Raw genomic sequence first — 144,179 nt, 5'->3', positions numbered from 1 at the left:
CTTCTTCTTCTTATTATTCCTTTTTTTACATTCTTCTTCTTCTTCTTCTTCCTTTTTTTACATTCTTCTACTTCCTTTTTTTACATTCTTCTTCTTATTCCTTTTTTTACATTCTTCTTCTTCCTTTTTTTAAATTCTTCTACTTCCTTTTTTTACATTCTTCTTCTTCTTCCTTTTCTTACATTCTTCATATTCTTCTTATTCAACAATTATTATTCTACATATTCAACTTCTTCATCTTCTTCCTATTCTTCTTCATCATATTCTTATTTGTGTCAGGCATTCCTGTAGTTGTTATCTAGAAAAGTTAGAAGTTTACACCTTCCGTTCTGCCTGTCACAAAAGATTTACAACAGGATTTGTCCGCGTTCAGTTTGGCCTGCCGCAGCAGGCCTTTTCCAGGGGCACCACGAGGAGGAACGGACTCACCCCCATACACTGCTTAGTCTTCTTCTGCTTATAAATAAGATAATATCATTTGCTCAGAGTATTAGTCTTATGCTTAATGTTCTTCTGCTTTGTTTTTTTATGCTTCTTTGTCTTCTCTCTCTTGTTGTTCTGCATCTTGGTGGTTGTCTTCCTGTTCTTTGTTCTCTTGAACCAGCTGACGGTACTGGCACCCGAAGGGGCAGCAGAAGGAACAAGAGCCAATGGCACTACCGAGGACCAGCTGATGGTGCTGGAACCCGGTTACTAAGCAGGAGGTACCTGTGCTACAAAGCACTACCAAGGACCAGCAGACGTTGCCGGAACTCGGATACCGAGATGGAGGCACCTAGGCCAAAGGCTTTGCCGAGAACCAGCTGACGGTGCTGGAACCCGGATGGGTAGCATAAGCTGCAAGAGTAAATGGAAATAGCGAGGATCAGCTGACAGTGCTGGCACCCGGAGGGGCAGCAGAAGGAATAAGAGCCAATGGCACAACCGAGGACCAGCTGACGGTGCTGGAACCCGGTTACTAAGCAGGAGGTACCTGTGCTACAAAGCACTACCAAGGACCAGCAGACGTTGCCGGAACTCGGATACCGAGAGGGAGGCACCTAGGCCAAAGGCTCTGCCGAGAACCAGCTGACGGTGCTGGAACCCGGATGGGTAGCATAAGCTGCAAGAGCAAATGGAAATAGCGAAGACCAGCTGACAGTGCTGGCACCCGGAGGGGCAGCAGAAGGAATAAGAGCCAATGGCACAACCGAGGACCAGCTGACGGTGCTGGAACCCGGTTACTAAGCAGGAGGTATCTGTGCTACAAAGCACTAACAAGGACCAGCAGACGTTGCCGGAACTCGGATACCGAGATGGAGGCACCTAGGCCAAAGGCTCTGCCGAGAACCAGCTGACGGTGCTGGAACCCGGGGGGCAGCTGAAGTTACCCCTGAAAAGCAAAGTTGGCATGCCGCAAGCTGGCCGCAGTTACCGAATCACACAGTCCTACAGGGGGTGCTTGTCCTACTGGCACTACGGAACAAGCCTTTCTTACCAGAACCCGCAGTCCACATAGGAAGCACCTAAACTGCTGGCACCCTAGCCTCGGCTAACCCAACCGCAACACGACATGGCAACTTGGGGTGGCAAACTGACATTGACACTTCCCGGAAACAGCAGGCAGGGCTGGAACCAAGCTGGGCAGGAGGGAGTACCCGTGCCAAAGTCAGTTATGAGCAGCAACTGGCGATGTTGGAGCCCAGGGACAAGCACTTAGCAGGCTGAGGCCTGATGTGCTGTCAATTGGGAGGCAGCAGGACAGATTGCCATCAAAACAGCAGGGGAACAGCTGACGTTACTGAACCCCACAAACACAGGAGCTAGTGTTTTACTCTGTGAAGACGGCACTTCCGAGCAACAACTGGCTGTGTTGAAGCCCAGGGACAAGCACGGAGCAGGCTGAGGCTGCATTGAAGAAATTTTAAGATCGGTTGTAGACTTCTACTAAGTGGCGTCTGCACAATCCACACTTGTTCCTGTGTTCCAGGTGTTCAGTCCGGTCAGTTAATCCCCTGATGTGTGTCCGGCAATGTCGCCTGCTCTGTCCACATTCCCATAACTGACCGGACTGAACACCTGGAACACAGGAACAAGTGTGGATTGTGCAGACGCCACTTCGGAGCTGTAACTGGCGGGGTTGGAGGACAGGGGAAATACGAAAATCAGTGAAGCCACAGGCCTAAGTGGAGCACGGTTAAAAATCAGTAGTAGTAGGACTGTGTAGGCAGCAGGAGACTTTGCCATCCACACAGCAGGGGATCAGCTGGCAGTGCTGAACCCCACTAACACTTGAACGAATGTGTTTGGCTCTGTGGAGACGACACTTCTGAACACCAACTGACGCTGTTGGAGCCCAGGATCAGGCGTGGAGCAGGCTGGGGCCTACTGGATTTTGGCTGGTGTAGGCAGCAGGAGACTTGCCATCTCCACAGCAGGGGATCAGCTGGCAGTGCTGAACCCCACTAACACTTGAACGAATGTGTTTGGCTCTGTGGAGACGACACTTCTGAACACCAACTGACGCTGTTGGAGCCCAGGATCAGGCGTGGAGCAGGCTGGGGCCTACTGGATTTTGGCTGGTGTAGGCAGCAGGAGACTTGCCATCTCCACAGCAGGGGAACAGCTGGCAGTGCTGAACCCCACTAACACTTGAACGAATGTGTTTGGCTCTGTGGAGACGACAATTCTGAACACCAACTGACGCTGTTGGAGCCCAGGATCAGGCGTGGAGCAGGCTGGGGCCTACTGGATTTTGGCTGATGTAGGCAGCAGGAGACTTGCCATCTCCACAGCAGGGGAACAGCTGGCAGTGCTGAACCCCACTAACACTTGAACGAATGTGTTTGGCTCTGTGGAGACGACACTTCTGAACACCAACTGACGCTGTTGGAGCCCAGGATCAGGCGTGGAGCAGGCTGGGGCCTACTGGATTTTGGCTGGTGTAGACAGCAGGAGACTTGCCATCTCCACAGCAGGGGAACAGCTGGCAGTGCTGAACCCCACTAACACTTGAACGAATGTGTTTGGCTCTGTGGAGACGACACTTCTGAACACCAACTGACGCTGTTGGAGCCCAGGATCAGGCGTGGAGCAGGCTGGGGCCTTCTGGATTTTGGCTGGTGTAGGCAGGAGACTTGCCATCTCCACAGCAGGGAAACAGCTGGCAGTGCTGAACCCCACTAACACGTGAACGAATGTGTTTGGCTCTGTGGAGACGACACTTCTGAACACCAACTGACGCTGTTGGAGCCCAGGATCAGGCGTGGAGCAGGCTGGGGCCTACTGGATTTTGGCTGGTGTAGGCAGCAGGAGACTTGCCATCTCCACAGCAGGGGAACAGCTGGCAGTGCTGAACCCCACTAACACTTGAACGAATGTGTTTGGCTCTGTGGAGACGACACTTCTGAACACCAACTGACGCTGTTGGAGCCCAGGATTAGGCGAGGAGCAGGCTGGGGCCTGTTGCTTTTGGCAGGTGAAGGCAGCAGGAGACTTTCCATCTCCACAGCAGGGGAACAGCTGGCAGTGCTGAAACCCACTAACACTTGAACGAATGTGTTTGGCTCTGTGGAGACGACACTTCTGAACACCAACTGACGCTGTTGGAGCCCAGGATCAGGCGAGGAGCAGGCTGGGGCCTACTGGATTTTGGCTGGTGTAGGCAGCAGGAGACTTGCCATCTCCACAGCAGGGGAACAGCTGGTAGTGCGGAACCCCACTAACACTTGAACGAATGTGTTTGGCTCTGTGGAGACGACACTTCTGAACACCAACTGACGCTGTTGGAGCCCAGGATCAGGCGTGGAGCAGGCTGGGGCCTACTGGATTTTGGCTGGTGTAGGCAGCAGGAGACTTGCCATCTCCACAGCAGGGGAACAGCTGGCAGTGCTGAACCCCACTAACACTTGAACGAATGTGTTTGGCTCTGTGGAGACGACACTTCTGAACACCAACTGACGCTGTTGGAGCCCAGGATTACGCATGCCGCATGCAGAGGCCAATGGGCAGCGGTTTTTATGGAGGTTGTTGACTACTACTGATTCTAACCATGCTCCACTTAGGCCTCTGGCTCCACTGTCTCTACTATTTACCCTGGCCTTCAACCCCGCCAGCTACATCTCTGAAGTGGCGTCAGCACAATCTACACTTGTTCCTGTGTTACTGGTGCTCAGTCCCGTCAGTTGATCCCCTGATGTTTGTCCGGCAAGTTCGCCCACTACTGATTATGGGAATGTGGACAGAGCAGGAGACCTTGCCGGACACACATCAGGGGATAAACTGATGGGACTGAGCCACAGGAACACAGGAACAAGTGTAGATTGTGCTGACGCCACTTCAGAGATGTTTCTCTGTGCAGACGACACATCTGAGCGACAACTGGCTGTGTTGAAGCACAGGGATTATAGTTCAGGTGGTAGAAAAATGAACACACCAGCAGACCTGGATACAGTTGCCAACCACTAATTTAGTCTGTAAGAGGAATGGCAAAGTCTTTGGAGATCCAGGCCTTGTTCATTTTCAGAAAAGTCAGCCGGTCAACATTATCGGAAGATAGTCGCGTGCGACGGTCTGTTAGTACACCACCTGCGGCACTAAAGACGCGTTCCGATAATACACTGGCAGCAGGGCAAGCCAGCACCTCCAATGCATACTGGCTAAGCTCTGGCCATGTATCCAGCGTAGAGACCCAAAACTTGAAGGGGGAAGAGCCATCTGGGAGTACAGCGACAGGGCAAGACATGTAGTCTGACACCATCTGACGGAAGCGTTGCCTCCTGCTGACTCGAGGCGTCGCTGATGGTGTAGACAATTGTGGTGGACACACAAAACTTTGCCACATTTGGGCCATAGTGGTCTTGCCTTGTGCTGCGGCGCTGCCTCTGCTCCCTCTTTGTGCAGAGTTTCCTCCACTGCCTCGACGCACAGAGCTGCTTTGTAAAGCACTAGCAACAATGCTGTCGGGTGGAATGGAAAACATTATGGACTGCACCAGTGACTCTTCGTACTCCCGCAGTTTACGCTCCCGGTTCAACGTTAGTATGAGCCTTTGTACGCTGTCCCGGTAGCGAGGATCTAGGAGGGTGTACACCCAATAATCAGCCGAGACGAGAATGTGAGCGATGCGGCGGTCGTTTCTCACGCACTGCAGCATGAAATCAACCATGTGCTGCAGACTCCCAACTGCCAAAGAACCGCTGTCCCCTGTTTGAGGCGTGACCTCGGCCTGCTCTGCATCACCCCACCCTAGCTGTACATACTGAGTAGAGGTTTGTGTACCTCCCTCCTCTGGAGAGATGTCTTCCTCCTCCATCGACTCCTCCTCATCCTCCTCACAAAGTGTCCCCTGCCTAGGCCTTTGTGAGGAAACACGTAGCACAGACTGTCCAGAAGCAGATGGCATTTGGGACTCCTCATCCTCCACCTCTTCCGAAACCTCATCCCTTAGTGCTTGCAGTGTTTGTTGAAGCAGGCAGATAAGGGGAACAGTCATGCTGACTAGTGCATCATCTGCACTCGCCATCCGCGTGGATTCATCGAAGGCACGCAAAACGAGGCAGATGTCCTTCATAGAGGCCCACTCAATGGTGCTGAAGTGTGAACGGCGCACAGTGCGACTTGTTTGCGCCTGATGCAGCTGGTACTCCATGACTGCTGCCTGCTGCTCACACAACCGCTCCAACATATGTAACGTTGAATTCCACCGGGTGGGTAGGTCACATATGATGCGATGTTCCGGAAGGCCAAATCGTCGCTGCAGAGCAGCGAGGCGCGATCTTGCCGTGCTGGAACGCCGCAAGTGAGCGCACTCTATGCGGACCTTGTGCAACAGTGCATCAAGATCCGGATAGTCCCTCAGAAAGCTCTGCACGACCAAGTTAAGCACATGTGCCAGACATGGGATGTGTGTGAGGTTGCCTAGGCCAAGAGCTGCCACCAGATTTCGGCCATTGTCACACACTATCAAGCCCGGCTGGAGATTCGCTGGCCCAAACCACACATCGCTCTCCTGCTTGATAGCATTCCAGAGCTCCTGCGCTGTGTGGCTTCGATTCCCCAAAGAAATTAATTTGAGTACAGCCTGTTGACGTTTGGCCACGGCTGTGCTCATATCGGTCGTAACAGGCTCCTGCTCTGCTGTTTATGAGGAACTTGAGTAGGAGGAGGAGTCTATGTGTACAGACTGGAGTCCTGCAATCCGTGGCGTTGGAAGAACACGTACAGCGCCACTCTCCAGATCTGTACCCGGCTCCACAACATTGACCCAGTGGGCAGTGAGGGAAAGGTATCGTCCCTGTCCATGGTTACTGGTCCAGGCATCGGTGGTCAGGTGGACCTTGCTACTAACGGCGTTTAGTAGCGCATGTTTTATTTTGCCCTCAACATGTTTCTGCAGGGCAGGGACGGCTCACCTGCTGAAATAAAAGCGGCTGGGCACGTTGTATTGGGGGACTGCCAATGCCATTAAGTCCCGGAAGGTGTCAGTGTCCACCAGCCTGAATGACAGCATTTCAACTGCCAGAAGTTTGTCAATGCCAGCATTCAGAGACTGTGCTCGGGGATGGTTTGCCGAGTAAGGGCGCCTTTTATCCCATGCCTGTGCTACCGATGGCTGTGATGGATGGGAACGTGCTGCTATGGGTGGAATCTGACAGGGTCTCCGGACAACAGTGGCAAAGGTTCTTCCTTGGCGATCCTGTGAGGAAGCCGAACCAGCAGTGTGTGAGCTGGAGGAAGAGGCCCCAACACGAACTGAAGAGGTGGTAGGTGGTGCTGTACGTTGGCCTACGTCTTCAGGGTGTCTCTGCAACTCCAACTCGTGCTTGGTGCGCACATGTTTCCACATATTTGTGGTATTGAGGTTGCTGACATTTCTCCCTCTTTTGACTTTCTGATGACACAGCTTGCATTTGACAAAGCAAATGTCATCTGCAACTGTGTCAAAAAAGGACCACGCACTGCAAGTCTTGGAGCGCCCGTTTTGCCTTTGGAATGAGGAATGCTCCTAATGGGTGCCGAAGTGGAGGGTACAGGCAACCAAGTCTTCCCCCTCCCTCTGCCTCCTGTTTTGGCCGGTAGGGAATCTCTGCCTCTGAGCTGCTCCCACCACCTTCCTGTTCCTCACGCCATGATGGGTCAAGGACCTCATCATCTTCCCTCCCCTCTTCAAACAGCTGCTTCTCCGGGGTTGTCTCGCCAGCACCGTACGCACCAGAAAGTGGCAACTGAGTCTCGTCATCATCTGATGCGTACTGAGGTGTGCTGACCATAGGCACTGGCCCACTCGCCTCTTCAGATTCAGAGGGACAAAGAAGTTGCGCATCACTGCATACTCCCTCTTCTTCACATTCAGGAATGCTGCTTGGCTGGCCCCCTCTTTCCAAGCCAACAGATTCCGAGAACAGAAGTAGAGACTGTGATGGCTCCTGTCCATGTCTCTCTGGCTGCCTGGGCACTTTGGCAGGTGGTGAAGAGACAGATGGTTGCTCTTCGGTGCTCTGGTCCTGAGAGGATGCGGAAGTAATTGAAGTCGATGCGTTAGCTGCCATCCATCCGACAACGGCTTCAATTTGTTCCTCCCGCAGCAGTGGGGTACGTTGAGGTCCTACAAAGCTGCGCATAAAGGACTGTTGCCTGCTAAAACTGGGGGATGCTGATCCACTGGTGCCCGCAGCAGGCCCAGAATCCCCACGTCCTCTACCTGCAGAATCCCCACGTCCTCTCCCTGCAGAATCCCCACATCCTCTCCCTGCTGAAACTCCACGCCCACGCCCACGCCCACGCGCCTTACTCCCTGCCTTCTTCATCTTGCCAGACTGCTTAAGATAGGCAGAAAAGTACAAAGGGGGGCCTTAGTGTGCTTATTCCTGAACAGCTGGTTACAGGTACAAGAAACACTAATTTTATGAAGTGTGTGTGTGTGGACTACACTTTAATAGGAGCTGATGTGGCCTACACAAGTTCCAAATGTAATGTTTGGTGAACTTTTTTTGTGGTTTCTTTGTTGGAAACAAACTCAAAGTATGTGAACAAAGAATTGAAACTGATAGTATCACCAACTTTTTGGAGCTATTACAATGCAGGCAGGTAACCTACAATGCAAAAGATGAGGCTCCAAAAAAATTGGGTAATACTAATCTGGCTGCGCCGGCAGGGCACAAGCCAGAAAAAAAGGCTCCCCTATCTACTCCTATATAGTGTTTGCAACCAACCAATGTTGATGGATACGGATGGATGCACACTAATAGGAGAAGAAAAAATGAGCAGCACTCAAAGACAAATATGTGTGAGGCAGTGACGCACGTTGAGCGTCCTACAACCAGACGTAGCTGCAGGACACTCTACTCAGCGTGAGCTGCACTCACACACAGTCAGAGACCTCTCAGACAGCTGTGAACAGTGCAGCTAAGTGGGCACTGGCACTGACAGGCTGCAGAAAGGCTCCGCTGTGTACTCCTATATAGTGTTTGCAACCACCGTAGATGGAGACGGATGGATGCACACTAATAGAAGAAAAAATGAGCTGCACTCAAATACAAACATGTGTGAGGCACTGACGCACGCTGAGCGTCCTACAACCAGACTTAGCTGCAGGACACACTACTCAGCGTGAGCTGCACTCACACACAGTCAGAGACCTCTCAGACAGCCGTGAACAGTGCAGCAAAGTGGACACTAGCACTGAAAGGCTGCAGAAAGGCTCCGCTGTCTACTACTAGTGTTTGCAACCAACGTATATGGATACGGATGGAAGCACACTAGATTGAAATTATGTAAAAAATGCAGCTCAAAAATTAAAAGATGTGTGAGGCAGCAGTGATCACACAGGGTGGCCTACAGCCTGATGTGGCTGCAGGACCCACTCCACAGCGTGAGCTGCACTCACACAGCCCTTGCAGACAGCTGTGAACACTGCTGCTAGGGCAAAGAAGGCTACAGTGGTGGTTTATGTAGCCTGGGTAAAGCACTAGATGTTTGGTGGAATCGCTATTTCTAACTGTCCCTCACAGTCTTCTACAGCAGCCTGTCCCTAACTGAATTCACAGCAGAGTGAACCAGAAATGGCGGCTGCGGTGGCTTTTATAGTGCATCATGACATCATTTCGGCAGCCAATCACAGCCATGCCAATAGTTAACATGCCTACATGCCTAACAGGATGTGCCCACACTTCGGAGGATTCCCATTGGCTTAATCAAAGCAAGCAGGCTCATAGCATGATGGGAACTTCCGATTCCGGTATCCGATATGACAAAAGTATCGGAAGTCAGTATCGGAATTCCGATACCGCTAATATCGGCCGATACCCGATACTTGTGGTATCGGAATGCTCAACACTAGTTGGTATGTCACCCTCAAAAAACTCATTTAAAATTTTATTGGTATTATGATGCTCACCAATGGGGTATTGTGTCTTCTTTGGTGCATGTTGGTTGTATCTAACCCTCCAAAAAATTGTTCAAAATCTTTTCAGTATTACCGTATTTTTTGGACTATAAGACGCACTTTTGTTCCTCCAAAAATGTGGAGGAAAATGGAGGGTGCATCTTATAGTCCGGATGTACCGGCTCTTGCTGTGATGGGGAGGTGGGATAACAGCATTGGCGGAGCAGCGGGTCACAGGAGGCTGGAGCCGGCGGCTGTGGCTAAGGCTCGAGTCTCACACATCGTATAAAAATACGGTCCATTTTACATGGACGAGAATCACAGAAATGTTCCCTGAAAAGTGATCCATATGTCATCCGTGTGCAATGCGAGGATACGATTTTCTAGCATCTAAGCATCCATGTGACAGCCGTATAACATTCGTATGGCGAGTTTTTCCCGCAAGCTTGCAAAATGGTCATCTAACGGTTTTTAGGCCTGAAAATATTTTAAATCATAATTAACAACCCTATTTATTGCCTCTTCAACAGGTGGCAGCCTCCAATCTTTGCATTTGCAGTCCGTGCTTGTGTTGGGGTATTTCTGCTTTGTGCCAAACATGTCAGATAGGCTTACTTTCAACACAACTGAGCGGGTACTTTACAACTGGGTTTTGACACGACGCTTTGGGGAGCCCATACCCAGTGATTGTGGATCCGAGGAGATGGAGACGAATGTGGGTCCATCCACTTCTGAGGCAACGCCTCACTAAAGGCCATTTCCACTGTCTCTATGCATCTCTGCGTACCCATCCTGACAAGTTCTTCCAATATTGTCGGATGAGCTTTGCCACCTTTGATGTTTTGTTGGAGATAGTGCGCCCTTGGATCACCTTTAAGGACACCAGGATGCGCAAGTGTATTTCTGACAAGGAGCGCCTTTTCCTTACGTTGCGTTATGTATTCCTCCCCTATGTTGATGATGTTTCAAACAGCCTTGCTTTTTTTATTTTCTTATACCTTACTTTTTGTTCAGTTTGTTTTTTAATGTGAAAATACAACATGTGATTAATCATAATATTTGAATATTTTTGCAACCCCAAAGCTATTGCATGTATTTTAATGTTGTTATGGCATGGCTTGTTAGGTACAGACTATTACTTTGCGAAATGTGAAAATGGTTTGTTATGGTGAATGTTATATATATTTTTTTTTTTTCCATTTACTTTTAGCTTCCTTACTACTGGCCTTTCCTATGCGGCGCAGCATCATGAATTTTTAATAGGAAAGTCAACAATCTCAGGCATAGTCCGGTCTACGTGTTCGCAAATATGGTCACAACTCCTTCAAGTGGTCATGCCTGAGCCAAAAATGGAAGACTGGTTGCGGATAGCCCATGGTTTTGAGGAGACGTGCCAGTTTCCAAACTGTACTGGAGCCCTGGATGGGAAGCACAACCGTGTGCATTAGCCGCCAAACTCAGGGTCTCAATATTATAATTATAATCAATATTTTTCTGTAGTGTTGTTGGCCCTGGTCGACAGTCGCTACAGGTTTATAATTGTAGATATTGTGGCCTATAGAAGAACTGGAGACTCCAAAGTCTTCAATTCTTCCATTATGGGTCGGTGGCTGTGCAATAATCAGTTGGACCTACCACCCCCACGTCACCTACCAGGGTCCACTATGAATGCTGTGCCATATGTTTTGGTTTCAGATGAGGCCTTTCAATTAACACGTCACGTCATGAGGCCCTATCCCTGCAGAGGCCTGGACTACTGGAGCATGAATTTTTAATTTACGCCTATCCCGCACAAGAAATACATGCAGCTGCATACTCCGATCCCAAGTGCCGGCGGCAGTGCCAGGTATTGAGGTGCGAGACACGTGCGAGTTTCTTTCAAGTGTAAACCTGGTCTTAAAAGCAATATCTGTTTAATTTAAAATAAAATTGAAAAAAAATGGCGTGGGGTCCCGCGCAATTTTCTGTACCAGAGAGAGAAAGTCAGTGACTGGGGGTCGATGTTTATGGCCTGGAAAGGGGATAATACCCCCCTGAATATCAGCCCGCAGCTGTATATTTAGCCTTTACTGGCTATTAAAATAAAGGGACCCCCCAAAAAAGTGGGGTCCCCCTATAATTAATAGCCAGAAAAGGCTATGCAGACAGCTGCAGGCTGATATTCATAGCCTAGGAAGGGACCATGGTTATTTGCCCCAGAAATGGCGCATCTGTAAGATGCGCCAATTCAGGCACTTTGCCTCTCTCTTCCCACTGACTGCCGTGTAGCGGTGGCATATGGGGTAATAGTTGGGGGTTGATGTCACCTTTGTATTGTAAGGTGTCATCAAGCCCAGTTAGTAATGGAAAGGCGTCAATAAGACGCCTATCCATTACTAATCCTATAGTTGTTAAAGGGTGAAAAAAAAGACAGCCAGAAAAAGTCTTTTAATGAAATAAAACACTACACACATTTTGCCATATTTATTATATGCCTAATCCATGCCACGCCCTCGATCTCCTGCAAAAAAAAAAAAATACTCCCTGTCTGACATAATCCAATTAATAACGAGTGTCCCACGAAAATCTCCCCTGTAAAACAGAGACATTGGGTGATGTCACGGCTCTACAGCGCCTCCAGTGACAAACTGACAGGAGAGAATGGCTCCTGCAGTGCATCATTTAAGAGGTTACCTGAGTTCAGGCTCTTACTTTTTCGGCAATGCTGCGTGAGTGTTCTACACGGGAGATCGCCATGGGACACTCATTAATAACTGGACTACGGCAGAAAGGTAAGTATAGGTTGGATTTTTATTTTATATTTTGTTACAGGAGACCGAGGGCTTCGGGGACTAGGTGATTGATGAGTATGTACTGTATGTTATATGCTGTGTGTACTGTATGTACTGTTTGTTTTTTGTTTTTTTTACCTTTGAACACAGCCATCTGATGGGACTACTGTCCCATCATCGGCTAATGCTGTTTGTTATGAATGAGTCACCGTAGGAGGCAAAACAGAAATACTAGCTAAGTCCAGAAAACCAGAGAAGTTGGCAGCTATCGGATTACAGACCCCTGAACCTATCAACAACAACTAGCAGTAGCCGTGGGGGGTTCCTACGGTGCCCTAGACCCCTCGATCACAGCCGGAGAACTACATAGCCTAAAGACAGAAAGGGAAATCTAAACTGCCCCAGAGCAGACCCCAAAGCAATAGGCAGCCCCCAACATATGAAGCAAGATGAAAAAACACTCACACAGATAGAAAGATAGGCGGAGCAAACGATGGGGCCCAAGCTAACTACATAGGACAGGATAGAAAAGCTGCTGTCTGTAATCCGCCAAAACCCTATCAAAACAAGAGCCAACAGCTGATAGGGAAAAAAGCCCTGAAGACGCTAGGCTTCAAAAAGACTATATCAGTACTCAGGTATTTTCTGAAGACAGAGCAAAAAGGAATTCAGCACACCCCAGCAGGGAATGGCAGAAATCCAGAAAAACAAGGAAAAGCAAAACCAAAACACAAATGCAAAAAACAGAGCAGAAAACTTAGCTTTTGAGGAGCAGGAATCAGACTGGTCTCCTAGAATCCCTCAGAGAGATCACCAGCAAGGCAGAAGGGCGTCGGCTGCCTTATATCCAGTCAGCAATTCCCGTCACCCAATCATTATCATCCTGCCCAGATGCTTGGTAATCAGCCTCACTACCTTCCTTCCCCAGAAGAGGGAGTTCATCAGACCTCAATGGTGAAGGGGAAAATTAACTCACAACAGTACCTCCCCCTTGAGGAGGGGTCACCGAACCCTCATCCACGCACCAGGGCGATCAGGGTGAGCCCGATGAAAGGCACGCACCAATCTTTTGGCATGAATATCAGAGGCAGAGACCCAGGAATTATCCTCCTGACCATAACCCTTCCACTTAACCAAATACTGGAGTCTCCGTCTAGCCAGACGGGAATCCAGTATCTTCTCTACCTCATATTCCATGTTACCTTCAACCAATACAGGGTCCGGAGGTGCCACCCCAGGAACTACTGGTTCAACAAACCTCTTCAACAAGGACTTATGAAACATATTATGGATTTTAAATGTGACAGGAAGAGCCAAACGAAAAGAGACCGGATTAATAATCTCCAAAATCTTGTAAGGTCCAATAAATCTAGGCTTAAACTTAGGAGAAGCCACCTTCATAGCGATATTTTTTGATGATAACCAAACCATATCACCAACCTTAAACTGGGGACCAATGGTCCTATGTCGGTTGGAAAACCGCTGGGCCTTTTCCTGGGAGAGAGATAACTTATCCACCACTTGGTCCCAGATCTGGTGCATTCTCTCCACCACAGTGTCAACACCTGGGCAGGCAGAAGGCTCCACCTGCCCTGAAGAAAATCGAGTATGAAACCCAAAGTTACAAAAAAAAGGTGACAGAACTAGCTCTATTATTTAAAGCAAATTCGGCCAAGGGCAAAAATGAAACCCAATCATCCTGATCAGCGGAAATAAAACATCTCAAATACGACTCCAAGGTCTGGTTTGTTCTCTCCGTCTGCCCATTGATCTGAGGGTGAAAAGCAGAGGAGAAGGACAACTGAATTCCCAGCTTGGAACAGAAAGTCCTCCAAAATCTAGACACAAACTGAACTCCTCTGTCAGATACAATGTTCTCAGGAATCCCGTGCAAGCGAACCAACTCAGAGGAAGATGGCAACCTAGGGAGTGGTACAAGATGAACCATCTTAGAGAACCTATCATAAATCACCCAAATAACAGTCATTCTCTGAGAGACAGGCATATCAGAGATGAAATCCATTGAAATATGGGTCCATGGCCCCCTGGGGACCGGCAAAGGCATCAACAACCCACTAGAGCGAGAACAAGGTTTAGACCGGGAGCAAGTCCCACAGGACTGCACAAAATTCCTGACATCACGAGACAAGGCGGGCCACCAAAAAGACCGACTCACCAGATCTCTAGTACCAAAAATACCTGGATGACCAGCCAATGCAGAGCAATGAACTTCAGACATCACTCTCTTCTTCCACTGGTCAGGAACATACAACTTCCCACTGGGACAACGCTCAGGTTTGTCCTCCTGGAACTCTTCCAGAGCACGTCTCAAATCGGGCGAGATGGCAGAAAGAACTACCCCTTCGCCTAAGATGGTAGCAGGCTTGGTCACCACAGGAGAATCAGCAAAGAAGCTCCTAGAGAGAGCGTCAGCCTTGACATTCTTAGTGCCAGGAAGAAAAGAGACCACAAAATCAAAACGTGTAAAAAAACAAGGCCCACCTAGCCTGTCTAGGGTTCAAGCGTTTTGCCGACTCCAGGTAAATCAAATTCTTGTGGTCAGTGAGGACCACGACTTGATGTTTAGCTCCCTCCAACCAATGTCTCCACTCCTCAAATGCCCACTTCATGGCTAACAGTTCCCGATTCCCCACATCATAGTTACGTTCAGATGGAGAGAACTTTGGGGAAAAGAAAGCACAGGGATTCATTTTAGATGTTACAGGATTCTTTTGGGACAAAACAGCTTCTGCACCAATCTCAGAAGCGTCCACCTCTACCTGGAACGGGAGTGAGACATCAGGTTGCCGCAAAACCGGGGCAGAAGTGAATCTTTGCTTCAGCTCCTGAAAGGAAGAAACAGTCTCCGGAGACCAATTCAACACATCAGCACCCTTCTTAGTCAGATCAGTCAATGGCTTGGCAATACTAGAAAATTTTGCTATAAATTTCCGATAAAAATTAGCAAAACCCAAAAACTTCTGGAGGGCCTTCAAAGAAGTGGGCTGAACCCAATCATAAATGGCCTGTACCTTGGCCGGGTCCATTTCAATAGTTGACGGAGACAAAATAAATCCCAAAAAAGAAATCCTCTGTACCCCAAAAAGGCATTTCGATCCTTTGACACACAGGGAATTCTCCCGCAAGATCCGGAACACAGTCCGAACATGTTCCACATGAGAATCCCAATCCTTGGAGAAGATCAAAATATCATCCAGATAGATAATCAAAAATTTATCCACAAAGTCTCGGAAAATATCGTTCATGAAGCACTGGAAGACAGAAGGGGCATTAGTGAGCCCAAAAGGCATCACCAGGTACTCAAAATCTCCCTCCGGAGTATTAAACGCCGTCTTCCTGGGAGAGAGATAACTTATCCACCACTTGGTCCCAGATCTGGTGCATTCTCTCCACCACAGTGTCAACACCTGGGCAGGCAGAAGGCTCCACCTGCCCTGAAGAAAATCGAGTATGAAACCCAAAGTTACAAAAAAAAGGTGACAGAACTAGCTCTATTATTTAAAGCAAATTCGGCCAAGGGCAAAAATGAAACCCAATCATCCTGATCAGCGGAAATAAAACATCTCAAATACGACTCCAAGGTCTGGTTTGTTCTCTCCGTCTGCCCATTGATCTGAGGGTGAAAAGCAGAGGAGAAGGACAACTGAATTCCCAGCTTGGAACAGAAAGTCCTCCAAAATCTAGACACAAACTGAACTCCTCTGTCAGATACAATGTTCTCAGGAATCCCGTGCAAGCGAACCAACTCAGAGGAAGATGGCAACTTAGGGAGTGGTACAAGATGAACCATCTTAGAGAACCTATCATAAATCACCCAAATAACAGTCATTCTCTGAGAGACAGGCATATCAGAGATGAAATCCATTGAAATATGGGTCCATGGCCCCCTGGGGACCGGCAAAGGCATCAACAACCCACTAGAGCGAGAACAAGGTTTAGACCGGGAGCAAGTCCCACAGGACTGCACAAAATTCCTGACATCACGAGACAAGGCGGGCCACCAAAAAGACCGACTCACCAGATCTCTAGTACCAAAAATACCTGGATGACCAGCCAATGCAGAGCAATGAACTTCAGACATCACTCTCTTCTTCCACTGGTCAGGAACATACAACTTCCCACTGGGACAACGCTCAGGTTTGTCCTCCTGGAACTCTTCCAGAGCACGTCTCAAATCGGGCGAGATGGCAGAAAGAACTACCCCTTCGCCTAAGATGGTAGCAGGCTTGGTCACCACAGGAGAATCAGCAAAGAAGCTCCTAGAGAGAGCGTCAGCCTTGACATTCTTAGTGCCAGGAAGAAAAGAGACCACAAAATCAAAACGTGTAAAAAAACAAGGCCCACCTAGCCTGTCTAGGGTTCAAGCGTTTTGCCGACTCCAGGTAAATCAAATTCTTGTGGTCAGTGAGGACCACGACTTGATGTTTAGCTCCCTCCAACCAATGTCTCCACTCCTCAAATGCCCACTTCATGGCTAACAGTTCCCGATTCCCCACATCATAGTTACGTTCAGATGGAGAGAACTTTGGGGAAAAGAAAGCACAGGGATTCATTTTAGATGTTACAGGATCCTTTTGGGACAAAACAGCTCCTGCACCAATCTCAGAAGCGTCCACCTCTACCTGGAACGGGAGTGAGACATCAGGTTGCCGCAAAACCGGGGCAGAAGTGAATCTTTGCTTCAGCTCCTGAAAGGAAGAAACAGTCTCCGGAGACCAATTCAACACATCAGCACCCTTCTTAGTCAGATCAGTCAATGGCTTGGCAATACTAGAAAATTTTGCTATAAATTTCCGATAAAAATTAGCAAAACCCAAAAACTTCTGGAGGGCCTTCAAAGAAGTGGGCTGAACCCAATCATAAATGGCCTGTACCTTGGCCGGGTCCATTTCAATAGTTGACGGAGACAAAATAAATCCCAAAAAAGAAATCCTCTGTACCCCAAAAAGGCATTTCGATCCTTTGACACACAGGGAATTCTCCCGCAAGATCCGGAACACAGTCCGAACATGTTCCACATGAGAATCCCAATCCTTGGAGAAGATCAAAATATCATCCAGATAGATAATCAAAAATTTATCCACAAAGTCTCGGAAAATATCGTTCATGAAGCACTGGAAGACAGAAGGGGCTTAGTGAGCCCAAAAGGCATCACCAGGTACTCAAAATCTCCCTCCGGAGTATTAAACGCCGTCTTCCATTCATCCCCATGCTTAATGCGGATAAGATTATACGCCCCCCTGAGGTCAAGCTTGGTAAACCAGCAAGCACCTTTAACTCTGGAGTATAGATCCGAAATCAGGGGTAACGGATACTGATATTTAATAGTAATTTTGTTGAGGGCACGATAATCAATACAAGGCCTTAATGAACCATCCTTTTTGGCCACGAAAAAAAAAACCCAGCACCTAAGGGTGAAGAGGATGGTCTAATATGACCCTTCTCCAACGCCTCCTTAATATAGGATCGCATAGCCTCGTGCTCGGGTACAGATAAATTGAAGAGCCGACCCTTGGGAAATTTACACCCCGGGCTCAGTTCAATTGCACAGTCATAACTCCTATGAGGAGGCAAAGACGCAGACTCATTCTCACTAAATACATCATAAAAATACGCCAAATAGTCAGGAACATCATGCGACTGAGGTGAGGTGGAAAAAACCGGAGCCTCACTAAGGGCACACCGACAACCCCAACTCACCACAGACACAGATTTCCAATCCAAAACTGGATTATGAATTTGCAACCAGGGAAACCCCAGAACAATGGTATCATGCAAATTATGCAACACCAAAAATCTGCAATTTTCTTGATGGTCTGGGGCGACCCGCATTACCACCTGGGTCCAAAACTGAGGTTTATTTTTCGCCAAAGGAGTAGCATCAATCCCCCTCAAAGGGATAGGCATCCGCAGAGGTGTCATCGGAAATCCACAACGTTTAGCAAAATCCAAGTCCATTAGGTTCAGGGCTGCTCCCGAATCCACAAAAGCCTTGGCAGAAAATGTGGACAGGGAGCAGATCAGAGTAATTGCCAGAAGAAACTTAGGTTGAACACCACCCACAGAAAACGTGTGTGCAAAACGTTTCTCTCGTTTAGGACAGACAGAAATAATATGCGAGGCATCTCCACGAAAAAACACAGCTTATTACTCCTTCTGAACTCCTGACGTTGCTCCCTGGACAAAACTCTATCACATTGCATAGGTTCAGACACTTGTTCAACAGGTGGCAACACCTCTCGTGCAGTCCTGCGTTCACGTAAACGCCGATCAACCTGAATGGCTAATGACATAGAATCGTCAAGACCAGAGGGAACAGGAAATCCCACCATAGTATCTTTTACGGCTTCTGACAAACCCTTCCGAAAGAGAGCTGCCAATGCATTATCATTCCAGGTAGTAAGGACCGCCAACTTTCGGAATTTTTGACAGTACAATTCTGCAGAATCTCGACCCTGGCTCAATGCCAACAGGGTCTTTTCAGCCTGATCAATAGCATTAGGTTCATCATACAACAACCCCAAGGCTTGAAAAAATGCGTTCACATTAGTCAGAATAGGATCATCTGGTTTCAAAGAAAACGCCCAATCCTGGGGATCGCCACGCAGCAAAGAGATGACAATTTTAACCTGCTGCGCGGAGCTCCCTGACGAGTTAGGCTTCAAGGCAAAAAATAATTTACAATTATTTTTGAAATTCAAAAATTTAGACCGATCTCCAAAAAACACATCAGGAGTAGGGATCTTTGGTTCAGCAGCATGTGAATGAGCAAGGTAGGCGGAAATTCCCCGCACTTCCGCAGCGAGCTGCTCCACGCGATCAGACAATTGCTTTATCTCCATTGAGAGAAAAAAAAATTCCCCCTACGGCCTCAGAGATATAGAGGAAAAAATATACACACTTTTTTTTTTTACAATTTTTTCCTGCTATTGAGTACCCTAGGATCTGCGGTATGGCTGGTGATTCTGTTATGAATGAGTCACCGTAGGAGGCAAAAACAGAAATACTAGCTAAGTCCAGAAAACCAGAGAAGTTGGCAGCTATCGGATTACAGACCCCTGAACCTATCAACAACAACTAGCAGTAGCCGTGGGGGGTTCCTACGGTGCCCTAGACCCCTCGATCACAGCCAGAGAACTACATAGCCTAAAGACAGAAAGGGAAATCTAAACTGCCCCAGAGCAGACCCCAAAGCAATAGGCAGCCCCCAACATATAATGACGGTGAAGCAAGATGAAAAAACACTCACACAGATAGAAAGATAGGCTGAGCAAACGATGGGGCCCAAGCTAACTACATAGGACAGGATAGAAAAGCTGCTGTCTGTAATCCGCCAAAACCCTATCAAAGCAAGAGCGAACAGCTGATAGGGAAAAAAGCCCTGAAGACGCTAGGCTTCAAAAAGACTATATCAGTACTCAGGTATTTTCTGAAGACAGAGCAAAAAGGAATTCAGCAAACCCCAGCAGGGAATGGCAGAAATCCAGAAAAACAAGGAAAAACAAAACCAAAACACAAATGCAAAAAACAGAGCAGAAAACTTAGCTTTTGAAGAGCAGGAATCAGACTGGTCTCCTAGAATCCCTCAGAGAGATCACCAGCAAGGCAGAAGGGCGTCGGCTGCCTTATATCCAGTCAGCAATTCCCGTCACCCAATCATCATCATCCTGCCCAGATGCTTGGTAATCAGCCTCACTACCTTCCTTCCCCAGAAGAGGGAGTTCATCAGACCTCAATGGTGAAGGGGAAAATTAACTCACAACAGCTGTTACTGTCATATGTGACAGCATTCATAGCCAGATGGGGGCAGTAGTCCCATCAGATAATGGCTGCCTACACAGACATGCACATAAAGCAATGGCTGGGGGACCACCACAATGCAGGGAGACTACGGTACACAAGATGAGGTGCAAGCAACAAAGGGTTCATTTATTTACAGGCAAGGAATGCAGTGATAGTAAAGTGTAATCAGGGGTATGCAATGACATAAAACAATTTACAAAAGTGATATTCTCTAGCTGGGCCGGCAAATGGCATGGTGCACCAACTATCACAGATAAGTGTATTTTTCAAAAGGCAAAACAATACAATAAAGCACAGTATGCTGCTACTATAACTATAACCTGACTGGCGGCTGCTAGACCGGCCGCACGGCTTCCGTGCTCTGTCTATTGCAGCCTATCCTAAGCCCTAAACATGTGCACAGAAGAGGTTAACACTCACAGTAGCGTTGGTATCTCAGTCCATTCCCGGGGGGCCCCTGCAGCTTTGCAAGATGGTGTACACTTCTTCCTGGAAGAACTGTGCAACGTGGTCTTTTCCTTGTGTGCAGGTACAGTGATCCTAGAAACGATGGATTCCTCCTCTGGGTTCCTTTCTTGTCTTTTCCTCGTGGCTCCTCACGGCAACATAGGAAAGCTACCTAGTTTTCCACAGAATAGTTTACAAAGTCTTTCCTTCACAGCTCAGGCACATCTCATTCTCATCCCTGCAGAAATCTCATCTCTCTCTTCTCACATAGAAAAGCAGCCTGCCACAATCCATGTAGGATTGTGACAGATTTTGCACAAATAACCTTTTTTTTCCTTTAAGCTGTTGGCTTAAAGTGAGTTTTGCCCCCGGTGGCCGCTGGGGTTATTACTCTGTGGTTTCTTTGGTTCTGGTTTTGCCCCCGGTGGCCGGTAGCGTTATTACACTGTAGTTGCTTTAGTTCTAGTTTGGCCCCGGTGGCCGCTAGCGTTATTACACGTAATTACCAAGCAGGTGTGATACCATGGCTCCTACCTATAAAGGAGTGGCAGGTGATCTCAATCACTGTTGGTGATATTAGTCATTTCCAACCAAGTTTGGTGAAGGAAGGAGCTATAGAGAGGAGTTCCTTGCAGCTCAGTCAGAGCTTTGGTGTAATAGCTTCAGGTGGAAGCTGAATTCGGGTGCCGTACTCTGTTGCTTGGAGCAATAGCAACAGAGCAAAGCTAAGTGGTGTTTTTCCCTGTTTGTTGTATTTTCCTTGTGTGTATTAGTGCAGTGGTGGGATTAGTTTCTGCACCGTCCAGTTCACTAGTAAGGGATAGGTGCAGGGCGAGCAAGGGATTGAGGTATCCAGCTCGGCGACAGGTGAGGAACCTGTATAGGGATCGTTAGGAGTTTAGGGACACTGCCTCAGGGGAGTGCAGGAGGTCTCCACGTCCCCGTTCCCTATTGCAGGGCCCACCATTGTAACTGTTTCCCCGGTGTTCCCCATTACCCAGTCAAAATTTGCCATGCTGGAGGCGGTGTATCCAGGTACTCGTGACATTTTCACCAACCTAACATTTTTTGCTGGTAAGCCATGGGCCAAGTACAGACCTGTGAGCAGTTGCTGCTGGACCTCATTGACGTGAGTGAGGAGCTGCATGGTGTGTTGAGGCAGTTCCAGCAGCAGTTATCAGGGTCTGGGGCCCGGTGGCTGCTAGCGTTATTACACGTAATTACCAAGCAGGTGTGATACCCTGGCTCCTACCTATAAAGGAGTGGCAGGTGGTCTCAATCACTGTTGGTGATATTGACCATTTCCAAAGAAGTTTGGTGAAGGAAGGAGCTATAGAGAGGAGTTCCTTGCAGCTCAGTCAGGGCTTTGGTGTAATTGCTTCAGGTGGATGCTGAATTCGGGTGCCGTACTCTGTTGCTGGGAGCAATAGCAACAGAGCAAAGCTAAGTGGTGTTTTTCCCTTTTTGTTTTATTTTCCTTGTGTATATTAGTGCAGTGGTGGGATTAGTTTCTGCACCGTCCAGTTCACTAGTAAGGGATAGGTGCAGGGCGAGCTAGGGATTGAGGTATCCAGCTCAGCGACAGATGAGGAACCTGTATAGGGATCGTTAGGAGTTTAGGGACACTGCCTCAGGGGAGTGCAGGAGGTCTCCACGTCACCGTTCCCTATTGCAGGGCCCACCACTGTAACTGTTTCCCCGGTGTTCCCCTTTACTCTGTCAAAATTCGCCCTGCTGGAGGCGGTGTATCCAGGTACATGTGACACAGCCCCTCCCCTCTTCAGTGCTGGTAGAAGAGAGCAAAACAGTCTTTACAGCAGGGAATCGCAGAATGTCCCACTGCTGTAACCAAGGAGGTGCTGTCTCTTAAAGTGGCAGCTTGTTTTTACGGTCCATAGCAATGCCACCCCCTTAGACACACACCAGCACACACACAAGGACACATGCACACACACAGACACACACAGACCCACACACAAAAACACAAATACACTCACACACATACACGCAGACAGACACACACACAGTCTCCGCCGATACTCCACCCACACACTTCCTCCTCCCAATCTGCAGCGTTTCTTGCACCCACATCTGCAGCAAATTCGCAGATCTTTTTACACCTGCGGTTTTACTGTGGATTTGCCTGACTCGATGGAAGACAATGAGTGCAGAAACGCTGCAGATCTGCAAAAAGAATTGACATGCTGCGGAAAATAAAACACTGCAAATCCGCAAGTATTTTTCAGCAGCATGTGCACAACAAATCTCCATTTCCTATAGATTAACATTGGTGGTGCACTACACTGTGGATTTGATGCAATTCCACGCGTCCAAAAACACCGCGGAAACGCATCAAAATCCACAACGTGTGCACATAGCCTTAGTAAGGAGTATTGAGTGAGGATTATCAGAGTGCCAGCCTGAGTGAATTATTATTATAAATTTTTATAGCACCATTTATTCCATGGCACCTTACATGTGGACGGGGCAAATATAGACAAGTACAATAAACATGAGCAAAACAAGGCACATACAAGTACAGAAGGAGAGAGGACCCTGCCGCGATTGCTCACAGTCTACGGGGGATGGGTGAGGATACACTAGGAGAGGGTAGAGTTGGTCATGCCGCGGTTCAGCAGAGTGAGGATCACTACAGGTTGTAGGCTTGACAGAAGAGGTGGGTCTTCAGCTTCCTTTTGAAGGTTTCTGTGGTAGGCAAAAGCCTGATGTGTTGGGATGGAGAGTTCCAGAGTATAGGGGAAGCACAGGAGAAGTCTTGTATGCGGTTGTGGGAGGAAGAGATGAGAGGGGAGTAGAGAAGGAGATCTTGAGAGGATCGAAGGTTGCGTGTAGGTAGGTACTGGGAAACCATGTCACAAATGTATGGAGGAGACAGGTTGTGAATGGCTTTGTATGTCATTATTAGGGTTTTGAACAGTAGCCTCTGGGCAATAGGAAACCAATGAAGGGCCTGGCAGAGAGGAGAGGCTGGGGATTAACGGGGAGACAGGTGGATTAGTCGGGTGGCAGAGTTTAGGATGGATTGGAGTGGTGCTAGAGGCGAGGCCAGAGAGTAGGAGGTTGCAGTAGTCGAGGCAGGAGATGATAAGGGCATGCACTAGTGTTTTTGTGGTTTCATGGTCAAGGAATGCACGGATCCGGGAAATGTTTTTGAGTTGGAATCGGCAGGAGGAGGCAAGGGCTTGGATATGTGGCATGAAAGAGAGGGCAGAGTCGAGGATCACCCTGAGGCACCGAGCGTGCGGGACTGGGGAAGGTGAGCAGCCATTGACATTGATGGATAGGTTGGGTGGAGGAGTAGAGTGAGGTGTGGGAAAGATGATGAATTCTGTTTTGTCCATGTTCAGTTTTAGAAAACGAGCAGAAAAGGAAGATGAAATAGCAGACAGACATTGTGGGATTTTTGTCAGTAAGGAAGTGAGCTCAGGTCCAGATAGGTAGATCTGCGTGTCATCGGCGTAGAGATGATATTGTAAACCGTGGGATTCTATGAGCTGTCCCAGGCCGAAGGTGTTGATGGAGAAGAGTAGGGGTCCTAGAACTGAGCCATGGGGAACACCAATAGACAGGGGGCGAGGTGAGGAGGTGGTGTGGGAGAGGGAGACGCTGAATGTCCGGTCTGTTAGATATGACGAGATCCAGGGTAGGGCCAAGTCTGTGATGTCAAGAGATGAAAGAATCTGCAGCAAGAGAGAATGGTCCACAGTGTCAAAGGCAGAAAACAGGTCCAGGAGGAGGAGGGCAAAGTAGTGTCACTTGCTCTTGGTGGTTAGTAGGTCGTTGGTGACTTTAGTTAGGGCAGTTTCATTTGAGTGATGTGGTCGGAAGCCAGATTGTAAGCGGTCAAAGAGGGAGCAAGAGGAGAGGTGGGAGGAAAGTTCAAGATGGACATGCTGTTCCAGTAGTTTCAAGGCATAAGGGAGAAGGGATATCGGGCAATAGCTAGACACAGAGGATGGGCCGAGGGAGGGTTATCTGAGGATAGGTATGACTGAGGCATGTTTGAAGGACGAGGGGAAGACACCATTTGTAAGTGAGAGGTTGAAGATGTGTGTTAGGGTTGGGATGAAGACTTTGGCGAGGTTAGGGATGAGGTGGGACGGGAGCGGGTCAAGCGTGCAAGTGGTGAGATGTGATCTTAACAGAGGGGTGGAGAGCTGATCATCTGTCATGGTGGAGAAGCTGGTTTTGGAAGAACAGGGCTGAGTAGTCAAGGGGAGGGGCAATGGAGGCTGCGGGACGAAGTTTTCTCTGATGTTATTGATCTTCTGCTTACAGAAAAAAAGGCAAAGTCTTCAGCAGAAATGAGAGGAGAGGGAGGAGGTGCTGGGTGACAGAGTAGAGAATTGAAAGTGTTGAAGAGCTGTTTAGGGTTGTGAGACAGGGAGGATATGAGAGATGAGAATTGAATTGATAAGACAAGTATCCCTCAGAGATCTGCCTGTCTGCATGTATGGGAAAAGCTTTAACTGTGAGCGTAAATTTGAACAAAAATTACCTACTAAATTTCCCACTGTTATATATATGTATATTTTTTGGGAGACTTTGTGTAGGTGTAATTGGAGAGGAAGAAGAGACAGGAAGATGGCCATCGTGATGCAGATTATAGCCCGCCAGGAGCAAACTCCCTCCCCCTCTGCCATACACCACATGAGGTTACAGGTAAAGCTTAAAAGTCTGCTTTAGTAAATACTTGTATTTCAAAGTAATTCTGGCATGTGGGAATGTCTATAAAATGTAGAATAGGCTCGCAGGAGAATTTTGCATGAAGCTAGTTCTTTTTCTCATCTTTGGTAGTTTCCATGGAAATAATATTAAAAGCACAGATGGTTTACCACCTCTGCAGTCTCTCTTCTTGAATGCACCACAATCAGGATGAAGCTCAATGTCTGCTTATCTCCACAGTGAAGAGAATGCTGCAAACAGTCATTATGAATGAATTCATTTAAAATCTTTTATGCTATTACTGGGGAGGAGATAAAGGGATATCACTCAATTTTCTTGCAATAAACACAGCAGCAAGAAGAGGAATAGGACTGAAGGTGGAGGAAAACAGGATAATCTCACAGAATTTTCAGCCTTCATTCTGTAAGTAAGAATTCATGTTTCCTTTAATGTAATATGAATTAACATGCATCATAGTAAACTAGCATCATATTCATGGTATGTTATAAATAGCTTTAAGTGATGTTATCTAAATGATGTAAAACTGTGACATAATCAGGAATCATATAAAAAGCTGCTCCTTTGTGTCTCCAAGTAGCTTTCCCTTAATAGCGCCACAGTTTTGTCTGCTTTGTTCTCTCGCCATCTTAATACAACCTTATTAAAATTTATGTGCATTATTCATAGTTTTTAAGCAGATCTATTCTGGCAGATCTAACAGTAAACTAACCATTGTTGCTCAGAGTAGAATTCTAAAGCTGTCTTCTTTGCCATTTATACAATCACTAGAAATAGGCCCGATGCTATTGCATCGGGAGTGTGGTGAAATGAACATGCGCCGGCTGAGCCAATGAGCGGTGCCGCGTGGGATTTGAATGCATTTATGGCCCTCTCACCCCCTATCCTGGTATGCATGGCCCTCTCACCCCCTATCCTGGTATGCATGGTCCTCTCACACCCAATCCTGATATGAGTGGTCCTGGTATGCATGGTCCCCTCACCCCCCTATCCTGGTATGCATGGTCTTCTCACCCCCAATCCTGATATGCATGGCCCTCTCACCCCCCCATCCTGATATGTAGGGTCCTCTCACCCCTATTAAACTGCACACATACAAAAAAAAACATTTATACTCACCTTTGTTCCATGGCCCTCTCACCCCCCAATCCTGGTATGCATGGTCCCCCCACCCCCCAATCCTGGTATAATGGTCCTCTCACCCCCCTATCCTGTTATGCATGGTCCTCTCACCCCCCTATCCTGGTATGCATGGTCCTCTCACCCTCCAATCCTGATATGCATGGTCCCCCCACCCCCCAATCCTGGTATAATGGTCCTCTCACCCCCCTATCCTGTTATGCATGGTCCTCTCACCCCCCTATCCTGGTATGCATGGTCCTCTCACCCTCCAATCCTGGTATGCATGGTCCCCTCACCCCCCCAATCCTGGTATAATGGCCCTCTCACCCCCCTATCCTGGTATGCATGGTCCTCTCGCCCCCCTATCCTGGTATGCATGGTCCTCTCACCCCCTATATCCTGGTATGCATGGTCCTCTCACCCCCCTATCCTGGTATGCATGGTCCTCTCACCCCCAATCCTGATATGCATGGTCCCCTCCCCCCTATCCTGATATGCATGGTCCCCTCCCCCACTATCCTGATATGCATGGTCCCCTCACCCCCCAATCCTGATATGCATGGTCCCCTCACCCCCCTATCCTGGTATGCATGGTCCTCTCACCCCCAATCCTGATGTGCATGGTCCTCTCACCCCCCAATCCTGATATGCATGGTCCCCTCACCCCCTATCCTGGTATGCATGCTACCTCTCACCCCCCCCTATCCTGATATGTAGGGTCCTCTCACCCCTATTAAACTGCACACATACAAAAAAAACAAACATTTATACTCACCTTTCTTCCCTGTGCTCCAGCGCTGTCCCATTCTGCCGGAGGCCGGGGGAGGAGCGCCGGAGTACACGCATGCCCATACCGCGCTATCCGGCACCATATTGCTGAAGGCACACTGCAAATGTGCCTTCAGTAAAATGGCGCCAGATAGTACTATGCGCATGCGCGATTCCGATACCGCACTCCTGCCTTGGTCTCCAGTGAGAAGCGAAGCGTCGCGGGAACGCTCCTCCCCGTCAGGTAAGTATGTAAGTAAGTAATCCCCCGCCCCACCGGCTGAGCCAATGAGCTGTTCCGCACGGGATTTGAATCCACCAAGCCTCAGGCGACTGGCGGCTCAGCCAATGAGCGGAGCCGCGCAGCTTTGGTGGGGGATTTCAATCCCGTGCCGCTCATTGGCTGAGGACAGGGGCGCAGCTTGGCGGGGGATTCAAATCCCGCGCGGCAACGCTCATTGGCTCAGCCGGCGTTTCGTACACACAAGCCCTCCGCTCACCTCGTACACACATGGCTGTGCTCCATACACTTCGCACACTCACGGCTCTGTTCCGTACACCTCGCACACACATGGCTCCGCTCCGTACACCTCGCACACACACGGCTCCGCTCCGTACACCTTGTACACACGCAGCTGCTCTCCGTACACCTCGTACACACGCGGCAGCGCTCCGCACACACACGGCTCCGCTCCGTACACCTCACACACACACGACTCCGCTCCGCACACCTCATACACATGCGGCTGCGTTCCGCACACCCAGTACACATGCTGCTCCGCTCCTTACACCTCGTACACACACGGCTCCGCTCCGTACACCTCGTATACACACGGCTCTGCTCCACAAATGTACACACACAGCTCCGCTCCGTTCACACATGGCTCCGCTCTGTATACCTCGTACATACAAGGCTACGCTCCGGTACACACATGGCTACGCTCCGGTACACCTCGTACACACACGGCTACGCTCCGGTACACCTCGTACACACACGGCTCTGCTCCGTACACCTCGTACACATGCGGCTCCGCTCTGTACACCTTGTACACACACGGCTGCGGGCTCCACTCCGCAAACCTCATACACCCTCGGCTACGCTCCGGTACACCTCGTATACACATGGCTACGCTCCGGTACACCTCGTACACACTCGGCTACGCTCCGGTACACCTCGTACACACACGGCTCTGCTCCGTACACCTCGTACACATGCGGCTCTGCTCCGTACACCTCGTACACATGCGGCTCCCCTCTGTACACCTTGTACACATACGGCTCCGGACCGTACACCTCGTACACACACGGCTCCGCTCCGCAAACCTCGTACACACACGGCTACGCTCTGGTGCACCTCGTACACACACGGCTACGGTCCGGTACACCTCGTACACACACGGCTACGCTCTGGTACACCTCGTACACATGCGGCTCTGCTCTGTACACCTTGTAAACACAGGGATGCGGGCTCCACACCGTACACCTCGTACACACACGGCTACGCTCAGGTACACCTCGTACACACACGGCTACGCTCCGGAACACCTCGTACACACACAGCTCTGCTCCGTACACTTCGTACACATGCGGCTCCGGTCCTTACACCTCGTACACACACGGCTCTGCTCCGTACACACACGTCTCTGCTCAGTACACACACGTCTTTGCTCCGTACACACACAGCTCTGCTCCGTACACACACAGCTCTGCTCCGTACACACACAGCTCTGCTACATCCCCCTGTAAACCCCTCCTGACCCCACACATAAACTTCCCTCATCCAGCACCATGATGACGACCACCAGCACAGTACAGTCCTGCAGACAGTAGTGACACGGTGGCTTCTGTTCATGTGACCCTGCCCTGACTCCTCCCCTTCTGTGACCTCATCACAGGTCCTATGCCAGAAGAACACAGCCTAGCGATGACTTATTGCTGGCTGCGGTGGAAGGGCGAGAATGGGGTCGGTGCATGGGGGGGCGTGGTGGCGGGTATCCCAGACAGCGTGAGTGGGCCCCCCCTTCTCGCCAGGACCCCGGCACTTGGCCAGGTGCGCCGGGTGCTGTCACCGGCCCTGCACGGTAAATAGCCGCTGCTTGGGTGTTCCAATATGGCGGTCGGCTCTGTCACAGCTTCCGGTCCCGGTGCATTGTGGAAGCGACACATGCGCCGGAAGTGTGTAACAGAGTTTATTGATAATTATATATTAGATTCTCAGCACTGCAGTATATACTAATTTAATGGATTTGTGGACTCAATTTAAAATTGGAAAACAAAATCTTGCTTTCCCTCCCACCATTAGAATTTCCTGAAAATTCAAAACAATGAGACCTGCAGCCATTTTTCAGTATATACATTACATTTGTTATTATTTATTTTTCGAGCACCCTTGATTCCTTGGTGAGGTACATGAGAAGGGGTTTACATACAGGATACAAGTAAAAAATACGGTGAACAAACTAACACTGTCAGACTGGTAAAGAAAGGAGAGGGCCCTGTCCTTGCAAGCTTACAGTCTGCCATCTTGTTATGTTCTGCTTTGGTCTGCTTTAGTAGAGACTCTATTCCCAATTAGGAAACATAAATCACAAATTCAATGTACGTGTAACCTTTTCTGACCCCATAAGGGAGAATTTTCATTCAGCACATTTGTTGCAGAAATTCTAACAACTGACCCATATATCAAAATCTATGTACTTGACAGCAAAACCCATCAAATATATAGTATGAATTTGTCTTAATGAGGAATTTTGTGTAAGAGGAATTGAAAACATTACTTTTCCACATTAAATTGCTAAAATGTTAGAATTATAACTGCATATTTACTTTAATCCTTGCATTTTTGTCTCCTGAGGTATTCGAAAATGAGAGGTATCTGTGCTCTGTGTTGGTCACTTGTACTATTGGTGGCACTTTTCGCCCATAATATCAACACTAAAGGAGGTCGTGGTGGTGCAAGAGGAGGTGCACGTGGAGCCTCTCGGGGGTCAACTCGTGTGCGTGCAAAAACCCCTTCTCGTTACGGATCCTTTAGGATGGCCGCTGGAGCAGCTGCAGCAGGAGCAATGGCTGGAGCAGCAGCAGGAATGGCTGGAAGAAGAAGATGGAGATACGATGATAGTTTGGAAGTGGGTTTGCTGTTGAGCAACCGAACAGATGATGGGAGCTACAGCTATAGAGCATGGACATCAGGCACAAACATTCTTACAACAAGCCTAACAATTACCCTTATGTATTGTGCTGTTAACACTCTCAAGTATTGTTGCTAAAAATTAGCTAATTCACTACTTTGGGAAAAAATCTGCAGGGAGATTGTTGTTGCTTTCTTAAATCATTAAAATGAGGAATACACCCCTTTATACTACAATACTGAGGCTAGTTGTACACAGTTTTCAGGTCTTTTGAATTAAGGTGTACACCATGTTATCAGAGTTAGCTAGCAATGTGTACTTTCAATCACGTGTGAAAATATTAGTAATTTATACAGAGGTGTAAGTATGGGAGGTGCAGACGTTTTAGTCACAACCAGGCCCGGTAATCTAAGCGCCTCAAAAGTCATTTCACTTCAAAACAAGGTACTGTGCATCCGTGCATATGTTGTGCTACTAGAGACATACCACCATTATGTTATACAGGTTTCTACTGTTAAAGAACCACCTCTCATGTGGCCATTATTGGCAGAATTATTGGACAACTATTACTGTGCAGAATTATTATGCAACTTAATGATGAAAAACATACATTTCCCATCTCAATTGTTAATTTGCATCTATTAAAGTGAGAATAACATCAAACAACTCAAAATGTACCAAAATACATTTAGAAAAAAATCTCAGTGACGTCTATTGGCCCCCTTCCTTTCAATAACAGTCATAAGCCTTCCATCCATGGAGTCTGTCAGTTCCATAATCTGTTGTAGATCAACTTTCAGGCCAGCAACAACCCCCAGATAGTGTTTATAGAGGTGTTCTGTTTTCCTTCACCATAAGGCTGTGTGCCTACGTTGCGATTTTATGCATTTTCGCAGTGTTTTTGCCGCTGTGGAAACGCTTCAAATACGCATTCCCATGCAATCCTATGGGATTCCGCAATTGCTGTGCCCGGAATCGCATAGCGGTAAAATCCGCAGCATGTCCATTATTTCTGTGGAATCGCGGCGATTCCGCCGCCATAGGATTGCATTGCAGCGCTCACTTCACGCATGTGACTATGCCCACCATGCGTAAAGTGAGCGCTTCATTTGCGGATGGTACCCAGGGTCTGGAGGAGAGGAGACTCTCCTCCTTGCCCTGGGTACCATATTCCTGTAAAAAATAGAATTAAAATAAAAAAATCGGGATATACTTACCCTTTGTCGGCCCCCGAAGTCCTCATTGGCGCTGGCAGCAACTTCCGTTCCCAGGGATGCATTGCGTCAATGACCTCTGATGACATAGCCGTCTGACCGCGCAGTAAGCTGAGCAGCAGTACACAATGTCAAGCAGCAGCTGCAAAAGCAAACAAATTTTTGGATGTATAAAAAGAGAGAAAAAATCCCGCAATCCCAATGTATTATTACCCCTTTATAAATCACTGGTGAGGCCACATCTAGAATATGGGATTCAGTTTTGGGTTCCACATTTTAAATAGGATATTCAGAAGTTGGAATCAGTTCTTCGACAGGCAACTAGTTTATTACAAGGGATCGAAGGCCTCTCATATGAAGAGAGATTGGAAAAGTTGCACTTGTTTAGCATAGAAAAAAAGATGCCTCAGAGGGGATCTCATTTACTGTACATGTATGTGTGGCCAGTACAAAACACTGGCACATGGCTTGTTCCTTCCAAAGACCGTGATGAGGACTTGGGGGCACTCATTACGGGTGGAAGAAAGGTGATTCACACAGCTAAATAGGAAAGGGTTCTTTACAGTTACAGCGGTCAGAATGTAGAATGCACGACCACAGGAGGTAGTAATGGCAGACTCTATAACAGCTTTTATATAAGGGCTGGATGATTTCCTTGATACACATAATATTGTGGGTTTTAGTTAGTGACGAAATGTACAAATGGTGGAGAAAGGTTGAACTTGATGGACCTGGGTCTTTATTCAACCTACATAACTATGTAACTATGTAAATCAACCACTGATAGCATAGAAGACCAAATATTTTTTAATACCGCTTCTGATCTTCACCCAAATTTCAGAATGTGCCCATTGTTCCTGTATTTAGCTTAATAATATAAACACAGTTGTCCTGAGCCTTATATATACTTTTAACATCAGTTCACAATTTTTAATTCAAGTGAATCCCATTTTATGTATTTATTACTTTAGAATGGTTGCCATACCAGATGACCACACAATGAGTAAGTTATTTATATAGCAACCGTACCAGACCAATGAGTTCATAAACGGGTTACATCTTTAACCCCTTTACCCCCAAGGGTGGTTTGCACGTTAATTCCCGAGCCAATTTTTACAATTCTGACCACTGTCCCTTTATGAAGTAATAACTCTGGAACGCTTCCATGGATCCCGGTGATTTTGACACTGTTTTCGCGTGACATATTGTACTTCATGTTAGTGGAAAAATTTCATTGATATAACTTGCGTTTATTTGTGAAAAAAAGGAAATTTGGCGAAAACTTTGAAAATTTCCAACTTTGAATTTTTATGCCCTAAAATCACAGAGATACGGCACACAAAAAACTTAATAAGTAACATTTCCCACATGTTTACTTTACAGCAGCACAATTTTGGAACCAACATTTTTTTTTGTTAGGAAGTTATAAGGGTTAAAAGTTGACCAGCGATTTCTCATTTTTACAACACCGTTTTATTTTTAGGGACGACATCACATTTGAAGTCACTTTGAGGGGTCTATATGTTAGAAAATACCCCAAAGTGACACCATTCTAAAAACTGCACCCCTCAAGGTGCTCAAATCACATTCAAGTAGTTTATTAACCCTTCAGGTGCTTCACATGAATTTTTTGAATATTTAAAAAAAATGAACATTTAACTTTTTTTCACAAAAAAAATTACTTCAGGTCCAATTTTTTTATTTTACCAAGGTTAACAAGAGAAATTGGACTCCAAAAGTTATTGTGCAATTTGTCCTGAGTACGCTGATACCTGATATGTGGGGGGGAACCACTGTTTCGGCGCATGGCAGAGCTTGGAAGGGAACGAGCGACGTTTTATTTTTTCAGCGCAAAATTGGCTGGAATTCAGATCGGATGCCATGTCACGTTTGGAGAGCCTGTGATGTGCCTAAACAGTGGAAACACCCCACAAGTGATCCCATTTTGGAAACTAGACCCCCCAAGGAACTTATCTAGATGTGTGGTGAGAACTTTGAACCCCCAAGGGCTTCACAGAAGTTTATAACGTACAGCCGTACAATTAAAAAATCATATTTTTTCCACAAAAATGAGCTTTTCACCCTCAATTCTTATTTTTCCAAGGGTAACAGGACCCTAAAAGTTATTGTGCAATTTGTCCTGAGTACGCTGATACCCCACATGTGGGGGTAAATCACTATTTGGGCGCATGGCAGAGCTCGGAAGGGAAGCAGCGCCATTTGACTTTTATGGCTGGATCTGAGTTCGGATGCCATGTCTCGTTTGGAAAGCCCCTGATGTGCCAAAACAGTGGAAACCCCCCACAAATGACACCATTTTGGAAACTAGACCCCCCCAAGGAACTTATCTAGATGTGTGGTGAGAACTTTGAACCTCCCAGGGCTTCACAGAAGTTTATAACGTACAGTCGTAAAATTAAAAAATTAGATTTTTTCCACAAAAATGATCTTTTCACCCCCATTTTTTTATTTTCCCAAGGGTATCAGGACCTCAAAAGTTATTGTGCAATTTGTCCTGAGTACGCTGATACCCCATATGTGGGGGTAAACCACTATTTGGGCGCATGGCAGAGCTCGGAAGGGAAGCAGCGCCATTTGACTTTTTTTGGCTGGAATTGGGATCGGACGCTATGCCGCGTTTGGAAAGCCCCTGATGTGCCTAAACAGTGGAAACCCCCCACAAATTACACCGTTTTGGAAACTAGACCCCCCCAAGGAACGTATCTAAATGTGTGGTGAGCACTTTGAACCCCCAAGGGCTTCACAGAAGTTTATAATGCCCTGGTGTGAAAAGAACAAAATCTTATTTTTTCCACAAACATGATCTTTTAGTCCCCAATTTTTTTATTTTGCCAAGGGTAACAGGAGAAATTGGACCCCAAAAGTTGTCCAATTTGTCCTGAGTACGCTGATACCCCATATGTGGGAGAAAACTACTGTATGGCCACACGTCGGGGCTCGGAAGGGAAGTAGTGATGTTTTGGAATGCAGACTTTGATGGAATGGTCTGCGGGTGTCATGTTGCCTTTGGACAGCCCCTGATGTACCTAAACTGTAGAAACCCCCCACAAGTGACCCCATTCTGGAAACTAGACCCCCCAAGGAACTTATCTAGATGTGTGGTGAGAACTTTGAACCTCCCAGGGCTTCACAGAAGTTTATAACGTACAGCCGTAAAATTAAAAAATCATATTTTTTCCACAAAAATGATCTTTTCACCTCCAATTTTTATTTTCCCAAGGGTAACAGGACTGCAAAAGTTATTGTGCAATTTGTCCTGAATACGCTGATACCCCACATGTGGGGGTAAACCACTATTTGGGCGCATGGCAGAGCTCGGAAGGGAAGCAGCGCCATTTGACTTTTTTTTGGCTGGAATTGGGATCGGACACCATGAAGCATTTGGAAAGCCCCTGATGTGCCTAAACAGTGGAAACCCCCCACAAATTACACCGTTTTGGAAACTAGACCCCCCAAGGAACTTATCTAGATGTGTGGTGAGAACTTTGAACCCCCCAGTGCTTCACAGAGGTTTATAACGCCCGGGCGTGAAAAGAACAAAATCATATTTTTTCCAGAAACATGATCTTTTAGTCCCCAATTTTTTTATTTTCCCAAGGGTAACAGGAGAAATTGGACCCCAAAAGTTGTTGTCCAATTTGTCCTGAGTACACTGATACCCCATATGTGGAAGAAAACTACTGTATGGGCACACGTTGGGGCTCGGAAGGAATGTAGTGACGTTTTGCATATTTTGATGGAATGGTCTGCTGGTGTCAAGTCGCGTTTGGAGAGCCTCTGATGTGCCTACACTGTTGAAACCCCCCCACAAGTGACCCCATTTTGGAAACTGAACCCCACAAGTAACTTATCAAGATGTGTGGTGAGCACTTTGAACCCCCCAGTGCTTCACAGAAGTTTATAACTCCCGGGCATGAAAATAAAAAAATAATATTTTTCCACAAGCATGATCTTTTAGTCCCCAATTTTTTTATTTTCCCAAAGGTAACAGGAGAAATTGGACCCCAAAAGTTGTTGTCCAATTTGTCCTGAGTACACTGATATCCCATATGTGGGAGAAAACTACTGTATGGGCACACGTCAGGGTTTGGAAGGGTAGTAGTGACATTTTGGAATGCAGACTTTGAAGGAATGGTCTATGGGTGTCATGTCGCGATTGGAGAGCCTCTGATGTGTCTTAACTGTTGAAACTCCCCACAAGTGACCCCATTTTGGAAAGTAGACCCCCCAAGGAACTTATCTAGATGTGTGGTGAGCACTTTGAACCCCAAGTGCTTCCCAGAATTTTATAACGCCCGGGTGTGAAAATAAAAAAAAATCATATTTTTTTTCCACAAAAATGACATTTTTGCCACCATATTTTTTTTCCACGAAAATGATATTTTTGCCCCCAATTTTTTATTTTCCTAAGGGTAACAGGAGAAATTGGACCCCAAAAGTTGTTTTGCAATTTGTCCTGAGTAGGCTGATAGCCCATATGTGGGGATAAAACTCTGTTTGGGCGCATGGCAGAGCTTGGAAGGGAAGGAGCACCGTTTGACTTTTTCAACGCAGAATTGGCTGTAATTGAGATCAGACGCCATGCTGCGTTTGGAGAGCACCTTATGTGCCTAAACAATGGAAACCCCCCAATTCTAACTCCAACCCTAAGCCCATCTGACAGGCGCTGTACAAGGCTTTCTCATGTCTGCGCTTTGCAGGCAGTGAGGAAGCCGCCTCCCTGCAGGCCACCGAAGGTCCCCGCCGCCATATTAGATTCGAGGACCTGGAGGGAAGGAGGCCCCCAGCGCAGCACATCGCGCTGCGCTTGGGGTCTCAGGGAAGCACGGAGGGAGCCCCCTCCCTGCCGAAGCTTCCCTGATCCTCCGGTACACTCTGATCATGTTTGATCGCAGTGTGCCAGGGGTTAACATGTCGGGGACGGTCCGTGACCACCCCTTACACATAGTGCCGGGTGTCAGCTGTGATAATTAGCTGACACCCTGCAGCGATCAGCAGCGCTCCCCCCAGGGGCGCCGCTGATCGCTATGACGTACTATCCCGTCCCCAGTCGTAGGGGCCCGGGTCCTGTGGACGGGATAGTACGTCAAATGTAAGAAAGGGGTTAAATACAATTGCCAGCTCAGGAGAGGAAATACAAAGAAAAAAAACACATTTTTTTTTACTATTACGAAGGTATGGGACATGTCTTCGAAAGTGCTGCATGTGCATATAAATAGATATGAAGGGGTGAAATCCTGCTGACATAGTCACTTTTAAAAATAACCTGCTTCAGTGGTGTAACTTGAATCTCATGGGTCCCAATGCAAAATCTTTAATAGAGCCCCCAGCGATCACGGACCTTTTTTATTGGTTTTAATGTTGGTTAAAGTGACCTTTTTTCACCCCTTTACTCCAGGGTCCTGGAGCGACTGCAACTCCTGCACCCAAGATTCTTACTAAAACAGACCAAAAATATTAGTCAACGCCTGATGAAGAGACCTGAGTAGTCTGGAAAGCTTGCAATGTGTTACTATCTTTTCAGTTAGCCATTAAAAGGTATCAACCACTGAGGTCTCTCAATTCTGAATATTTTTCTATCTACTGGACGGTACAAAGATATACATCTTTCCTGTATTAAAACATACCAGAAATCTGACAGTCAGGGGCATAAGTATTTGTGTTCCCATAATCTTACAATGCCGGAGCATCTTTTCTTACAATGTCATGCTGATCCGCTCTTCCTAATAGAAATAAATGAATGGATTGACAGCTGGGTCCCCCCCCCGAAGGTGTCACTGTATACCCTCACAATGTCCAATCAAGGGTAACAGTAGGGACACATCCACTTTTATCAAGAGAAAGATAATTGTTCAGTTGTCCATTTATTCATAAATCTCATTTAATTCATAGGAAATCCCTTTCACTTCTATTCTCTCTATGCCGGTACCGGGTCTGATTACAAAGGAGACCTGCAAGAATTGTCTGAACCTAGTGGTGGCACTTACACCAGAGGGATTTGCAAGAGGAGATCTATTCTGGGATGATGGAGACAGTTTAGGAACTTTTGAAAGGATGGACTACACTCAAGTGCTGTTCATTGCTACAAATGTACGTAATGTAATGTGTCGGGCATTGTTCCTAAAACTTATATTACCTTTATGGTGTACTGACACTATAAGCTAATTCTGGCTCTTTTTTAAATCAGATTATTTTTATTAAACAGTTTTAAGTTACAAAATTGAGACAAGGCACACACAGTTTTAACATACAGATTTGAGACATACCTCTTATACACAACCCAACCCCCCCCCATTATCAAATTATAACTAATGTAACTTAGAATGTGACCTATAAATGTATAGTAGAAAAAAGGGAAAAACACACACAAAAAAACCCACAAACAATTTTTAAGGGGGACAATATGAAACAAGATGAGACTTGTACAGCATAGAACTATGAACAGTCAGGCACATGGTACAAAATGAGCCATAGACATATTCATGAAACCTATTCATAAAGCAAGAGATCATATGGAACCAAGAGGTAGTAAGGGGTACCTTAATTAACGAAGCATAGGGAACAGATTCTCCAGCAGCAAAATTTGGGATGGCAAACCCGAGGTGTTAAGCTAGGGGCTCCAGATTTTATCACATTTTCCGATAGCTTTTCTTTTAATATACACTCCTTTTTCCAGCCTTATAGAACTATTGACTCTATTAACCCCTTCCTGACATCAGACGTACTATCCCGTCCATGGGACCCGGGCCCCTATGCCCATGGACGGGATAGTACGTCTAGCGCGATCAGCGGCGCCCACGTGGTGAGCGCCGCTGATCGCGGCCGGGTGTCAGCTGATTATCACAGCTGACACCCGGGACTATGTGTCAGGGGCGGTCACGGACCGCCCCCGACACGTTAACCCCTTGCACACCGCGATCAAACATGATCGCGGTGTACCGGGAGTTAAAGGGAAGCATCGGCAGGGAGGGGGCTCCCTCCGTGCTTCCCTGAGCCCCCCACGGCAGCGCAATGTGCAGCACTGCTGCGGGGGACTCCTTTCCTCCAGGCCCCCGGATCCAAGATGGCGACGGGGGCCTTCAGGGGCCTGGAGGAAGCTGGCTTCCTCAGTGCCTGCAAAGCGCAGGCATGAGGAAGCCTTGTGCACTGCCTGTGACAGATTGCTGATCTGTCACAGTGATGTGACAGATCAGTGATCTGTCACAGGACAGTGATGTCCCACCTGGGACTATGTAATAAAGTAAAAAAAAATTAAAAAAAAAGTGTAAAAATAATTTTAAAAAAATCACCAACTAAATTAGTAAAAAAAAAAAAAATATTCCCCAATAAATTCATTTTTTGAAAATAAAAAAAACCCAAAACAATAAAAGTACACATATTAGGTATCGCCGCGTCCGTAACGACCCGCCCTATAAAACTGTCCCATTAGTTAACCCCTTTAGCGAACCCCTTAAAAAATAAAAATAAAAAACAAAGCAAAAAATAATGATTTATTATCATACCGCCAAACAAAAAGTGTAATAACACGCGATCAAAAAGACGCATATAAATATCCATGGTACCACTGAAAACGTCATCTTGTCCCGCAAAAAACGAGCCACAACACAGCATCATCAGCGAAAAAATAAAAAAGTTATAGCTCGCAGAATAAAGCGATGCAAAAATAATTATTTTTTATATAAAATAGTTTTCATTGCATAAAACCGACAAAACATAAAAAAACGACCTAAATGAGGTATCGCTGTTACCGTACTGACCCGAAGAATAAAACCGCTTTATCAATTTTACCGCACGCGGAACGATGTAAACGCACCCCCCCAAAAGAAATTCATGAAACGCTGGTTTTTGTTCATTCTGCGTCCCAAAAATCGGAATAAAAAGCGATCAAAAAATATCACGTGCCCGAAAATGGTACCAATAAAAACGTCAACTCGTCCTGCAAAAAATAAGACCTCACATGACTCGGTGGGTCAAAATACGGAAAAATTATAGCACTCAATATGTGGTGATGCAAAAACTATTTTTACAATAAAAAGCGTCTTTTAGCGTGCGACAGCTGCCAAAAATAAAAACCGCCATAAATAGTAAATCAAACCCCCCATTATCACCCCCTTAGTTAGGGAAAAATAATAAAATTAAAAAAATGTATTTATTTCCATTTTTCCATTAGGGCTAGGGTTAGTGTTAGGGCTAGGTTTAGGGTTAGGGCTAGGGTTAGGGTTAGGGCTAGGGTTAGGGCTTGGGTTAGGGCTGAGATTAGGGTTAGGGGTGTGTTGGGGTTTGGGTTGGAGTTAGAATTGGGGGTTTCCACTTTTTGGGCACATCAGGGGCTCTCCAAATGCAACATTGCGTCTGATCTCAATTCCAGCCAATTCTGAGTTGAAAAAGTCATATAGTGCTCCTTCCCTTCCAAGCTCTGCCATGCGCCCAAACAGTGTTTTACCCCCACATGTAGGGTATCAGCCTACTCAGGACAAATTGCAAAACAATTTTTGGGGTCCAATTTCTCCTGTTACCCTTAGGAAAATAAAAAATTGGGGGCAAAAATACCATTTTTGTGAAAAAAAATGATTTTTTTATTTTCACGTCCGAGCGTTATAAACTTCTGTGAAGCACTTGGGGGTTCAAAGTGCTCACCACACATCTAGATAAGTTCCATGGGGGGGTCTAGTGTCCAAAATGGGGTCACTTGTTGGGCGTTTCAATAGTTTAGGTACATCAGGGGCTCTCCAAACGCACATGACACCCGCAGACCATTCCATCAAAGTCTGCATTCCAAAATGGCACTGCTTCCCTTCCGAGCCCCGACGTGTGTCCATACAGTAGTTTTCTCCCACATATGGGGTGTCAGCGTACTCAGGACAAATTGGACAACAACTTTTGCGGTCCAATTTCTTCTGTTACCCTTGGGAAAATGAAAAAATTGGGGACTAATTGATCATGTTTGTGGAAAAAATACGATTTTTTTATTTTCATGCCCGGGCATTATAAACTTCTGTGAAGCCCTTGGGGGTTCAAAGTGCTCACCACACATCTAGATAAGTTCCTTAGGGGTTCTCGTTTCCAAAATGGGGTCATTTGTTGGTGTTTCCACTGTTTAGGTACATTAGGGGCTCTCCAAAGGCAACATGACACCCGCAGACCATTCCATCAATGTCTGCATTCCAAAACGTCACTACTTCCCTTCCGAGCCCTGACGTGTGTCCATACAGTAGTTTTCTCCCACATATGGGGTGTCAGCTTACTCAGGACAAATTGGACGACAACTTTTGGGGTTCAATTTCTCCTGTTACCCTTGGGAAAATAAAAAAATTGGGGAATAATTGATCATGTTTGTGGAAAAGATACAATTTTTTTATTTTCATGCCCTGGCATTATAAACTTCTGTGAAGCCCTTGGGGGTTCAAAGTGCTCACCTCACATCTAGATAAGTTCCTTAGGGGGTCTAGTTTTCAAAATGGGGTAATTTGTGGGGAGTTTCCACTGTTTAGGCACATTAGGGGCTCTCCAAAGGCAACATGACACCCGCAGACCATTCCATCAATGTCTGCATTCCAAAACGTCACTACTTCCATTCCGATCCCCGACGTGTTCCCATACAGTAGTTTTCTCCCACATATGGGGTATCAGCATACTCAGGACAAATTGGACAACAACTTTTGGGGTCCAATTTCTCCTGTTACCCTTGGGAAAATAAAAAAAATGGTGACTAAAAGATCATGTTTGTGGAAAAAATACGAATTTTTTATTTTCACGCCCGGGCGTTATAAACTTCTGTGAAGCACTGGGGGGTTCAAAGTGCTCACCACACATCTAGATAAGTTCCTTGGGGGGTCTAGTTTCCAAAATGGTGTCATTTGTGGAGGGTTTCCACTGTTTAGGTACATCAGGGGTTTTCCAATCGCGACATGGTGTCCGATCTCAATTCCAGCCAAAAACGTCAAGTGGCGCTGCTTCCCTTCCGAGCTCTGCCATGCGCCCAAATAGTGGTTTACCCCCACATGTGGGGTATCAGCGTACTCAGGACAAATTGCACAATAACTTTTATGGTGCTGTTACCCTTGGAAAAATAAGAATTGAGGGTGAAAAGATCATTTTTGTGGAAAAAATATGATTTTTTAATTGTACGGCTTTATGTTATAAACTTCTGTGAAGCCCTTGGGGGTTCAAAGTTCTCACCACACATCTAGATAAGTTCCTTAGGGGGTCTAGTTTCCAAAATGGTGTCATTTGTGGGGGGTTTCCACTGTCTAGGTACATCAGGGGTTTTCCAATCGCGACATGGTGTCCGATCTCAATTCCAGCCAAAAACGTCAAATGGCGCTGCTTCCCTTCCGAGCTCTGCCATGCGCCCAAATAGTGGTTTACCCCCCACATGTGGGGTATCAGCGTACTCAGGACAAATTGCACAATAACTTTTATGGTGCTGTTACCCTTGGAAAAATAAGAATTGAGGGTGAAAAGATCATTTTTGTGGAAAAAATATGATTTTTTAATTGTACGGCTTTATGTTATAAACTTCTGTGAAGCCCTTGGGGGTTCAAAGTTCTCACCACACATCTAGATAAGTTCCTTAGGGGGTCTAGTTTCCAAAATGGTGTCATTTGTGGGGGGTTTCCACTGTTTTGGTACATCATTGGTTTTCCAATCGCGACATGATGTCCGATCTCAATTCCAGCCAAAAACGTCAAATGGCGCTGCTTCCCTTCCGAGCTCTGCCATGCGCCCAAATAGTGGTTTACCCCCACAGGTGGGGTATCATCATACTCAGGACAAATTGCACAATAACTTTTAGGGTCCTGTTACCCTTGGGAAAATAAAAATTGGGGTGAAAAGATCATTTTTGTGGAAAAAATATGATTTTTTAATTGTACCGCTGTACGTTATAAACTTCTGTAAAGCCCTTGTGGGTTCAAAGTTCTCACCACATATCTAGATAAGTTCCTTGGGGGGTCTAGTTTCCAAAATGGGGTCACTTGTAGGGGGTTTCCACTGTTTAGGTACATCAGGGACTCTCCAAACGTGACATGGCGTCTGATCTGAATTCCAGCCAATTTTGCATTGAAAAAGTCAAACGGCGCTCCTTCCATTCTGAGCTCTGCCATGCGCCGAAACAGTCGTCCCCCCCCACAAATCAGGTATCAGCGTACTCAGGACAAATTGCAAAATAACTTTTGCAGTCCAATTTCTCCTGTTACCCTTGGTAAAATAAAAAAAATTGAACCTGAAGTATTTTTTTTGTGAAAAAAAGTTAGATGTTCATTTTTTTTTAAATATTCAAAAAAATTCCTGTGACGCACCTAAATTTTTAATAAACTTCTTGAATGTGGTTTTGAGCACCTTAAGGGGTGCAGTTTTTAGTATGGTGTCACTTTTGGGTATTTTCTATCATATAGACCCCTCAAAGTGGCTTCAAATGTGATGTGGTCCTAAAAATAAAATGGTGTTGTAAAAATGAGAAATCGCTGGTCAACTTTTAACCCTTATAACTTCCAAACAAAAAAAAATTATGGTTCCAAAATTGTGCTGATGTAAAGTAAACATGTGGGAAATGTTAGTTATCAAGTTTTTTGTATGCCGTATCTCTGTGATTTAAGGGCATAAAAATTCAAAGTTGGAAAATTGCGAAATTTTCAAAATTTTTGCCAAATTTCTGTTTTTTTCACAAATAAACGCAAGTTATTTGAATGAAATTTTACCACTAACATGAAGTACAATATGTCACGAGAAAACTATGTCAGAATCACCGGGATCCATAGAAGCGTTCCAGAGTTATGACCTCATAAAGGTACAGTGGTCAGAATTGTAAAAATTGGCCCGGTCATGAACGTGCAAACCACCCTTGGGGATGAAGGGGTTAATAAACTCCTCCACCGTCGGGGGTGCAGATTGCTTCCAGTGCAAGGCAATAGTTTTCCGTGCTACATATAGTATTCTAGCCATACCGATCACCCGCGGGTCTTCCACAGGAATATCCGGTACACTACCCAGCACACAGACCTTTGGATCAGGGAGCAATCTTGAACCATAAACTCTTGCCAACATATTCAGAACATTATTCCAGAACCGTCCAAGCCGAGGACACTCCCAGAACATATGCATAAGGTGTGCATCAGGTAGGCTACATCGGGGGCAGCACGAGTTGATTTTGTGCAAGAACGCAGGCGTTTTATATTTCCTATGTATTAGATACACCTGCGATAATCTCTGGGCCTCCGATAACGAAAGACAGGGCACTGAACTCAACACATAGTCCCACTGATCATCTGAGAGCTGGCCAACATCCTCCTCCCATCTAGCTTTGGTGCAAGGGGGGTACTTATCGTGGAATGCATTGAGAAGTATTCTATAGATGGAGGAAATCAGTCCTTTTCTGGAGCCCAAGCCCCCCATCAACATTGTCAAGGGATTAGGGCCTATACTAAGATCTCTAGTTTTGATTTGAGCTGCATACGCATGCCGGAGCTGTAAAAATCTGTAGAAAAACCTATGGGGAATGTCAAATTCAGTGTGCAGTTGTTCAAACTGTTTTAATGTATTTTTAGACTGAATGTGTGCCACCGTCGTCACCCACTTCGCCTCCCAATCAGAGCACCCTTCTAGAGTTTGAAAGTCCAGAAGACTAGGATTATGCCACAATGGTGTAAACAAAGAGCAATCAGAACCACCCACCAGGTGCTTTCCTCTATCCCAAACCTTATAGATCATGGCCAGATTTGGAGCTTGAGATAATTTGTTTCCCCCTCCCCGGTATCTACCATATACATTGGTACTCTCCAGGGGCTATTCTGAATTGCCAGTCGCCCATTTTTCTCCAGTGCACCACACTGATCCCAACCCTTCAGTTGCTGAATCTGAGCCGCCAGATAGTAGATCCAAGCATTCGGGATAGCCAGGCCCCCATTTGTTTTTTCTCTTTGTAGGTACTCCAGACGGATTCGAGCCTGCTTTTTTTCCAAAGTAATTGTCTGAATAACCTATGAGCCCTCTGAAAGCACCACGCCGGGATCCACACCGGGGAGTTGTAAAGTATATAGAGCAGTTGGGGCATTAAAACCATTTTGATGAGATTCCCTCTCCCAACAACTGATAGGGGAAGTCTACACCATGCATCAATTTTAGTTACAAATCTATCTAACAGGGGTGTCAGATTAAGAGGCACATAGTCAACAAGTTTAGCTGTAACATTGATCCCCAGATACTTAAATTCTGTTACCAGTTTAATATTGGTTTCCTCTAACCTTTGCGTGTCTACACATGGGTCTATAGGCATAAGTACCGATTTGTTCTAATTTATAAGGAGGCCCAACCACTTACCAAATTCCTCAAGGATATCCATAACTGGTCTAATAGAGGAAGAGGCATCCCCCAGATACAGAAGCATGTCGTCCGCATAGAGCGAGATGCGTTCCTCCAGGGCTTATTCTGGCTCTTTGTCACAGAATGCATTTGCTAGTGAAGTGATGCACTTGAACAGTGAAGCAGACGGCCTCAGACTGGCATCAGTGCAAGTATTTGGCATACCAACACCTCCCAAGAAGGTTCTGGTTAACCAGGTGCCCACCAAAGACTTTGCATTCAGATCAGATACCAAGGTATTGAACGCTACTGTTTGTTTACATAACAGTTACATAGGATGAAAAAAGACCTAGGTCCATCAAGTTCACCCTTTCTCCACCAATTGTTTTTTCGTCACTAAATTAACTATAACTCACAGTGTTATGTGTATTAAAGAAATCGTCCAGCCCTTTTTTAAAAGCTGTTATAGTGATATTATAAAATAATAATATTTGGTGATTTTAGAATATAACAATTTCTTTGCTCATAGTTTTCTTGTATCGAACACACCAAGGTAGATTTGACAGAGATTTCTCCCTCTGAAAGAACTTTCAAAGAATCGGGGAACTTATATTAATAGTTTATTCTTAGAATAAGTCATCCATATCCTTTCGGTGTGGGTACGACACCTGGTACCACCGCTGTCTGGAAGTGATTAGTTGCGGAGTGGAACTACACAGCTACATAAACCGTAGTGTCCGCAGCGGGGTACTGCAGATCCATGCTAAATGAATAGGTGTGGACCTGCAATACCCACTATACAGGTTATGGAGCTGTGCAGTTACGCTCCACAACTGGGCACATCCGGTTCCCAGTGGTACAAAGAACAGCAGATCGGTGGAGGTGTGGGTGTCACTCCTCAACTGATCTGATATTTATAACTTATCCCACAACTACTTTAACCCCTTAGCGACAGAGCCAGTTTGCAGCTTAATGACCAGGCAGATTTTTACAATTCTGACCACTGTCCCTTTATGAAGTTATAACTCTGGAACGCTTTAATGGATCCCGCTGATTCTAAGATTGTTTTTTCGTGACATATTGTACTTCATGTTAGAGGTAAAATTTCTTTGATAAGTCTTGTGTTTATTTATGAAAAAAACGGAAATATGGCGAAAATTTTGCAATTTTAAAACTTTAAATTTTTATGCCCTTAAATCAGAGAGATGTGTCACACAAATTTCTTAATAAATAACATTTCCCACATGTCTACTTTACATCAGCACAATTTTGGAAGCAAATTTTTTTTTGTTAGGAAGTTATAAGGGTTAAAAGTTGACCAGCGATTTCTCATTTTTACAACAAAATTTACAAAACCATATTTTTTAGTGACCACATCATATTTAAAGTCATTTTGAGGGGTGTACATGACAGAAAATACCCAAAAGTGGCACCATTCTAAACACTAGACCCCTCAAGGTGCTCAAAACCACATTCAAGAAGTTTATTAACCCTTTAAGTGCTTCACAGGAGCTAAAGCAATGTGGAAGGAAAAAATTAACATTTAACTTTTTTTTGCAAAAAATTTACTTCAGAACCAATTTTTTTTATTTTCACAAGAGTTAAAAGAGAAAATCAACCACAAAATTTGTTGTACAATTTCTCCTGAATACGCCGATACCCTATATGTGGGGGTAAACCACTTTTTCAGCACACGGCAGAGCTCGCAAGGGATGGAGCGCCGTTTGACTTTTTCAACGCAGAATTGGCTGGAATTGAGATCGGATGCCATGTTGCGTTCGGAGAGCCCTTAATGTGCCTAAACAGTGGAAACCTCCAACAAGTGACCCCATTTTGGAAACTAGCCCCATTAAGAAACTTATCTAGATGTGTGGTGAGCACTTTGAACCCCCAAGGGCTTCACAGAAGTTTATAACGTAGAGCCGTGAAAATAAGAAATCTATTTTTTTCCACAAAAATGATCTTTTCACCCCCAAATTTTTATTTTTTACAAGGCTAACAGGAGAAATCATACCCGCACAGTTGTTATGCGATTTGTCCTGAGTACGCCGATACCCCATATGTGGGGGGGAACCACTGTTTGGGCGCATGGGAGAGCTCGGAAGGGAAGGAGTGCCATTTTGGAATGCAGACTTTGATGGAATGGTCTGTGGGCATCATGTTGCGCTTGCAGAGCCCCTGATGGGCCTAAACAGTGGAAACCCCCAACAAGTGACCCCATTTCGGAAACTAGACCCATTAAGGAACTTATCTAGATGTGTGGTGAGCACTTTGAACCTTCAAGTGCTTCACAGAAGTTTATAACGTAGAGCCGTGAAAATAAAAAATCCATTTTTTTTCCACAAAAATGATCTTTTCGCCCCCAAATTTTTATTTTTACAAGGGTAACAGGAGAAATCATACCCGCACAGTTGTTATGCGATTTGTCCTGAGTACGCCGATACCCCATATGTGGGGGGGAACCACTGTTTGGGCGCATGGGAGAGCTTGGAAGGGAAGGAGTGCCATTTTGGAATGCAGACTTTGATGGAATGGTCTGCGGGCATCATGTTGCGCTTGCAGAGCCCCTGATGGGCCTAAACAGTGGAAACCCCCCACAAGTGACCCCATTTTAGAAATTAGACCCCCTAAGGAACTTATCTAGATGTGTGGTGAGCACTTTGAACCCCCAAGCGCTTCACAAAAGTTTATAAATGCAGAGCCGTGAAAATGAAGTCTTTTTTATTTCCACAAAAGTGATTTTTTAGACCCCAATTTTTAGACCCCCCAAAGTTGGTAAATAGCGGAAACCCCTCAATTCTTGCTCCAACCCTAACCCCAACACACCCCTCACCCTAATCCCAACCTAACCCTAATCCCATCCCTAATCCCTAATCCTAATTCTAACCCTAATCCTAGTTCGCCCTAACCCTACTTCTAACCCTAGCCGTGAACCGAGCCCAACCCTAGCCCTAGAACATCCCTAATGCTAGCCCAACCCTAACCCTAACCCTAGCCTAACCCTAATCCTAGCCCAACCCTAACCCTAGCCCAACCCTAACCCTAACCCTAGCCCAACCCTAACCCTAGCCCTAACCCTAACCCTAACCCTAGCCCTAACCCTAGCCCAACCCTAACCCTAATGGAAAACTAAAAAAAAAAATATTTTCTTTATTTCATTATATTGGCCTATATAAGGGAGTGATAAACGGGGGGTTATGTACTTTTTTTTTTATTTTGATCGCTATGATCGTTTATCATAGTGATCAAAATAATGAATGGAATCTGCCACCCGGAGTCGGCAGATTCCCGGCGGGCGCACTGCGCATGCGCCCGCCATTTTCAAGATGGCGGCGCCCATCAGAGGATGCCGGCGGGACGTGGGAAGACCGGGAGGGGATGGAGGGCCATGGAGAGGTACCGGGGAGGGATTGGGGACCCTATTTCTCTCTCCTCTGATGTGCGATCACATCAGAGGAGAGAGAAATTAAATGTAAAATCGCGGCTTTTTTTTTTGTGGTCGCCGTTATAGGGTTAATAACGGCGATCGCAAAAGCGGGGGGCGGTAAAAAGCGGGGGGCGGTAAAAACCGACCGATTCATGTTCTCTGGGGTCTCGGCTACCCCTGGCAGCCGAGACCCCGGAGAAAATCCGACACTGGGGGGGCGCTATTCACTTAAATCACAGTGCCGTGAATTAACGGCGCTATGGTTTTAGTACCCTTAACTACCGCCGTTAAAAGGCGTATCGGCGGTCGTTAAGGGGTTAAGAACAACAGAACAGTTATGTAGGACATGGTCATGAAAAAGTAAAACCACAATTATTAGAGCCAATTTTAAAAAAATCAAACACATGAAAATGTTCAAATAAAGGTCATGAGACTCATGACCAAACAGTTGCAGAAATCACTGTAAAAGCTTGGAAGGACAAAACCTATACCAATAATTGCCACAAGAGGGCATACACTCTTCTTTTTGCCTTATTGATATTTATCTATTTTATTTGTATACATGGCAACAATACTTTCCACCTCACGTTAGACATTTTTAGCCCCAATGGGGACAGTGATGATAATCTAAATTTAATATGTCTTTGAAGTGTGGGAGGAAACTAGAGTACCTAAAGGAAACCAATACAGCACTTACATCCTTGGGGGGACGTGAAACCAGGGCCCAACACTAAAAGACCACAGTACTAACCACCATGATATCTATATTCCAGTATTTTATGTGAACTTTCATGTGTTTGATTTTTTAAAATGTTTCTTTTAACTAAATTTGATTTACTATTTGTAAACTTGTTTTGTTGGCATTCTGTAATGACATTTATTCACTGAGGTAATACATATCAGGGGCGGAAATACCGCGTGTGCAGGATCCGGGGGGGCTCCTGGCCAGATTGCCCTCATGTGCCAGAGATCCCTGCAGCTCTGCTGCCTGCAAGAGAAAATGGCAGCAAAGCTGCAGCCATCCATCCTGTTCCCTGCCCTGCTTCCTGTCTCTCGCCCAGCAGCTCCTCTTCCCCTCGCACTGCTCCACAGATACTAAACACCCGTGATTGCTGACTCCAGACTAAAATCTGTACAACTTCACTTCAACTCAAACAAAGCTCCTGCTCTGCATGTGCTGACGCCAATCAAAGCACAGTGAAGTCACATCAGTAGCAGAATGTACTGGTATGCATGGTCCTCTCACCCCCCTATCCTGGTATGCATGGTCCCACTCACCCCCCTATCCTGGTATGCATGGTCCCCTCACCCCATATCCTGGTATGCATGGTCCCCTCACCCCCATATCCTGGTATGTATGGTCCTCTCACCCCCCTATCCTGGTATGCATGGTCCCCCTCACCCCCCTATCCTGGTATGCATGGTCTCCTCACCCCCTATCCTGATATGCATGGTCCCCTCACCCCCATATCCTGGTATGTATGGTCCTCTCACCCCCTTATCCTGGTATACATGGTCTCCTCACCCCCTATCCTGATATGCATGGTCCCCTCACCCCATATCCTGGTATGTATGGTCCTCTCACCACCCTATCTTGATATGCATGGTCCCCCTTACCCTCCAATCCTGGTATGTATGGTCTCCTCACCCCCTATCCTGATATGCATGGTCCCCTCACCCCATATCCTGGCATGTATGGTCCTCTCATCCCCCTATCCTGATATGCATGGTCCCCCTCACTCAGCAATCCTGGTATGCATGGTCCCCTCACCCCCTATCCTGGTATGCATGGTCCCCTCACCCCATATCCTGGTATGTATGGTCCTCTCACCCCCCTATCCTGATATGCATGGTTTCCCTCACCCCCCAGTCCTGGTATGCATAGTCCTCTCACCCCCCTATCCTGGTATGCATGGTCCCCTCACTCCCCAATCCTGGTATGCATGGTCCTCTCACCTCCCTATCCTGGCATGCATGGTCCCCTCACCCCCCAATCCTGGTATGCATGGTCCCCTCACCCCATATCCTGGTATGCATGGTCCTCTCACCACCCTATCCTGATATGCATGGTCTCCCTCACCCTCCAATCCTGGTATGCATGGTCTCCTCACCCCCTATCCTGGTATGCATGGTCCCCTCACCCCATATCCTGGTATGTATGGTCCTCTCACCCCCCTATCCTGATATGCATGGTTTCCCTCACCCCCCAATCCTGGTATGCATAGTTCTCTCACCCCCCTATCCTGGTATGCATGGTCCCCTCACTCCCCAATCCTGGTATGCATGGCCCTCTCACCCCCCTATCCTGGTATGCATGGTCCCCTCACCCCCCAATCCTGGTATGCATGGTCCCCTCACCCCATATCCTGGTATGCATGGTCCCCTCATCCCATATCCTGGTAAGTATGGTCCTCTCACCACCCTATCCTGATGTGCATGATCCCCCTCACCCCCCAATCCTGGTATGCATGGTCCTCTCTCTCCCCAATCCTGGAATGCATGGTCCTCTCACCCCCCTATCCTGATATGCATGTTCCCCCTCCCCCCCAATCCTGGTATGCATGGTCCTCTCACCCCCCAATCCTGGTATGCATGGTCCCCTCACTCCCAATCCTGGTTTGCATGGTCCTCTCACCCAGGGCCGGACTGGGACTAAAATTCAGTCCTGGCATTTGAAGTTACACAGGCCCACTAGTCACATGGTGACTATATAATATCTTTGTACACTTGTAGTTTACAAGAAGTGAGAGGAGATTAACACGATTATATAACATGTAGTCACAGCTGTGCCCAGGATTTCAGCTCAGTCCTATTTATTGCTTTTAGGTACAGTACTCCTCCCAAATCTCTGTCCCCTTTTGTATGCATGATTACAGAATTCCTGGCAGAACTGCTCTCTATTGGGCAACCAGACCCCCTGGTCACACCCATTTCACAACTAGTCACACCCATGTCCACACCTAATCGCACCCATTTAGCACTGCTGATCACACTGACTGGTACTGAGGGCACAGTGGCTGGCATTATGGGCACACTGACTGGCACTAAGGAAGAGAGAAAACAGAGAGAGAGAGAAAAAAGAAAACAGAGAGAGCGAGAAAGAAAGGGGAAAGAAAGAAAGAACAGTGAGAGACAAAGAAAGAACAGTGAGAGACAGAGAAAGAACAGAGAGAGAAAGAAAGAAAGAGGGGAAAGAAAGAACAGAGAGAGACAGAGAAAGAACAGAGAGAAAGAAAGAAGTAAAGAAAAGAAAGAAAGAACAGAGAGAAAGAGAGGAAAGAAAAAGAAAGAAAGAGGGGAAGAAAGAAGAGAGAGAAAAAAAAGAAAGATTAGAGAGAGAAAGAAAGATTAGAGAGAGAAAGAAAGAACAGAGAGAGAAAGAAAGAACAGAGAGAGAAAGAAAATGAGGGAAAGACAGAACAGAGATTGAAAGAACAGAGAAAGAAAGAAAAAGAGGGAAAGAAATAAAGAAAGATTCTACAAAGATACTATAGCAGCCCGGCTCCCATTGTAGTGCCCACCTGAGCCTCCCAGTGCAGGACATATCATGATCCGCTCACATGGCCGGCATCCCCGATTCAAAGGCAGTCCTGCTGTTTGCGCTGTCGGAGGAGGACATGGTGATGGATCTAAAGCATTCCTGGTTCCGTCACAATCTCCTCAAGAAATTATCTCATTTCCGGTCAGCTTCCAGCACATCACTTCCGGTGGAACGTCATGTATGAGTTTTAAAATGCTCCTCGGGGCTCCGCCGTGTACTCCTGTGTCCGTGGGAAAAGCCCGCTTTGTATGCTTTGTACACACTTGGCTCCGCTCCGTACATCCCGTACACATATGGCTCCACTCCGTACACACCCGGCTCCGCTCCGTATACCCCATACACACGCGGCTCCGCTCCGTACACCTCGTACACACACGGCTCCACTCCGTACACCTCGTACACGCGCGGCTCCACTCCGTACACCTCGTACACGCGCGGCTCCTCTCCGTCCACCTCGTACACACGGCTCCTCCCCGTACACCTCGTACACGCGCGGCTCCGCTCCGTACACCTCGTACACGCGCGGCTCCGCTCTGTACACCTCGTACACGCGCGGCTCCACTCCGTCCACCGCGTACACACGGCTCCGCTCCGTACACCTCGTACACCCACGGCTCCGCTCCGTACACCTCGTACACAGGGCTCCGCTCCGTACACCTCGTACACGCGCGGCTCCGCTCCGTACACCTCGTACACGTGCGGCTCCGCTCCGTACACCTCGTACACACTGCTCCGCTCCGTACACCTCGTACACACGGCTCCGCTCCGTACACCTCGTACACACGGCTCCGCTCCGTACACATGCGGCTCCGCTCCGTACACCTCGTACACACACGGCTCCGTACACCTCGTACACATGCGGCTCCGCTCCGTACACCTCGTACACACACGGCTCCGCTCCGTACACCTCGTACACACACGGCTCCACTCCGTACACCTCGTACACACTGCTCCGCTCCGTACACCTCGTACACATGGCTCCGCTCTGTACACCTCGTACACACGGCTCCGCTCCGTACACCTCATACACACACGGCTCTGTTCCGTACACCTCGTACACACGGCTCCGCTCCGTACACCTCGTACACACACGGCTCCGCTCCGTACACCTCATACACACACAGCTCTGCTACATCCACACTGTAAATCCTGACCCCACACATACTTACCTCAACCAGCACCATGACAACAGCAAAGCAGAGTCTTGCAGACGGTAGAGGCAAGGCTGAGCGCACAGGACCTGTGATGAGGTCACAGGAGGGGCGGAGTCAGGGGTGACATGATCGGGGGTCTGGACAAAGGCTCCTGATCATGTGACCCCCTGAATCCTCCCCTCCTGTGACCTCATCACAGGTCCTGCGAACAGAGCGAGCAGGCAAGCGAGTGCGACGCTGTGAGTGGCTGCGGGGGGGAGGGGGTCTCATGCTAAGGCGAGGATGGGAGGCGAGGATGGGGTGCGGGGGGGCGTGGCGGCTTATCTCCCTGCAGTGTGGGAGGAACTTGAAACTATCACCGCCGTGCCCACAGAGGGCCGGCGGCAGGAGCAACAGTGGCCGCAGCAGCTGGCAAGCGGCCAGGTGATCGGGCGCTAGCGGCCCACGTGACAGCGGCCCAGCGGGAAAATGCCTGGTTGGTTATATGGCCAATCCGGGCCTGCTCTCACCCCTCTATCCTGGTATGCATGGTCCCCTCACCCCCCAATCCTGGTATGCATGTTACCCCTCACCCCCCAATCCGGGAATGCATGGTCCCCTCACCCCCCCCCCCAATGCCGTGATGTCTGGAGAGGGCGTATTGTGGTGCCACAGTCCTCGTTTTCCGGCGCCATTTTCTTGAAGACACACTATACACTGTGTTCCAAATTATTATGCAAATTGGATTTAAGTGTCATAAAGATGTAATTTTTTGTTTATCAAATAAACTCATAGATGGTATTGTGTATCAGGGCTCTTTGGATCACTGAAATCAATCTCAAATGCCTGTGATAATTAGTTTACCAGGTGAGCCCAATTAAAGGAAAACTACTTAAGAATGATGTTCCACATTATTAAGCAGGGCACAGGTTTCAAGGAATTTAGGAAATAAAAAGGATCTCTCTGCTGCTGAAAAGCATCAAATAGTGCAATGCCTTGGTCAAGAGATGAAAACATTAGATATTTCCCAAAAACTTAAGCGTGATCATCGTACTGTTAAGAGATTTGTGGCTGATTCTGAGCACAGACGTCTTTGTGCTGATAAAGGCAGAATGAGGAAGGTTTCTGCCAGGCAAGTTCATTGGATTAAGAGAGTGGCTGCTAAAAAGCCATTACAAACCAGCAAACAGATATTTAAAGCTGCTGGTGCCTCTGGAGTCCCTAGAACCTCAAGGTGTAGGATCCTTCAACGGCTTGCTGTGGTGCATAAACCTACTATTCAGCCACCCCTAAACAGTGTTCACAAGCAGAAATGGTTGCAGTGGGCCCAGACATACATGAAGACTAATTTTCAAACAGTCTTGTTTACTGATGAGTGTCGAGCAACCCTGGATGGTCCAGATGGATGGAGTAGTGGATGGTTGGTGGATGGCCACTATGTCCCAACAAGGCTGCGACGTCAGCAAGGAGGTGGAGGAGTCATGTTTTGGGCCGGAATCATGGGGAAACAGCTGGTAGGGCCCTTTAAGGTTCCTGAAGGTGTGAAAATGACCTCTGCAAAGTATATAGAGTATCTGACTGACAGCTGTCTTCCATGGTATAAAAAGCAGAAATGTGCCTTCAGGAGCAAAATCATCTTCATGCATGACAATGCACCATCTCATGCTGCAAAGAATACCTCTGATCATTGGCTGCTATGGGCATAAAAGGAGATAAACTCATGGTGTGGCCACCATCTTCCCCTGACCTCAACCCTATAGAGAACCTTTGGAGTATCATCAAGCAAAAGATCTATGAGGGTGGGAGGCAGCTCACATCAAAACAGCAGTTCTGGGGCGATTCTGACTTCATGCAGAGAAATACAAGCAGAAACTCTCCAATAACTCACAATTTCAATGGATGCAAGAATTGTGAAGGTGATATCAAAGAAGGATTCCTATGTTAACATGTAACTTGGCCTGTTAAGCTATTTAACTCCAAAATATCCTTTTTGTTCAGTGAATGTGACCTCCTAATGCTGCAAATTCCACGAATGAGCATTTTCAGTTCTTTAAAACATATCAAATGTTTAGAAATTCTACTGTGCCTAATAATTTGGAACAGTGCAATTTGAGTTTTTATGCATTTTAGAGATTATACTGTTATTATTGGGAGGTTTCTGCAATAAAATTTGATGTATACTCTAACCGGTGATGACTTTTATTAGACTGACTGTCATTTGTACCTACTATTTAGGAAAATCAGAGAAAAATATCATTTGCATAATAATTTGGAACACAGTGTAGTCTTCTACAACATGGCAGCGGAAAGCGAGGACTGCGCAGACGCCAAGTCCGGCACCACAACACGCCCACTGCAGACATCATGGCCCAACAACGTTATGATCGGGTATTGACACGGAGTCTCGCCATGATGTCAGGAGAGGGCCCGCATCAATACTCGATTGTTAAGTTGTTGTTCCATGATGTCTGGAGAGGGCGGGTTGTGGTGCCGAACTCGGCACGTGCGCAGTCCTCGCTTTCCGGGGCCATTTTCTTGAAGGTACACTGCAGTGTGTCTTCTACAAAATGGCGGCGGTAAGCACGGACTGCGCATGCGCCGATTCCGGCACCACAACCCGCCCTCTCCTGACATCACATCAAGATGCAAGACCCTGCGGCAACAGCAACACCGGGTCGGTAAGGTGCTGCGGAGATCGCGGTATGCGTTCAGTTCTTACGCATACCGCGATCTCCTGGGGGATGCATCACTCTGTCTGGAGCCAGACTGCGCAGGCACGTCACGCTTGCGCAGTCTATAAAGGCTTCGGACAGAGTGACTGTCCCATATCTATCGCTATATCGTCCTGAGTAATATATACACAGCCTGCTGTATACCCCTATAATGTATATATATGTACACCCCCTGCAAAATACCTGAGTAATATATACACACCCTGTTCTATACCCCTATAATGTATATACATGTACACCCCCTTTACATTACACAATAATGTGCAAGAATCAGTGACGAAGTTGAAGTTACGCAGGGGATGGATATTTCAGCAAGACAATGATCCAAAACACCGCTCCAAATCTACTCAGGCATTCATGCAGAGGAACAAATACAATGTTCTGGAATGGCCATCCCAGTCCCCAGACCTGAATATCATTGAACATCTGTGGGATGATTTGAAGCGGGCTGTCCATGCTCGGCGACCATCAAACTTAACTGAACTGGAATTGTTTTGTAAACAGGAATGGTCACAAATACCTTCATCCAGGATCCAGGAACTCATTAATAGCTACAGGAAGCGACTAGAGGCTGTTATTTTTGCAAAAGGAGGATCTACAAAATATTAATGTCACTTTTATGTTGAGGTGCCCATACTTTTGCACCGGTCAAATTTTGTTTAAATGCAGATTGCACATTTTCTGTTAGTACAATAAACCTAATTTGAATCCAGAAATATAACTGAGTCCATCAGTTATTAGATATATGAAACTGAAATAGCTGTTGCAAAAACCAAAATTGTTATAAAGAAAAAAGGTTAACATTAATAGGGGTGCCCAAACTTTAACATATGACTGTATAATGTAATGTATATATTTCCTTCCTGCTATACTCCTGTGTAATATATATATATATATATATACACACCCTGCTTTACATTCCTATGTGTGTATATATATGTATAGCCCCTAATGTATATACACTAATACACCCCTGCTTTATACCTGTGTACCATATTTTGTATATATGTACACCCCCTGCTGTATACCTATGTAATATATACACAACCTGCTGTATACTCCTATAATCTGTATATATATGAGCGCCCCGTGCTTTACTCCTCTGTAATATATACACACACTACTGTATACCCCTATAAATATATATAAATATATACAGTATATATATACCCTATACCTTGTGTAATACTCCTATAATGTAGATATATATATATATATATATATATATATATGTACACCACCTGTTCTATACCTGATTAATATATACACACCCTACTGTACAGTGGGGCAAAAAAGTATTTAGTCAGTCAGCAATAGTGCAAGTTCCACCACTTAAAAAGATGAGAGGCGTCTGTAATTTACATCATAGGTAGACCTCAACTATGGGAGACAAACTGAGAAAAAAAAATCCAGAAAATCACATTGTCTGTTTTTTTTTCATTTTATTTGCATATTATGGTGGAAAATAAGTATTTGGTCAGAAACAAAATTTCATCTCAATACTTTGTGATATATCCTTTGTTGGCAATGACAGAGGTCAAACGTTTTCTGTAAGTCTTCACAAGGTTGCCACACACTGTTGTTGGTATGTTGGCCCATTCCTCCATGCAGATCTCCTCTAGAGCAGTGATGTTTTTGGCTTTTCGCTTGGCAACACGGACTTTCAACTCCCTCCAAAGGTTTTCTATAGGGTTGAGATCTGGAGACTGGCTAGGCCACTCCAGGACCTTGAAATGCTTCTTACGAAGCCACTCCTTCGTTGCCCTGGCGGTGTGCTTTGGATCATTGTCATGTTCAAAGACCCAGCCACGTTTCATATTCAATGCCCTTGCTGATGGAAGGAGGTTTCAAAATCTCACGATACATGGCCCCATTCATTCTTTCATGTACCCGGATCAGTCGTCCTGGCCCCTTTGCAGAGAAACAGCCCCAAAGCTTGATGTTTCCACCACCATGCTTTACAGTAGGTATGGTGTTTGATGGATGCAACTCAGTATTCTTTTTCCTCCAAACATGACAAGTTGTGTTTCTACCAAACAGTTCCAGTTTGGTTTCATCAGACCATAGGACATTCTCCCAAAACTCCTCTGGATCATCCAAATGCTCTCTAGCAAACTTCAGACGGGCCCGGACATGTACAGGCTTAAGCAGTGGGACACGTCTAGCACTGCAGGATCTGAGTCCATGGTGGCGTAGTGTGTTACTTATGGTAGGCCTTGTTACATTGGTCCCAGCTCTCTGCAGTTCATTCACTAGGTCCCCCCGCGTGGTTCTGGGATTTTTGCTCATCGTTCTTGTGATCATTCTGACCCCATGGGATGGGATTTTGCGTGGAGCACCAGATTGAGGGAGATTATCAGTGGTCTTGTATGTCTTCCATTTTCTAATTATTGCTCCCACAGTTGATTTCTTCACTCCAAGCTGGTTGGCTATTGCAGATTCAGTCTTCCCAGCCTGGTGCAGGGCTACAATTTTGTTTCTGGTGTCCTTTGACAGCTCTTTGGTCTTCACCATAGTGGAGTTTGGAGTCAGACTGTTTGAGGGTGTGCACAGGTGTCTTTTTATACTGATAACAAGTTTAAACAGGTGCCATTACTACAGGTAATGAGTGGAGGAAAGAGGAGCCTCTTAAAGAAGAAGTTACAGGTCTGTGAGAGCCAGAAATCTTGATTGCTTGTTTCTGACCAAATACTTATTTTCCACCATAATATGCAAATAAAATGAAAAAAAAACAGACAATGTGATTTTCTGGATTTTTTTTTCTCAGTTTGTCTCCCATAGTTGAGGTCTACCTATGATGTAAATTACAGACGCCTCTCATCTTTTTAAGTGGTGGAACTTGCACTATTGCTGATTGACTAAATACTTTTTTGCCCCACTGTATACCCTCATAATGTATATACGTATACCCCTGCTATATACCTGAGTAATATATACACACCATGCTGCATACCCCTATAATGTATATACAGTTGAAACCAGAACTTTACATACACATATGTATATTTATCTCAATATCTGACATGAAATCAGAATAAACCTTTCCTGTTTTAGGTGAATTAGGATTACCATAATCAGACCTGGGATTGCTAATCTTCTGGGCCGGCGGCCCTTGTCAGCGCGTGCATGTTGCCCTTGTTAGGCTACTTTCACACTAGCGTCGGCCGACGTACGTCGCAATGCGTCGTTTTGGAGAAAAAACGCATCCTGCAAAGTTGCAGGATGCGTTTTTTCTCCATAGACTAGTGTTAGTGACGCATTGCGACGTATGGGCACCCGTCGCATCCGTCGTGCGACGGATGCGTCGTGTTTTGGCGGCCACGACGCACACAAAAACGTTACATGTAACTTTTTTTGTGCGTCGTCTCCGCCATTTTCGACCGCGCATGCGCGGCCGAAACTCCGCCCCCTCCTCCCCGGACATTACAATGGGGCAGCGGATGCATTGAAAAACTGCATCCGCTGCCCCCGTTGTGCACAACTTTGACAGCGTGCGACGGTACGTCACCCCAACGCAGGGCGACGGCCGTCGCACGACGCTAGTGTGAAAGTAGCCTTAGTGCGTGCAAGCATGAGAGTGCGCGCACACAGGGACTTCAGTCTCAAGATTGAAAGGGCCGCCACAGCGCGCATGGGGCTCTTCTGTTTGACTCTGATCAGTACCAGCGTCAGAGCATCTTTTTGTGTTTCCTGCTGTACTCACCAGTCCCAGTCAAGGATCCTCTCCTCTGTATGCCCGACAATTGACCCACCTCAGCTCCTTATCCTTCCCCCATCTCAGGGATCTGGGTGAGTCCAATATGGAATCTTTTTGTTTTTTTGTATATACAGCACTTGCAGTACCACCTGTATAATGTACAGTATATAGACTGCTGTATATACAATATATAGGTGATACTGCTACTGCTGTATATAATTGCAGTATCACCTATATAATGTATGTACAGCAGTCTATATACATTATATAGGCGATACTGCTACTGAGGTGTATATACGTTATATAGGTGATATTGGGACTAATATAACTACTATAGGAGATACTGCTGTATGTTACATAGGTGATACTGCAGCTATACACACCAGTCACAATATCACCTATATAATGTATATACAGCAGTTACAGTATCACCTATATAATGTATATGCAGCACACTATATACATTATATAGGGGATACTGTGACTGCTATAAATGCAATATATATGTGATACTGCTGTGTATATGCTACATAGGTGATACTGTGACTATACACACCAGTCACATTATCACCTATATAAGTGTCAATATACCTTATAGAGGTGATACTGTGACTGCTGTGTATACATTATGAATATGATGCAACTGTATAGTTGCAGTATCACCTATATAATGTATATACAGCAGTCTGATATACAGTATATTCAGCAATCGAGGTATCTCCTATATGATATACAGTATATATGTGACTCCTATGTGATTTATGGAGCACAATATAGTATATAGTATAATGCTGTCTTAATATAGTGTATAATGTAGAATTGTGCAGATATACAGTATATAGTATATAATGTACAGATGTTTATATAGTATGTTGCTGATGGATCAGTGACCTGTCAACAGTCGGCATTATGAATATCTAATCAGAGCACCACATAAAGGCTGCCGCGGAGAACTAGCATATCATTAACTCAAAACTGAAAATAAAGATTAAAGAACAACCACAAGACAGATTTTGTCAACCCAGGTGTCATTGTAATTAGTAATATATTACTGTGCACAATCCTGCTGACAGGTTCCCTTTACGTATGAGTGCCAAGCGTAGAAATCCCCGCACTTACACATCTTGGCTGCTGTCAATGAGGATATTAATGGTTGTCCGAGGAACTTTCTGCCACACTAAATGCATTTTGGCAATTCTTCAATAGGATCTACTTATGGCAGATTCCTGTACAATAGCTGACCAACGACGTTCCAGATGTGCTCGATGGGAGACAAGTCCGGAGACACTGCAGGCCTTGTTAGGACATTTAGGCCACGATGGCCTCTCATAGGAGCAAGTGAAATATGTAGCCTGGTGTTGTCTTGTTGAAAAATGTCTCCTCGGACACTGTGGAGAAATGGCCTTACCACTGGATCCACGACCAAGTCAATGTAATGCCTGTCAGTTAATGTACCTAGAATTTAGGCTAGAGGGGTCCGACTACCATATATTATGCCGTCCCACACCATAACCTGAGGCGAATAACCAGTGTGATTTCCAATCACTCTCTTAGGCAATGATGATGATTGATGCCTTTTTCTTGGGTGCAATTGTAGGAAGAAGGACCAGACTGTGGATACCTGCCCTGCGCCGGGTCCGGAACTGTCGGGGCTGTCTCTTCTGTTGTCTGGTGGAAAGCTTAGAGGACAGGACCAACCTTTGCCTCTGGAAGTAGGCGGTGTGGCTAAGTGGCTGGGGACACAGCCCACGCTGAAGTGGGCAGACTTGGCAGGAAGAGACAGTGCGCAGCAGGGAAAAGTGGGCGCTCTGTACCTCAGGTGCCGTTACAGTGCAGGCCCGCGCAAGGGCGTCCTCGTTGACATCCGCAGAGACTGAGCATATACGTGACGTGTGCCAGTTGGTCCCCGCAGGACAAATTGCCAAACGCTCTGAGCCCGTTAGTGCTGCGCTCGTGCCACTTAATAGAGACCAGGTGAGTGACTGTGAACTGTTTCCTGATTCCCTGATGTATGTTTACCAAGCCACATTTGGCTCAGATGATGCTGTGACCTGTACCCCTTCTGTCATATCAGCATATGGACTGAGGACTCCGCAGAAGGTATTAGAGACTAACCACTGCCGCCAGGACCAGGGCTGTGGAGTCGGTAAGCCAAACCTGCAACTCCGACTCCGACTCCTCAATTTCTCTTACACCGACTCCGACTCCAACTCCGACTCCGACTCCACGACTCCGACTCCCACACATATTGCTTATATTTAAGTGAAAAATTTATTGTTGTACAATGTGAACCTCAGACATTTAATCATTTTTATGATCCCATAATCAAGATATTTAGATAGAACAGAATATATATTGGTGTACTACCCGGTTTTCATTCTTTTTGGTACAGATACGATATGGATAGACAGATATGGATAAATGGATAGATAGAGCAGATTTCTAATCTGCTTTTGCTATTGAAAACATTATCTATGAGCTCAAAAACCTTTCAGGTGATGCGGTTTTTTAAAAAGATGATCAGCTTTTGCAGCTGAAAAACGTATCCTCAAAAAACACAGGAAAAACGCTGTGTGTGAATGTAGCCTTAGATCAGGAATAGAACAGCCATTTATAGGACATTTCATAACTTTCCCAAATTCCTATGAAAAAATATTCAGCACATCCTGCATTGAATTACTGTACCCAATTTATTATATATTTTAGGAGTCGGAGTCGGTCCATTTTATACCGACTCCAACTCCGACTCCGACTCCACCAAAATGAGCACCGACTCCGACTCCGACTCCACGACTCCGACTCCACAGCCCTGGCCAGGACTTTACTGGACCAACCTCGCACCGGTCATTGCTGGCGCCATCATTTACTGCGTGGTCCCTACTGCCTGAGGACCCCCTGACGGGATAAGTTATACTTTTCTGAACTATACTGTTACCATGCTCGTTGTTCCTTTAAATTAGTATATCCTGCTCCTCCGAACTGCCTGTTTTCCCCCCCAAGTAACCTGTTACCTCCCTGCACGGAGTATACCTTTGTTAATTAAAAGCGTTAACCCTTGCTCTGTCTCTTGGCGTCACTGCATCCCGCAGCCTGCTCTCATTTGACATCGTCAGCAGGATCCAGTCCACCGGTACCATGGAGACAGACCAAGCAGCTGGGGGTGCCCCAAGAGCCAGCATATCACTGGAGGCAATGTTGAGTAACCTCCCAAAATTTACAGGAAACAGTATTCTGTTGTGGGACTGGACTGAGCGTGTCAGGGGTATGCTGAGGATGCACCCCATGACCCCTGCAATGGAGGCAGAGTTTGCCATGATGGCTCTGGACAGAGAAGCGAGGAGCGCTATCATGTTACGTGAGATACCTTCAACAAGGTGTTAAAGATCTCAGAGGAGATGCAAGGAGACCCCACAGGCATCGGAGAATTGCACATGCGCTTGTTTAGCCATGACCAAAGAGAGGGGGAGTCTGTGACCCAGTACATGAATGCGCTGCAGAAGATCCACGCTGCGATTGCTAAACGGGACGTACGTTGGTGTACGATCCCCTGATGTTGTCCTGCGAGATCAGCTGGTGGCGGACTTTAGGGATGCGCTAGTTAAGCAGGCCCTGTGAGAACGCTTGTGAGTAAATCCGCGCATGTCCTTTCTGGAAGTGGGGGCCGAAGCATGCGCACACCAGCAAGAGCAGGGGGTGACAGTCCCGACAGGGAAGGTTAGGAGTGGGGAGGTATCCATTTCACTGGCTACCGAACCAAGTTGGGTGAGAGAACTTCGGAAAGATATCCAGGACATGCGAGAGGAATGGTCTGAATCGAGGAAGAAATCTTCAGTATCCCCGAAGTCATACAGAAGCAGAACTGACCCTGAGCCTCACCAGGAAAGGAGAACGCCGCACACAGAAAAGCAGCCGACCTGTCACAATTGTGGAGACATTGGACATTTTGCTTGGGGCTGTGCACGACGTGGAAGGTCTCTCCAATGCCGTCTGTCACAAACCCACCACTGACACGGGTATGTCAGCGGATGGAGGGATGCGATGCACTGCCGACACACGGCTATCACAGGCGCAAGGGGGCTTATCTATGTTATCCCAACGCTGGCACCATGTGATAAAGAAACTCGGCGAGTCGCCAGGCAGCCTGGGGGGCCCACTCTCCGTGAGTCGCCAGGCAGCCTGGGGGGCCCAAACTCCGCGAGTCGTCGGCCTGGGGGGCCCACACTCCGCGAGTCGCCAATGCCTGGGGGTACCCACACTCCGAGAGTCACCAGGCCACACTCCGCGAGTCGCCATGGCCTAGGGGGAGCACAATCTGTAAGTCGCCAGAGCCTTGGAAGCCCACACTCTGCGAGTCGCCAGGGCCTGGGGGGCCCACACTCGAGTTGCCAGGGCCTGGGGGCCCCACACTCCGCGAGTCACCAGGGCCTGGGGGGGCCTACACTCCATGAGTCGCCAGGGCCTGGGGAGCCCCCGTTCTGCAAGTTGCCAGGCCACCCTCCGCGAGTCGCCAGGGCCTGGGGGGCCCACACTCAGCAAGTCGCCAGACCACACTCCGCGAGTCGTCAGGGCCTGGGGGGGGGCCACACTCCACGAGTCCCCAGGGCCTGGGGGTCCCACACTCCACGAGCCCCTTTTCTTCTGTTAATCCTCTTTTTCATTTGTAATTGTATTGTATATATTTTAATTGTCTCCTTTTGGAAAATCTTTTTATATCTCTGTAAACACTGCCTGTCTTTTTGGAGAAAAACATAAAATTATTAGTTCCATCTCCATGCTCTATGCATAACTTTTATGTGCCTGAAGTGATTGCACTACTAATTTTGGTTGGCTTCGTACCCCTTTATTAATTTTAAATATTGATAGAGAAAATCGGAAGCTGGTGGCAGCGAAGTGTGTTTTGGCTAGGTGGGCTAGCTGGCAGTGACTGAAGGGGTTTTATAAGCTGATTGTGTGGCTGCGGCCAAAGCATTTATAATTCCCTCGTTGCAGCGTGCCTAATAGCCACTGCACATCACGTGGCCCGTCCGGCGACTAATTATCCTAGTTGCAGTTCTCTGACTGACCTGAGGGTAAGGGGGACGCCGGAGAGCTGCGAGTTCCAAAGTGGAACTGAAAAGTGAGATATACATAATTCCCTGCAGTTCGTGACATATAGCGGAGAGCAGTGGGATAACTCCAATAAGCCCCTGCGGTAAATTGTTAGGGCAAGAGTAGCTTGCTGTTTTCATCACATTGTGACAGTGGTAACATAGTTATTAAGGTTGAAGGAAGACTTTAAGTCAATCTAGTTCAACCCATATCCTATCCTAACTTGCCCTAACATGTTGATACAGACGAAGGCAAAAAAAAACCCATGTGGCAAACAGTAAGCTTCACATTGGGGAAAAAAATTCCTTCCTGACTCCACATACGGCAATCAGACTAGCTCCCTGGATCAACGCAATATTAAGGAAACTAGTGTATATACCCTGTAATATTATACGTTTCAAGAAAGGTATCCAGTCCCTTCTTAAGTTTTATTAGGGAATCACTCATTACAACATCATATGGCAGAGAGTTCCATAGTCTCACTGCTCTTACAGTAAAGAATCCGCGTCTGTGAGTATGCTTAAACCTTCTTTGCTCTCTGTATTGTCCCCGCATATATTTATGCATTGTAATAAGATCACCCCTAAGTCTTCGATTTTCCAAACTAAATAACCCCAAGTGTAATAACCTGTCTTGGTATTGCAGACCCCCTAGTTCGCTCTTTACTGCACCCGCTCCAGTTCAGCTATGTCTTTCTTATAGACCAGAACTGTACACAGTATTCTAAGTGTGGGCGCACTAGTGACTAGAGGTAAAATTATGTTCTCCTCATGAGCATCTATGCCTCTTTTAATGCATCCCATTATTTTATTTGCCTTTGCAGCAGCTGCCTGACACTGGCCACTAAATGTGTTTGTCGTCCACCCATAAACCCAGGTCTTTTTCAGTGAGTTTTGCCCAGTGTTTTATAATTAAGCACATAATTATACATCTTGTTCGTTCTACTCAAGTGCATGACCTTACATTTATCCCCATTAAAGCTCATTTGCCATTTATCAGCCCAAGCTTCTAGTTTACATAAATCCTCCTGTAACATAAAATTGTCCTCCTCTGTATTGATTACCCTGCAGAGTTTAGTGTCATCTGCAAATATTGAAATTCTACTCGCTATCCCCCCTACAAGGTCATTAATAAATATGTTAAAAAGAAGCGGGCCAAAAACTGACCCCTGTGGTACCCCACTGCTAAACATGACCCAGTCCGAGTGTGCTCCATTAATAACCAACTTTTGTTTCCTATCCCTGAGCCAGCTCTTAACCCACCTACACATATTTTCCCCTATCCCCTTTGTTCTCATTTTATGTATCAACCTTTTGTGTGGCACCATATCAAAAGCTTTTGGAAAGTCCATGTACACCACATCCACTGCATTCCCTTGGTCCAGTCCGGAACTTACCTCTTCATAAAAGCTTATCAAATTAGTCTGACAGGAACGGTCCCTTGTAAACCCATGTTGATATTGGGTCATAAGGTTATTCTTCTCCAGATACTCCAGTATAGTATCTCTTAGGAAACCCTCCAGGATCTTACCCACAGTTGAGGTTAAACTTACTGGCCTATAATTTCCAAGTTCAGTTTTTGTCCCCTTTTTCAATATTGGCACCACATTTGCTATACACAGTCCTGTGGTACAGACCCTGTTATTATGGAATCTTTAAATATTAGAAATAATGGTCTATCTATGACTGTGCTTAATTCCTGCAGTACTCGGGGGTGTATCCCATCCTGGCCCAGGGATTTGTCAATTTTAGTGATTTTTAGACGCCGCCGTACTTCCTGCTGGGTTAAGCAGGTGACATTTAATGGAGAATTTTTATCCCTGATCATGTTATCTGTCATGGGATTTTCTTGTGTAAATACTGTTGAAAAAAAATTATTTAGCATATTGGCTTTTTCTTCATCCTCATCCACCATTTCACCCAGACTATTTTTAAGGGGTCCAACACTATCATTTTTTAGCTTCTTACTATTTATGTAGTTAAAGAATATTTTGGGATTATTTTTCTTTCCCTGGCAATGAGTCTGTCTCAATCTTTGCTGTCTTGATTTGCTTTTTACAGAATTTATTCAATTTTCTGTATTTATTTAATGCCTCATCACTACCTACTTGCTTTAATTCTCTAAATGCTTTATTTATGTCACTTATTGCTCCCCTTACAGCTCTATTTAGCCATAGTGGTTTCCTCCTATTTCTCGCATGTTTATTCCCATACGGTATATATTGTGCACAGGTCCTATTCAGGATGTTAATAAACGTCTCCCATTTTCTTTGGGTATTTTTATGTCTCAGGATATCGTCCCAGTGGGATAACGACTATAAGCCCCATGCACATGTGATAGCTGTGTGCAGCCAAAGGTCAACATACCCCCCTACCCTGACAGTGCCACACAGTAGGTGCAGTAATAGGGAGACATACGGCAGCAGTGGCTCAGTCAGGGTGGATTGATTTAAATCATGATTTAAATCACGATTTAAATCAAAAGATTTTTTTCTATTTAAATCGGATCGATTTAAATCATGATTTTAATCATGATTTAAATCACTGATTTAAATCAAAAGGTTTTTTTTTAATATAAATCACGATTAAAATGAGAAGTGAGAGCAGTGTGCATGTGCGCCCATAGTTACACGGACGAAACTAGGGGCAACGATCTAACGCCAGGGTGAGGGGGGGACCACAAAGTAAGTAAAAATCTTTTTTGTTTTACTATATGGCAATAGGTAGGTGTTTAAAAGCAGCATGTCTTAATTGTATAAACTATTAATAGCCTCCACATTTTGTTCATACTGCCCCTTTAATTCCACACTTCTAGCTTGGTTTCAGTTTTGGTTTAGTTTCTTTTTCCCTGCATTCAGTTGACATGCCCAAACTTGTTGGATAGTCAGCAGTGCTTGGCTCAGGCTGTAGTAACAATCAAACTTCATAAGTGATCTGTGTGAGCCTGCCATGGCAGCAGGTCGTAAGAGAGACCCTATTTGGGTTCATTTTGTTGAGATGCCAGCAGCAGATCTTGGAAAGAAAGGTGCAAGAGCAAAGTGCAAATACTGTCAAAAAGGATATCCAAGGACTTGTTTGCCGTTTGAAATCACATTATGAAAACTGCAACCAGAAGGGAAATGAAGATGTTGATAGTGATACAACTAATGTCAATGAACCCCCACAGCTTCTTATGCACCAGGAGCCTAGTACTAGTGGTAAGTCTGGCAATTAATTTACAACCTATTTTTTTAACAGACATTTTACTGGGATGGTTAAAGTCTATGAAAAGAAAAATGATTTAAATCAAAAAAATCTGATTTTTTTGATTTTTTTAAAAAAATCAAGATTTTTATCCACCCTGGGCTCAGTATTGGGGTATCGGCAGGATGAGGAGTTTGTACAGGTTGGGAATACATTTGCACATGGAAACACGAGAAGCAATGGGATGAAACTGAAAGGGAGAAAATACAGATTAGATATTAGAAAACACTTTTTGACTGTGAGAGTGATCAATGAGTGGAACGGGTGGCCACGAGAGGTGGTGAGTTCTCCTTCAATGAAATTGTTGACACAGAGGCTGGACAGACATCTGTCTGAGATGGTTTAGTAACTCCTGCATTGAGCAGGGGGTCGGACACAATGACCCTGGAGGTCCTTTCCAACGCCAACATTCTAGGATTTCATGATTCTACATGTGAACGGTGCTGGAAATGTGAGAAGACAGATGTCTCTTTGTTGTAATCTCTGCAGACGAGTCCTGACTGGAGAAGTCGACATGTCGGTCTGGGCCAGATGGAAAAAGACGGGAAAAGTGAATGACTCCACCAGAAAGATCGTCAGCTGTAATTCACCATCAATAACTGTACTGTAATCTCTTACATGTTCTGCAGGACTGGTATCTCCCACTATGTGTCACCATAAGGCGGTAATATCAGTGTGGGTCTTTGTATAGAGATTTATGTTCAATAAGAGGGCGGTCATGTCCCGAGGTTCCCCTATACCGCCATAGCTATAATCATGATTACCTGGTTAAGGGCCACAGGCGGACACAGACAGAAAGGGCCTCTGTGCAAGAACAATATATGATCCCTTTGCAGCCCAAGAGCTCCTAAAAATGCAAAATTGCTCCTGTTTTAGAGGTAGGAATGGGCCCCCCGTACCTCCTGCGCCCATATGTGGCCGCGCAGGTTGCACCAATGCTATGTCCTCCTGTTAGGGGCCCATTCAGATGTTTCGCCCCCCCCCGAGCTGAACCCTAGCTACGCCTGTGGTGACACTTTTCCCCAGTACAGGGCCACCTTACGTCCTGGGAGGATTCCTGTGAGGGCAGCCGGCAATTAGCCACAGTCCATAGAGCACAACACGCATTACCCTCAGACCACACTAGAGGGCAGCAGCTGATTTTGGCGGAAGTTTACGTGAGCGCTACTTTCTGATTATGGTCATGTGACTTGCTAGCACCGCCCACTGTAGCTCGTAGCTTGTTGCTAGGTGGAGTGACGTCACGGGCTCTCAGTGACAGGCTCAGCCTCTCGCCGGGGTTCTTTTCCGGAACGGAACGGGGGTCGGTGTAATCCGCTGTAATCCACCGTGACCGAGCGGACGGGGAGGTCGTGAGTGACTGGGACACTGAGCGAAGCCCCTGCCCTGTCACTGCAGCTTGGTTCTGGGCGCCTCCGCAGCCGATGGCCACCGGGAACTGATGGTGAAAAGCGCTCCGGGGGTCAGAGGCTGATCGCGGGTCTGAGCGGTGTCATGGAGCTGAGAGTCGGGAACCGGTACCGGCTAGGCCGGAAGATTGGCAGCGGCTCCTTTGGAGACATTTATTTAGGTAAGGAGGAGAACGGAGGCGGAAGCAGCGATCAGGGAGGGAGGTTGTCGGGCCCCACTGGGAATAGGGGGGCTGTGATCCGGGGGTGCTGGGGGGCATTGGGCCTAGGCTGTCAGCCATTACTGGGGTCTGCTCCTTCCCCCTGCCTGTCATGTCTCTGTGGCCTGCTGTCATCAGGATCCCCTCCATTGTGGGCTCAGCTGCCCCCATCAGCTCTACTGTAGGGTTAACTTGGGCTTTGTGGCCGCTGATCTTCACATTGGGGGGTCAGAGGCTGGGGGTGAACTCTGTGGATGAGGGAGGAATGAGGAAGTTGGGACACATCTCGGCCCAGGCCGGCACACACCCTGTTCCAGAGTTCTGGAAGTCGACAGTCCTCAGACATGTCATCTGGTCCAGGAAATGGCTGACGTAGAGGGGCCATCACCTTGTGTACTGACTGGTGGTCCCTGTGCCCACAGAAAGGGCCGGTACTGTGTTAATGAGGTATTTATGGAGCTCGGTGGGCGTTTGTCACTGATGCCCAATATTTACCAGGCCTCAAAACTAGACTGGCTCCTCTGGCGCTCTGGCTGGCTTTTCTGGTGCGCTCCTCTGGCGCTCTGGCTGGCTTTTCTGGCGCGCTCCTCTGGCGCTCTGGCTGGCTTTTCTGGCGCGCTCCTCTGGCGCTCTGGCTGGCTCCTCTGGCGCTCTGGCTGGCTTTTCTGGCGCGCTCCTCTGGCTGGCTTTTCTGGCGCGCTCCTCTGGCGCTCTGGCTGGCTTTTCTGGCGCGCTCCTCTGGCTGGCTTTTCTGGCGCGCTCCTCTGGCGCTCTGGCTGGCTTTTCTGGCGCGCTCCTCTGGCGCTCTGGCTGGCTTTTCTGGCGCGCTCCTCTGGCGCTCTGGCTGGCTTTTCTGGCGCGCTCCTCTGGCGCTCTGGCTGGCTTTTCTGGCGCGCTCCTCTGGCGCTCTGGCTGGCTTTTCTGGCGCGCTCCTCTGGCGCTCTGGCTGGCTTTTCTGGCGCGCTCCTCTGGCGCTCTGGCTGGCTTTTCTGGCGCGCTCCTCTGGCGCTCTGGCTGGCTTTTCTGGCGCGCTCCTCTGGCGCTCTGGCTGGCTTTTCTGGCGCGCTCCTCTGGCGCGCTCCTCTGGCTCTCTGGCTGGCTCCTCTGGCGCTCTGGCTGGCTTTTCTAGCGCGCTCCTCTGCCTGGCTTTTCTGGCGCGCTCCTCTGGCTGGCTTTTCTGGCGCGCTCCTCTGGCTGGCTTTTCTGGCGCGCTCCTCTGGCTGGCTTTTCTGGCGCGCTCCTCTGGCGCTCTGGCTGGCTTTTCTGGCGCGCTGCTATGGCTGGCTTTTCTGGCGCGCTCCTCTGGCGCTCTGGCTGGCTCCTCTGGCGCTCTGGCTGGCTGCTTTGGCTGGCTCCTCTGGCGCGCTCTGGCTTGCTCGTCTGGTGCTATGGCTGGCACTCAACGTTGCCTTTTTTTGGCCCCTTTTACTAGTCCTGTGTTTTCATGATTAGGAAGCGAGTTGTCACTCTTCAGGAAGTTGCAGATGTATCGGGGCCTGGCTTTATGTGGGGGGAGCTCGCGCACTTCCTACAGGGGAACACTTGTCGTTTCGAAATATGTGAGCTATTCCTTGTAATGCCCACGCTGCCCGGTTGGGACTTGCATTAACGTTTGAGGCCAGATGCATGTAATGTTCCCAGGTTACGAAATGACCATGCCCCTGCCACCCCAGCGCCTCTCCTCTGCCCCTCGCTTTTCTTTGTTTACAAGGACACAGCCATGTCGTCCTGTCTACAGCACCTGGCCAAGGAGGCCAGTCACTGGGTTCTGTAGCCTACATTGCCAGTGACTGGCAGCAGCGCTTACGTGTAGTAGACAGGTTGTCGTTGCGGAGAGACTGGTTTTAATAGGTACTTTTGTTATCTTAAAGGGGTTGTCCAGCAAAATTTATCATTTATTGCTCGGTATGTTAAAAAAAAAACAAAACGATGCAATACTCTCCTGCAGGCATTTACTGGGGTCCAGCGTTGGTCGCTCTGTGGTCGGCGATCACACTAGAAGGAAGACATCACTTCCAGCAGCAGCAGGATCACTGGCACCTGTGATTGGCTGTCCCAGTTAGGTGACTTCAGCAGCGCCACTTTGGGGATGTCAGTGATGAGGTGCTGCTGAAGTGGCCCGGTTGTGCCAGTCGGTCTCGGGTCCCAGTGGTCCTGCTGCGGCTTCTGGAACAGTGATGTCTCTTTCCCAGAGTAAAGATTTACCACGGAGCAGTCAGCCAAAGGTCAGTATCCTCTCATTTGTGTTATTTACTATATCAAGCCCCAAGAATATTCTTTTTCTTTTTCTCAGATTTGACATATCTGGCCCTACGGTAAGGCCTCATTCAGATGTCCTTGTATCGCCATCCATGAGTCTCCTGACCCAGACTTGACAGCCTCGTGGGCATATGTAAGGCTCTCATGTTCGGGTCAGGAGACCCACAGCAAGTGTGTATCACTGTCTGTTCACGGACTCTGATACATGGTGTGGAAATGAGGCTTAAGGTAGAGAATGGGGTAAAATAAGAATTACTCCTTACGACTCCTGGTAAGAGATGGAAGAATGGATGTACAGGACGTTGGTCCAATGGCCAGGTCAATACTGTGTGACCACTGGACGGGGCCTGGGAATCTCCTTACCTCCCAGTGTTCCCAAGTCTTCCTGTGATTACCTGGGCTGACACAACGCCATCACTACTCTGTGACGCACACAGTGGTGGAGGTAAAGAAACTCGCAGACCTCCCATCCAGCGGTCACAGATTACCGATTGGGCCAATGGAAGAGAGTCCTGCAAATCCACTGTCGCACCTCTACACCCAGTGTATCAGTGGTTCCCCCCCAGTATAATAAGCAGTGATGTCCCATCGGTCACGAGATTGCTGCAACCAGTCACTGACCTCGGTTTACCTGCATGTACAGCATGTGACTGCTGAGGCAACTGATTGGTGGCAGCGGTCAGGTGACTGATGGATAGAATTGTATTACTTCAGTACTGATTAGGAGCAGCAGTGGGGGATTTAAAGGTCAGTTTTGCATAATCGCGCATTTCATGTAAGCCCCCGTTTATGGCTTCTGTGTTAGATATGCTGGAATAGTTCTAGGAGGCCTGCATCATATACAGTGGGATATGTTGTTTATTGTATACGTTGGTTTTTTTTTTCCCCGTATACCATTTTTTGGAATAAAGTAGACATTGACACCATAGTAGTCAGATAGGTAAGACATCGCACATCTGTACTGATGCTGCTGGCGCACTACAGGGTTAATACAATGCTTTGAGAACTTTTAATTTTCTTTTTAATAAAGAAATGGGATTTATCACGGCCCCTCCACTAATTTTCTAACTAGTTGGCAATGATGGTGCCCACCATATTTACGCCACAGTTTGGACCTCTCAAAGCCACCATTAGCTGCACCCTTTTGTAACCCGTTTCTAGCCACTCGTTAGCCTCCTGAAATTAGGGAAGTGGTAATGTTTCACGCGTGGGATACTAGACGGCGTGTGCAGACTGCCTTGGGGGCTGTGTGCCCTAGCATTGACACACGGACTGTTGGGTGTATCTAGTGTCGTCACTTCCTAACAATGTCCTTTATGTCTCAGGCACTGACATTGCCGCAGCTGAGGAAGTTGCCATCAAATTGGAATGTGTGAAGACAAAGCACCCCCAGCTCCATATTGAGAGCAAGATCTATAAGATGATGCAAGGCGGAGGTGAGTGGGGTATTGTACAAGGGTACCTGGACTGAGGCGGCCAGGGACACACATGCTGCATACATAACCTTTGCCTTCACCATTTTTCTTTGAGTCCTTAAATGGGTTAGCCATAAAAAAAATATATAATGTATATTATTTAATCAAATAAATTAAAAAAAGATACTTTCCAGTGTATTTATCACTTTTTTTTTTTCCCCTCAATACTACTTGGTCTTTTCTTTTCTCCTCCTGTGGGTGGGCAGCAGCTTGTTCCATGTGATCAGAAAGCCGCAGCATTTCCCAGGGGTGCATTGCACTCAGCCATTACCTTAGTGATCCCACTAATTGCTAATGTTCTATTTCACATCTACCTTCTCTCTACATTTTTCTGCTCTCCCGTCCCCATTTTTTTGCATCTACTCATTACCAACTATAGCATATAGATCACTACACTGCAGGAGCAGGGAAGCTACTGAGCATGTGCGTCCACTGCTGAAGCTGGACCTCCCACTCCAGCCACAGGGCACTGTTACAGATGAAAATGTACTGTATCTACAAAAGCACACCCTCATTTTAATTGATGTGTATTGCAAACATGTTTGTTTTCATACATTCCATTGAGTCTTGGACAATGTTTTTGTGAGAAAACCACTTTAATCTCCTTGTTTGTTGCCCAGTGGGAATCCCAACTATCAAGTGGTGTGGTGCCGAAGGTGACTACAATGTCATGGTCATGGAGTTGTTGGGACCAAGCCTTGAAGATCTCTTCAATTTTTGCTCCAGAAAATTTAGCTTGAAAACCGTGCTGCTACTTGCTGACCAAATGGTAAGTCAACAGGTGCCAAGCGGTCATCTGTGTGCTTGCAGTGATGACATTATTTCTGACGTGTTACCTAAATGATGCATTTTTCCCCTCTGCAGGACCCATTCTTAAGGCTGGGACTGCACGGCGACTTTAGCCTCGACATAGATTACGCCACTGCAGCTTAATGTAGGTGAACGGGGTCACATTGTGACCCACAAGATATTGCAACAAGAAAGTTGTAAAATGTGCTTGTGGTCTGACTTCTTGCTGCTGTGGTCCCCTCAAGTCTGTGTGACCCCATTCACCTACACTGTAACCATGGCACACAGTGATATTTGGCCACAACAAAGTGTCACTGGCAAAGTTGCATTTTAGCCTCAGTCTAATTTTGGTGTTTTTTTTTTTTTCTTCCCTGAGCTCCACTCCAGAAGGGGTCGCACACCACCTACTATAACCCTGTCACACAATACCGTGCCTGCTTCACAATTCTGAGATTTATCTGTGACTCGTAAGAGCTGACGGTTTCTCCACCAATCCCACAGAATCACAAGCATGTATTTGAACCCTGGCGTTATAATTGGCTTTCTTATCGGAGGTCGCTGAATCCTTAGCTGGTATTTCCTGTCCGAGCATACATTGGATATGCTTTATCTGATGCCATTACCCCCTGCAAAAAAAAAAAAAAAAAAGGAATACTGTTTTTTTCGGACCATAAGACGCACTTTTTTCTTCAAAGTTTGGGAGGAAAGTGTGGGGTGCGTCTTATGGTCAGAATGTATCGTGGGGTTGGGGGCAGTGGCAGAGTGGGATCGCACGAGGTAGGAAAATGTCGCCGCTGCAGGAATCCGGCACTGGGGAAACCACATGGTCCTGATGCTTAACCCTTAATGACTGGAGCTTTTTTCGTTTTTCGCTCCCCTTCTTCCCAGAGCCATAACTTTTTTTATTTTTCCGTCAATATGGCCATGTGAGGGCTTATTTTTTGCGGAACAAGTTGTACTTTTGAACAACATCATTGGTTTTAGCATGTCTTGTACTCGAAAACGGGAAAAAAATTCCAGGTGCAGTGAAGTTGCAAAAAGAGTGCAATCCCACACTTGTTTTTTGTTTGGCTTTTTTGCTAGGTTCACTAAAAGCTACAACTGAGCTGCCATTATGATTCTCCAGGTCATTACGAGTTCGTAGACACCAAACATGTCTAGGTTCTCTTTTTTTTTTATCCAAGTGGTGAAAAAACTTGAAAAGTTTGCTACAAAAAATAAATTTTGCGCCATTTTCCTATACCCATAGTGTCTCCATTTTTCATGATCTGGGGTTAGGTGAGGGCTCTTTTTGCGTGCCAAGTTGTTTTGAAGGATACCATTTATGTGCAGATATGATCTTTTGATGGCCTGTTATTGCAGTTAAATGCAATGGCGCGGCGACCACAAAATATAATTTTGGCATTTCGATTTCCTCCCCCCCTGCTATGCCGTTAAGCGATCAGGTTAATCCTTTGTTTTTATTGATCGGGTGATTATGAACGCGGCGATACCAAATGTGTGTATTTTTTTTTTTTTTTTTTTTTTTTTTTTTTAAATTTTATTTTGAATGGGATGAAAGGGGGGTCATTTAAACTTTTATATTTCTTTTTTTATCATATTTTAAATTTTTTTTTTTTTTTTTTTTTTTTTTTTTTTTTTTTTTTTTATTTTAATTTTGGCATATTTCAATAGCTTCCATGGGAGGCTAGAAGCATCCACTATTCAATCGGTTCTGCTACACATAGGTGATGAGCAGGCCGCCTATATGTAGCAGAATTGCAGCATCGCTATGAGCGCCGACCACCGGGTGGCGCACGTAGCAATGCCTCATCAACAAGAGACCTCTGGTTGTGATGGCAACGCATTGCTGACCCCCGATCACGTGACGAGGGTCGGCGATGTGCGTAATTCCGGCCCAGCTGCCGGAAGCGCTGGTTAAATCCCGCTGTCAGCGTTTCACAGCGGGATTTAACTAGTTAAGGCTAGTTTCACACTAGCGTTCGTGGGCGCAGGGCCGCCGCTAAGCCGCGCCCCCTCCGGTCAGTTCCTCATCTGATCGCCTGAGGGTGCATGCGATCAGCGTATCCTATGTTTAGCGTTGGATATGCTGATCGTGCACTGGTCTGATTTTGCTGGCGCTGCGCCCAGAGCACAAAAATGCAATATAGCACGTTTTTGTGCACTGGGCGCAGTGCCAGCAAAATCAGACCAGCGCACGATCAGCGCATCCAACGTTAAACATAGGATACGCTGATCGCATGCAGCCTCATGCGATCAGAGGAGGAACTGACCGGAGGGGGCGGGGCTTAGCGGCGGCCCTGCGCTGCGCCCACGAACGCTAGTGTGAAACTAGCCTAATAGGCGCGGGTGGATCGCGATTCCACCTGCGCCTATTGCGGGCACATGTCAGCTATTGAAAACAGCTGACATGACCTGACTTTGATGCGGGCTCACCGCTGGAGCCCTCATCAAAGCGGGAGTACTACCATTGGACATACTTTTCCGTCCAGTGGCAGTAAGGGGTTAAAGTGAAGGAATATTCATTAACCGCGAATGCGATCCCACTCCACCACAGCCCGACAGGAGGGATCGCTGCAGTCGCATACCTGACAGCACAGTGCGGGCTTTGCTGATGCTGAGTGCTCCCATCATTATAGGACCTGTGGTGAGATAATGAAGAGGGCGGGCTAGAGCATCACATGACAGCACAGAGCCCTCCCTTCTTCATTATGTCACCACAGGTCCTGCAGACACCGCACTAGAAACAATGCAGCATTCTCTTACAGGACCTGTGGTGAAGTAATAAGAGGGAGGGGATCTGTGTGGTCATATGGTCCAACCCTTCATTACCTCACCACAGGTCCTGTAAGCTGTAGAGAGAGAGACTTTCAGTTTTCTAGGGTGGCTGGCTGCAGGACCTGCACTGATGTGAGCACGGCCTGTACAAGTAAGAGCTAATTAAAAGTTAAGTAATTACAACACATAAAAAAGCACTCTGCCACTCCTGTGGTGAACTATAACTCCCAGCATGCCGTAGGATCTGCTGGACATGCTGGGAGTTATAGTTCTCCCATGGGATTTTAAAGCAGAAATCCAATGTTATTTTTTCAGTGCTGGAGTGGTGCTTTAAATATAAGCCCTGTGCCTCCATTCTTATACTCGCCCTTCAGCGTCTTCATATAGTACTTTACAGACACCACACTGGTCCCGCAGCGCCATCTTCTACCCGCAGCTTCCTACATAATATACTATTGTATGTGGTATTATATATAATAGTATGTTATTTATATTATTAAATATTTTACCACATTTTTTTGTTTCAAATATTTTTTTCCCTATTTTCCACCTCTAAAGCCTTGGTGCGTCTTATAGTCCGAAAAATACAGTAGATAATGGACTGTTAAAGTAGATGATCAAATAGTCCTAGCTTGAAGGCAGTGGTTGTGTAAGAGGTCCTGCACTGCCTTCTAAGTCGAATTCCTGCGTGTCCTAAATTGCCAAGGAATATTAGTGAGCATAAAAGGTGCAGGCGCATTTGTCATTAATATTGCTCATTGCTTTGATATACTTTGTATTTGGCCGGTGGTGTGCACTGTGCATTCAGTTACACTTATTCGACAGAACAGGAATTTCAGCAGAGTAAAATAATAAATGACTGGTTCCTGGAGAAGCAAATATCAGAGCAGCTTCAAAGCAAGGCTAGAATTTCTTCCGCATGCTGCACCCATACAGCAGAATGGCACAGCTGCCAAGTATAGAGACCGCTGTGATTTCATGTGATTCTGATGGGGTAGTGCCTTAGAGAAACCAACCATGGGTTGCTAGGGGGTCAAAGATTGCTCTCTGGCTATTTGCACATGGTTTAATGACAGGTATACACATGGATCTCTATTATGGTTGTGGCTCTATAGATCCAAACCTGTTTGCTTGTAATACGCACATCTGAAACTGGTTTCTAGGTCTCAGCTGTAGCAAGCAAGGTCTGTGAGAAAGCCCTCACCTATCATATATGTTTTCATAATGTGCCTCTCCTGGTATGTTATTCCACACCCTGACACCAGTTCTCTCTGAAAACGAATTTATTACCATTACATAACATGATTGTATATTACTAAGAGATGCCACTACTTTGGCATGTCTACAGTCACCAACTCTAAAATTGAACTGTCCACAACAGTGTCCTCAACCGTGTTCTCTGCCTTCTACTGTGAATGGAACTGCAGAGCTCCTTCACAAGACTCCGTCATCTTAACATCCATATACCAATGTCTGAAGATAATCATGGGACGTGCCATTGTCTGTCTGCATTGCATTATTGTATGTATCATTTTCAAGGACCATCTACTCCAAGGACAGAGCTGTCTAAGTTCGTTAAAGACACTCAAGTTTTGGAACGCGTTGTGGAAGTGCTCAAACATTAGTGTGATGTCAGTATAGCTGGTATTTAAATCATTAAGTTATGTTGTCTTTTAATGTTAGGATCAGGGGGGTCTTAAAGTGGCGCAGTGCATTATCCTTCAGTTTTTTGTTTTTTTTCTAGTATGAGCATCATGTTCAGAAATACTCTTATTTACACACCTTGTCATAATAATGGATTTTTATTATTTATATAGCACCATTAATTCCATGGTGCTGTACATGAGAAGGGGGTTACATACAAAGTTATAGATATCGTTAACAGTAAACAAATTTACAATGACTGATGCAGAGGAGAGAGGAATGTTGTGCCACCCTGAATACTTTTGGACAAGTAAATCATCGCCATGCTCAATATGAGACAAGTCTGGAGATTTTGCAGGCCATCTTAGTACATTTAAGCCACACCAGCAACATGTGACGTGGCACGATCATGTTGAAAAACAGGTTTTTGGACACGTTAGAGAAATGCCTGTACCGCTGGTTCCACGGCCAAATAAGTGTAACCCTGAGCTTTTAGTGTATCTGGAATGAAGACTACAGGGTTCCAGCTACCATTCATCATACCACCCAACATGATAATCCTAGGAGTAGGACTTGTTCGACATTTCCTTATGAAGGCCTCTTTGTAGCATTGCTGATGTAGTCTCCAGATGCAGACCGGAGAGTCAGGGATAAAGGTCTGTCTGCTTCAGCAAAGAGTTGCAGTTTTATTTTGGTCTCAATAATAGCCGGAGATTGGTTGGGACATTACACCTTTCTTACTGTTGGGATTTTGATGTGGGATGGCATAATGTACGATACCTGAATCCCACTAGTCTTCAAGAGCAGCCTGCATAGCCTGAATGTTTTACCATGGCTTGCTGCGTCTCCAGGCTTCTGCCTCGTTGACCACATCTGGGACTTTATTTGTTGGCAATTGCTAAGGGAGATGCCAGTAGTGTTTCTTGATGATTCATGTGCTCAAGTGTATTTACCGTGCCAGGACATTCCTTAGACAACCTTTTAATAACCTCATTGATGGTAACCAAGGCGTGTAAGTGTGGAGATTTCTGCATGTTGCTCCCATTCTCCATATTAACGAAATCAAGATGTGTTGAAATTTTTGGTTCTATTATTTCACCATTTGCATATCCATAACATCTCTCGTCATCCTATGATTTACATAATTCTGTGAGATTTTCCACTTGGTTTTAGACTTTCACTATTGAAGATTTTATATACAGCGAGTGCACGTCACCAATTTTCTAAGTAAATATGTTTCTAAACATGCTATTGACATGACATTCTCACCAGATGTTGGTAACAATCCATCCAATCCACACAGGCAAAGAAATCAAACTGTAGATGTCCGTAAATTTAAGTTGTGTAATAATGAGAAATGACACATGGAAAAAGCATTGAGAGCACCTGTAGAAAGTATAAAAAGACTCGGAAAGTCATGACACCAGCTGAAATCTATCAGTAATTAGAAAGCAATCCTGACCCTCAGTGAAAAATATCAGCTGGTTCAACTGATGGCTTCTGTAAATGTCTCATTACCAAAGTGCCCCAATAAACATCTCATGATGGGTAAAACCAGTGAGCTGCCTAAATACCTTTGCAACCTTATTGTTGCAAAACATACTGATTGTGGACCTTCTTCTGAAACCAAAGCAAACTACTGACGGTAGTGAGCACTGTTGGGGCCATAATCTGGAAGTGGAAAGAACATTATTGAACCCTAAACAAACTACGACCAGGTGCTCCCATCAAGATTTCAAACAAAGGTGTGAAAAGAATTATCAGAAAAGTTGTCCAAGTGCCAAGGACCACCTGTGGAGAGCTACAGACAGACATGGAATCTGAAGGTAAAATTGTTTTATAGAAAACAATAAGTGTGCAATCAAGCTCCATGGCCTTTATGCACGCTCACCATAGACTCACCAAGACTCCATTACTGAACAAAAAGCATGTTCAAGCACGTTTACAATGTTCTAAACAACATTTAGATAAGCATGTGAAATTATGGTAGAATATAGTCTAGTCAGGCAATGCCAAAAGTGAACTCTGAAGGCTAAAAGACACTGCATATCACCCCAAAAATATCATACCAACAGTGAAGTTTGTATGTTGGAACATCATTGTGTGGGGCTGATTTTTTATCATAAGGCACTAATACACTTGATGTATGATTTGAAAGAAGAATGATTGGACAAATGTACCAAAACGTTCTTGATTAAAAATCTTCTGCCATCTACCAGATGATGAAGATGAAACAGGGGTGGACATTTTAGCTAGACAGTTATCCCAAACACACAGCCAAGGAAACTTAATTGGTTTCAGAGAGAGAAATAAAGCTGCTAAAATGTCCCAACCAACTACCTGACCTGAATCCAATAGAACATTCATGGAAAGAACTAAAGCTGAGTTCATAGGAGGAGCCCACGGAAGCTTCAGCATTTGAAAAGTGTTTATGTGGAAGAATGGGACAAAATCACACCTGAGCAATGCATGCGACTAGCTTCTCTACACAGGAGGTATCTTTGAAGCTGTCATTACCAAAAAAGGATTTTGTACAAAGTATTAAATATCAGTAAGCATGTTCAATACTTTTCCTCTGTGTGCCTTCTAATTATTACACAATCATAGCCGAAAGTGTTGTCACTCTTGAAATTGATCCAGAAAATGAAGTATTTCTCCCAAAAAATTATTGCAATTACACATGTTTTGTTATGTACATATTTCCATTGTGTATTGGAACAACATAAAAAACAGAAAAAAGGGCAAATTGGACATAATTTCACAAACAGCCCCACAAAATTTTTGGCACATCTCCAAAATTGTGAGTAAACTAGTTTGTTTCAAGCATGTGATGTTTGTTCAAACTTGCCTGTGGCAAATAACAGGTGTGGGCAATATGAAAATCACACATGAAACAAGTTAAAAAGGGGCGAAGTTGACTCAATCTTTGCATTGTCTGTGTGCCACACTAAGCTTGGAGAACAAGAAGATGAGAACTGTCTGAAGACTTGAGAACCAAAATAGTTGAATCTCAAGGTTACAAGTCCATCTCCAGAGATTTTGATGTTTTTTGTCCATGGTGTGCAACATAATCAAGAAGTTTACAACCCATGGCACTGTATCTAATCTACATTGACGTGCACAGCAGAGAAAAATTGATAAAAGGTTGCTATGCAGGAAAGTCCGGATGGTCAATAAGCAGCCCCACTCAAGTTCCAAAGAAATTTGTGCTGTCCTGTAGGCTCAAGATGAATCAGTGTCAGCATGAACTGTCCACCGACACTTGAATGAAATAAAACCATATGCCTGGAGACCCAGAAGGACCCAACTGCTGACAGAGACATAAAAAGGTTACACTGCAGGTTACCAAAATGTACACGAATAAGTCAAAAATTCTTCTGGTAAATTATCTTGTGGACAGAAGACCAAGGAGCTTTTGGGTAAATTACAACATTCTAATGTTTACTGAAAATGGAATGAAGCCTATGAAGAGAAGAACACCGTACCTACAGTCACATATGGTGGAGGTTCAAAGGGACGCAAGGCATCAGAAAATCTGAAGATTACCAAAGGATTTTGGTGTGCAGTGTAGTGCCCAGTGTCACAAAGCTGGGTTTGCATCCTAGGTTATGGGTCTTCCAGCAGGACAATGACCCCAAAGATACTTCAAGACGTACCCAGAAATGGATGGAAATAAACTGCTGGAAAGATCTGAAGTGGCCAGTAATGAGTCCCCATATAAATCTCATTTGACACTTGTTGGGAGATCCTTTAAAAAATTTCTGAAACAATTTCAAGAGTGCCAACTCTTTTGCCATGTCTGTAACTTAGGTGAGAATTTCATGTCAATAGCGCCTATATTTACTTAGAAAATTGGTGAAGTGTTAAGTATTTCACCCGCTGTATAATTGAGTGGTGGTGTTCCAGGCAATGATCCATGTTTGCTGTGCTATAGTATGTAGGCTTTATCTGTTGTCGACTGACTTCACTTATAAATACTGCATTATGGAAATCGCATGTTTTCTCCTACGCCTCATTGGGGGACACAGACCATGGGTGTTATGCAGCTGACACTAGGAGGCTGACACTAAGTTGATACAAAAGTTAGCTCCTCCTCTGCAGTATACAATCTCATGCTGGCTCCAAGAGAACCAGTTCATGCTTAGTGTCCGTAGGAGTCACATGGGTCTGGTCTTCAGACCAAAAATCCTTTTTTATTTTAATTTTCAATTTTTTTTTTTTTTTTTTTTTTCTTGGATGAAGAAGCGACGGATCCTTTCAAGGCTCTGATGTCCCCAAACCAACAACAGGCAAGCACGTGGAGTGTCGCCTCCACGTATCCTCTCCTGTGACGTGGGACGCTATGCCTGGGCTGATTTTTAGGGGCGATGGGTCCCTTAAAGGGCACCGATCTCCCCGCACCATCAACGAGCACATGGAGTGTCGCCTTCATGTATCCTCTTCTGCAGCCAGGCCTAATGCCGGACAGGCAGCCCTGTCCCATCCTAGGGGATTGAACCCCCTGGATATACAGAGGCACCCTTTTGACGTCCGTGTAGCCCCCACTGCATCACCCCTATTAAGCGGATGATGCAAGGAGGCGGACGGTCCCTCTCCACCTCCCTATTAAAGGGATAGTTAATTGAGGATTCCCTGCACCATCCAAACAGCAGCGACAGCAGGATGACTGACTGCATCCGGACCTACTGCGTTACCTGCCATCCGGCATCTACTCTGGGTAAGTGCCGGAGCTGGAGGGCTCTGAGCAGGTGGTCCGGGGCGGCGCTGGCATTGGGGTCCCCCTGGCAGCGGGGGCAGAATATCTGGCCTTCTGTTCGGCATCGGCCGGCACCGAAAATTTAGCCCCCGGCTATGACGTGCTTCGGCGACTCCGCCCACTACTTCGGTGCTTCTCGTCCAGGACAAGAAGCGCTCATGCAGATCTCGGCTGCTATTTTCATTTTCATGCTGCTTCCGGACACGTGTTGACATCCGGAAGCGGCTGCTGCATTGGACCCGGCGGTATTCAGCGCTGGGGACGGTTCTAATCCAACAAGGACTTACCCGGACACAGGATCTGGGTAAGGAGGCGTTGCTCCCTCTCCCCTGCTGTATATCCCCCTGCAGTTTTACCCAGTCTGCTAGGAATACAGTGCTCACTTCAGCAGCACACATAACATGGAGTTTCCGTGTCCCAGTCCAGAGAGTCTAATAAGACTATTTCAGTCTTCATACCGCAAAGCCTGTGACCCCAAATTCGCTCAGGAGCCCCCCACCGATCCCAGTGTATTTAATCCCCCTGAATGGGCTTTGTCACTGTAGCGATCCGTGGCTTCTCTGGCCAAAGAGATTAAATCCCTCTGTGGATCGGAGCGTTCGCAGGACTGATATAAATGGATCCTCTCCTACATGGGAGCCGTCGGCTAGCAGGGTCTGCAAGTATTCTAGAAACGTACAGGCGTCTAGAAATGGATCTGTAATATGTTACCTGAGCAATCATGTGCCTTGGCGTCTGTGAGCTCTGTCTCTCTTTCCCTCACCAGAGATTTGCAGCGAACAAAACGCTGAAGGTTGATGGGCATTCCCGTTCTGTCCCAGAAGTTGTTAACCAGCACTGAGAGCGACCTGATAAACACCTCACAGGAAGCTTCTTCAGAGGTACCCCTTTTTCAGCTGATCTGAAATGTCAGATTGAATGTCCTGCTGTAGACCCGCCAGTATCTGGTCCGGCATCCATAAACCTTCTATCCCGGCCAGATGGATCTAAAAGCAAAAGTCCCACGGCCCGTCAGAGAATCTGTCTCGCTCTGTCTTTGAGGCCTTGGGTTCAGCACTCTATCCATCGTTTACTGCGGTGTGGGTACCTAAAGCAATGGTCTCCTGGACGCCTCTTTTAATCAGCAGCAAATGCCATCACGATCAGAAGGGCATTATGGCTGAGAATGGGAAGCGACTCTGCATGCAAAAAGTCTGACATCTCTTCCTTACCAGAGTGGCCATTTATTTACAACTAGCTGAAGAGCCCAGCATTGCTTGGGCATAGTAACCAACTGTGGTTAGTTATGACAAATTATAATGATTATATTGCACATAAAAACATTTCACACCATGTATTCAACACTACAGATTTGCAACACAAATTAACTAAACGATTACCCAAGTATTGATAGTATTTTATTTTTAACTCATTCAAGAGCCTTTTGCTAAACTACATCTTTGGTTTTTCCTTTCGGTGCAAAGATGAACAGATTTTTGGCAGTTCCAACTCTTGAACAGACCACGTAAATTTGACCATGAGAAAAGCATGGAGATTGCAAATTGATCCCTACTACTTTCAAGGACTGTCCCTGAGCATTGTTAATGGACATTGCAAATAGCAGTTGAACTGGAAATTGGAGGCATTTAAAATCAAAAAACAAATCAGATGGAATGAGTGGAATTCTTGGAATGAAAATGTACTCTCCTTTTGCACATCCTGTTTCTGAGCTGTGTATCTAACCCTATCCTGAGTGATAATTTCTGCTGAGCTGTGTACCTAATCCTCTCCTGTCTGATACTTTCTGCTGAGCTGTGTATCTAATCCTATTCTGTGTGATACTGACTGCTGAGCCGTGTATCACACAGAATAGGATTGGATACTGTCTGCTGAGCCGTCTATCTAATACTATTCTGTGTGATACTGTGTGCTGAGCTGTGTATCTAATCCTATCCTGTGTGATACTGACTGCTGAGCCATGTGTCTAATCCTCTCCTGTGTGATACTGACTGCTGAGCCGTGTATCTAGTCCTATCCTGTGTGATACTGGGCTCCCCCTGCAGTCTGTGTCAGAGGGTGGTCTGTGTTGGCACGGTAATAAACTGTTATTTCCAGCTTTACAGAAGGACGAAAACACCATAGAAATGATAAGAATAATAGGCGAAATTGTTTGGTGAATTGGAACACGCGGGATTAAAATTTCGCCTCCCAACATAGCCTATGACGTTCTCGGAGTCCACACTTGTGACTGTGGAAAATTTTGTGGCTGTAGCTGCGACGGTGCACATGGCAATCCCAGACATCCACACACATATACAGACATACACTTTTTCCCCATTATGTACCTAGGTGCAAAATTGTTTGGTGAATTGGAACGCGCGGGGTTAAAATCTCACCTCACAACATAGCCTATGACGCTCTCGGGGTCCAGACGTGTGACACTGCAAAATTTTGTGGCTGTAGCTGCAACGGTGCAGATGCCAATCCTGGACATACACATACATACATACACACACACACACACACACACACACACACACACACACACACACACACACACACACACACACACACACACACATTGAGCTTTATATATTAGATGAAGCTGGTTCAGCTTATTTCTGATGCTACGGGAGGAAGGAGCAAATCTTTTCTCCAGCAAGGCTTAAACATCCTTTTCGGCGTCAACAACAAATCTGGTTTCGGTCCTTTCGCACTAATCCAGGCTGGTCCACTATCACTACCTCTTCCAGATCTAGGCGTTCCCCACACAGGGACAAAGGAGCCCAGATCTCCTTTAGGCCCAGCCAGCAGTGGAACGGTCGACCCAAACAGTCTAGATCTAACGGATCTAGTCCCAGAGTTTTTTCGCCCAATAACTACTGGCGTTAGCGGCCGCCTACTTCTGTTTTGTCAGGGTTGGTTTTTCCGTCGTTCACAACGAATTGGTCAGAGACCTGGTGTCTTCCGGATACAAGATTGGTTTAACCTCAACACCATAGATTCACTGCATTAAGACTGAATCATTGTTCCAGTCCAAGAAAACAAAAGGCTCAAGGGGTTCTACTCAAATCCATCTGCAGTGCCGGAAGAGGGGCGTTTCTAGCGTTCTGGATGCTTAACGCCATATTCCGATATCTTTATTTTTTTTTTCTCCCCCTCGCTATACATTCCTGAACTTCACCATTCCCGAACAGCATTTTCAGTTCACGGCCTTACTCTTCAGCCTTGCTACCGTTCCCACAGTGCTCTCGAAGGTCATGGCTGTCGTCATGTCCATCTTGCACTCTCGAGGCATCGTCGTTCTACCCTACTTAGACGACCATCTAATCAAGGGTCAGTCCTTTCAGGCCTGTGCTAACTGCGTTCGTATCACTTGAGATACTCTTTCACGCTTAAGCTCGTTGAGAAACGTAAGCAAGTCTTCCCCCGTTCCAGCCCAGTGGGATATCCCGTTTAGGAATTGCCCTTGACACCACGGAGGGTTGGTGATTCTCCCTCAAGACTTTTCCACTCATCCCGTCATTCCATCTGGTTTGCCTTGAATGCATTGGTAAAAATGGTGGCAACAATGGAAGCCATCTCCTTTGCTCAACTGCATCTCCGTCCCCTGCAACATGCTCTTCTGACAGCTTGGGACAGGAACCCGTTCTCCCTCGACTGCCGGAGCCGCTGCCCCGGCGGATCAGGCAAGGTCTTCTCTCTTCCAAGGGAAAATCCTTTCTCCCAGTTCATTGGCTAGTCGTGACTACCGCTGCCAGTCTCCTTGGCGGGGGAGCAGTCTTTCGACACCACACTGCTCAGGGGCGCTGGTCAACTCGGAAGTCTAGCTTCCCGATCAATGTCTGAGAAATCCGAGCAATCAGGATAGCCCTGCAGCAGTTTCCATTATCTCCTGGCAGGTCACCCCATCCGAATTCAATAGGACAAAGCCATGGCTGTCGCATATATCCATCATCACAGGGGTACCCGTAGCAGGGCGGCCATAAGCGATGTAACCCACATTCTCCAATGGTCAGAGAGGAACCACTTGGTATTTTCAGCAGTGCACATCAGCAGTGCACATCCCAGATATGGTAAACTTGGCAGCAGATTTTCTCAGCCATCGAGGTCTCGCCTCGGCATAGTGGGAACTTCATCTGCAGGTCTCCAGATGTGGATCTGATGGCTTCAAGATTGAACACCAAATTATCCAACTCCATAGCTCTGTCTCGGGATCCAAAGGCCATCGGGCTGGAGGCACTGGTTACTCTGTGGCATCAGTTTCGTCTCCCGTACGTGTTTCCCTCGCTTCCTTTCCTTCTGAGAGTCTTCAGGAAGATCAAGGCGGAAGGGGTTCCAGTAATCCTAGTCGCCCGAGATTGGCCACGCCAGGCGTGGTATGCAGCGTTAGTGCGGATCGTCGCCAATGTCACCTGGCGACTGCTGGGCTCGTCCTGATCTGCTCTGCCAAGGTCTGATTTACCACCAGAACTCCGGGGTCTTGTGTTAACGGCTTGGCCATTGAAACCTGGGTTCTAACTCAAGCTGGTTTCTCTCATCAGGTTTTTTCCACCATGATTAGTGCTCGGAAGCCTGCATGTGCTCATATACATCACCGCACCTGAAAACTTTTTTCACATGGTGCAGGGACCGTGGGCGTCTTCCTCATATCTTCTCTGTTCTCTCCATTTTTAATTTCTCTAGACTGGTCTGCAATCAGGTTGGGCACTCAGCTCCATCAAAGGCCAGATCTCGGTCTTATCCGTTTTATTCCAGCGCAGGATTGCTTCCAAACGGCAAGTGAGGAATTTTATTCAGGGAGTCTCCCATGTCGCCTCCCCTATAGAATGCCGTTAGAGGCCTGGGACATTAACTTGGTCCTGGGTGCTCTGCAGGAGATGTCTTTGAAACCGTTGCAGGACGTCTCGCTGACAGTTCAGATTTGGTAAGTCACATTTCTTGTCGCAATGACGTCTATCAGGCAAGTTTTGGAGCTAGCCGCTCTCCTGTCAAGCTTTTTTCCTGATTTTCCACTAGGACAAGGTGGTCCTCAAATCGTCTCCATTCTTTTGCCCAAGGTGATTTCGTCTTTCCACCTTAACAACAACGTTGTCCTTCCCATTTTTTGTCCAGCACTAGTGCATCGGGTTTAAGGAGCTCTTCACAACCTGGATGTAGTGAGTGCTCTCTGAAGGGGTACATCTCGAGGACGGCGCCCTTCTGTAAGTCGGACGTCCAATTCGTGCTTCATGAGGGTCAGGAAGGGTTTAGCTGCTTCAGGGCCATAATAGCCAAATGAATTTGCTCAGCTATTCAGGAGTCCTACCGCATCAGAGGCAAGCCTATACCAGTGGGGTTTAATGTATACTCTACTCAGTCGGTGGGTGCTTCTTGAGCCATTCGGCATGAGGCGTCGGCAGAACAGGTCTGCAAGGCTACGACTTTGTCCAGCCTGCACATATTCTCGAAGCACTACATTATTTACATTCAGACTTCCGTACATGCGGCCCTTGGCAAACATATTCTGCAAGCGGTGGTAGCGCATCTTTAGTCAGTTGGTACATGGGGTTTGATCTGTTATGTTGTTCCCCACCCATGGACTGCTTTGGGAAGTCCCATGGTCTGTGTCTCCCAATGAGGTGAAGGAGAAATAGGGATTTTTGTGTACTCACTGTAAAATTGTTTTCTCCAAGCCACTCATTGGGGGACACTGAACTGGTTCTCTTGGAGCCAGCATGAGGGTGTATACTGCAGAGGAGGAGCTAACTTTTTCTGTATCAACTTAGTGTCAGCCTCCTAGTGGCGGCAGCAGCAGAACACCCATGGTCTGTGTCCCCCAATGAGTGGCTCGAAGAAAAGGATTTTATGGTGTGTACACAAAAATCCCTATTTTTTGTTTCATTAAAAATGTATATGTAGCGTTCATTATTTTAAGAGTCTCAGTCGGTTTTTCTCCCTTTTTAGCTGTATTGAAGCTTGAGCTATAGGGTTATATTTATGGGAGACAAGTTAGTGGCCTCAATCGAGCTACACTTAGCAGCGTTGCATACTTTAGCTCTGGTCTGTCTGGCAATTCTTCGAGGACACAATAAGGTCACTAATGCCAGGTCATAGTCCACATTTTGCAACCAAGAATGTCTTCGCACAGTGTGCCTGCTAGGGAGAATAGTGCAAAGGTTGGAGTGGCAAATTTCCTTCCATATGAGAACTAATATGATTGACAACTGCAGCTTCCTGTCCCAGAAACAAAGACCTGTATTTATTACGGCTAGTGTCCCAGAAACAAAAGGCCTGTATTTATTACGGCTAGTGTTTCGCACGTGAGTTATAATGAAGGTGCCTGTGGAGTAAGGTACACCTAATTCATTTAAACTGCATGATAGTTAATGATTAATGAATTCAGCGCTTTTTGTAAGAGCTTTGTGCCACTGTCAGAAATGTTACTTCTGTAAAGGACTATTATACTTTTCTGGTGTAGATTTTGATGAATAAGGCACCAGTTTAGTGTAGCTTGGCGAAACTGACATAAAAATGCCAAGCCACTAAAATGTTGTGACATTTCAAGGTGTCTCTTACGCCAGAAAACTGTCAAATGCCTTAAAGAATCGTGTCCGAAGTCTAGGAGAGAAACTTAAAGGAGGTATTCCCATCTCCAAGACCCTGTCTCAACATGTAGTAGGTATAATCATCTTAGAAAATACCTCCAATTAGTAATGTAGTATAGTTTTTCTGATTTGCTCATATGCAGGCATTGCAGGATCTTGTGTATCCAAAGTTACGACCACTAATATAGTGACAGTTTAGCTAGTTGTCGTAACCATGGATGCTTAAGGTCCTGCAATGCCTGCACATGAGGAAAGAGACATGGCGAATCAGAAAAACTATACTTCAATTCTAATTGGAGGTAATTACTAATATTATGATTATTATTACACCTACTAAAAAATGGTATAGGATCTTGGAGATAAGATACTTCTTTAATGTAAGGATGGAGGAGTATGCCCCTTTAGACTACTCTATAAAGAAAGTCTGTAGTAAGAGAAATTATTTGTTTGCTGCGATTTTTCGTTCCGTGATACAAGGTTCATTCTCACCCTCTTCTTATTTTATTTTTTTTTTACCAGATTAGTCGCATTGAATACATCCATTCCAAAAACTTCATCCATCGTGATGTGAAGCCAGATAATTTCCTCATGGGCCTTGGTAAGAAAGGAAACCTGGTCTACATAATTGATTTTGGACTTGCAAAGAAGTATCGCGATGCCAGAACACACCAGCATATTCCCTACCGCGAAAACAAGAACCTGACTGGAACTGCCCGCTATGCATCCATAAACACTCACCTGGGAATAGGTAAGCTTTTTTGTGGTTTTTGCTTATTCTTCCCCACCTTCCATGAGCATTACTTGTTTGTTCATAAATGGACCGCCATATGAAGGTTGTTTTTTGTGGGATAAGGTGTGGTTTTGAATGACATTATTTACCATACAATGAAATGGTGAGGGGGAAAAAAAAAATATTTTTCTACAGTATTCATTTTGCAGTAAAAATTATGAGACAAACCAGTGTGCAGAACAATGAAGGACCTGTGTTTTCTTGTGGGCATGCATGACAACTGCTCTTCACTGCTTATGGCAGCCATGAGCATGTGTGTGCACTACCACTTTATTCTCAATGCACTTTGGAACTCTTATTCTTTGTCTGGATCTAGCCACTTGAGACCCCACTGATCCCGTCAGTATGTGACTATATGACAATTGTTCGTGGAATAACAGATTTAAAAGCTTGTCCTCTACGTGAACAACCATTTCTTGAAGTACCACTCCAGCACTTAATATTTTGTATTTCACCATTTGTTAGCTATCAGTAATGCATGTCCAGTGTGTGCATTAAAATACTTACAAGTCACTGTCGTCTTCCGTTTCCAGTTAGGCTCCAAACCCTCTTCATCATAGAATGGTAGAGTTGGAAGGGAGCTCCTGGGTCATCTGGTCCAACACTCTGCTCAATGCAGGATTCACTAAATCATCCCAGACAGATGTCTGTCCAGCCTCTGTTTGAAAACTTCCATTGAAGGAGAACTCGCCACCTCTCGAGGCAGCCTGTTCCATTCATTGAGCTCCCTCACTGTCCAAAATGTTTTTCTAATATCTAATCTGTATCTTCTCCCTTTCACTTTCTTTCCATTACATCCCGTGTTTCCATGTGCAATTGAGGATAATGATGATCCCTCTACAATGTGACAGCCCTTCAGATATTTGTAGACTGCTATTAAGTCTACTCTTAGTCTTCTTTTTTTGTAAGCTAGACATTCCCAGATCCTTTAACCCTTGCTTGTAGGACATAGTTTGCAGTCCGCTCACCATCCTGGTCACTTTTCTCTGAGCTTGGTCCAGTTTTTCAGTGTCCTTTTTTTAAAAAAAAAAAAAAAATGTGCTGCCCAGAACTGGACACAGTATTCCAGATGAGGTCTGACCAGCTAGATTACACAAGAGTTTTGTGTGTGGATAAAAAGTCACTTTCTCAATGTAAGTCTGGGAGACTAAAGGTACTGTCACACTAAGCGATATCGCTATAACTTGTGACGTTATAGCGATATTGCTAGCGATATCGCTGTCTGATACTTACCTACGACCCGCTCCCCCGCTGGTTATCGCTGATCGCGCGAGAACGTCCTGGTCCATTTCTCGTCAGCTTCCTGCGGTGCTTCCTGTGGCGCCGACAAGCGACACGTGGACACGGGCGGAAGGATGTCAGGATTGCCTCGTCTGACAGGTAAGTAGCGACCCCCAACCCCTGCGATGTCGCTGGTGAGATCTGCCTGTGTGGCAGCTCACTAGCGACCACTTAGCGATGTACCAGCGATCCTGACCGCGTCATATCGCTGGTACATCGCTAAGTGTGACAGTACCTTAAGGCTCTTATCAATTTACATTATGAATGGAAATAATGGTCCACTGTGTGATCCTGCAAGAAAAACTGCTGCAACATGGTGATGGAGAGGGACCATAGCACAGTGCTGGAAACGGCAGAGGACGACAACCAGTAAGTATTTCAATGCGCACACTGTATGTTCATTACTTGAAACTAGCAAAGAGGGCAATAAAAAACACAGAAATGGGAAGCCCAGTGTAAAATAAAAAGCTTATACTCTACTCCTGCTCCAGCCTCAGCACTCACTCAGCATAGTCACATCAGCTCTGAAGCCAGTGTCATGCAAGTGCCTGGAGATCTGTACTTCATACCTTGCAGTTATTTTTTAATCTAAATTTTTATCTGTCCCTACAGAGCAATCTCGCCGGGATGATCTGGAGTCATTGGGTTACGTACTGATGTATTTCAATCTGGGTTCACTGCCATGGCAAGGACTGAAGGCAGCCACCAAACGACAAAAGTACGAGCGCATAAGTGAGAAGAAGATGTCTACACCCATAGAGCTCCTGTGTAAAAGCTATCCATGTAAGTAAGGAGACTCCGTGCCCTAGTCAAGGATTAATAATCAAAAACCTCTGTTCCTTTAGTTGACCTTTATGGTTGTGACATAACAAGACCATCCTTTTAATATTACCACATTAAGAGGGCATAGTTAGGCCATGTTCACATGACGTGGATTTGTAATCCGGATTTTACATTGCAAATGTGCAGCAATTTTACAGTGCATTACAAGTAAATGAGGTTTTCAAAATTGCTTTACTGTCCGGTAAAAAATCTGCACAAAATTGAAAACGTGGTGCAGATATCACATCTACCACATGCTCATGTGCCAGTGCTTTCATTTATGTAATTCTGTAACCCATGATGGCTGCTCATAAAAATGTATTAGGTATTCTTAAAAAGTGCCAAGCTTCAGACTGTTAAAAGGATAGTCCAAGATGGCCAGAATCACCTGGTAATCCCCAGCATTCCTCCAGCCTTGCTGACCTGCTTGTTGCTTGTAAATCTTCAGAACCTTCGCTTTTACTGCAGATTTCCCTCTCCGATCCTGTATCGATCTGATATTTGCAGGCACCTTGAATTTTTAGTTAAATTATATGTACACTCCATCGTGGAAAATGTGGCTCAATTCTCCTCTTTACTGTATCGTAGTAATGTCAGGATGCTGTTCTCCTAGTTTCTAAATGATGGTAATTTTATAATTTTTTTTCTCCTTTTTAGCGGAGTTTGCCACCTACCTGAACTTCTGTCGGTCTCTACGCTTTGATGATAAGCCCGACTACTCATACTTACGGCAGCTATTCAGAAATCTCTTCCACCGTCAAGGGTTCTCCTATGACTATGTGTTTGATTGGAACATGCTGAAGTTTGTAAGTAAAGCTCTATAAGACACTTTCTACTTCTCTTCTCTCTGTCGCCACAAGGAATTGAAGATGCCTAATATACCCATCTTTTTTACTTACCAATGGAAGCGGACAGCCCTCTATCACTTTGTTCCGTTTCTTGTATATTTTTGTTTTTGACATTCTTAACCCCTGAAAGGGGTTGTTCAGGAGTGCACTGCTGCCAGGCTTCCTGCTTTAAAGATTTACAGTTCAGAGTATAGTAGTATGGTTGCACCTCTGAACTAACTGACCTCTCTCCCAATCTACTAGCTGAGGCTGCTTTGCCTCTACAGCATGGGAGAAGTGGCTGAATCCAGGGCGGCCAGTAACAAAGGTAACAACCTGTAAGCTATAAAATTTGAAAGTCCCTCCTTTCTTGAGCACTGAAATAATTTCTAACTCCTTCACGATCTCTGTCGTACCCATATTTGACGTATGTGTACATCATGTCGATTGTGCGGCTACAGGAGCTGTGCCCGCACAATAGCGACCAGGAGTTCGGCTTACATGATAGCGGAGACTCGGCTCTCTCAGCCACGCAGGTGCCCTCACTTCCCCCGGCTGTCTAATCCCCTAAACACCTTGATCGATCTCAACATTTAGGAGGTTGGAAAAGTGAGGGGGCTGTATCATCATCGATGATTCGATGATGATCATCATCGATGATTGTCATCGCGAGGGCCCGATCATCGTGATTACATCCTGGGGTCATCATGACGATCCCCGTGTCACCCAGCTTTACAAAGCCTGTTAGACCATGCTCACAGCATGGTATAAGAGGCTTGTGCCAGTGCAGTACTGACAGGTATAAAGCATTGCAATCCTGGTGCATTGTATTGCATTATACCAGCAAGCAGAGAGTGGTAGAGTTTAAGTGTCACAGAGGGACTGAGTAAAAAAAAAAAAAAATATTTAAAACCTAAAAAAAAATGATAAAATTAAAATATTATACCCATCAATTCGTATTTTTATGTAAAAAATAAAAGGTATACACATTTGGTATCTCCACCGGGCTATCTGCTCTGGTGATGCATTTCCGCTGTGGGGCAGTGGTCGGCATGCGGCTCCGCTCCATGGGGGCGATGGGGACTCATTTCATTTGGTGTTGGTGCTGTGTGGCAGCCGTTGTTGCTGTGGTTTTGTGCTGTTGGAGCTGCGCGGTCTGGGGATGCCTGGCTGTCTGCTCTGGTGGTGCATTTCCATTGTGGCGGTGGTCGGCGTGCGGCTCCACGCCATGGGGGCGATGGGGACTCCTTTCATTTGGTGTTGGTGCTGTGTGGCGACCATTGTTGCTGTGGATTTGTGCTGTTGAAGCTGCGCGGTCTGGAGATACCGGGCTGTCTGCTGTGGCGGTGGTCAGCGTGCGGCTCCGCTCAGTGTGGGCGATGGGCACCCACTACGAGACTTGCTGTGACATGGTAGTGGGCTTCATACATTCTGATCAGAATGTTAAATGTAGAACCTCATGTTCAGTTTTATATATTTTTGCTGAGAGGCATTGTATCAATGTATGATTTTTGGCTGTGCGGTTCATGCTCTTTTTTTTTTTTTTTTCTCCTACACCTCATTGGGGGACACAGACAGTGGGTGTTATGCTGCTGGCCACTAGGAGGACACTAAGTAAACACAGAGAAAAGTTAACTCCTCCCCTCCTGCAGTATACATCCTCTCGCTGGCTGGGAATTCCCCAGTTCTTGCTTAGTGTCTGTAGGAGGCACTTGGGCCAGGTTTCAGACCCCACCGTTTTTATTTTATTTTTGAATTTTCTGTGGGATTAAGACGCACTCTACCCGATCAGTGGGCGCCTCTTCGCCCATTCGGCACCAGGCCTCGGCAGACCAGGTCTGCAAGGCTGCGACTTTGTCCAGTCTCAATACTTTTTACAAGAAATTACGAAATTCATTCTCAGGCCTCTCCGCGAGGCTGCGACTTGGTCCAGCTTGCGTACCTTTACAAACATTGCCTAATTCATTCTCAGGCTTCTGCGGATGCAGCTCTCGACAGACACAGCCAGCAATTGGCAGTACCACGGTGTTAACTCAGTGGTACATGGGGTATTAGCAGAAGTATTGCCCCCACCCAGGGACTGCTTTAGGACGTCCCACGGTCTCTGTGTCCCCCAATGAGGCATAGGAGAAATAGGGATTTTTCTGTACTCACTGTAAAATTCTTTTCTCCGAGCCATTCATTGGGGGACACAGCACCCACCCTGTTTGGCCTATTGGCTCACTGTAGCATTTTTAGGTTTGACAGAGTTATGATTATTGTCATTCGTTTAATGCTCCTACTGCTTTTTTCACCGAACTGGGGAATTCCCAGCCAGCGAGAGGTTGTATACTGCAGGGGAGGAGTTAACTTTTTTCTATGTTTACTTAGTGTCCTCCTAGTGGCCAGCAGCATAACACCCACGGTCTCTGTGTCCCCTGTTATGAATGGGTCACCGAGGAGAAAAAACAACACAAGCTAAGTCTCAGAAAACCAGAGAGGTTGGTAACTATGCAGATCCCTGATCCTAACCACACAACTAGCAGCAGTCGTGGAGCATACCTACAATGAATTTAGACGCCTCGTCACAACCGGAGGACTACATAAGCCTAAAGCAAGAAAAGGGGAAAACTAACTGCCCCAGAGCAGACCCCAAAGGAAAGACAGCCCCCACACATGTATTGACGGTGAAACAAGAAGAAAACACAAACACAGGCAGGAAAATAGGCTGAGCAAACGATGGGGCCAAACTAACTAGAAAGGACAGGAAAGGAAAGACACTGTCTGCAATCTGCCAAAAACCCTACAAAAATAAACACTTCTGATAGCAAAATTAACCCTGAAGTCACTAGACTTCTCCCTCTATATCAGCACTCTGAAATATTCTGAGACAGAGCAAAAAGAGGCCAATCTAATAAGGGACAAAAAAAGGCAAATTGGCAAATACAGATAAATAAGAGTGGAAATTCAGCACAGCCCCAGCCGGGGCTGGCTGACCACACAAAAAACTGAATAGACCAACAAAAGCAAGTGTGAACATTAGCAGAAACACTTAGCTTGAGAAAACTGGAACAGAGCTGAAGTCCAAGACCTGAGATGCAGACTGAATCACCAGCACCAGGATAGGGCGTCGGCTGTCTTATATCCAGTCTGATACTCCAGAGATCCAATCATTATCCTCATCATCAGGTGGCAGTATTCCAGTATATTCCAGTATATGAGTTTTCTAGGAGGCTGGGCTTCCCATTCAACGGGTTTTTCCCACAAACAAACTACTCTATATTCCAGGGCTGTGGAATTGATAAGCCAAACCTCCCACTCCTCAATTACCCTGAATCCTGATTCACGACTTCACAGCACTGGACTCCACCAAAATGGACACAGACTCCATGACTGACTCCACAGCCCTGCTTCATACAATAAATCTGGGATTAATACATTCAGTTTGTGTTAAATAAAATGTTCCTGTGCTGATATAATCGCATAAATGTGTCCCTGCTGTGTACTGTGTAATGGCTGTGTCTATCCGTGCAGGAACATAGTCTGATCATACCACAGCTCCTGGGCAGGGGAGGAAGCAACAGAGTATACCAAGAAAACAGCACAGGATCACCGACCATAGATTTTCAACCCTTTTAGATACTGCTATCAACATTGATAATTGCATCTATATGGTTAACAAAGCACGGTGGCTCCATCGTTACATGAGTCTAAGGGCAAGTAATGCCATTACAGTCTGCCAGCTATAGAGGCCTGTTCAGATGTGGGCAACATTTCTGTGGTAAAAATCTATTTAATTGGTCATTGCACTTTGCGTTCGTTCCTGAAAAGCACCTGAAGGGTTAATTAACGACCTGACAGCAGTTGTGAATATGTTGAGTGGTGCGGTCTTTAAAATGGTTTCACTTTTATGGGTTTTCCAATTTGTAGCCCCCCCAAAGTCACGTCAAAACTGTGTAGGTCCCTTTAAAAAAAAAAAAAAAAAAATCTAAATTTCCTTGAAAAAATAGAAAAATTGCTTTTTTATTTTGTTCACATTGATCAAAATAAAAAATATAGTAAATCATCCCCCCTTTATCTCACCCCCTTAGTTAGGTAAAAATAGTAAAATTAAAAAATGTATTTATTTCCATTTTTCAGTGAGTGTTGGAGCTATAGTTGGGGTTATAGCTAGGATTGGGGTGTGTTGGGGTTGGAGTTAGAATTGGGGGGTTCCACTGTTTAGGTACATCAGGGGGTCTCCAAACGCGACATGTCGCCCGCCATTGATTCCAGACGATTGTGTTCAAAAAGTCAAGCCGTGCTCCCTCGCTTCTGAGCCCTGCCATGCGCCCAAACATTGGCATTCCCCCATTGGCTTGTCCATTTTCTCCTGATACCCTTGTGAAAATGGAAAAGGTTGGTTCCAAAGTATATTTTTTGTGAAAAAAAGTAAAATGTTCATTTTTTCCTTCCATATTGCTTCAGTTTTGTGAAGCACCTGAAGGGTTAATAAACTTCTTGAATGTGGTTTTGTGCACCTTGAGGGGTGCAGTTTTTAGAATGGTGTCACTTTTGGGTATTTTCTGTCATATCCCCCCCCACCCCCCCAATCTCACTTCAAATGTGAGGTGGTCCCTAAAAAAAATGGCTTTGTAAATTTTGTTGGAAAAATGAGGAATCACTGGTCAACTTTTTACCCTTATAATGTCCTAACAAAAAAAAAAGTTTACAAAATTGTGCTGATGTAAAGTAGACATGTGGGAAATGTTATTTATTAACTCTGATTTAAGAGTACAAAAATAAAAAGTTTGAAAATTGCAAACTTTTCTAAATTTTTGCCAAATGTCCGGTTTTTTTTCATAATTAAACGCAATCAAAGAAATTTTACCACTAACATGAAGTACAATATGTCACGAAAAACAATGTCAGAATCAGTGGGATCCGTTGAAGCGTTCCAGAGCTTATAGCATCATAAAGTGACAGTGGTCAGAATTGTAAAAATTGACCTCGTCATTAAGCACCAAATTGGCTCTTTCACACATAGCGATATCGCTAGCAATATCGCTAAAGCGTCATCGATTTTGTGACGCAGCAGCGATATTGCTAGTGATATCGCTACATGTGATACTTACGACTGGCTCACCCGCTGGTTATCGGTGATCGCGCGAGATCGGCCTGCTCCATTTCTCATCGTCTGCTTCCTGCTGGCGCCGACGAGCGAGCCATGGACGCAGGCGGAAGACTGTCACACTCGCCGCGTCTGAAAGCTAAGAGCGACCGCCGAGCATTGCTGCGTCGCTAGTGAGATCTGCCTGTGTGGCAGCTCACTAGCGACCATTTAGCGATGCACCAGCGATCCTGACCGCGCCATATCGTGGGGATCGCTGGTGCATCGCTAAGTGTAAAGGGGCCCTAAGGGATTAAGACAACCTACACCTTGGGATAAGGTGTTTTCCATTTAAAAAAAAAAAAAAAAAAACCTTTTAAAGGGTTTAATGAGCTGAACATGGTTTTGGGTACCTTTTTTTTGTTACTTAGATGCATGGGGACAAAAATAATTTTTTGGGTTTCATTAAAAAACAAAATCCAAGAAAAACAAAATGAGCAAATACTTTACAGCAAGTAAATGGTAATAGTACATGTAAATAACATGGGTTACTTGGTTAATGCTATTTTGATTTAAAAAAAAAAAAAAAAGTCATCCCACTGCGGCATGGTGTACCCATTGGGGGACGGTCCTAACCTGTCGCAGTGGGATGGCTTTTATACTTTTTTGATGAAAATTGCATTAACTATGCCCCCGATTTTTATTTACTTGCACTAGGGTATATGCTCGCTTTGTTTTTTTTCTTGGGTTTTGTCTCCATTAAATAGTAATTATTACTCCTGTTATTTAAGACTCTTAGCAGCTGTTTGTAAAAAGAAAACGATTAACGCTGTAAAAAATGCAGCGTATAAAGGTTTAGGGTAGCCTACAATAATATCAGATGTGGTTTGGTGCCACGTATACTAGCCAAGGTAAATGGTATAGAAGCATGTAACACAATCAGCAGACCCTTTTTTCTTTGCACCAGGTATGGCATGGATTACCCTGTGTTCCAAATTATTATGCAAAAAATATTTCCTCATATTTTCTCTAAATTACCTATATGAATTGCAGTTATTGTTATTTTCCAGTCATCTAATATTCTAGTATAATTGCAATGTTTTTGAACAAACTGCCTATGAAAACAGTATATTTTTAAAAATAAGAAACACTCAAAATGCATGTTCCAAATTATTATGCACAGCAGAGATTTCAACCTTTTTATTTTGAAGAAAAAAAATGGTTAATTGTGAAATTATAAGATTATTACAAAATGAAATCAAACCGTTTTCAAGTCAAAACTTTATTCTTGGTGATGTTACATTTGCACATAGGACCCCTTGTTCGAAAGAAGCTTCTGAACTCTCTCGTCCATTGAATTTGTCAGTTTTTGGATGGTTTGTGCTTCAGTTGTTTTGCATGTGGACAGAATACCCTCCCAGAGCTGTTGCTTAGATGTGAACTGCCTCCTGCCATCATAGACACTCCTTTTGATGATGCTCCAGAGGTTCTCAATGGGGTTGAGGTCAGGGGAAGATGGTGGCCACACCATAAGTTTGTCCTCTTTTATGCCCATAGCAGCCAGAGATGCAGATGTGTTATTTGCAGCAAGAGACGGTGCATTATCATGCATGAAAATGATCTTGCTGCGGAAAGCACGGTTCTTCCTCTTGAACCATGGCAGGAAGTGCTGTTTTAGAGACTCCACATAGATTATGGAGTTCATCTTTACCCCTTCAGGGATCCTAAAGGGGCCGACAATCTCTCTCCCCATGATTCCAGCCCAAAACATTACTCCACCTCCTCCTTGTTGGCGCCTTAGCCGTGTTTTCATGGGGTGTCCATCAACCAGCCATCCTCCACTCCATCCATCTGGACCATCGAGCGTTGCACGGCACTCATCGGTGAACAAAACAGTTTGGAAGTCAGTCTTCATGTATCGTTTGGCCCACTGGAGCCGTTTCTGCTTGTGTGCAGTGGATAGAGGTGGTCGACAGGATGGCTTACGCACAGCTGCAAACCTCTGAAGGACCCTGCATCTTGTTGTTCGGGGGACGTTGGAGGCACCAGCAGCTTCAAAAACTTGTCTGCTGCTATAACAAAGCATTTTTGCAGCTGATCTTTTAACCTGACGCAATTGCCTGTTGGAAAGAGTCCTCAATTTTTCCTTATCAGCAGCACACGTGTGTGCTGGGAATCAGCTACATACTTCTTGATTGTGCGATGATCACGATGAAGTGTCTTTGGCAATGTTGATTGTAGTCATGCCTTGACCTAAATACTCCACAATTTGTTGCTTCTCAGCAGCCGACACATCTTTCCCATTTTGGCAAAAAAATGTAGGCTGCTTAATAATGTTGAACAGCCTTCTTAAGTAGTCTTGCCTTTATTTGGACACACCTGCCAAACTAATTTGCACAGGTATCTGCAATTGCTTTCAGTGATATAAAGAGCCCTGACACACATCACCATCAATGAGTTTAAATGACAAACAAAAAAATTCTAACCTTATCACTCCTAAACTCTTTTTGCATAATAATTTGGAACACAGTTTATATTGCTGCTGACGTGACTGCAGTTATTTTATTTCACCACTAGGGTGCAAGTCGCGCTGCTGAGGATGCAGAGCGCGAGAGAAGAGAGCGAGAAGAGCGCCTCAGACATACAAGGAATCCTGCAGCCCGTGGCTTGCCCTCTACTGCCTCCGGAAGACTAAGAGGGACTCAGGAAGTAACGCCACCCACTCCACTCACGCCAACCTCCCACACAGGTACGACTAGGCATATGTGGGTGGGATGATCTTGTTTTCAGTGATTGGAAGAATTCTTTTCCAAAGATTAAGACTATGAATTTCTAGCGAGATCTCCTTTCCAAATTTGCATCTGTGAAGACTGATTTTTTTCCTCTTGACTTTCTCAGTGGCCTTCTTGGTTGTGGGATGACCGGTTACTGCCATGGAATGAATAAGTGCAGCAAGATCTAAAGATGTTTCTTCCCGTAGACATACAACTGTAGTTCAGGATGGTTGTCATAGGCCAGTTTTATACAAGCATGAAGTGGCCATATTTAGAGGTTGCAATAGCACCTTGTAGAGGTTTAACTACCCACGAGCAGCTATTATTCGGGAGGCAGAATAAAAAGAGGGCTGACGTGTCTGCTCAGGCCCTCTGAAGCGACAAGGAGGAGGACATGATGTGTAACCACCCAGCAATCCTCTGCTGCCCGATCACAGCTAGAAGACATCTAGAAGCCAGCAGGCACTAGATCACTATTACTTCTGATCTGCTCACAGTGGATTTCTGGTGGGACTGCACAGTCGTGTCATTTCAGCTTCCTTCACCCTTAGGACAAAAAATCGGGAAAGAAATTGAAAACCCTAATAAAAATGTTAGTATCCGGCGAGAAATGCCCGACATGTGTAGTCAATTTCCAGTGTCCAAGTGGCCACATTAGTCAGTGAAGTCCATCGGGCACTACTGCTATGTTATCGTGAAACGGATCTGGTACTGCTCTCATTTCTGTTATTCTCCTGTGATGGAGAACAAGAACAAACAAGGATTGCAGATGTGAACAGGTCACCTTCAGTATAAACCCTAGTGTTTCACTTGATTATGCCGCTGTCACTGTTCTTACAGGCGGAGGGCTGTTAGTTTTCACTGCATTCACTGAGGGATTCAGAGGTCTGTCATTATTATGATTGGGAGTTCAGAGGGTCTGAGCTTGGAGAACTGATGTAAGAGAGCATCCATTTGTGCGGTGAATGTGTTGGTGCGTTTCTATATGTGGGACATGTATGGACGTGCATCCACGCTTGCGATCCTTTCATCTAGTGGGTACTATATCGTTGTATAGGTCATATGTGGCTGGCACTATGAAGGGGACATTGAGCCTAAAATATTGGAGGGTATATGTCTAATTCTAGAGGTTGGGGATTGTGGCCAGGCCCCCACTGATGAGAGCATGTTGACCTATCCTACTGAGATGTCCAGTAGAAGATCCCCCAGAGCGTCATGTAATAACATGGAGCCGCAGCAGGCTGCCATTTATGAGGACCTGTTGTCTATGGGGGGTGGACATCACCAAGAATATAAGCTCACATTGGAGTCCATTCTGACCTTTCTAATAATTTATCTAATAGGATGAATTGCCCCCCCTTTTTTTTTTTTTTAGACTGACCTTCATTTTGTACACATATCAGTACGAAAAGTAATGTGTTCATTCATTAAATGATCATCTCTTGAGATTGGATATCCTTTAGTATTGCAAATTTGAAAGACTGCAAATTATGTTCTTCTTGGCTAAAATCCTCCTGGGACATGGTAAGAGTAGTACGTTACCCTGCTGTAAAACATGTGGTGCTACTTGGCCACCTTTTAGGCTATGTACCCACGTTGCAGAAATGTTGCGAAAATTTCCGCACCATTTCCGCACTCTCCTGCTGCGGGTAAAACGCATGCGAATTTGCATGCGTTTTTCGCTTGCGGAATGCTTGAGCATTCCAAGTGATTAGCATCACTTGTAATGTGATAGGTAGGATGTTAAAAAAAATAAAAAATATTGTTATTCTCACCTTCCGACAGCCCCGGATCTGCTCTGCGGCGCTCCCGGCATCTTCTGGTCCCAGTAATGCTTTGCGCGAAGGACACGAATGACGTCACGCTCGCGAGAGCGCGACATCATCGCGGTCATTCTCACAAAGCATTACTGGGATCGGAAGATGCCGGGAGCGTGGTGAAAGGCGGAAAGGATTTTGGGGGCCGCCGGAGGGTGAGTATATCACTATTTTTTATTTTTATTCTATTTTTTACAGGATTATGGTACCCAGGGCATGGAGGAGAGTCTCCCCTCCTCCAGGCCCTGGGTACTATCCGCACATGATCCGCTTACTTTGCGGAAAATCGCCACGTGTGAACGCAGCCTTAGTGTCCATGTTGCAGGTGCAACACCAAGACCTATGGTTTCCATAATTTCAAAGTATGTTTTAAAAAGATTAGAAATTCCGATTCTCTGGCTACAGCTTAAGTCTCCTTTCCCAAGTGTTCTCCCAGACTATTATATCCATAAGTCTTCTACATCTGATCGGTGGGTGTGCGACACATTACCCTCCGCCGATCAGCTGATCTTGGTTCTGGCAGCAATGGGAGTTGCAGAGCTGCTCAGCTCCTTCAATGGTATGATGTCTGTGACTGGGTTCTGCACATCTGCCCCCTGTTAATTTGGATGTCCAATACACGGCCGCTATGCAGCTGACAGAGCAGTGCTGTGCGTCTCTCAGCACATTCGGGAACAGCTAATTGACGGGTTAACTTGGTGTCGCATCCCCGCCGATCAGATATTGATGATGTAGCCGAAGAGTAGTCCATCATGATAAAGGTCCCGGACAATCCCTTTAAAGAACAGGTTTTTCTCCTACGCCTCATTGGGGGACACAGAGATAGTGGGTGTTATGCTGCTTGCCACTAGGAGGACACTAAGTAAACCAGAAAAAAGTTAACTCCTCCCCTGCAGTGTACACCCTCTCGCTGGATGAGATATCTCCAGTTCATGCTTAGTGTCTGTAGGAGGCACTTGGGTCTGGTTTCAGACCCCACCGTTTTTATTTTATTTTTGAATTTTCTGTAAATTTTTATTTTTTAATTAGCGGAGTGAAGGGGGCGACGGTTCCTTTCTACGGCCTGCTCTCCCCCGAACCAACAACAGGCAAGCACGCGGCGTATACCTCCCCGTACACTTTCCTGCGACGTTTCGGGCTGATTCCTCTGACAATAATGGCGAAAGTTCCGGTAATCCACGGATATAAGGGCAGGCGCATGGAATGGATAAGACTGGACAGTGCTTCCGAAGGCCCTGAATCAGCCCCATAGCTCTCCATCCACCTACCATAGGGAGGATCGATTGAGCATGCCCCTTTAAGAACTTCTCCAGCTCTGCTACATCAGCCCAGGAGGATGAGAGCCTGCATGGATGGCCTGGACAGCGCTGAGCACTGGAGTTGAGGTATGGGGTCGGTTCCTGGCCCCCGGGAGAAGCGCTGACTTGGCGTCAGCGGCGGTGCACCGGCCCCCCATCGCAGCCCCCCCCCCCCCGTCGGCGCTACCATGGGTAGCCCGAAAAATTTAGTCCCCGACCTGCTAGGCCGCAATTTCAATAGCGCCGCCCCGCCCCCTGGGGTGCCTACCGCGGGTAGGCTCAAAAATTTAGCCCCCGGCTTTTCCGGCCTACTAGGCTGCAATTTGAATAGCGCCGCCCACGCTATTATTGCCGCCCCCTCATCTTGGCGCCTCATCCCTGACAAAACATGCAATTCTAATGTCGAGGGCCATGTCTTTTTACCCCAGCCTGCTCTGGACACGAGCTGTGAGGCGAGCATTCTGCCGGATACCAGGTGACACCGCAGGGCCACCGCTATTCCTCCCGGGGGACACAGCACAGGACTGGGTTAGCTGCATCTGCCCTCAGATTAAAGCTTAACCCCTTCCCGGCACATTCCCTGCAGCTGCAGAAAGACTGGGGTTAACCCTTTCAGGAGCGCTATGTCTCAATCTAAGGAGGCTAAACGGGCTGCTAAAAAGCACACTGCGTTTTTACCGTGTGTACCACTTGCAAGTCTGCCTCACCCAGTGCACAGACTAATCCGTCAAGCACGGACTGCGCCCCTCGCCGCCGCTGCTGACGGGCCTCCTGCGTTTAGTACCCCTGAGTGGGCTGCGTCCCTGTCACGGTTGGTGGAGTCTCTGACCCAGACTATATTCTCCTTCCGGGAGGACTCTTTAAGTCAGAAGGCGTCCTTAAAACCTCCCCCCAGGAAAGCTCTGGCGTCGGCCGGGGGCCGTACTCATTCAAGGGATGGTCAGGTCTCTAGAAAGCGGACCCATGACGCGTCCCCTAGTCCCGTTCGCGCCTCAGCATCTGCGACTCCTGTCTCTCGCGCTCCCTCTCCTGGAGTTCTCAGCAAGCACGACTCTGAATTCGAATCTGACACGTCAGCCCCTCAGAATCCCCCAACTGATCCAGGGCACCAATCTTCCTCTGGAGGCAACCGCGGTCACCAGGCAGATAATTCACGCAGCGGACTTTTTAGTGGACGCCTCTTTTGATGCCGCCAATTGGCTGCTCAAACTGCCGCTAATGCGATCTCCATTAGAAGAGCCCTATGGCTCCGCGACTGGCGGGCGGATGCCACATCTAAAATATCGCTGACTTCTCTCCCCTTTCAAACGGGTCGTCTTTTTGGAGAGAAACTGGATCAGCTCATTTCTGATGCTACCGGGGGAAAAAGTAAATTCCTTCCTCAACGAAAGGCTGTTCGGCCGTTTCGCAACCAACAGCCGACGCGCTTTCGATCTTTTCGCAACAATTCCGGCTGGTCCTTCTCTTCCCTATCAGGTCCGTCCCCTCGTGGATACAGAGGCTCTCAGGTCTCACACAGACCTAACCGCTCTTGGAAACCCAGGCCTAGGGCTTCGGGATCTAGAGGAGCCAGATCTCATAGATCTACCCAATGACTTGTTGCGGTATCCGGCGGACACCGACAGAGTAGGCGGTCGCCTACTTTCCTTCAGCCACACCTGGCTCGCGGTGGTCCACGACAAGTGGGTCAGGGAGCTGGTGTCCTCCGGATACAGGATAGATTTTTCCTCTCCCTCTCCAACTCGTTTTTTCCCCTCCTCTACCCCCAAGGGAAAGACAAGAGCCTTCCTTCGGGCTGTTCAGGCTCTCTTAAGGGACGGAGTCATCATTCCGGTCCCTCATCACGAAAGGTTCAGAGGATTTTATTCAAACCTTTTTGTGGTTCCAAAGAAGGACGGGACGATGCGACCCATTCTGGATCTCAAACTGTTAAATCAGTTTGTCAGGGTACGGCGATTCCAATGGAATCTCTCCGATCAGTTGTCGCTTCCATGGAAAAAGGAGAGTTCCTAGCATCCATCGACATCAAGGACGCTTACCTTCACATTCCGATCTGCCCGTCCCACCAGCAGTTCCTGCGTTTTGCAATTCACGAGGATCACTTCCAGTTCGTTGCCTTGCCCTTCAGACTCGCCACTGCCCCAGGGTCTTTACCAAGCTCATGGCGGCTGTCATGGCCATTCTCCACTCACGGTAACACCACTACTCCCCGAATCTGGACTACCTGCTCATCAAGGGTCCGTCCCTTCCAGCCTGCGAGGAATCCGTGGAGATAACAGTAAATACACTTTCGCGCCTGGGGTGGAATGATCTTGGACACTTCCCATGGGTTGGTCATTCTCCCTCCAGAAAAGACCCAAGCCTTACAACAGGCAGTGCAGACTCTTTCCCGACCAGCTTCTCACTGCATTCGTTTCAGCATGAGAGTTCTCGGAAAGATGGTGGCTGCGATGGAAGCAGTTCCATTTGCACAGTTTCATCTCCGTCCCTTACAACGTGCGTTGCTGTTAGCTTGGGACAAGAACCCGTTCTCCCTGGACCGTCGGATCCTTCTGTCCCTGTGGGTCAGGCAAGCCCTCAGGTGGTGGACACTGAGGTCCTCCCTGAATCAAGGGAGGTCTTTTCTCCCAGTAAGATGGTTGGTAGTAACCACCGACGCAAGTCTTCTCGGATGGGGAGCGGTCTTTCGTCCACACAGGGTCGTTGGTCAACCCGAGAGTCACGTCTCCCCATCAACATTTTGGAGATACGAGCGATCAGACTCGCTCTACGGAGTTTCCACCATCTCCTCGTAGGTCACCCCATCAGGATCCAATCCGACAATGCCACAGCTGTAGCTTATATTAACCGCCAGGGAGGTACCCGGAGCAGGTTGGCCATGCACGAAGTGAGTCACATCCTCCATTGGGCCGAGACCAACCATTCGCCTGTCTCAGCAATTCACATCCCGGGCGTAGAAAATTGGGCAGGAGATTTCCTCAGTCGCCAAAGCATTGCCTCGGGAGAGTGGTCTCTTCATCCGGAAGTCTCTCAGCAGATTTGTCTTTGTGGGGGGACTCCGGATGTGGACCTCATGGCCTCCAGACTAAACAACAAGGTGTCTCAGTTCATTGCCCGATCGCGCGATCCATGCGCCATCGGAGCGGGCGCCCTAGTTCTGCCATGGCACCGGTTCCGGCTCCCGTACATCTTTCCCCCTCTTTCCTTGCTTCCGAGGGTCATCAAGAAGATCAGAGCAGAGGGTGTACCAGTGATCCTAGTCGCGCCAGATTGGCCGCGCCGAACATGGTATGCAGAACTAATACAACTAGTCGCCGACGTTCCCTGGCGACTTCCTGATCACACAGATCTGTTTTCTCAGGGCCCGATTTACCACCAGAACTCCGGGGCCCTGTCTTTGATGGCGTGTCCATTGAATCCTGGATTTTAGCACAGGCTGGGTTCTCTCACGACGTGATTTCCACCATGATTAGTGCTAGGAAGCCTGTATCCAGGCGTATTTATCACCGCACCTGGAAAATCATCTTTTCATGGTGCAAGGATCATGGTCGATCCCCTCTGGTGTTCTCCATTCCGGCCGAATTGGAGTTCCTTCGATCCGGATTAAAATCGGGCCTCGCGCTTAGCTCGCTCAAGGGCCAAATTTCGGCCTTGTCAGTGCTTTTCCAACGCAAAATTGCCTTCAAACCTCAGGTCAAGACGTTCATTCAAGGAGTTTCCCATGTGGCGCCTCCTTATAGAAGGCCATTGGAATCATGGGACCTTAACCTGGTTCTCGGGGACTTACAGGACGCTCCTTTCAAACCGCTGCAGGACGTGTCATTGACCGTGCTCTCTTGGAAAGTGGTCTTTCTAGTGGCAATTACGTCAATCAGACGAGTCTCGGAATTGGCAGCCCTGTCCTGACGCTCTCCATTCCTGAATTTTCATCAGGACAAAGTAATTCTCAGGACGTCTCCGTCCTTCCTGCCCAAGGTCGACTCCTCTTTCCATCTCAACAAGGAAACTGTTTTGCCTTCCTTTTGTCTGGCGCCAGTCCATCGCATTGAGAAGGCCCTCCACACCCTGGATGTGGTTAGGGCGCTGAGACGGTGCATCTCGCGGACGGCTCCCTTCCGCAAGTCAAATGCCCTGTTCATACTTCCAGAGGGGCATAGGAAGGGTCTAGCCGCTTCAAAAGCAACGCTAGCCAGGTGGAGTCGCTCAGCGATTCAGGAATCCTACCGTGTCAGGAACGCGCCTCTCCCAGCGGGGATTAAGGCACACTCTACCCGGTCAGTGGGCACTTCTTGGGCCATTTGGCACAACAGGTCTACAAGGCTGCATACTTTTACAAAACATTACCAAATTCATTCTCAGGCCTCTGCGGATGCAGCTCTCGGCAGACGCATCCTGCAATCGGCAGTACCTCAGTGTTGACTCGGTGGTACATGAGGTGTTAGCAGATGTATGCTCCCCACCCAGGGACTGCTTTAGGACATCCCACTGTCTGTGTCCCCCAATGAGGCGTAGGAGAAATAGGGATTTTTGTGTACTCACCATAAAATCCTTTTCTCCGAGCCATTCATTGGGGGACACAGCACCCGCCCTATTTATCCTACTGGCTCATTTGTAGCCTTCTTAGGTTTTGACATAGTTATGGTTATTGTTGACTGTTTAAGCTCCTACTGCTTTTTTCACTGAACTGGAGATATCTCATCCAGTGAGAGGGTGTATACTGCAGGGGAGGAGTTAACTTTTTTTCTGGTTAACTTAGTGTCCTCCTACTGGCAAGCAGCATAACACCCACTGTCTCTGTGTCCCCGAATGAATGGCTCGGAGAAAGGATTTTACGGTGAGTACACAAAAATCCCTATTTTTATTATTTCATAAATTGATAGTATTCATATTACAAAGTTTCTTGTTTTATATCTTATCAGAGCGGCTCTTATCATGCCCTCCAGTCACTATCAGACTGTGGAGCCTCTAATATCTGACATCACTGCCTCTTGATGTGCCCCCCATTACAGGGTCTGTGAAATACATAGAGACATATGATAGGCAGGGACAGCTATAGTACATTGCTATCTACTGTCCATTGTAAAATCAGTAAGGGTATGTTTCCTCGTGGCGTAATTCATCCGGATTTGCTGCGGATTGATCGTTGCATACAGCCGCAGCGTCCAGATGTTACAGCATAGTGGAGGGGATTTTATGAAATCCCGTCTCCACTATGCGGGCAGGGACGCGGGTGACACACCCGAAATTACGGACATGCGGCGTGCCTTTATAGGCCACAGCATGTCTATCTTGCAGAGAAGCTCCGTCTCCGCAAGCTAAATATCAGTCTATGTATAGGATGCGGTGATTCTGCAAGTGTTCAATCAGCACATTCGAAATCACAGCGCGTACAACAGGGGGCGGCGCTTTGGGCGAAGCAGGGTTTCCGCAACGTCCAAAGCGCCGGCAATACGCTGCTTGGAAACATACCCTAATCCATTACTTTAGAAATCCTATTATCAAATATTGGGCATATTATCAACAAATCCCATTGTCCATGTAGTATTACAGCAGCGTCTAATATTGGATAAGAAATTCTTTTTAAATACATACCAACAACCTTTTTGGAATCTGGGTGTTCTATATTGGGGCTGTAGTATATATTCCCCAGAAAAATGTTAATACCTAGCAAGCCTAGTACTCAGGACCATCTAGAAGACAATTCGATGTTATATTATAGAATTATTTGCTAGGTAAACCAGCACTAAGTACTCTGGAAATATAATATTCAGAATAAATATATATTTTTTTGACAGCCTAATCCACTCTGGATTATTATGTATTATATTCTCTATCGGACATACTTGTTTCTTTCTTCTTCTGGACTAATATTTCATACTGTATTCTCAATTGATGGGTAAAATCTGGCTTCACTGATGACTAACTTTCCCATTAATGAGATGGATGATGGCAGTTGGTGCTCATAAGATTCTATGGGGAACTGTAGCTGGAGACCTTACTGTAGAATGTTTGGCTGCCTCTAGCTCCTCCACTCTGCATAAAAGCTTATAATCACCAACTGTCTCCTCCTATTTCAGTAAAGGAGGAATCTCTCGTCACTGAATACATATCTTAGTCCTGAACGGAGAATGAAAGCTCAGTCCAGGAAGTGGAAGAAGCAGACTTCTCTGATAAGATATGTGACAAAGCATATTTTCATGTTTATTAATGATTTATGAAATGGTTATCCTGGTTTCAATTTTTAACACAGATATAGCTTAAAAGAGCATTTCCCACCTTATTTACTCCCCCTTTTTTTTTTTTTTTTTTTTTTTAACAGTGATATTTTACCAGCTTGAACTAGACAATACCTAAGGAAGAGACCTGCCTTGTAAGGTTACACCCTTGGTGTCCTCATTTCCTTCCTGGCAGACACTATTCAGCTCTTTACTATGCTATTTCTGTTAGGATTTTGTTTTTTCAGGGGTGTACTGACTTTTTCAGCAGCTGGACGCCTTGGTGTGGTTCATCCATTCATTCCACATCAAAAGCCTTACTTATATACTCTTGGTTTTCACAGCCAACACCTCCCCCAGACCTGTGTCCGGGATGGAACGTGAGCGGAAAGTGAGTATGAGACTGCATCGTGGTGCTCCTGTTAATGTCTCTTCATCTGACCTAACTGGTCGACAAGATACCTCTCGCATGTCAACTTCACAGGTATGAGTTAAACTGCTAAGGCTCATGGGTATAAAGGAACACAAGTCGCTTTTGCTTCTGAGCTTGCTAGCTGTCAAGGGTGTGATTCATACCTCCATCTCCGCAATGCTGTCTGTCTGAATTGCTAAGTATTAAGGGAACTCTATCCGGTTTGGGGGGCTTCCCTTAATTTGGGCAATGCTTGCATTCAGAGCTTGTTTTGCTTCCATTACTATGATGTTGCTTCTGTGGGTTCTTAATGCTTTGTTTTATTCACCAGTGGAACAAACCAGTCCAGGAAGCCACAGCGCCATCATTGTAGATCTTTCCATTACCATTGTGGTGTCGGCTTTCCATTAGGGCACTGCCACTCATTACCCATTGTACATATCCATCTGATCAGACATGATGTAGTATCACTTCTGTAATGTGACCGTTGGAAAATGTGCCAGGGCAGTCTTAATTAGTTTTTTCCTTTTTAGTTTCTTTTCCCATAGTACATTCTTCTGCCTGACGGATACCATTTTTTTTACATATCCAGTCATTTAAATATTAGAACGTTGCCACTTTCCTGGCCTAAAGGTCTCCAGCACCAGGCCAGCTCTCATTGAAATTTGGTTGTGACCTATTAAACCACTGGGACCCCTATTGTTGCCAGACTAAGGGACCTGTCCTATTTTAATGGAAAGCCGTAGAACACGTTTATTCAGCTCCATTAATTTTTCTTTATTGGATACCCAGTGCTGGCACTCGGCTATCTCCAATAGTCCTATAGAGAATGAATTGAGCAGCAGTGCACATACTCGATTGCCACTCCATGCAAACTGAGGACTGAATCCCCTCAATCTTGCACTTAGTGGGGTCTCTGCCGTCAGACCACCAATGGTCCAGTAATTGTTAACTATCTTGCTTGAATATCTTATTAAACCACTATCTTACTTTCATAACGGCATTGTGAACATGCCCAAAGTGCCAATCAGGGGCGACGCAATGCTTAGTAATGCATAATTGCTGGTTAGTCTCCACCTTATATATAGATGTATCTGTGTGACAGGTGCCCTTCACGTTTCCCTAATTCTCCTCTCTACATCCATCTCATATGATTAGGGTGCTAGGCTGTTCCTTTCCGTCTCTTCTCAAAGCTGTTATAATCTTACCGTGTAAAGAGGGCACTGACGGGCATAAGAAATTGGCCAGGCTACAAAAGTCAATTATACTTTTACCTTACCTTTCTCCAAACATTTAGTTGTTTGCACTGGAAGTTTAACGAAACGTCTAGTTTCTCAGATTGGATCCAAAAGCCGATGATCTAATTTGATTGATTGGTTCTGTAAACATTTTGACCAACCATTGTGCACTTGAAAAGCTCAGCTCCTATGCATGAATATGGTGTGATCACTATGGATGTGGAAATTCCAATGTCCAGACATTTCTTAATGTGGCTTCTAGACAAGTAGCGGTGCTATTCGGGGGTGATGACACTAGAAAAGGTGGTGCTTCTTTCCCGGGTCTGGCACTGATTTGTTTACTACATGCATGCATCCCTAGTGAACGCTCATAAGCAGATTATGCAGACTAAGGACCGGTTTTAATGTAGTTGTAGGGCAGATTGTCAGTCTCTCTAACCATGCATGCATAAGCTGATTTGGGGGCATTAGTAAATTTAAGCGTCTCTTGAGAAATTCCATTTATGGAGACTAAATGGAGTTTCCTCAGAGGTCCCCACTTTCTTAGCCACTGCTTCACACTTCCTTCTGGCTGGCGCTTTATGGGTGTATGCTTAAAGCAAATGTACATCTTAAGCTCAGTAAATTGCTGGGTTGTTGGACAGTGACAAGCAGCTGTCTTTTCCCCACCTCAGAATAGCATTCCATTCGAACATCATGGCAAGTAGCTGCTCGCCCCAATCTCGGTTGAAGGCAACACTGGGTGAGTGTTGTTAAGAAATCATCCCTATGAATTTAATTGCAGCCTACATGTGTGTAAACCGGCAGCTGTAGCATTTCCTTACTGGGACAGTGTATTGTATGGTTTACAAGAGAATATGTCATTGGGCCTATTGTCTGAAAAGTACCTATTGCCAGTCGGGGTTCCCTTAAGAAAATAATTGCGCAACCTCAGACTTGTGAATTTTCTTAACACCTACTAGCAAGAGGTTCCAAGTGTCACTCATGTTTCCCTAAGGGACCTGAATTTATAGCAAGTCAGGCCTGAACTTCCGATTTGTGGGATCCCAATATGCAGCACTGTTACCAAATGGTAACTTGCTCTTAATATGTTACCAATCGGTAACAGTTTGGTAAAGTACATAACAGTGCTGGGTTAATGCAAGTGGCAATGAGGGCTGCGGAGGATTGTTGGATCCTGCTTTGCATGCTAGGTTTAAAGGTTCACTGTTTGTGGACGTTTGACCTGCTAATAAATGTTTTCATGGATAAGTTTTGCACAAGTCACTGCTTGGTAGGTGACTTTTACCATTTGGGCCATATAATGTGCTTTTGACTTAAACCCAGGTCTGTGGAGTCGGTAAGACAAACCTCCGACTCCTAAATTTCCCCGACTCCACAGTACGGCATCACTGCTGAGCATGTACATATAGTGCAGCACAGATTCATCTCCACTAAAAGCTGAGATCAGGACGAGAACAGACATTTATAGGACATTTCATAACTCCCAAATTATGAAAACTTTTATAGCACATACTGCACTGAACTGCTGCCCCAAATTTATTAGATACTTTAGGAGCCGGTCCATTTTATACTGACTCCACCAAAATGAACACTGACTCCACGGCCCTGCTTACACCGACCACCTTAAATTTTATCCACTAAGTGGCTGCTAGCCAGTGTAGCAAACTAGCAGAATATTTGTGATGCTGGGTTAAATTCAGGATGACCAAATCGAGATCTAGTTGGATTGTCAAAATACAAGCCAAGGTCAGGATGTAAAAACTTGAAAGTTCTAAGAGGCAGCAGCTAAAATAAGCAGTAAACCAGGGTAAGTACAATTTATAACTGGTGACACTTGCAGGCTGCAAGAGGTACAAATAGTGCGTGGCACCACCCAAAGCTTACATCAAGGCGCCAATTGGATTAACAATAATATGTTATTATCCCACAAGTACCTTGTCTGGACGGCTCAAATCTCATAAATCCATTAATTAAATTGCACTTGTTACCCCCTTATTGTTCACATTGAAATTATAGCAAGGGACAAATACAATAGCAGTCGGATGCTACATGTTTGATCTTTTAGCAGGACATATCTTGCGACATAGGTCTTACTTAGAAAATTCACCAGTTTTAGACTGGCCGCCCTTTTCTTAAAGGGAACCTATCAGCTGTCCTAGCCCCCCTAAACCGCCATTGCGGATGCATAGCAATGTTTGCCTGCATTATGACAAGCCTTTTTTTGTGGCTTATCGATTTGTAAATGAATATAAAAAATAGCCATGATAAAGCCTGAGACTTGCATTTTGAGAGCACGGTGCGCAAACTTGAGACATGCTGGTGACATCACGATTTCAAATCATGTCGCTCATACCCACAGGGGTGTCCTTATATGAGCTGGAGGAGGATTAGTCCAGGGAAATCAATGCAAACCCCCCCCCCCCCAACTAGTCCATCATTAATTTACGTAGCTCGAGCGCGGCTTCAAAGTTAATTTTAAATTGATCCAATAGTCGATAAGTCATATTAAGGGGCTTGTTAGAATACAGGAAAAAGTTGCTATTCATGCTTGATCCTGGTTCAGGGGCTACAGAGCAGCTGACAGTTTCCCTTAAAATTGGGCCATCTCAAGTTTGTTCTTCAGCTTTTGTTGTTTCATGTTTTTTTGTACTCAAGCCTACTAGCAAGTTTCTAGTGATACAAGGATCTCACCAGCAAACGGATACTACTCTGCTGTGCCTATATTACCTACAGAAGCACAAAATGTCATGGTGCAGCACCACGTACCTCCCCAATAGCAGCAAATACTAGAGTGCAGGACGACTAGCCGCACTATATGCCTTTTATTCCACCTCTCCTCCACTGGCACCAGTCTCCAACCCATCTCATCCACTTCTATACCAACAGTAGCTTTCTCCCCCTGCCGTACTGGCAGCAGCAACTCACCGCAGAGGACAAGGAGAATGGAGAAATGGTGAGCAGAGCTCTCTTGGCCCTATATAGCACTTCTGTCTACAATCTCCAGACTGCCACATTAATACTTGATACAGGCCAAGAGATCTAATGATCACTTAATCTTACCCTTTGGCCCTTCCTAGGCACGGAGTATGCACTGATCGGGCTGGCAGCATCTGTACAGGTTCTGCTTTAAAACGCCTGTTTTTTTGCTGAAACCCAGCATTAGTCGGACCTGGCGCCTCATCAGTTAATGAACCTATACTTTAAGCAGCAGAGCATTTTGGCAGTCATCTCATTACCATCATAGGCAGGATTACACGGAGTTACACCTCTATATAGGTAACACAGGATTCACGATAATCAGTGACACAGCTCACCTCCATTCCATCCGTGCACAATGACCTTTGCACAGCACACATGCATGCCTAGAAAATTCTACTATAGACATTGTCTTCTCCAGTCTATTGTTTTTTTATGGTCGCTGTGGCTGCTGTAAAGCTTCTCTGTTAACCAAAACCTAAGGCAGACGGCTGCTCCCTTAATAATGTAGAGAAAATAGGTTTAAAATGAAGCGCAACCCCACTAGCCGCCTCATCTTGAGTGCTCGCTCTGATGAAGCCAGGAAGACTACACTCACCATCACTGTGCTTGCTCAGTAAGATGTAGCGATGCCCTTCGTTAGATGACACGGTCAGTGGGCATGATGTCACGCTTAGTGGGAATTGGAGTGGACTTGCCTGGGTGAAACAAAACCCCTCCACCATGCTATTCCTTTGTAAACATTCGGGATATGAAAGGCTTTATTAACCTCTTACTGACATGACGTAATGGAGCATCATATGTCGGCTCCCTAAATTTGATGACGGTGCAGGAGCTGAGCCAGCAACTTTCTGGGAGATGACTAATATTCAGCCATCATCTGCCTCTAACGGTCACAACTGCAACGGAGCTCGGCCCATGACTAGGTTGCCTTCTTCAGCAGACCCCCGTGCTACTATGAAAGCCTGTAGCTGGCATTCATAGAATGCTGTAATTTTTGCTGTACACGGCAAAACTGGCATTGCTGTGTATATTACTAGGAATCAGACTATCACAGGTTCAATTTCCTTAACTGTGCTACAAAATAAATAATTTAAAAAAAAAATAACATACCTATGTATTTTTCACCTTGTCATTCAAAATCACAACTGGTTCTGTCACAAAAAGAATCCTCCTTGCATTTTGGTCATGTGGAAGGTCAGCTCACTCATCTGCTTCCCAACGTAATGCAAAATCGGCCTTTCTGGCACAAATGAAACAGTCATCCCACAGTATGGGACAAAAACACACAGCAGCTCTCACCAGAGCTTCAGCCTGGAGGCTTCCTTCACCCAAACAGGCCAGACAGTGGCTGGACATTTAACTCCCTCCTACCACACCCTTGAGGTGGAGATATGGTGAGTAGGTGTACCGCCCATCTCTTACACCTACTCGCAACGGATGCAAGACCCTAGTAATGACTGGTTTACTCTCAGCTCATATCATGCCGGAGGGAAACATATGGGTTTCACATCACACAGGATAACTACCTTTGCCACACATGTCTCCCCTCACACACTGGCAGTGAATATTAATTTCTCTTATAGTATGCACTTTCTCGTTCGCCTTATTGGGGGACACAGAGACCATGGGTGTATGCTGCTGCCACTAGGAGGCTGACACTATGCACAAAAAAAGGTTAGCCCCTCCTCCGCCGTATACACCCCACCGACCGGCAGGAAGTTCCTCAGTTTAGCTTAGTGTCAGTAGGAGGTGGACACGGGTCTTTGATTAGACCCATATCTACCTCGATGTGCGTCGTTTCTTTTCAGGTTTTTCCGGAGGGATACAGTGTGAATAGTCACATCTGTAGTCCCATAAAGAGACTATGAGTACGGCGTGTACTGCCACCCCGTATCCTCATAAGTCTACAGCAGGACCAAGACCCCTAACATGGATGTGGCGTTCCAGATGGTCCTCACTCCCCGTCTCCCACCCACTCGCCTACCAGAGCCGGTCGGTCGGTTGAGGCGCAGGTTACTCTCCTTGAAACAGTACGCTGGATGAAACGGATCAGGAGGGTAAGTATGAGACCTGAGTCCCATTCTCCCCTGCGGGTTCCACGCCAGGCCACTCCATGGATTCTTCGGCAGCGGTCGCTGTGACAGTGCTGCGACGCCTCCGCGTCGCCTCCAGGCGGCCGCTGCAGCTATTTAGGCCCTGGCTGGTTATCGGACAGCTCTTCCCCCCCCTCTGCCGGGTCCTAGCTGTCCTCAGTAGCAGCCACCGCGGCGGTCCTGCGACGCCTCCGCGCCGCCCTGTGCTGACAGGCGGCCGCCTCTTCTAATCCAGGCCCCGGCTTCATCTGGGGCCTTGTCCGGCGTCGCGGCCACGCCCCCCTTCTCCATTCTCGGGCGGGCTTCCCTCCCGCCCGCTCTAAGCCCGCCCACGACCTTCTCCCCTCAGGTTGAGCGTCCCGGAGGCGGCGCCGTCCCTCCCACCCTACCATCTTAGCGGGCGGCACCATTTTTATCATCGGCGCCTAGCCCCGCCTACCTCCCTCCTCTGCATCTGCAGGAAAGCGCGCGCTTCCTGCTCGGCTCCTCTCTGGCTGCCGCCATTTTCGCAGCCTGTCAGCCGGACGCTGTCCCCTCAGCCGTGCCCCTGCAAGCCGGACGAACCGTGCATCTCCATTTATTGGAAGCTGCGATAGGACACCGGACCGTGAGTAGCTCTGCATACTGCAGACTGACACCCTCCTCTGCCTCCTGTCCCCCAACCTTCCGGCAAGGCTTCAGTGACTGTCCGTCAGTATGTCTAATTCTAAGTCTGACCGCGCTCGTCCCCCTGCCTCCTCTGGCACCTTAGTCAAGTACTTTGCGTGCTCTTCTTGCAATCGCAAACTTCCCTCAGGTCAGTCCACTCCCCTCTGCCTGGACTGTAGCAATCCAATCCAGCCCGACGCCGCTCAGGAGCCATCCATAGCCCCAGTGGTGAGTGAGCCCCCCATGCCGGGCTGGGCCTCCTCTCTATCACAGTCAGTGGCAGACCTCACCAAGGTGTCTCAGTCCCTAGTAGCCGTTCTGGACAAGTTGCCCTTGGGAGCTTCGGCGGGACCCAGCACGTCTCAGGACGTCCCATCTGAGCCAGCCAGCGGCAGTCGCAAGAGGCCCAGGCAGGACCTCCAGGCGGAGTCCTCCCCTCGTCCTACCTCACCCCATAGTCCCCAGCAGTCTCCCTCTCGGGCCTCCTCTCCCGAGTCAGGCGAAGCGCTTTCGGAATCGGAAGGGGTCTTAGAGCTGGATTCGGACCAGGATGCGAACATGAAGGTTACGGTGCAAAACCTCATTGCCGCGATTCACCATACCTTTGACATCGCTGACGCCCCTGCGAAATCCTCAGATCAGGAGGTTTCGTTCAGACGGGCGGAAACACCATCCAGGGCGTTTCCCTTCCATTCTGAGTTTGGAAAGATTTTTACAAAGGAGAGAGGAGATCCGACCAGACGCTTTCAAAGAGGAAAGCGTCTCGGCGTACTGTACCCGTTTGCTAAAGAGCTCACGGACAACTGGGCCGCTTCTCCCTCGGTGGACCCTCCCGTGTCCAGACTTTCTAATAATACGGTCCTTCCGCTGTCAGGTGTGGCGTCTCTAAAAGATTCTAATGATAGGATCATAGAATCTCTAGCAAAATCTGCCTTCGAAGCGGCATCAGCAGTGGTATGTCCAGTCTTTGCTTCTTCTTGGGCAGCAAAGGCCATATCCACTTGGGCAGACGACCTTCGGCAGGGCATTCTGGATAAGGCACGACCAGAGCATTTGGCCGATCTCGCCAATCAGATTTCCCATGCGGGGGATTATCTGTTTTCTGCCTCCCTGGATGCCGCATCTTGCGCAGTTCAGGCGTCAAGTAACATCGTGGCAATCCGACGTACAATTTGGCTCAAGGCCTGGCAGGCGGACTTGTCCTCTAAAAAGTCTCTGACCAATCTGCCTTTTCAGGGAGTGCGTCTCTTCGGATCACAATTGGATCAGATTATTAAGGACGCTACCGGAGGTACGAGTTCTCTTCTCCCCTCCAAGCCTCGCAGACCTCCTCCAAGGCGTCAGTTTCGTCCCTTTCGGACTTTCCGCCGTTTCAATACGGCGGAAAACCCTTCCAACCAGCAAAGGCCACAGGCACGTCAGGAAAGAAAGGAGGTTTCCTTCAGGCCCACTCCGTCCTGGCGGTCCCACTCTTCCCAGGGAAGACCGTCCAGATCTAGATCTGGACGGTCTACATCCGCATGACTACCATCGGTCTCCCGTGGGTCCCTTCCAATTGGGAGGTCGACTTCTTTTCTTCAGCGACGTCTGGCTCGCCTCAGTAGAGGACGCTTGGGTCAGAGAGGTTGTATCAACAGGATACAAAATAGAGTTCATTTCTCTTCCACGGGATCGCTTCTTCCAATCCCGTCCGCCGAGGGATCCGGCCTTGGTCCCGGGGTTCTGTTCGGCCATCGCCTCTCTTCTCAGTTCCGGAGTGATTGTGCCCGTTCCCGAATCGGAACGCTTCACAGGGTTTTATTCAAACCTGTTTGTGGTGCCGAAAAAGGACGGGGCAGTTGGGCCCATTTTGGATCTCAAGTTACTCAACAAGAGAGTTCGCCTTCGCCACTTCCGGATGGAGTCTGTACGCTCGGTAATTGCTTCCATGGAGGAGCAGGAATTCATGGGTTCCATAGACATCCAAGATGCCTATCTACATGTGCCCATATTTCCCGGACATCAGAAGTTCCTGCGGTTTGCGATTCACCACGAACATTACCAGTTCGTCGCACTTCCTTTCGGGCTCGCCACCGCTCCCAGAGTCTTCACGAAGATTATGGCGGCGTTGATGGCCTTGTTGAGGATCAGAGGTCTCGTTCTTTTTCCGTACCTCGACGATATCCTGATCAAGGCTCCCTCCTTTCAACAGGCCCGCCTAAGTGTGGCGATCGTTCTAGACACCCTGTCCAGTTTTGGGTGGATCGTCAACCGGAAAAAGTCCTGTCTGGTCCCTACTCAACGCCTTGTGTTTCTGGGCCTTCTGTTCGACACTCTTCGGTCAAGGGTATTTCTCCCACAAGACAAGATCCTTTCCCTGCAGCAGGGCGTGCGATCATTACAGATCACACGATTTCCATCCCTCAGGACAGCCATGAGGGTCCTGGGGAAGATGGTGGCGGCGATAGAGGCAGTTCCCTTTGCCCAATTTCACGCCAGGCCACTCCAGCAGGCCATTTTGTCCAGGTGGAACAGGTCGGCTCTGTCTCTGGATCGTCCGGTTCGCCTTTCATGCCGGATCAAGCGGTCTCTCAACTGGTGGTTGACGTCTCCCCTCATTCTCTTGGGGCGGTCTTTTCTTCCCGTTCACTGGCAGATTGTCACTACGGACGCCAGCCTCATCGGCTGGGGTGCAGTGTTCCGCAATCACACTGTTCAGGGTCGATGGTCGACTCAGGAATCAGCTCTGCAGATCAATGTCCTAGAGATACGAGCGATCCATCTAGCTCTCGTCCACTGGGAAAGGCGCCTCAAGGGCCTGCCTGTCAGGATTCAGACAGACAATGCCACAGCGGTGGCGTATATCAACCGCCAAGGGGGGACACGGAGTGTCTCAGCTCTGGCGGAAGTGTCCAGAATTCTTCAATGGGCAGAGACCTTTGTTCCAACGATTTCCGCGGTTCACATTCCCGGCGTGGACAACTGGGCCGCCGATTTCCTCAGCCGCGAGGGTCTCGCGGCAGGGGAATGGTCCCTACATCCGGAGGTGTTTCATCTGCTCTGCCGTCGGTGGGGAACTCCGGATGTAGACCTCATGGCATCTCGCCTCAACAGGAAAGTCCCACGATTCGTGTCCAGGTCTCGGGACCCTCTGGCAGTGGGCGCCGACGCTCTGGCCGTCCCTTGGTCACAGTTCGAGCTCCCCTACCTGTTCCCTCCTCTGCCTCTTCTTCCCAAGTTGTTGAAGAAAATCAAAGCAGAGGGGATTCCAGTCATCCTCATCGCCCCGAATTGGCCCAGAAGGTCTTGGTTCGCGGACATTGTCAACCTTCTCGCGGACGCCCCCTGGAAGCTTCCCGACAGGGCAGATCTGCTGTCTCAAGGCCCGATTTGCCACCCCAATTCTCGGTCGCTCAATTTAACGGCGTGGCTGTTGAGACCGAGGTTTTGAGACGGGCAGGATTCTCTGATCGGGTGATTCATACCATGATCCGCGCCAGAAAGCCGCCTTCTTCGAAGATCTATTACCGTACTTGGAAAGCCTATTTCTCCTGGTGTGAGACCAATGACATCGCGCCCTTGGTTTTTTCGCTCCCTTCTATTCTGGCGTTTCTGCAGGCAGGGCTGGATGCGGGGCTTGCTCTCAGTTCCTTGAAGGGTCAAGTTTCGGCACTGTCCATTTTATTTCAGAAAACGCTGGCCTCCCGGCCCCAGGTCAAAACCTTCCTCCAGGGTGTGGCTCACACGGTTCCTCCGTACCGAGCGCCCGTGGATCCTTGGGATCTTAATTTGGTTCTTCAGGTTCTGCAGGGTCCTCCTTTTGAACCTCTCAGGGACGTTTCCCTTTCCCTCCTTTCTTGGAAAGTGGCCTTTCTGGTGGCCATTACCTCCATCCGGCGCGTGTCGGAATTAGCAGCACTTTCTTGCCGCTCTCCTTTTTTGGTCCTTCATCAGGACAAGGTAGTTCTGCGGCCTCCGCCCTCTTTTCTTCCGAAGGTGGTATCTTCGTTTCACCTCAATGAGGACATTGTTCTGCCATCCTTCTGCCCGAGCCCAGCTCACCCTCGGGAGCGGTCCTTGAACAAGCTGGACCTAGTCAGGGCATTGAGAGTCTATCTAGCCCGGACGACTTCCTTGCGGAAGTCAGACTCTCTGTTCATCATTCCTGACGGGGCGAGGAAAGGTCACCCAGCCTCAAAGGCCACTATTGCGCGCTGGATCAGATCGGCAATTTTGGAGGCATACCGGGTCAAGCATCGAGTGGCCCCTCCAGGGGTCAGAGCGCACTCTACCCGGGCGGTGGGTGCCTCCTGGGCGGTGCGCCACAGAGCTTCCGCGCTGCAGCTTTGCAAGGCTGCAACGTGGTCATCGGTTCACACCTTTGTGAAATTCTACAGGGTCCACACCTACGCTTCGGCGGACGCCAGCCTAGGTAGAAGGATTCTGCAGGCTGCGGTGGCGAGTCCACTGGCCTGATGGAAGTTTGTTTCCCACCCCAGGGACTGCTTTGGGACGTCCCATGGTCTCTGTGTCCCCCAATAAGGCGAACGAGAAAACAGGATTTTTTGGGTTGCTTACCGTAAAATCTGTTTCTCGGAGCCTTCATTGGGGGACACAGCACCCTCCCATGTTCTACAACTCCTGTTCTTATGTTTGTCGGTTTGTTACAGTTGAGTTGTTTGTTCTGTTCTCAATCTATTCTGTTACTTCTCCTACTGCTTTCTGACTAACTGAGGAACTTCCTGCCGGTCGGTGGGGTGTATACGGCGGAGGAGGGGCTAACCTTTTTTTGTGCATAGTGTCAGCCTCCTAGTGGCAGCAGCATACACCCATGGTCTCTGTGTCCCCCAATGAAGGCTCCGAGAAACAGATTTTACGGTAAGCAACCCAAAAAATCCTGTTTTTACAGCCGCAGCCGCCGGCTTCCAGCACACATCCTACTTACCTTCCTTCGCACCCAAGATGCATCTTGTTCGTTCCAGCGCCAGCAGCTCTTCCGGCTGAGCAATCACGTGGCCCCACTCATTAATGTAATTAGTATTCACGCCTCTCTACTCCCATAGGCATGGAGTGAATATTCATTTTTTTAATGAGCAGGGCCACATGATTGCTCAGCAGGAAGAGCTGCTGGCATCGGAATGAGGTGCAGAGGAAGGTAAGTAAGCCATGCATACCAGGATAGGGATGAGGAGACAATGCATACCCGGCTTATACTCAAGTCAATAAGTTTACCCAGTTTTTTGTGGGAAAATTGGATGCCTCGGCTTATACTCGAGTCGACTTATACTCGACTATACATGGTAATTATTTGTAATAGATCATACAGCAACGTCAAAGTATGTGCCCCATGGATAGGAATGAACAGCTAGTCTGAAGTTGTACGATTGAATTCTGACAGGTTATGGTTTTTAATAGTATTTCTGTGGTTTTTTTATACTGTAATGGACTTCAGAGGAGCGAAGCCGTCCGGCCCGCTTCAGAGGAGCGCAGCCGTCCGGCCCGCTTCAGAGGAGCGCAGCCGTCCGGCCCGCTTCAGAGGAGCGCAGCCGTCCGGCCCGCTTCAGAGGAGCGCAGCCGTCCGGCCCGCTTCAGAGGAGCGCAGCCGTCCGGCCCGCTTCAGAGGAGCGCAGCCGTCCGGCCCGCTTCAGAGGAGCGCAGCCGTCCGGCCCGCTTCAGAGGAGCGCAGCCGTCCGGCCCGCTTCAGAGGAGCGCAGCCGTCCGGCCCGCTTCAGAGGAGCGCAGCCGTCCGGCCCGCTTCAGAGGAGCGCAGCCGTCCGGCCCGCTTCAGAGGAGCGCAGCCGTCCGGCCCGCTTCAGAGGACTGCTTTCAAGATAAATAGCAAGCACACCCTCCTTGCCTAGGGAATGGAATTCCTCTGAGATTACACAGGTAATCTAGGCAATGAGCAGTACAATTTGAAAATAAAAAGTCCCTTCATTCCTGAGAATGGAGAGGTTTTTGTAATAAAAGACCAATTGCAAATGTGCTTCCGTTTAAAGCACTTTGCCATTTTACCCATTAACAAAATGAGGCAATCCCCTTTAAGGAGTTATTATTTTCGCTTGGCTCCTTTCTCAAGTAATGTGCTGGTTTACAAAGACTAAAATAATAAACTGCAAATCAGATTATTTTTGGAACCCCTGATTTATAAAATTGCACTTGAACAGGATAAGAAAACTAAATAATGTGACCTACAGCTTTGACGCAGAGGATCTTAGCAGAACATGGCTTTAGCTTTGATGGACAGGGGTGGAGCCACTTCTCCATTCCTAGAAAAGTTGTCACCACTGGCGGACACAGAAGGGCCCCTGTGCAAGAACAGTATATGGGTCCTTTACAGTGTAATCCGTCTTAATAACGCACAATTACACCTTTAGAGGTAGACGTGGCCCCCTTACCTGGTGGGCCTTTTTGTATCTGCACCAATGATATGTCCGCCCCCTGGTTGTTACCTCAAAATAAGAATAATATGATCATAATTTTCCATGGAGAAAATCAATTGCAGATTTCTGTCTGAAAAAATATATACCGTATATACTCGTGTATAAGCCGAGATTTTCAGCCCATTTTTTGGGCTGAAAGTCCCCTTTTCGGCTTATACACGAGTCATATACCTGGGGGTCGGAGGGGGAGCGAGGGTGTCAGAGATCATACTTACCCCCCTGATGTGGTCTCTGCAGCCCCCCGCTTCTCCACAGTCTGGCTTCCTGCCTTCAGTGGTCACGTGGTACCGCTCATTAAACTCATGAATATGCGCATATGTAATGAGCGGTATCACGTGACCACTGAAGGCAGTAAGAGAGACCGTGGGAAGCGGGGCTGCAGAGACCGCGCCAGGAGTAGGCAAGTATAGCGATATTCACCTGTCCCGGGTCCATCGCTGCTCACCGCTGTCTGCTGCGTCCTGTCCTGCAGCTCCTGCAGGGGTTATAAGTTTTCTGCTTGCCTATGCCGGAATATATGTTGGTGCAAATAATGACACCTACAAAGATGCCCGTAAGTGGATGAAATAGCATTTGGGTGTCGGCTCCTTATGGCCAATCTGCATCACTTAGCCTTGTCCATAATGTCAGTTGGTAAAAAGCTGGTGATGCTTTGCCTTTCTTCACAATTCTCTGCCAAGTGTCGTCTTAACCCCTTAGCGATGGAGTCAATTTGCAGCTTAATGACCAGGCCAATTTTTACAATTCTGACCAGTGTCAGTTTGAGGTTATAACTCTGGAATGCTTCAATGGATCCCAATGATTCTGAGATTGTTTTTTTCATGACATATTGTACTTCATGTTAGTGGTAAAATTTCTTCGATATAACTTGTGTTTAATTATGAAAAGAAAAACGGAAATGTGGCCAAAATTTAGAAAATGTTGCAGTTTTCAAACTTTTATTTTTATGCCCTTAAATCGGAGAAATGTCACTCAAAATACTTCATAAATAAAATTTCCCACATGTTTACTTTACATCAGCACAATTTTGGAAACAAATTTTTTTTTGTTAGGAAGTTATAAGGGTTAAAATTTGACCAGCGATTTTTCATTTTTCCAACATAACTTACAAAACCATTTTTTTAGGGACCACATCAAATTTGAAGTGAGTTTTGGGGGTCAATATGACAGAAAGAATCAATGGTGGACCCATGTCGCGCTCGGACACCCCCTGATGTGTCTAAACAGTGGAAACCCCCCAATTCTAACTCCAGCCCTAACCCCAACACACCCCTAACCATAACCTTAATCGCAGCCCTAACCCTAGCTATAAGCCCAACCATAATCCAAACCCTAATGGAAAATTGGAAATGAATACATTTTTTTTTTTTTTTTTTTTTTATATTTTACCTAACTATGGGGGTGATAAAGGGGGGTCTGATTTACTATTTTTTTTTTTTATTTTGATCACTGTGATAGACCCTATCACACTGATGAAAATGAATCAATAGGAGATATTGTTGCTGGCCGGCAGATATCGTCGGGGGGGCGCATTGCGCAATGCTCCCGCCATTTTTTCCCTGGAAGAATGGGACAGAGCAGGAGGGACTTGGGGACATCGCAGATTCCGAGGGTACTCAGGAGACCCCATTTCTCTCTCCTCTGATGTGCTATATAACATCATAGGAGAGAGAAATAAATGGGAAATTAGACTTTTTTTTTTTTTTTTTTTTTTTTTTTTTTGCGGTCGCCGTTATTCAGTGAATAACGGCAATCGCAACACCGGGGTTGGTAAAAACCAACCCAAATCATATTCTCTGGGAGCACAGCTACCCTCGGTAGCCAAGACCCTGGAGAAATTCCAACGCTGGGGGGCGCTATAACCTTATTTCTCAGCGCCGTTAAAAAGCGGCGCTGAGGAAGAAGTACCCTTAACTGCCGCCGTTAAAAGGCGTATCGCCGGTCGTTAAGGGGTTAAGGTAGATTTCAGGTGCGACATTCAGGCTGTAAACTTGAAAGTCTGAGTGCTGTAAAGTGGGAGCTCTACACACCCACTAGATTTGCACGTTCTCGTCCTCTATATGATTCTTTTGCCTCTCTGTGGTTCAGGAAGAATAAATCAGAGTACAGCTTCCCTTTAATGAGTATAGACTCTACAACAGGCGTATGCCCAATAACTCAACTTGTTTCTGTGACGTACTGACCTGCAGTCCAGAATAAAGGGGCTTCTGCCTAATATTCAGTCTTGAATAATGAAAGCGGTTGTAAATAATGTTGGCCAAGGTGCTGGGCTTCTGAATTCGTGCTGTTGAGATCCCTGCTCTGCCACTCACTGGGTGCCCCATTGGTTTACTACAGTTTGTCCTTAGGGGAAAAATTGGTGTCAGGTTCCCTTTATCTAAACTCTCGACCACCCTTGTGCAGTTTTAATAGCACTCCTGCAACCCCTGGATAAGATCACAGCTTTCCCGCATACCTAAGAAAATGCCTTTTATAATTGCTCCTCTCTGTCACCGCCGAGCGGTCCAAGGGGGCATCTCCAGACAGTGCTTGGCACCTCTATCCCCGCAATGCCATCGTTTCAGCCTTGATTAACATGGCTGGCATCATCCACGCAGCCTGGTGAAATTGCACAGTGCTGTTGCCTACTGCACAGACATGAGCGCCGAACAGACTGAAGTCTCTTACATCATTCACACAATCGGGGCTGGGGAGGTGGCAATTGTGGAGGCACTTAGCATGTGGAGAAGAACAATCATAAAGGGCATTTTCTTATCTATGCGGGGGAGCCAGGATCTTGTGTAGGGGTTGCAGGACTTGATTGGTCACGTGGAGTTGCATGCTGCAGAAACTGGGGCAATCGGGATCCAGGCAGCAGCCAAATAAAAATGGGGATTACTTAGAAGTGGAAAATTAGTTCAGAAATACAAGTATATTCAATATTTTCAGCATATTTTTACAAAACCTTTGTCTACAAGTTCACAGCTGAGTCCTCACATGCAACTGAATCCTTTTTAGTGGTAATTAAATAGGTGGTTTCCAACCTATGGTGTTATAGTTGTTCTGAGATCATAACTTCCCGTATGCTTTGGATGCTCGTGCATGTTGCAATTGTAGAGCATTGGGGGGAGGCTCCTGCTGCAAGCCATTATCTTACGACCATACACATGCCTGATGAGTGGGATGAGGATCGTGCCCGAGTTCCTGAGAGATGCAGAAGATGTCTTTATTGGTTTTATAGAGAATCTGTCACCCCTTTTGAGCTAATAATCTGGGCATACAGGTTGTATAAAGCTGCTACTAATCATACCTGTATGCCTCCTGGATGATGGCTTGTTCAGTAAAAATCCTCTTTTCTAGCTTCCATCTTCTAGGCTAAGACTGCGGTCTTCATTATACAGGTTTTCACTGGAGATGGTCTTATCTTCCGGGCAGCCTGCGCCCCATAGTCTGGAAGATCAAAGCTATGAAAGATGATTGGTCTGTATGAAACCTGTATGCCTATATTGTTAACTCAAAAAGGTGACTGATTTCCTTTAATAGATCACAAAGCAGGATTAAATGATAAAAACGAATTTAGAATTTGCTAAGATGTTACTTTTTACCTGCCGTTTCTATGTATAGTGTTCCTTGTGGAACAGGCGACAACATTCATTTTGTGAGGGGGGAAATGTCATAAAATGAGTTGGTAACATTATCCTTCAGTATTGTTACCTTTCACATTAATAAATTTTAGTACTTTAGGTTTTCTATATTCAGAAGTTGTGTAATTCTATTTTCAACTAATGGATGTTGGCTATAAAAGCAGTTAGTGGTAAAGGCGGTCTGGGAATTTCTGCTACTCCTTGTTTAGCAGGCACGTGGTAGCATAATCGTGGCCCTACAATGATGCCGTCACGCACCCAACTCCCTACACCTCTACAGCAAATCACTGGTGTTTGTAATGTAGTAGGCATTTTTCCCAGTTATTGTTTGTGGCGATTACTTTATGGCAGATACCAGGTACGGACTGGGGCTGAAATTCAGCTCATGCATTTGGAATCACATAGGCCCATGTTGTCCCTGTCCCCATGAACCAGATGGGATATATCACTAATATTGCCCCGTATGGAGGAAAACAAGATTTACTACAAGACCAATATTTCTAATGATACCCGTGGCCTGCTGGGGTAAGTGACAGTCAGAGACTTTTGTGCTCCGTCACAACTCTTAACAGTATGGGAGTCTTGAGAACACTGATTCTGTTAACAACATAGCAGACAAGGCAGCCCACGACCAGACAAGCCCTTCTGACATTTGCCAAAATTGCCAGATAACCAGTCTGGCCCTGGCAGATACAGATGCAGGTGCAATGGGTGCTGGAACAGAGGAAAAGTGGCTATAGGATTATTGTATTATATTATGACCTTGGTTGCTGTTAGGTACATTAAAGAAAAATCCCCCCAAAAAAATCTCAGGGTGGTAATACCTTTTTTTTTAATCTGCTTTTATGTAGGCCATGATTGCATGGCAAAGAAAATTGTAACGTCAGTAGGGATGAGACAGTAAATGGTTTTCAGATTTTAAAAAATAATCAGTAGGTGTTCAAAGTAGCAAGTTATAAAACTTACTAATATCCTTCTTTCGTTTAAGGCAGTGGTTCCCAAACTCCAGTCCTCGCGGACCCCAACAGGTCATGTTTTCAGGATTTCCATAGTGTTACACATGTGAGAGAATTCCTGATGCCTTGATGATACTTCCATCACCTGTGAAATACTAAGGAAATCCTGAAAACATGACCTGTTGGGATCCGCGAGGACTGGAGTTTGGGAAACGCTGGTTTAAGGGGTTCTCCAATGATAGAAAAAAAATGGATAACTTGAAGAGGTGTTTCAATAAATTCCTAAGCATATCCTGTTAGCATATCATGTTTGTATTGTTTAGTAAAATACAAACTATAGAATCAAAATGTTTACCATCTTGTCACATTGATGGGACCAATCCAAGAATTTATTAGCATGTGTAGTCCGCATAAGAAACACATTGTGAGCAGTCTTTTTTTTTTTTTTTTTTTCTTCTTCAGCCTCCCTTTTATTTAGTTATATTTCTCACTTATTTAGCACCATTAATACCACAGCACTTTATAGACCTTATCATTTCTGTCCCCGATGGGGCTCACAATCTAAATTCCCTATCAGTATGTCTTTGGAATGTGGGAGAAAACCGGAGAACCCGGAGGAAACCCACGCATACACGGGGAGAACTCGTGTTGTCCTTGGTGGGATTTGAAAAACAACGTGAGCAGCCCTTACTTCAGCACACTTGCAATCTCCAATATTGTATCAGAAAGTCATGGTGGACATCAGTATGATTTGACTCCTGTTACCTCAGCACCCTTTTTATCTACAGTGTTAGATCAGCAAGACATGTTGGACAGCAGTGTGAGCAGCCTCTTCTTGTCTCAGCACCCCCCTTATCTACAGTATTAGATCAGCAAGACATGTTGGACAGCAGTGTGAGCAGCCTCTTCTTGTCTCAGCACCCCCCTTATCTACAGTATTAGATCAGCAAGACATGGTGGACAGCAGTGTGAGCAGCCTCTTCTTGTCTCAGCATCCCTGGTATCTTCAGTATTAGATTATAATATCCACTGGGCGTACATCTTTCTACATAGACGGGCTGAGTTTCCTACTTTTCCTAGGGATATCGTCAGATTGGGGCACTTTTTGGTAATGAAAGTATATAAGTTCTAGATCTTATTATTTTAAACATATTAACAGTTTTAGGGGCTTGAAAATGCCTTTAAAGGGTATCTGTAGAGATGAGAATCCAGCGGTGTCATTTACTGGGCTACTTACTGTAGTTTTGATAACCTCCTGCTGATAAGACAATGACTTTATTACCAGGTTACTAGTAAACCTGCTGCCAGGTAGTCCTCCATATTCATTTGCTCTGTACAGCCATGCCTCCACCATTGATTGATAACTTTTGGTGTACACTGTGCATAGGCAGAAATATGCCAATCAGTGGTGTGGGCAGGAATATACAGAGCTCATCATTCAGAGAACTTTCAGTTCTGAACCCTAGGAAACTCTGACATCAAAGTTGCACCAAGAAACCTTGCATATGGTAGATCATTGGTGTTGGGGTTTCTGCCCCTACGTTATGCTGCTCCCAGTCTTCTAGTATCTTGTTTTAGTCACTCTCCTCCTCTGGTTCTGTTGAATCTTTCATATATAGATGTAAATACTTATGTATCCCCCCCCCAAAAAACAAAATTGAGAAAAGTATACAAGCAGTGATACCTTTATTCGCTAACCAGAGAAATTATATTTGCAAGCTTTCAGGGCTCAGAAGGCCTCTTCATCAAACTAGATTACAAGTGAATTTCATATATTTCATATATATTTCATATATGTAAACGCTACCCTTTGCAGTGTACTGACTATCCTGTTTTTTTACTTTTAATCCATTGACCATGATCGTTGCCTTCTTCTTCCTTTGCAGATTCCCAGCCGGGTGGCTTCCAGCGGGTTTCCTTCAACTGTTCACCGATGAACACATTCCCCCGTGGAGGGGCGGATAAGTGCATGGCTAATCTTTCAATGGTTTCACTAGCAAAAAATTAAAAAAAAATATGAAAAAAGGCACAACCACAGCAACAAAACCCAGAATTAAAAGCAACCAAATCCAAATGGAGCTTTACATGCTTTTTACAAAGATGGCGTTGTGAACAGAAAACGACCAGCTCGCGGAGGTTTGGAGAAAAAAAAAAAATGCATTGCCCTTTCGGACTTTTGACCACCAGTGCAGATGTAGACTTTTAAGCGCCAAAAACAGAAATGCCATTTTTATTTTAGGTTTTGTGTTTTTCTTTAAGGAGCCCTTTTTATTCTTCTGTACATGGTTTTGTATCCATTTTTGTTACCAACGCTACATGAATAAATGTGCCAGAGTTGTCTGTCTGTCTTGCTTCTACAATGACAGTGATACAGCATGAGCTAGATCTGTGGTTCGCTGGCCATGATTTTACTGGAAAGGAGACATACTAGTACGTTTGGGCAATTTTTTTTTTTTTAATGAAGTTTATTTAATTCTTTTGTTTTTCATTTAATTTTAGTTTTTCACACTTTTCTTCTATTTTTACTGGGGGGTTAATAAAGCATTCCTATGCATACCTAGATAAAGGGGTTTTGTAGAAGTCAAGTTCTTGAAGCACTGGCGATCATTTGTATTATTGAAAATCTTTTCTGTGAAATCCCTATCATTGCTTTGTTGACAGGGTTTTTTTTTTTTTTTTGGTTTTTATCTCTCGCCTCCATTTTTCATCTCCGTCACCCCCTCTGTTGTTAATTTTAGGACATATCACTCTGATGCCTTTTGACTTCATACAAAAAAAAGGAGGAGAGAAAAAACTCATCACACACACTCATTTTGTAGCGTTCCCGTACAGAAGTGCGGCATTAGAGCATTTAGGCGTCACCGTTTATGCCTCGAGTTCTCACTGTAGCAAGTAAAAAGGTGAAAGCCACTAAGTGTACGTACAGTTGACTCTTTGAAGTTGTTAATCTTTGTCCTTCATATATTCTGCAGCACAGGCCCTTGGTAGAGGTGTAAATTCCTCCGACCGGCCACCCATGCTTGGGTTGTGCAATATTGACGAATGTCTAAATTTTGTGAGGGTCAGGGGGAGGGTGCTGTGGGGAGGGCGGCGGGGGCGGTAGGGCGGGTTTCCAATGTTTGATGTGGTCTTCAGCTGTGTTTTTAAAGGTTAAATTTCCTCTTCATTCAGTAGGCTTCACTTTTTATGGTACAGGATGCAGTCTGTTAGATGGAGATTTCCCGTAGGTAAGGCGTTATGTTCTTAATGTAAGAATGTTTTATTACCGAGTATTTCTAAAGTGTGCGGATCATCAAGGAAGGAGTCGTCTGTGTATGTATGCTAGATAACATGTAATATTTTCCGCATGTCCCATGTGCTCTGTACGATTTTCACAATGTGCTGATCTCTGTAAATATCTGTGAATGTCCTGTCGACTAACCAACTTTTCTAATCACTGTACACAAGGTCTTTACATACTGTTGGGAGCATCGTAAATGACGACAGAGGGGAGCGCTCATTCCCTCATTTGCCATAATGACAGAATGTTTTCCTAGGATCTTAAGAAATCCTGTACATTGATACTTATTGCGGAGAAAACAATTTGTATCACTACTGTATTTGTGTACTTTACAAAGTGTGTAAATAAATTCGTAACTTCTACAACTGTCTTCATACTTATTTTTAGGGGGGATGCGGGGAGTTAAAGAAGACCTTTTACTGGATTTTTTTTTTTTTTTTTTATTAAATGGAGTCGCTCCTCCAATTGTCACTGAATTTCTGAATTTTTATTTTTTCCTGTTCCAATAACTCTTTTCCTCCCCCCAGGGATAATGATGCATATTTTCCCTTCACCCAACATACACTGCTCAAAAAAAATAAAGGGCAACACTTAAACAACAGAATATAACTCCAAGTAAATCAAACTTTCCACTTAGGAAGCAACACTGTTTGACAATCAATTTCACATGCTGTTCTGCAAATGGAATAGACATCAGATGGAAATTGTCAATTATCAAGATGCCCTCAATAAAGGAGTGGTTTTGTAGGTGCAGACCACAGACCACATCTCAGTACCAATGCTTTCTGGCTGATGTTTTGGTCACTTTTGAATGTTGGTTGTGCTTTCACACTTGTGGTAGCATGAGACGGACTCTACAACCCACACAAGTGGCTCAGGTAGTGCAGCTCATCCAGGATGGCACATCAATGCGAGCTGTGGCAAGGTTTGCTGTGTCTGTCAGCGTAGTGTCCAGAGGCTGGAGGCTCTACCAGGAGACAGGCCAGTACACCAGGAGACGTGCAGGGGGCCGTAGGAGGACAACAGCCCAGCAGCAGGACCGCTACCTCAGCCTTTTATGCAAAGAGGAGCACTGCCAGAGCCCTGCAAAATGACCTCCAGCAGGTCACAAATGTGCATGACCGTGCGGCCCTCCAAAGAAATGCCACCCCACACCATTACTGACCCACTGCCAAACCGGTCATGCTGAAGGATGTTGAAGGCAGCAGATCGCTCTCTACGGTGTCTCCAGACTCTGCCACGTCTGTCACATGTGCTCAGTGTGAACCTGCTTTCATTTGTGAAGAGTACAGGGCGTCAGTGGCGAATTTGCCAATCCTGGTGTTCTGTGGCAAATGCCAAGCGTCCTGCACGGTGTTGGGGTATGAGCTCAAATAATTTTTATTTTTTTTAATTATTTTTAACATTCTATCTTTTACTATTGATGCTGCATATGCAGCATCAATAGTAAAAAGTTGGTCACACTTGTCAAGCACTATGCACGGTGGCTTAGTGGTTAGCGCTGCAGCCTTGCAGCGCTGGGGTCCTGGGTTCGAATCCCACCAAGGACAACATCTGCAAGGAGTTTGTATGTTCTCCCCGTGTTTGCGTGGGTTTCCTCCGGGTACTCCGGTTTCCTCCCACACTCCAAAGACGTGATAGGGAATTCAGATTGTGAGCCCCCATTGGGGACAGTGATGAAAATGTGTGCAAAACTGTAAAGCGCTGCGGAATATGTTAGCGCTATATAAAAATAAAGATTATTTTTTATTATGCTTGACAAGTGTGACCAACATCACTTTTCCAAGCGATGCTTCAAATCGCTTGGAAAGCGCAAGCATTCTGCAAGCTAAAAAAGCTTATTTTGTGGGAAAACGCATGTGAATTCCGCATGCGTTTTACCCGCGGCAGGGAGTTGCGGAAATACCGCGGACATTTCCGCAGCATTTCTGCAACGTGGGCACTTAGCCTAAGTGTTCCCTTTATTTTTTTTTGAGCAGTATATATCAATGACAAGAAATGCTGGAAAATGGGGCTGTATACACCAGGTTAACCCCTTCCCGTCTTCCTAGAGCCATAACCTTTTTTTTTTTTTTTTTTTTTTTTTTTTTCTCTGTCAATACAGCCGTATGCAGGACGAGTTGTATTTTTGAACTACACCATTCATTTTACCATATAAGTGCATGGTGAAATTGCAACAAGAAAAAAAAAGGTGCAAACCCACAATTTTTTTTATTTACCGTATTAATGATATGGTAAAACAGACGCATCAGTATGATTCCCCAAGTCAGTACGAGTACGCAGATACCAAACATGTATAGGTGGGAGGTTTTTTAAGTGGTGAGAAAAAATTCTGAAATTTTGTAATAAAAAAAAAATTTAGCTTATGTCACCATTTTCCGAGACCCCTTAGCGGTTTAATTTTTCAGGATCTGGGACCTGTGTGATGGTTTTTTGTTTTTAACCCTGAGCTGATGTTTTTATTTATACTATTTTGGTGTAGATAAAATGTTTAGTTCTCATTTTATTGCAATGCTGTGGTGGCCAAAGGAAAAACTGAGTTCTGGCATTTTGAATTTTTTTATGTCGTTAACCGATCATAGTAATCTACTATATTATTGTCTAATTCTGTCTGTAACGGAAATCCGGCCTCGCTGATTGGTCTCGGCCTAATGTGCGTATGGTAGCCAGGGTCCGGAGGAGACGAGACTCCTCCGGACCCTGGGAACCATTCATCTGTAAAAAATAGAATTAAAATAAAAAATAGTGAGATAATCACCTTTCGATGGCCCCCGGACTTCCCTTCTCTAACCACGTGCCTGGCATCGCGGTCCCAGTAATGCTTTGCGCCAAAGACTGCTGATGACGTCGCACTCTCGCAAGAGTGACTTCATCTTCGGTCCTTTGCGCTAATCCTTACTGGGATCGGAAGATGCCGGGGCAGGAGTGCACGTGAGAATTGCACATGCACATAGCGCTATCGGTTTCATTTGCCTGAAGACACACTTGCAGTGTGTCTTCAGGAAAATGGCGCCGGACAGCGCGGTATGGGCATGCGCGTACTCCGGCGCCAGTGCCACACTCCTCCCTGCTCCCCCAGCCTTCAGCAGAACGGGACAGCGCTGGACCACAAGAAAGATGGGTGAGTATAAATGTTTTTTTTGTATGTGTGCAGTTTCCTAGGGGGGGTGAGAAGACCATGCATACCAGGATATGGGAGTGAGAGGATCATGCATACCAGGATTGGGGGGTGAGAGGACCATGCATACCAGGATTGGGGGGTGAGGTTACCATGCATACTAGGAAAGGAGGGTGAGGGGACTACGCATACTAGGAAAGGGGGGTGAGGGGACCATGCATACCAGGATGTGGGAGTGAGAGGATCATGCATACCAGGATTGGGGGGTGAGAGGACCATGCATACCACGAAAGGGGGCTGAGGGGGCCATGCATACCAGGAAGGGGGGGGTGAGGGGGCCATGCATACCAGGAAGGGGGGGGTGAGGGGACCATGCATACCAGGATTGGGGGGTGAGGGGGCCATGCATACCAGGATTGGGGGGTGAGGGGGCCATGCATACCAGGATTGGGGGGTGAGGGGGCCATGCATACCAGGATTGGGGGGTGAGGGGGCCATGCATACCAGGATTGGGGGGTGAGGGGGCCATGCATACCAGGATATGGGAGTGAGGTTACCATGTATACCACGATTGGGGGGGTGAGAGGGCCATGCATACCAGGAAGGGGGGGTGAGGGGACTACGCATACTAGGAAAGGGGGGTGAGGGGACCATGCATATCAGGATTGGGGGGTGAGAGGACCATGTATATCAGGATTGGGGGGTGCATTATTGCATTAATTAAATCTTCATAAATAAACTACATACATATTCTAGAATACCCGATGCGTTAGAATCGGGCCACCATCTAATTGTTTTTATATTTTGATCGGACATTTCTGAGCTCAGTGATACCAAATATGTGTGTTTTGTTTTTTTATTTTCAGTGGGGTCAAAAAGGGGGGTGATTTGAACTTAATTTTTTTTTTTCTTAAATATGAAAAACAAAAACATTTTTCTTGTTTTACGATTTCAATTCTCCTGCTATGTATAAGGGTACGTGCACACGCTGCGTAATCTGCTGCGGATTCATCCGCGCGGATTTTGCAAAATCAGCAGATAAATCCGCAGGTCAAAAGACCTGCGGTTTATCTGCGGATTATCCTGCGGTTTGGCCCTGCGGTTTCACCATCTCCACAATGGAGGAGATAGGAAACCTCTGCGGAATCCGCAGAAAGAATTGACATGTCAATTCTTTCTGCGGCTTAGAAACCGCAGATAATCCGCGCAGAAAATTCCGCAGCGTCTGCACAGCGGTTTCCATTTCCCATAGGGAATAATGGTACTGTACACCGCAGCAGAAACTGCTGCAGATCCGCAGCGGCCAAATCCGCTGCGGATCCGCAGCAGAATCCGCAGCGTGTGCACACACCCTAACAGTAATGACCATGTCCTACGAATGCCGTCGTTCACAGGATACTCACAGGTATGGGGGTCCTCTACAGACCCTGGCTGTCATGACCACTTATCACGCCCATAACTGTCAAATGGATTGGCACTTTGAAAAAAAAAAAAACACTTCTGGAATCAGTGGAACCACTGCAAATGAAGAAGTTACTATGTTTAACTTGAAGGGAATCTGTCACGAGGTTTTACTACCCCATCTGAGCGCAGCAGGATGTAGGCTGCTTAATGCGGTTTTGATATAAATCACTGTTCTATCTGCTGCAAAAGTAGCTGTTCTCTGAATACTGAGCTCGGTATAACCCCACCCAAACCACGGATTTGCAGCTTTTGGTTTACACTGCATAGGCTGAAAGCTGCCAACCACTGGTAGAGACAAGGATAAGCAGCTTGTGAATAAGGTGGGCTACCTGGAAGCAGGTTTACTAGTCTTTTAGTGACTTCCCGCTAAAACTTATTTTATCAAACCTACACCAAGCAGACCAGTAAGTGACACATTGTTAAAAATCAATGCGTCTGTCTACATCATTCTCTTTTCAGATTAGGTGGCAAAAAACCTGTTGATAGATTCAGTGAAATGTCCACTTCAGAAAGGGCAGCATAAAGTGCTTACATTCATCAGCTGCAGACTAACCCAAGGCTATATATAATTTAGTACAAAAGGAACAGCAAAAATAATTATAAACCATCTTGAGTGAATGGCCTATTAGTACAGTATTTCCTGCCAAGCAATCAATGGGCTGGACATTGAGCATGCGGCTGTTCTTTGTGTAGTAAACATACAGTACTTTGCAGCATTTTTTCCCATACCTACTTAAGTCTATGTGCCCACGTAGCTATTTAATCCGGACACTGAAAACCGGACTCCTTCCCAGAAATCGCGTGTTTTTTTCCGCACAATTTCACTGCGATTTTCGCGTGCGATATTCAAGCAATTTGAAGCATCGCTTGGAAAGTGATTGACAGGTTGGTCACTCGTCAAACATAGTGTTTGACAAGTGTGACCAGATTTTTACTATTGAGGCTGCCTATGCGGCCTCAATAGTTAAAAGAATGTTAAAAATGATTAAAAAAAGGGGTATTTTTACCTTCCAACGTCCCGCGCAATCTCAGCGACGCTCCCGTTCCCAGCGATGCCTTGCGAGACCTGTGATGACGTTGGTCTCGCGTTGCTATAGGGATCTCACGAGACCACGTCATCACAGGACCTTGCCGCAAGGCATTACTGGGAACGCTGAGGCCGGGAAGGCAGCGCGGGACGTCGGAAGGTAAATATACCCCGATTTTTTTTTTATTTTTTTTTTTTTATTCGTTTTTTTTACAGGGGTATGGTACCCAGGGCCTGGAGGACAGTCTCCTCTCCTCCACACCGTGGGTACCAGCCGCACATGAGACGCTTAACTTCCCGCATGGTGGGCATAGCCACATGCAGGAAGTAAGCGATTCTCATGCATTACTATGGGTGCGAAATCACGGCAATTTTGTGCGAAATCGCAAAGAAGAATGAGCATGCTGCGATTTTTTTACGCGATAAGATTCCGCCGTGGAAAAAAGCGCAGCATTAGCACAGCATGTGCGGAATGCCATAGGAATGCATGGGGGGCGTTCTGTACACGATTTGTAAACGTTTTCACGCCGAAAATCGTGGCAAAAACGCTTAAAAATCGCATCGTGGGCACATAGCCTTAAACTTTAGTCATTAACAACTGTGAGGGTGAGGAACAGCCAAAGGCTACTACAATGGTGAGGTTGTGGAATACCAGCTCATGTCATAGGTCATGCACTGTGGCAAGACTGAGCACAGCAATAAAGCACACTGCATCAGGAAGGTCTTTACAAGGAAAAGATTTTAACTAGTTAGCTTATCCTGGCTGCCTCCTTTCTCCCCATTTGTTATAAACATAGTTACTTAGGTTGAAAAAAATACCTAGGTCCATCAAGTTTAACCTTCATCCACCAACTGTACATGTTGGTCACTAAATTAACAATAACCTGCAATATTGTGTATCAAGGAAATCATCCAGCCCTTATATAAAAGCTGTTATAGTGTCTACCATTACTACCTCCTGTGGTAGAGCATTCCACAGTCTGACTGCTCTAACTGTAAAGAACCCTTTCCTATTTAGTTCTCTTATAAATACCAAGTGCCTCTTCCTCAGAGCACAGTGCTGCAAGTAAAAGTATACATTTCCCAAGGTACACTTATACCACATACAGTGGGCAAGGAAAGTATTCAGACCCCTTTAAATTTTGCATTATTTGGTTCATTGCAGCCATGTGGTAAATTCAAAAGTTCATTTGTTTTCTCATCAATGTACACTCTGCACCCCATCTTGACTGAAAAAAAACAAATGTAGAACTTTTTGCAAATTTATTAAAAAACAAAAACTGAAATATCACATGGTCATAAGTATTCAGACACTCATATTTAAGTCACATGCTGTCCGTTACCTTGTGATCCTCCTTGAGATGGTTCTATTCCTTCATTGGAGTCCAGCTGTGTTTAAACTGATAGGACTTGATTTGTAAAGGCACAAACATGTCTATATAAGACCTTACAGCTCACAGTGCATGTCAGACAAGACCTCACAGACCTTCTATAATCACACTCAATGATACAGGTTCAGGAGTTGAATCCCTCTAAGACCAAACTTCAAGAAAACAGAAGAATGTAAGTAGATACAGTGCATAAAGATGCAGTCCCCTCCCACCTGAGTCAGAGAAGGAGGAGCTATGGAGCAATGAAGAATGCAGTAGACAAGACATTTCAGTCAGGGCTCCTTTACACAATTGTATTCTCAGCCTGAGTGCTGCTCTTAAAAAAAAAAAAAAAAAAAAAATAATAAAGCACTTCAGACAAGCATTTTTGTTGTTTTTTTTTTTTCCTTTCACGGACCTATTCAGCCTGTGGAAAAAGTCTCAGCCTTCTCTTGTTTCTTCCTTGTATAAGATGATTCACCTGCTCAAGTCTATGGGTGCGCAAAAAAATGGATGCCTTACATTTAGCATCTGGTTTTTACGGATACATTGCAATTCTTTAACACAGGAAAGTGTAAGTAGTCTTGTAAATTAATAATATCTGGTGCTGTAAAACAAAAAAAAAAAATTATACGAATTTTCTAGATAAATCTCTTCACGGTCGTTGAAACCTGGCCAGATTGAGTGAAAGTCAGTACATTGTCCTGACCTCCCGGGACAGCGGGATAGCTAACCAATATCCAGACTGGCCTCCTGAATCCGGGACAGTTAGGAGCTATGTAAATAGAATCATACACTTAGTAGTGCCTAGTGTTTTTATGGATGTTAAAACGTCATTCAGACACTTGTGATTTTTCCCAGTGTCATCAGTGTTTTGAATCCAATTTTTGTCACACATGAAAAGACAAAATTGCAAAGCTTCTCCTACTCATTATGATGTTAATCACAGACAGCCAAGCACATGTCTGGTCTGGGATTTTCACTGATCCGTAGACTTGTGTAGGTAATTTTCATCTGAGACTGAAATAAAAAACGGTCATGGTGCTGTGATTTTGTTTGCAAAAAACACTGGCGTGAACAACCCCATAGTTTAGTGGTTTCATTTTCCCTCTGTGAAGACCACTGAAAAAACACGTACGTGATTCACAGATGTCTGAATGAGGCCTTAGTCGCATAGTACACGAGTGTGGAGTTTCACACTCTTGTTTTTCTGCATTTTAATGCAGTCTCGTGGCCTAAATATTTACATAAAATAAGGGGAAAACATTGTAATGTTTATACATACCTATGGTGTAATTGTCTTCTATTCTGTACATGTAAAAACTGTATGACCACCACTGCTACCAAAGCTGCACTAGTCATCTGCTGATACAGAAATATTTCAGAAGAAGAATGGAAAGCCTTCCAGTCAATGTAAATTAAATGTACTGGCAATCAAGGAGTGTTTTTAGTTTTCGTTTTCATTTATTGGTATTCACAGCTTGGCAGCCCTGAGAGATGGTATGGTGTTGCCCCTTAAGACAGCAGAATTATGCAAAAAAAAGCCTTAGGCTAGTTTCACACTAGCGTTCTTTTGCTGGCGCTGCGCCCAGTGCCAAAAACGCGCTGTTGCATTTTTGTTCTCTGGGCGCAGCGCCAGCAAAATCAGACCAGCGCATGATCAGCATATCCAACGCTAAATATAGGATATGCTGATCGCATGCAGCCTCATGCGATCAGAGGAGGAACTGATTGGAGGGGGCGGGGCTTAGCTGCGGCCCTGCGCCCAAGAACGCTAGTTTGAAGCTAGCCTTACATAAATACTATTCAACAAAAAAAAATTGCTTTGTAGTAGTTACATATTTCCTGAAAAAAAATCTTCATTGAATCCACTTTTAAAATAACCAAAAAGACCGATTTTAAACAAGTGAGATACTAGTGCCCATATTATGGCAACAAAGTACAGCCCAAGTATGCATCTACTGATTTGTACTATCAATGTAGATTCTGTTAATTTAGGTCATTAGAAGATGTGCTTGTATTACACCTAAAGACACCCCATGAAGGGACTGTTCATATGAAGAATATTGGTGATACAGTGCCTTGCGAAAGAGCAGGTGCATGGAGACTTGATTACACATAGGTGGATTATACCGGGTGAGTCATAAAGGACGGACGTTTTTAAACTAATCATAAAATCGTTAAATATTTATTAAATATAAATGTATTCACAGATTTGGTTACGTATACTAATAGCATTTGACAAATTCAAGTGTGGAAAACAACATCTGCCATGTGGTGGCCATTATCAGTGATGCATTTCCAAAGGCGTTCTTGGAAGTTGGCATCAACACGTTCCAACACAACTCTGTCGATTTGGGCAACTTCCACTCGAATAGCTTCCTTCAGTTCTTGTAATGATCGAGGCTTAAGCTTGTATACACGTGATTTGAGGTGACCCCATAAGTAATAATCGCACATGGACAGGTCTGGGGACCTAGGAGGCCAATTAATATCGCCAAACCTGGAAATGATGCGACCAGGGAAGAGAGGGCGAAGAACGTTCATTGTTGCTCCGGCTGAGTGGGCCGTTGCCCCATCTTGTTGAAACCACACACTAGAGATGGGGATATGTTGCCGTCGTAACTCAGGAACAAAGAAGTTATTTATCATGGCGATATAACGTTGTGAGTTCACGGTAACAGTATTGCCATTATCGCCTTCGAAAAAGTACGGACCGATCACGCCATATTTGCCCATAGCGCACCACACCGTTACCTTAGGGCTGTGCAGCGGTCGTTCATGTAATTCTTTCGGATTTTCATAGGCCCAATAACGGCAGTTCTGCTGATTAACCATGCCATTGACATGGAAATGAGCTTCATCACTCATGAATAAAATAAGGTTGTCGTTTTGCTCAATAATTGCTTCCATCTCATGTGCGAACTTCAGTCGCGCTGCGTAATCCCCGCGCTCGAACTGTTGCACAATGGCCAATTTATAGGGGTGGAAATGCAGGTCTAAATGCAAAATACGCCTTACTGTACGATTACTGAGGGCAAGTTCTAAAGAATGTTTCCGAGCAGATCGACTCGGACTACGCAGCATGGCTTGCCTGACGCGTTCCACATTTTCAGGGGTACGTGCCGTTCGTGGAGCCCCCGGTGGTCGTTTGTTCATTAGTGTACCTCGTGTACGGAGTGCTTCAACCCAACGTAGGATAGTGTTACGAGCGGGAACAGCTTGATTTCTGTGAATATTGAAATGACGCCGAAACTCACGCTGAACGGCTGTGATACACTCATTATTCTTGACAAAACTGTCGTACGCAAAAACGCGATGTTATATCGTCCACGGCACCATAGCTTAAACTGAAACTAAAATAAAAACAATGCTTTCACCTCACAAACATAACCCCGCCTCCCGCACATCTCTACCTCCACCTGGTGGTGAGTTATAGCCACTTCAAATACATCCGTCCTTTATATTTAACGATTTTATGATTAGTTTAAAAACGTCCGTCCTTTATGACTCACCCGGTATTTATCATCATTAGTCATTTAGGACAACATTGGATCATTCAGAGATCCACAATGAACTTCTGGAGTGAGTTTGCTGCACTGAAAGTAAAGGAGAAAACCTGCAATAGACAAAATGAGTCAAATCATACATATATATCCCTTAAAAATGGTACTTTATTGTTTAAAAAACCACAAATGTGGTATACACCAGAAAAAACGTGACTAAAGATGAAAAACAAAAATTAAAGTGTTCAAACAAACAAGCCCATACTAAGGTGACACCTTGGAATCCTTCATAAAGACTAAGCTGTATCCTGCCTGTCCGCGGAGGTTGGCACCCTAGGGGGGAACGTTGTGGCGCCCCCGCTCAACGATGGCTGTCCCTAGGGGCCCTGATAAGCCCTACCGCCACCAGTGGTCCCTTCTACCCGATGCAAGATATGGGAACCCCTATCTCTAGACAGAGACCAAGCTGCTCTAAAGAGGACCCTGTGTCCCAAAGCAAAGAGGTTAAAATTAAATAGAACACATGGCAATCGGTGGTCAGATTAGAGCAAGAGACATCATAATAGAAAAAACAGTTTGTGAATAGTGCCTCAATCTCATGTAGAAGATCTCTTAAAATACAGAAGCTATTTGCACCTTTATGGGACACAAGATATCGCAACATCGGGCCTCCTGATGAGCCTAATAAGGCGAAACGCGTTGAGGCGTTAACTGGTTGTTGGCAGGTGGCAGAAAATGCAGATGAGTATCGCTGTGGCAGTTCTGCATTTTTTCTGTATTTATACAGCAATGGGATATAGCCTTTATCCGTTCTGTGTGTTATGACTTATTAGAGTCAGTACCTTTTCTGTATTTTATGAGATCTTCTACATGAGATTGAGGCACTATTCACAAACTGTTTTTTCTATTATGATGTCTCTTGCTCTAATCTGACCACCGATTGCCATGTGTTCTATTTAATTTTAACCTCTTTGCTTTGGGACACAGGGTCCTCTTTAGAGCAGCTTGGTCTCTGTCTAGAGATAGGGGTTCCCATATCTTGCATCGGGTAGAAGGGACCACTAGTGGCGGTAGGGCTTATCAGGGCCCCTAGGGACAGCCATCGTTGAGCGGGGGCGCCACAACGTTCCCCCCTAGGGTGCCAACCTCCGCGGACAGGCAGGATACAGCTTAGTCTTTATGAGGGATTCCAAGGTGTCACCTTAGTATGGGCTTGTTTGTTTGAACACTTTAATTTTTGTTTTTCATCTTTAGTCACGTTTTTTCTGGTGTATACCACATTTGTGGTTTTTTAAACAATAAAGTACCATTTTTAAGGGATATATATGTATGATTTGACTTTGAGAACCCTTACAACATTGTAATTGAAATTGTAATAGACAAAATGAGCAAAAACAGAACAGAGTTACCGTGTCGTGGTGGGATGGCTTTCATGCTTCTTTTGATCATAAACAGTATTACTAAAAACTCTGTATTATTTAGATGCACTTTTGCTTTTACTTATTTAGTTACAGCAGAGTTTTTGCTCATTTTGTCTTTTGCAGGTTTTATGTTTTATGGCCAATGTCAACATGCATTTATATGCTGCATGTGTATCAATTCAAACCAAGCTCAATTTTTGTGTTTTTTCACTGAAAGTAAAGGGGCCAAATAATACTGCACGCCCCACTTTTCAGTTTTTTACTTTCCACAAAAATTTAAAATAAGAAATTTTCATTCAACTTCACAATTGTGTTCCACTTGTTGA

The 144,179-nt window shown here is 46.1% G+C and overlaps 1 protein-coding gene across 4 annotated transcripts; it reads left to right on the top strand.

The window, feature by feature from the left end:
• The first annotated feature begins 67,439 nt into the window (after positions 1-67,439).
• Positions 67,440-132,312, top strand: CSNK1D (casein kinase 1 delta). Of its 4 annotated transcripts, XM_073588151.1 has the most exons (10): positions 68,716-69,095; positions 72,719-72,829; positions 73,489-73,637; positions 89,921-90,149; positions 92,085-92,255; positions 92,952-93,100; positions 100,767-100,938; positions 110,638-110,777; positions 112,618-112,685; positions 130,554-132,312. In XM_073588151.1, the coding sequence occupies exons 1-9, from the start codon at positions 69,020-69,022 to the stop codon at positions 112,648-112,650; spliced, it is 1,230 nt and encodes a 409-aa protein (XP_073444252.1). In that variant the 5' UTR covers positions 68,716-69,019; the 3' UTR covers positions 112,651-112,685; positions 130,554-132,312. The 4 variants fall into 4 exon arrangements, with proteins under 4 accessions (XP_073444253.1, XP_073444252.1, XP_073444254.1 ...); XM_073588152.1 differs by lacking the exons at positions 68,716-69,095; positions 112,618-112,685 and adding an exon at positions 67,440-67,479; XM_073588153.1 differs by lacking the exon at positions 112,618-112,685 and having other exon boundaries at positions 110,638-110,684.
• Positions 132,313-144,179: the final 11,867 nt, after the last annotated feature.

Source organism: Dendrobates tinctorius, unplaced genomic scaffold (assembly GCF_039654945.1).
Source record: "Dendrobates tinctorius isolate UK_male_01 unplaced genomic scaffold, ASM3965494v1 ptg000103l, whole genome shotgun sequence".
NCBI lineage: Eukaryota > Metazoa > Chordata > Amphibia > Anura > Dendrobatidae > Dendrobates > Dendrobates tinctorius.
Note: the sequence above shows the minus strand (reverse complement) of the source record. Positions and strands in the feature narration are given on the sequence as shown.

Bases quoted from the DNA above. Each gene is read 5' to 3' on its own strand.
- CSNK1D (XM_073588150.1), top strand. From the start codon at position 69,020: ATGGAGCTGAGAGTCGGGAACCGGTACCGGCTAGGCCGGAAGATTGGC. The intron at 73,638-89,920 runs GTAAGTCAACAG...TTTTTTTACCAG, and splicing joins TGCTACTTGCTGACCAAATG to ATTAGTCGCATTGAATACAT. The intron at 93,101-100,766 runs GTAAGTAAAGCT...TTTCACCACTAG, and splicing joins ATTGGAACATGCTGAAGTTT to GGTGCAAGTCGCGCTGCTGA.